The sequence below is a fragment of the Panthera pardus genome, unplaced genomic scaffold, assembly GCF_024362965.1.
Source record: "Panthera pardus isolate Hobbes unplaced genomic scaffold, ASM2436296v1 HiC_scaffold_13, whole genome shotgun sequence".
Taxonomy (NCBI): domain Eukaryota; kingdom Metazoa; phylum Chordata; class Mammalia; order Carnivora; family Felidae; genus Panthera; species Panthera pardus.
Window position 1 is genome coordinate 171,924,833 of NW_026526688.1, and position 104,078 is coordinate 172,028,910.

General features: G+C 38.7%; 4 protein-coding genes across 7 annotated transcripts; 2 read left to right on the plus strand and 2 right to left on the minus strand.

Moving 5' to 3' along the window:
- Nucleotides 1-286: 286 nt before the first annotated feature.
- UGDH (UDP-glucose 6-dehydrogenase) lies at nucleotides 287-31,592 on the plus strand. Its single transcript, XM_019413840.2, has 12 exons — nucleotides 287-574; nucleotides 8,881-9,049; nucleotides 14,142-14,243; nucleotides 19,181-19,381; nucleotides 19,489-19,686; nucleotides 20,157-20,304; nucleotides 23,802-23,896; nucleotides 25,642-25,772; nucleotides 26,020-26,153; nucleotides 27,320-27,411; nucleotides 27,521-27,631; nucleotides 30,102-31,592. The coding sequence occupies exons 2-12, from the start codon at nucleotides 8,888-8,890 to the stop codon at nucleotides 30,210-30,212; spliced, it is 1,485 nt and encodes a 494-aa protein (XP_019269385.1). The 5' UTR covers nucleotides 287-574; nucleotides 8,881-8,887; the 3' UTR covers nucleotides 30,213-31,592.
- Nucleotides 31,593-38,388: 6,796 nt separating this feature from the next.
- LIAS (lipoic acid synthetase) lies at nucleotides 38,389-54,064 on the minus strand. Of its 3 annotated transcripts, XM_019413904.2 has the most exons (11): nucleotides 53,919-54,057; nucleotides 52,670-52,836; nucleotides 51,401-51,494; nucleotides 49,980-50,060; nucleotides 47,842-47,998; nucleotides 47,698-47,755; nucleotides 45,393-45,521; nucleotides 43,322-43,467; nucleotides 41,374-41,444; nucleotides 40,498-40,609; nucleotides 38,389-38,642 (listed from the first exon to the last, which is right to left on the minus strand). In XM_019413904.2, exons 1-11 carry the CDS (start codon nucleotides 53,961-53,963, stop codon nucleotides 38,587-38,589), a joined length of 1,116 nt encoding a protein of 371 aa, XP_019269449.1. In that variant the 5' UTR covers nucleotides 53,964-54,057; the 3' UTR covers nucleotides 38,389-38,586. The 3 variants fall into 3 exon arrangements, 2 of the variants coding, with proteins under 2 accessions (XP_019269449.1, XP_053757595.1); XM_053901620.1 differs by lacking the exons at nucleotides 47,698-47,755; nucleotides 47,842-47,998; nucleotides 51,401-51,494 and having other exon boundaries at nucleotides 53,919-54,058; XR_002071226.2 differs by lacking the exons at nucleotides 38,389-38,642; nucleotides 40,498-40,609; nucleotides 41,374-41,444; nucleotides 47,698-47,755; nucleotides 47,842-47,998 and having other exon boundaries at nucleotides 43,356-43,467; nucleotides 53,919-54,064.
- A 64-nt stretch (nucleotides 54,065-54,128) lies between these two features.
- Nucleotides 54,129-92,360, plus strand: RPL9 (ribosomal protein L9). Of its 2 annotated transcripts, XM_019413930.2 has the most exons (8): nucleotides 54,131-54,210; nucleotides 54,662-54,708; nucleotides 54,799-54,914; nucleotides 55,444-55,539; nucleotides 56,900-57,032; nucleotides 58,078-58,158; nucleotides 58,384-58,498; nucleotides 58,996-59,087. In XM_019413930.2, the coding sequence occupies exons 2-7, from the start codon at nucleotides 54,663-54,665 to the stop codon at nucleotides 58,488-58,490; spliced, it is 579 nt and encodes a 192-aa protein (XP_019269475.1). In that variant the 5' UTR covers nucleotides 54,131-54,210; nucleotide 54,662; the 3' UTR covers nucleotides 58,491-58,498; nucleotides 58,996-59,087. The 2 variants fall into 2 exon arrangements, with proteins under 2 accessions (XP_053757596.1, XP_019269475.1); XM_053901621.1 differs by lacking the exons at nucleotides 58,384-58,498; nucleotides 58,996-59,087 and adding an exon at nucleotides 92,290-92,360 and having other exon boundaries at nucleotides 54,129-54,210.
- On the minus strand, nucleotides 65,024-98,467 carry KLB (klotho beta). The gene is made up of 5 exons (XM_019413889.2): nucleotides 97,690-98,467; nucleotides 77,662-78,172; nucleotides 75,170-75,438; nucleotides 68,478-69,621; nucleotides 65,024-65,935 (listed from the first exon to the last, which is right to left on the minus strand). Exons 1-5 carry the CDS (start codon nucleotides 98,425-98,427, stop codon nucleotides 65,571-65,573), a joined length of 3,027 nt encoding a protein of 1,008 aa, XP_019269434.2. The 5' UTR covers nucleotides 98,428-98,467; the 3' UTR covers nucleotides 65,024-65,570.
- Nucleotides 98,468-104,078: the final 5,611 nt, after the last annotated feature.

The window sequence follows — 104,078 nt, forward strand, 5'->3', positions numbered from 1 at the left end:
ACCTCAGCGCCGGCCGTCAGCGGGGACGAGGACACAGAAAGCGAAGCCGGCCTGGCACACTAGCGCCCGGCCCGGCGGTACCTGGAGCCGCAGCCCACGGGCCTCAGCGGCCTTGACGCGCACGCAGCTCCGCCCAGTGCCGCTCGCGGTAGGGGCGGGACAGCTGAGCTGGCCCGAGCGGATTCGCCCAGGTTTGGCTGGGGGCGGAGCCTCCCCTCCTAGCTACGACTAGCCCCTCCCCGTCTCCCCGCCCCTGGGGCCCGCAGGAAATAGGGGCGGGCCCCGGGGCCTAGTGTGGCGGGAGGAGGAGCAGGGATGCGGTGGAGTGCAGAGTCCGGGAGGGCCTGACTGCGGGGGAATGAAGCCTCCGCCTTCTCGGGCAGAAGCTTTTAAATACGGGTTCGGCCCGGGACTCTGGGTGCAGTGCTTGGCAGCCTGAGGGAGGGGCGTGCGGTGAGGGGAGGTCAGGCGGAGCAGAGCGAGAGTGAAGAAGCTGCGGCAGCGCGGCGGGTAGCGAGGAGCTGTCCGAGCCGTCGGGATAGGAGGGGCCGCTGCGCTTGGTGTCTGGAAGTGGGTAAGCGCCTTGCCCGGGCTCGCCCCGCCGCCCCGTCGGGAAAGTCCCGGGTCCCGGCGGGATGTGCAGGGAGCGGGGCGGGGGAGTGCGCGCTGCTCTTGGTCGCGCTGTGCGCTCGGTCCAGGGCTCCCCAGTCTCAACGACCCTGGTCTCCTTTGGGCTCAGGGTGGGAATCGCCTTTTGGTCCTCTGCCCTGAGGATGGAATAGCTTGAGCTTTTTATTCTACACTCGCGAGTCTTCCAGCCGCTTCTCTTTCTGCTTTTCCTCACTTTCTGGCTTGAAACAAATGAGATTTCCCCAGAAAGCCAAACGTCCACCTAAGGAAGTCGTCCTCTGGTTAGGGACCCCATTTTGATCTCAGAGTCATAGTCTTTTGTTTGTGTTTAGTCTGTTCACCTGGGGAGCTGCTTGCTTTCCTTCTGTCACTAGCCTTAAGAAACTACAACGAAAACGAAGCTAGAAAGCCCTTTTGAGGGCGAAATCCTATCTATCCCACGATAGACATTCTATCGTGACATCTGCATGGGCTGTCCTGGAATCCATTGTTGGCAGCCACACCGTATAGTTGCTTTATTTCATGTCGGGGAAGGCCTCCTTGGGTGCTTCAGGAGATAATGTTTTTGTGAGACCTTGAAAAATCATACTTATATATAGGAAGATAGCTGACTAGGCTTGAATATTCTGGTATATAGAAAGGAGGGATTCACTGCTAGGGAGCTTTTCACGGATATACAGAGGAGTAGCTGTCCATTGACTGCCCTCAAAGACACAGTGAGTCTTTGAGTTTCTTCAAACCCCCTAAGAAATGGAGAACAGTAGTCTGGTCTGTTTCTTCAGGGAGGTTCTGGAAATGAAAGAGCTTACTGTCTGTTCTGAGATGTGCTTGTTAGTACCCAGCATCTAGTTTAAGGTAAGTGGTAGACAGTCCTGATTGAAAGGATCTCATTTCTTCTCCCATTGCTGTACTCCTTTCTGGGACATAAAATCTGTGACTAATGAGCATACTTCATCTTCCCTCTTATTACTTTCATAGCTTTATATGATGCCCTTTAAATACAATGTTAACATTGCCTTTCTCACTGAAGAAATATTTTTCTTGGGTCAGGCATCTGTTAGTACTTAATTTTTGGAAATGACTAAGGTTGATGTGTGTGTGTGTGTGTGTGTGTGTGTGTGTGTGTGTGTGTGAAGTTGATGTATCCAACTATAACGTCCATTGCCTTAGCTACTGGATAATTATGCAGGGTATACTGAAGCGATTATATTCAGCTTAGATTGTAATAGGACCTTCGATATTTGTTAGCCACATCTTCTAGGTTGAAGTATTGATCTGAATTGATAAAATTTTAGGTGAAGAGTAGTTTTGGAACAGCCTAGTTTATTGAGATTTTCCCAAAATACAGAGGTAAAAGCTCATTTCAAATTGATACATTCAGTAAGCAAACATTCCCATTTCCCTGACAGCACAATAGAAGGTCAGAAAGTACACAAAAGTAGAAATGGAATATGGAATCAGAAGACATCTGTGTCAGCCACAGTATATCACTAACACTGTATCAAGCTCCATAATAAAGTTTATTGAAGATTTTATTAAAACTTTCAAGTGACCATTAATGGAGACTTGCACAGATTCTACATCTAGCTTCTTTAGTAATTTCCCCATTGTCATCTACAAGCCATGCTTCATATGAAATAGCAATGCAGGGTTACCCAAAACACATGTAGTTCTATAATATAGGCCCATCAATAGTTTACCCCAGCTGCTGTATGTAAGGCATGGTGAATACAGCCTGGCAATCAAGGTGGATAAGAAGTAACTCTGGAAAGGCATGAAATTCTACATAAAAAAGAGGATGATAGAATTCTGGACAATTTCAGCAAAGATACAATGATTAACCATCTGAGCTAAAGCTATTCAGCTAACAGTCTTCATCTCAGACAGGCTCTCATGGAGAGCTACTCATTCATTCAGTTAGTATTTATTGAGAGCCTACTGTTCTAAGTGCTGAGGTAACAGCAGCAGATAGGAACTGTTAGCCTAGGAGCGTGTTATTAAACTGTGAGCTCCTTGAACCCAAGAGTTGCATCATGTAGACATTCAATCTAGGTTTATATAATAATGTTAACAGAGCCTGTTCTGGTTGAGATTGAGGGCATAGGATGCCCTAATAACCTGTTGGCTATGGGATTAAATGGTAACCCCAAAACATCCTCTGGTCCAAAAATATTTTGAAATTCTTTTTGTGTATTCTAGATATACCGGTTGTGATTAGAGAGGCTGGCTAGCTGTTCAGTAAGGGAGTTACAGTGTGATAGTTCTTTAGGTTCATCACAGTTCAGAACTTGATCTTCTGCCTTGCAAATCTGGAAGGTAGATTTATTTTTTCCTCCATGGACCCAGAGTTAATGAGGCTTTAGATGTTAACTTACAATGATTAAACTCATAAAAGACTAATGGATACACTAGAATGAAACTTTGGTATTAGAGTGGGGAAATTTTATTACAGTGCCTGGAATTCTTATGTCTCAAATCTGGGTCATCCCTTGCTAGTGTTATCCTGGGAATCTGAATTCATAAGGGAGAGTGGAATCAGAGCCAAGAATCTAAGGAGAACATTCCATCCAGGCATTGGGAAAGCCTATTCTTGCCCCACCTCTGTGCAACCAGAACACTTCTGACTTCCAGATTCTGTGTCATTCTTCTCTAGACAGTGTTGAAATAAACACCACGTCATTCTTGTTCTTAACTCCCTCTTTCCAGGCTACAGGCTGATCCTCCTTTTTATTTTCCTTCAGTGGAATTTATTAGATTTTAGCTGCACTAATGCCATTGATTGTCATGGCTACTTTCAACTATGTTACTTTAACTTGTTAAATTATAGTCTCCTTAATGTCATGGACATGCTTCCCTGAAAGGGGCACTCGAGACCCACTTTCATTTCTACCCTATGAGACAGTTATTACCTCTGGGGACCTGGCTGTCTTAGTTGGTAGAGCACGCAACTCTTGATCTCAGGGTTGTAAATTCAAGCCCACGTTGAATGTAGAGATTACTTAAAGATAAAAAAAATTACGGAGCCTGGATGGCTCAGTCAGTTAAGCATCTGACTTTGGCTCAGGTTGTGATCTCACGGTTCATGAGTTCGAGCCATGCATCTGGCTCTTTGCTGTCAGCACAGAGCCCACTTGGGATCCTCTGTCTCCCTCCCTATCTGCCCCTGCCCTGCTCAGTGCATGCTTCTCTCTCTAAAATAAATAATAAAAAATAAATAAAATTAAAGAGACAGTTATTACCTCTTACCACTTCTTAATACCCATATTTTTATCCAGCTAGGCAGATCTCACTTCTCTGGACTCCTTTCTGTATATGAGTCCTTATTTATTCCTTTTTTTTTTTCATCTGGAATGCCCTCCCCCACTTCCCATTTCTTTCTATATCCTACTTACTCTTTTTTTTTTTTAAGTTTTTATTTATTTATGTTGAGAGAGAGAGAGAGAGGAAGCAGGGGAGGGACAGAGAGAGGGAGAGAGAATCCCAAGCAGGCTCTACACTATCAGCACAGAGCCTGATGTGGGGCTGGAACTCATGAACCATGAGATCATGAAATCAAGATCATGAGATCATGAAATCAAGAGCCAGACGCCCAACTGACTGAGCTACCCAGGTACCCCTGTCTTTTTTTTTGTTTTTTAATGTTTTTTAAATGTTTATCCATTTTTGAGAGAGAGAGAGAGAGAGGACACGCACACACACACACACACACACACACCCTCCCCCCCCACACAGACATGAGTGTGAGTAGGCGTAGAGAGAGAGGGAGACAGAAACCCAAGCCAACTAACTCCATTGTCAGCACAGAGCCCAGATCAGGGCTTGAACTCACAAACTGTGAGATCATGACCTGAGCCAAAATAAAGAGTCAGATACTTAATGACTGAGCCATCCTGGTGCCCACTATATCCTACTTACTCTTTAGGCCAAGCTTAGATTCTGCATTTCCCTGATGTAGATACCTTCTTATTTTGATTCTCCCCCGCGCGCCTCCCCTGCTTTGGACTTTAGCATTCATTTTGTCATTTAATTGATTATACTGCCTTGTATGTTACTTGGGTGCTATTAACTCCTTTTCATCTTTTAAGTCAGCTTAAGAGTCACCTTCTCACATTAAAAAATTAATAAAACAAAATTAAAAAAGGGCAGTTGGGTGGCTCAGTTGGTTGAGCATCTGACTTCAGCTGAGGTCATGATCTCACCGTTCCTGGGTTTGAGGCCTATATAGGGGTCGGCACAAAGCCCACTTCAGATCCTCTGTCCCCACCCCACCCCTCCTCCAATTGCACATGCTGTCTCTCAAAAACAAATAAACCTTGGGGCGCCTGGGTGGCTCAGTCGGTTAAGCGTCCGACTTCAGCTCAGGTCACGATCTCGTGGTCCGCGAGTTCGAGTCCCGCGTCGGGCTCTGGGCTGATGGCTCGGAGCCTGGAGCCTGCTTCAGATTCTGTGTCTCCCTCTCTCTCTGCCCCTCCCCCGTTCATGCTCTGTCTCTCTCTGTCTCAAAAATAAATAAACGTTAAAAAAAAATTTAAAAAAACAAAAAACAAATAAACCTTAAAAAAAAAGTCATCTTCTAAAGTCCTTCTTTAACTTACCCTATCTAAAGTAGTTCTTTCCCCATAGATAGTGTCTCTGTCTCTCGCCTACCAGTTTATTGCCTTTATATGGAATTATCACAACTGCCATTATTTTGTTTTATAGAATATAACTATGTAAGAGTAGGAACTGTACCTGTCCTGTTCACTAGTGTATCCACAGTACATAGAACAATAGTGGCTGTAACATAGAAAGGTGTTTAATAAATGTTTTTCAATTGAATTTTTCCCTAAATAAATTGTTAAATTCTTGAATGTCAGGACCTGTGTCTGTGGCCAGATTCTCTGCTGTGCCCACACGGTAGACCCTTATATTGGGAATATGAATTTTTCATGAAGGAGAACAAGGGACTAGGCCTGAAGCAAGTTGAAGCAATATTTCTGAAACTGGATGCCAAGCCGTTTCTACTGTAGGGATACAGACAGTGGCAGTGAATGCCAGAGACACATCTTTGGTAAGCCTGTTCCAGGCTCGGCTGTCCCACAGGTGAGAGCTTTTCAGAACATTCCCCTAACCTTTAGCCACTTGGCAGTCCCAGTGCAGTCTTTTCCTCCTAGCAATTTCTCTGTCTCCTTGTGTACAGGGCACTTGAGGCCTGGAGAGTAGTAAAAGGCAGAACTGAAGAGTAGAAGAAGGGTGAAGAAATGAAAGATGAATGGTTGCCAGAAGTAAATCTTGTCAGGCTTAGTATTTTTCTTGGGGTGAGTTTTGGAACCATGAAAGTTTAATAGGAATATCATGTGTGTGTGACTTCACAGGTGATAGTAGGGAACTCTTAACTCATTTATTTAGATTATTTTTTGAAAAACCAGTATACATAGTATGGTAGCAGTTTATTTGTGAAAGAGGGAGAGAGTGAGTGAGGGAGGGAGGGGCAGAGAGAGGGAGAGAGGGAGAGAGAATCCCAAGCAGCCTCTGCACTGTCAGCACAGAGCCCAAATCAGGGCTCAAACTCACAAACTATGAGATCATGACCTGAGCCGAAATAAAGAGTCAGACACTTAATGACTGAGCCACCGAGGTACCACCCCCCTCTCATTTATTTAGGTTATAAAAGAGAAAATCTACCAGGGGCACCTGGCTAGCTCAGTTGGTAGAGTATGTGACTCTTGATCTCAGGGTCATGAGTTCAAGACCCACGTTGGGCATGGATCCTAGTTAAAAAATAATGAATAAATATGGGGCACCTGGGTGGCTCAGTCGGTTGGGCATCCAACTTTGGCTTGTGTCATTATCTCACCATTCGTAGATTTGAGCCCTGCATCAGGCTCTGTGCTGATAGCTCAGAGCCTGGAGCCTACTTCAGATTCTGTGTCCCGAACCATGAGATCATGACCTGAGCCGAAGTCAGACTCTCAATTGACTGAGCCACCCAGGCGCCCCAAGAAGGGATTATTAGAATATATATTTGTATTCACTTGTACTGTATAAGAAATACTGGAAGGAGACACAAATAACTAATAAAAGGGTTGCTGGTAGAAGCAAAGTAGTGGGTAGCAAAGTAGATAGGAATGAGGTAGACATGAGGCTTCTTACTATATACCTTGTTATATAGATTTAATTTGAACCATATGTATTTATTACCTATTCAAAGCAAAAAATAAATTTAAAAATGTTTTTTGTATGTGTATCACTAAGAATATTGCTTTCTTTTGTAGAATCAATAGATTCCAAGTTTTGCTCATATTTACTGTTTTACCAAATTTCTGTTCTTTTTAAAGTTTTTTAGGGCCACTTAAGTGGCTCAGTTGGTTAAGAGTCCGACTCTTGATTTTGGCTCAGTTCGTGATCTCATAGACTGAGCCCCACGTCCAGCTCCATGCTAGGTGTGCAGCCTGCTTAGGATTCTCTCTCTCTGACCCTCCTCTGCTCATGCCTTCGTGCACTCCCTCTCTCAAAATAAACATTTTTTAAAAAATAAAGTTTTTTAAAGGTCATTAGAGATAGACTCTGAGTTGATATCTTCTAAACATGGCCCCTGAAGATTGATTTATAAACGAGATTGTGTCTTTTTTTTAAGTTAATATTTTGGCAATTTGCAAAGCTCAGCTTTAATTGTTTTGTGTTTTTGGTTTTTTTTTTTATATATGAAATTTATGGTCAAATTGGTTTCTGTACAACACCCAGTGCTCATCCCAACAGGTGCCCTCCTCAATGACCATCACCCACTTTCCCCTCCCTCCCACCTCCCATCAACCCTCAGTTTATTCTCAGTTTTTAAGAGTCTCTTCTGGTTTGGCTCCCTCCCTCTCTCACCTTTTTTTTTTCCTTCCCTTACCCTCCCCCAGGGTCTTCTGTTAAGTTTCTCAGGATCCACATAAGAGTGAAAACATATGGTATTTGTCTTTCTCTGTATGCCTTATTTCACTTAGCATAACACTCTCCAGTTCCATTCATGTTGCTACAAAAGGCCATATTTCATTCGTTCTCATTGCCAAGTAGTATTCCGTTGTATATATAAACCACAATTTCTTTATCCATTCATCAGTTGAGGGACATTTAGGCTTTTTCCATAATTTGGCTGTTGTTGAAAGTGCTGCTATAAACATTCAGGATACTTGTATTGGTTGTTCAGCTTATTCTCTTCCAATAAGGAAATGTACCCAGAAAACCAGCAATTAAAACATTGTTTGATTATAGATTTAGATTGAAGAGAGTTGGATCATCTTAATTATGTAGTTTGTGTATCTTTTTTCACGATAGGGTTGTACTTGCCCATCATTATAATGAGATCAGCCTTCCATAGTACCTTCTCTGATCCATGCAGGAGTATACTAACAAATTCTTAAGTTCTCTGATTACCATTTTCCTTCTCCTTGGAATCGGTGAATGGGTTAGATTAGATGATGCCAGAGGTCTTGGCAAGGACTAAAATTCTAAGAATCTGATCAGTTTGACAGTTCTTGTTCTCTTTATAATGAATTAACTGACATTCTTATATGTAAATCAGTACCTTTGTCATTTTGATTAGTGTGAATCAATTCACCTAAATGGCTTTTGAAAACCCATCAAAGTCTGTGTAACAGCTTTGGTAACTACAGAATTACTTTCCTTTAACCATCTCATAGTTTCTGATTAAAGTTGAAATGGAGTTTAAGATCATTGTCAAATACCTAAAAATAAACTGCTGAAGCCAAAATATATAGGGAATATGACCACAGAAACCAATTCTGGACTTTCAGACTAATCTTATTATCTGTCATGTTTCTTAATATCTGTCATGTTAGTCTAAACCTGCCATAAGGCTGACCTTTGTAAACCAGCATTTATTTAAGTGAGAATTGCATTGGTGTGTTTACCCTTGAATTTTCCCTCAGCAATCAAAGTTCCCCTGGTGTAGTAGAGGTCTAAGTAAGGTTTTGTTTTGCTTCTTGAATTTCTAATTATTAGATCATTATAACCTTTGTGGCACTTCAGTAATATCAGTTATATTTTTTTCCATGTTTGATGCTAATGCAGCCGAGAACGAACTAGGTCATCCAACTGGAAGGTTACGTATTATCACTGTTTTAATAATGCTTAATGAGTGTGAATGCAGGAAATATTTCCAGATATTTGTCACCTTGACAGTTTTTATAAAGTGTGATAAATGTGCAGTGTGATTTCTTTAAATTTTCTGTTTTCAATAGAATAGTCTTACCGCTTTCCTTCTAGTTCAATCATGTTTGAAATTAAGAAGATTTGTTGCATTGGTGCGGGCTATGTTGGAGGACCTACATGTAGTGTCATTGCTCATATGTGCCCTGAAATCAGGGTAACGGTTGTTGATGTCAATGAATCAAGAATCAATGCATGGAACTCTCCTACTCTCCCTATTTATGAGGTAAAACCATACTAAACAACTCTTTGTTCTTATGTTCTTTGTTTTCTTACTGTTTTTGTTAAATAAATTACTATTAATGTAGAAATCTATGACTACAGCTGATAAGAAACTAAGTGAGAAATCTAGGTCCACAGTGTTATGGACATTACAATTATAGTTATGTCAAGTATGCCCAGGGAAAATGGGAGGAAATATATTAGAATATTAATAATGGTTGTATTAGTGCAATGAGAATGTGGGTAATTTTTTTCTCTCGTCTTTTTTCTCATTTTGTCTGTTAATATGGTTACCATATTGTAAATAGTAAAATTTTAAAAGGGTATTCTATAAAATTAAAATGGTAGAACTGTGGATGTTTATAATATTAATTCATGTAAGTCTATTATATTTGGGTGTTATTGTACTTAGGTAAACCGTGGGTGGATAAATGATGTCTTTTATATCTAGTACCTAGTATCACAAATTTGTTTAATTGAAATTTCAAAACTTCTGTGAATTTAGATAGTGTATAGTTAGGAAAATATGCTTCTATTTTATTAAGCTATGTGGATCCCATTTTTTAAAATTTCACTGTAAAATGAGTTCATGAATATTATGCTTTTGAAACCCAGCAGAGAAGCATTTGAGAATTTGATGGTAGCATTTTCTTCCCAACATTAATATATTCTCCTTTTTTCCTTCAGGAAAACTTTGTTATTTGTAAGATTGTTATCAACCATAGTCTTTAAATGTATTAGTCCTTTGGAAGGGAAGTCTCAACCAGGTTTATAGGCATATGAAATATAGAAATCCATGAAAAAGCACCCACAGAATAGTAGCTACCCAACATCATGGATTTAATCCTATCGGAATCACACTTAGAACAAAAAAGCAAACCTCTGAATTGTGCCTTCTGTTTGTGCTTTACCCTTTCTTTTTCTACCGAATGAACTACCCATAATAGTTCTATAAGTACTTTAGTGCTGTAGCATTTCTTTCCCTGTTATGACATTACTACTATATTTGGCTTTGGAAAATTTTAAAAAACATTTTGGAAACATAAGAGTTTTAGAATTCTGATAACCATAAAAGGGCTGCAAATCATTTGAAACCCATATTTGTACCCAATCATTCAGTAATCAGTTCTGCCAGCAGCGTACTCTAGTTTTCAGAAACAAAGGGCACCCGTCAGAATGGCTAAAATTACTACTACTGACAATATTAAGAGTCAACAAGGATTTAGAGCAATTGGACGTTTATACATTGCTGGTCAGAATGTAGACTGGTATAGCCACTTTCAAAACTGCTTGGCAGTATTTACTAAAACTGAAAATATGCAGAGTCTGACCCAGCAAATCCACTTGTTGGTGTATATCCAATAGAAATGCGTACATATGTGTGGCCAAAAGACAGATATTAACAGTGCTATTCATAATAGCCCCAAATGGGAAGCAGCCTAAATGTTAATCAGTGTTGGAATGGATACACAAATTATAGCATAATCCTGCAATAAAATACTATACTGCACTGAAAATCAATGAAACTACTCCTACATGCAGGAATATGGTTTGAGGTACCTGGGTGGCCCAGTCAGTTAAGCATCCGACTCTTGGTTTTGGCTTGGGTCATTGTCTCCCGGTTTGTGAGATCGAGCCCTGCACTGGGCTCTGTGCTGCCAGTGCAGAGCCTGCTTGGGATTCTCTCTCCCATCTCTCTCTGACCCTGTCTCACTCACACGTGCTCTCTCCCTCTCTCACAAAATAAATAAACTTTAAAAAATTTAAGAAAGGATATGGTTAACTTCTCCCAAAGTGTTGTGTTGCCAGACACAAAGTAGTACATACTGTATAATTTCATTTGCATAAAATTTAAATATAAGCAAATTAATCTCTGATTATAGAATTCAGCATGATTATAATTTGAGCAGTGGTAGTGACTAGAAGAGGGCACAGGCATACTGCAGGTTCTGATTTACAGTTAATGTTATAATTCTCATTATAAATAGTGGTTACACAAGTGTGTTCAGTTGTGAAAATTGAGCTATATACTTTTCTATACTAATATATATGCATTTTTATGTATTTTGTTTTACTTCAATACAAATTTTATTTAAAAACAAAAAAAAGGTATCCTGAATTAGAAAAAATATAAGCTATCTATAATGTATTGGAATTTGACATTTTTCTTGGAGAAAACAAAAAAATGAGTTGGCCAGGCATATTTCATGGCCAGATTCTTATTGTAGATGTTACTATTTATATTAATTGAAATCTGAAACTCTTCTTCCTAAGACTTCAGTGCTTGAAATTTAAAATAGGGGCACTTGACTGGCTCAGTTGGTAGAGCATCTGACTTCTCATCTTGAGGTCAGGAGTTCGAGCCCCATGTTGAGCATAAGCCTTCTTTAAAAAAAAAAAAAAAAGTATGTTGTACATTGACACTGAATCCAGTTGGGATATATAGTTAGATTGAGAGAGTTAAGATCTAAAATTATTTCTTTTCCATATCATACTTGTTTTTTCTCAATAACCTTTTATAAACAAAGAAACAAGCATTTATTATTTTTGTGCTTTTATTTTGTAGATAAAGTTTTTCTTCTTTAAATCTCTTTACAAAGAATATAAAGGATTTGAAAGTCTAGCTAGAGGTGCTCATTAGAAACTCATTAGAAGCAATGTCTGAGTTCTCAAAACCTTGAAATCTCATAATTGTATTGGCTTAAGTTTTATTTTTATGTCATTTTCTAAAAAATCCATTTATTTATTTTGAGAGAAAGAGAGCACGCATGTGCGTGGGGGAGGGATAGACAGAGAGGGAGAGAGAGATTCCTAAGCAGGCTCCGTGCTGTCAGTGCAGAGCCCCACACCAGGCTCGATCTCACAAACTGTGAGATCATGACCTGAGCTGAAACCAAGAATCAAACGCTTAACCAACTGAGCTATCCAGGTGCCTTTTTTATGTCATTTTAATATGTCTATTCCAGAAAATTAGATGATACCATAAGCAGCTATTTTAGTTCTGTGCTATTTAGTGTAGCCTACAAAAGAAATGAAATCTTTTTCCAAAATCCACTGGTTTTGGAGGTTAAAAACATGACACTGCTACTTTAAAATTCTAGAAGGAATTGTCTCAGCAAGTAGAATGATTTTCCTCTTAGCAAGTGAATGACTTCAGGCTTTCTTAGACATCAGTTAAAAGATGCTCACTTAAGGAATTTATAAATCAGAAAATAAAGGTGATTACTGTAAGTTGTGTTTAAAAAAAAAGCAACAACAACTTGGGGAATGAATTGTGTGACCCAATTTTCCATTTTTAAAGATATATTAGGCCTTTGTTCTGTTTTTATTTCTTTATTTTATGTTGTAAAATTATGTATTCCTATACATTTTCTTGGCCATATTGGAGATGTAAAATGTTACGTGAAATGTCAAACAGGAAGAATTATAAAAGAAGAAAAAACAAATGGCGGGTTTAACTGGAATTCACAATGCTCTCTGAATTGCTTTATTGAGTAGCTTATATTTGTTGTTACTAGTTGTAACTTTATACTTACCTACCTTGGACAAGGCAAAAGAATACTTTTATGTCCAGAGCAGCCTTGAACACCTTTGTAATCACCTTGCTGTTGTAAATCTTTATCCTATAATGCATTTAAAAACCAATGACCAAATAAATACTTGTTTTCAAGGATAATTATAAAAATCTGTGGCATTGATTTTTCATTATAAATACTATGTTTTCAGGTCAGAAGTCTCTAATTGTGACTACTGTTTAACTCATGGTCACTGATAGAGAAATACTACAATATGTAATTATAGCATTTAATATGCCCCTTTGAGTACCCAGTCTCCTTGAGAGTTGTTCTGCCATCACTCCATCTACTCTGAGACTAACTAATTAGAGAAATATTTAGAAGGAAAAATGATAGGACTTGATTGTTGATCATAAAAGAAGGATGAAGGGGACATGTGGGTGGCTCAGTTGGTTAAGGTCTGACTCTTGATTTTGGCTCAGATCATGATCTCACGGTTTATGGGGTTGGCATGGAGCCTGCTTGGGATTCTCTCTCTCTCTCTCTCTCTCTCTCTCTCTCTCTCTCTCTGTCCCCCCCCCCCCCCCAGCCAAATAAATAAAAAGCCTTAAAAATACTTTCTTAAAGAAAGGTGAAGGAGAGGAAGGAATCAAGAATAATATCCAGGTTTCCAATTTGGATGACAGGTGCATGATTGTGCTACTAATTGAGTTCAAGAATGCAGGATGTTGCGGAGGATAGTGGGAGATAAAATGGCAAGTTCTGTTTTGTCCTACTTAGTTATAGAGGCTTTGGGAAATCCAAGTAGAGATGTTCAGGAGGCAGTTGGATATGTATCAGAAGTTTAGGCAAATGATTCAGGGCTGGAAGTGTAAAGTTAGGAATGTACAGGTAGTAGTTGAAATCAGAGTAATTGAACTCTCCCAAGAAGAGTCTGTAGAGAGAACAGAGCATTAGTCAAGAACAGAACCCAGGAAAACGGTAATGTTTGATGGTAGGTGGAGAAGAAAATGCCATAGAGAAGCAATGAAGAGTAGTTCATCGAAGGTGAACCAAAATCAGAAGAGTTTTAGTAGTGCAAGCCCCTATAAAGATGTACAGTTGACCCTGTGGGGGTGTGGGGCGTTGACCCTATTTTGTATACTGCATTCTTAAAGTAAACTACAGAAAAGAAAGTGTTATTAAGAAAATCATAAAAGGGGCACGTGGGTGGCTCATTCGGTTAAATGTCCGACTTTTGGGCTCAGCATGACCTGATCTCATGTCATGATCTCATGGTTCCTGTGTTCAGTCCCTGTGTTGGGCTCTGCGCTGACAAATGTGGAGCCTGCTTGGGATTCTCTGTCTTTCTCTCTGTGCCTCCCCTGCTCACTCTCTCTCTCTCTCTCAAAATAAATAAATATTAAAAAAAAATCATAAGAGGAAATACATTGACAATATGGTACTATATTCATTGAAAAAAAATTCACATATAAGCAGACTGGTGCAGTTCAAATATGTGTTGTAATGTAATTCTGTACACTTAGATTATCTCATATGACTGGTAAACTGTGTGTACAACTCCTTCTTTTTTCTTTTTAGCCAGGGCTAAAAGAAGTGGTAGAATCCTGCCGAGGAAAAAATCTATTTTTTTCTACCGATATTGATGATGCCATTAAAGAAGCTGATCTTGTATTTATTTCTGTAAGTATTTTCTTTTGCTGTGTGAGGTTTTTTAAAAATTTCTTTTTAATGTTTATTTATTTTTGAGAGAGAGAGAGAGAGACAGAGTGTGAGTGGGGAAGGGGCAGAGAGAGAGAGACACACAGAATCTGAAGCAGGCTCCAGGCTCTGAGCTGTCTGCACAGAGCCCAACACGGGCTCAAACCCCACAAGCCATGAGATCATAACCTGAGCCAGAGTGGGACACTGAACCGACTGAGCCACCCAGACGCCCCTTGCTATGTGAGTTTTAATGCATTATTGTCTACATAGAAGTTTTATTGTGTTTTAATAGTAATCCGTTGGTATTAATCCACATCATCGCTTAGTATAGAGTCCAGTTGAATTTAGGTTGTCATTTTGTCCAACACTTCACCATACCCCATAATCATCTGGTCAAATGCATCACTTCCAATCACTGAACAAATAATTGGAGAAAGTTCTAGTCTGGGATCTAGAGTTAGGAAGTGTTGGTAACGTATGAGCCCATGTGGTAATAGTGTATGTATGTCATCATTTCTTGTTTGAACCACTGCTTGGTAGAGGTGAGGTAAAGAGAACCAGGTAAAGTGTGTGTGCAAACTTATGGGACTCTCCTTTCTAGATGACTTATAATTGTTCCAGAAGTCATTTTATTATTATTTTTTATTTTAAAGAGAGAGAGAATGTGTGCATTTAAGTTTATATTTATTTATTTTGAGAACGAAAAAGAGCGCATGAGCGTGCGCTGGGGAGGGGCAGAGAGAGGAGAAAGAATCCCAGTCAGGCTCCATGCTAATCAGTGCAGAGTCCAATTAGTGCAGGGCTTGATTCACGAACAGTAAGATCTTGACCTGAGCCAAAATCAAGAGTTGGATGCTTAACCGACTGAGCCACCCAGGTCCCCCTAAGATTTTATTTTTAAGTAATCTCTATACCCAGTGTGGGGCTTGAACTTAACAACCCTGAGATCAGGGGTTGCATGCTCTACCAATTGAGCCAGCCATGCACCCTACCAGAAGTCATTTTTAATTAACTTTTTGGAACTTGGCTTGGGTTGGTTAGGTTACAGGCTAGTCCACAGGTATCTTAGCTCATGATACGACTAGCCTGTTGTACCTTTGTAATGAAAAAATAGAATCAATGCTTAGGAGTAAACTCCGGTAATGTAATATTTGAAGCAAGTATTTTACTTCTTGCTGTTCTGGTAGCCATTTACTCAAATATTCTGTGGCTGATGGTATAGTAATCACCAATTTGTGGCTGAGCTAGGGTGTTACATGACTCAAGACCTTTAGGGCCTTAGAGAATAAAGGGAAAGCCAGTGTTGTAAGCTTTGACTGAGCTCCATGAACTAAGGGAAAGAAATATCATGGGGTCCATAGAGGGTAGATGTTGTCGAATTGATTATGCATATTGTTAATGATTATAAGTTGTTGAATTAAGAGTTTTATGACTGATGAGACAAAAGAAATACTATTAAGGTATGTTAACTCCAGAAGAAAGTAGTAATGAAGCCTGTGGTAAAACTGTTATGAATTAAATCTCTCTTTTGGCATTAATTACTTCAGAGAAATTGGTGTCACCTTCTGTGACTTGCCTACCTATCTACTACTTAAGCTTACAGAAGGTTAGGGTAGAGGCATAGAAAATGAGAAAAGATTTTGGAGTAGCTAGGTACTTGGATAAAATTAAGAAGTTATCCTTGGGGCACCTGGGTGGCTAGTCAGTTAAGTATCCGACTTCAGCTCAAGTCATGATCTCATGGTTAGTGAGTTTGAGCCCTGTGTTGGGCTCTGTGCTGACAGTTCAGAGCCTGGGTCCTGCTTCAGATTCTGTGTCTCCTTCTCTCTCTTCCCCTCCCCTGCTCCCTCCCTCTCTCTCAAATAAATAAACATTAAAAAAATATTTTTAAAAAATAAGTTATGTTAGTCCAACTTTAGGATAACTAGAGCCTCGAGTGAGAGTAGGGGAATTTTCTGTAAAAAATATTCAGAAAGAATATTCTCAAGCAATAGAATCCACCTTAGGGGGTAGTCTGGCCAGATAGCTAATTTATACTTGCCTCTGCAGATCTAGCCTGAGCTGTCCTGAATTTTTGCAAGCTGTTACTGTATATACCCATTATGGTAATTTATTACTGTATAACTCACATTGAGTTCCCATCATTCTCTGGATCAGCTTTTAAAAATTTATTTGTTGTATACTTTTCATTGTAGAAAATATCAAATTTATACAAAAGATGAAGACAATAATAATATTATGAACCCCTATTTACCCTTTGCCCATTGTCAGCAGTTACCATGGCTGATCTTGTTTTGTTTGCTACTTCTCTCCTTTGCCTCCTACCCCATGTTATTTTTAGACAGATTCCAGGTAGGAATAGTTTCATATGAATCAGTTTTCAGTTTTCATCTCCAGAGCACCTTGCCAGGGAAAGCTGTTTGGTCTTCTCTCATCTTTAGCATGTTCCATCTTATCCTGTTAGCTGTCTTGGCTCTTCCATACTCTGGTGCACCCTGACTTCCACGTCTCAGGCTTTTCCTAAGTCATTCCATGCATATAAACAACTTTCGTTCTCCTGCTTTTCACACCGCCACGCAACTTTCAAGTTTTTGTTTTGGCTTGCTTCCTTTATTTAGTCTCCCATTAGGTTATAAGCTTGTCAAGAGAAAAGAATTGGTATACTTACTACTGGTTCAAAAACTATTCCTATATAGAATTTTAGCCTTTTCAGAGTGCTTTGATTTTTACCAAAGCATTATAAAAACCCACTTGCTAGATTTTAGAGAGAGCATAGTATCTTCATTTTCCAATGAGGTAATTGAAGCAAAGGCAGCCACATATCTCTAAGGTCACATGGTATAGCTAAGCCAAAAGTAAATGCCTAGACTCCCAGTCACATGGTTTATTTTTCTTTCTATTATAGTATTGGAAATCCTAAAGATGCTAGATAATGTCTAGCTTTAATGAGCCAAGAAAACATTTGTGAATGATATTGCAAATATTTGTAAAAAGCTATGGATATAGGTTTATAAACAAGGAGGATAGAAAAGGAACTTAAAATTTGGTTTTGGGGCACCTGGGTGGCTTAGTTGGTTGAGCAACCAATTCTTGATTTCAGTTCAGATCATGAACTTGCAGTTCGTGGCTTCTGCCGCAAGTCAGGCTCTATGCTGGCAATGTGGGGCCTGCTTGGGAATCTCTCTCTCCTTCTGCCACTCCCCTGCTTGTGCTCTCTCTCTGTGAAAATGAATGAATAAACTTTAAAATTTTTTTTAATTAAAAATAAAATTTGGTTTAAAAGACTAGGAAAATGGTATCCAAAATCTATAAAGAACTTATCAAACTCAACACCCAAAAAACAAATAATCCAGTGAAGAAATGGGCAAAAGATATGAATAGGCACTTTTCCAAAGAAGACATTCAGATGGCTAACAGGCACATGAAAAATTTTTCAAAATTACTCATCATCAGGGAAATACATATTAAAACCACGGTGAGATACCACCACCTCACACCTGTCAGAATGGCTAAAATTAACAGGCAACAACAGATGTTGGCAAGGATGCAGAGAGAGAGGAACCCTTTTGCACTGCTGGTGTGAATGCAAACTGGTACAGCCACTCTGGAAAACAGTATGGAGGTTCCTCAAAAAACTAAAAATAGAATTACCCTGTGACCCAGCAATTGCACTGTTGGGTATTTATACAAAGGATACAGGAGTGCTGTTTCAAAGGGGCATATGCACCCCAATGTTTATAGCAGCACTATCAACAATAGCCAAAGTATGGAAGGAGCCCAAATGTCTATCGATGGATGAATGGATAAAGAAGATGTGGTATATATATACAATGGAATATTACTCAGCAATAAAAAAGAATGAAATCTTGTCATTTGCAACTATGTGGATGGAACTAGAGTGTATTATGCTAAGCGAAAGGAGTCAGAGAAAGACAAATATCATATGACTTCACTCATATGTGGAATTTAAGACACAAAACAGATGAACATAAGGGAAGGGAAGCAAAAATAATATAAAAACAGGGAGGGGAACAAAACATAAGAGACTTAAATACAGAGAACAAACTGAGGGTTGCTGGCAGGTTGTTGGGGGGGAGATGGGCTAAACGGGCAAGGGACATTGAGGAGGATATTTGTTGGGATGAGAACTGGGTATTGTATGTACATGATGAGTCACTAAATTCTATTCCTGAAATCATTATTACACTATATGTTAACTAACTTGGATGTAAATTATAAACATAAATAATAAAATTTTTTAAGTTAAAAAACAAAGACCAGGATAATAGTGGTGCCTAGTGGCTCAGTTGGTTGGGCGTCTGACTTCAGCTCTGGTCATGATCTCATAGTTTGTGAGTTCAAGCCCCACAATCAGGCTCTCTGCTGGGCAGCGCAGAGCCTGCTTGAGATCCTCTGTTCTCCCTCTGTCTCTGCCCCTCCCCAACTTGCGTGCTCGCTCTCTCTCTCTCTCTCTCTCTCTCTCAAAAATAAATTTAAAACAAAGCATTAAAAAATAAAATAAAATAAAGACCAGGATAATAATTTATTACGTACAATAAAGAGAGGAAAGAAAACTTACATTTCATTTCAGATTGGGAACTCCTTTAGGACAAGAACAGTCTCATTCATCTTTATGTCTCCAGGGCTTAGCTTGCAACCTGCCTTCCCTGATATCTGTCACTATATAGTAGCTTATCAACAAAAATTTATTGAATGAGTTGATGCTTCAGGCTGTTCTGTCTGGTGATTATATTTATAAAATGTATTATTTCTATGGAATTAATAGAGGGTTAAATTAAAGCTAATGATGATAGTTAACTTCGCATTTAACTAGTTAATTGATGATTCAGGGTTTGTCTTGAAATCAGTGAATATCTCACAGATACTTTGTTCTTAATCCCATATGCTTTCATCAGGTGAACACTCCAACCAAAACCTATGGAATGGGGAAAGGCCGTGCGGCAGATCTGAAGTATATTGAGGCTTGTGCCAGACGCATTGTGCAAAACTCACATGGGTACAAAATTGTGACTGAGAAAAGCACAGTTCCAGTGAGGGCAGCAGAAAGTATTCGTCGAATATTTGATGCAAACACAAAACCCAACTTGAATTTACAGGTATAAAAAAAGGAAGCGTTAGAACCTGATACTATGTAAATATTGCTGCTTATAATTGCCCATGGTTAATTCTAGGCTTACAACTTTGCTTTGCATTGGGATTCTAGGTACTGTCCAACCCTGAGTTCTTGGCGGAAGGAACAGCCATCAAGGACCTGAAGAACCCAGACAGAGTACTGATTGGAGGGGATGAAACGCCAGAGGGCCAGAGAGCTGTGCAGGCACTGTGTGCTGTGTATGAGCACTGGGTTCCCAGAGAAAAGATCCTCACCACTAATACTTGGTCTTCAGAACTTTCCAAACTGGTTGGTATAGAGCATTCAATTCTCCATTTAATTTAAAGCCAAGGACTTATTTCTCTTAAGCCTGATAAGCCACACAGGTACTTTCTTAATATTAAATAAAAGGTATGCTTTTGAAGACAATATTCTTGTCCATTATGAAATAATTTTCACAAGGGAAATCAAATATTGGGGTATAAAATATTTTGGAAAGTGCTAAATTTTAATAAAATATAACATAAAATGAAGGGTTCATTAAAATTATAGTCTTAAAAATCACTCTTTCCCTTTTTTACTCCCGTTCTTAATCATCTTTCTTCTCGAATTTAAAACATTTTCCTTTACCAACCCATTCATAGCCTCCTCAAATTGAGGCCATCAGTAACTTTTATATCTCCCTCAGTAGTTTGTATCAACTCAGTGAAATATAATCCAGACATTTAAAATTGCCATTTTAACTCATTGTACTTTTCCTTTTTTTCCCCCCCCCGAAGGCAGCAAATGCTTTTCTTGCCCAGCGGATCAGCAGTATTAACTCTATAAGTGCCCTCTGTGAAGCAACAGGGGCTGATGTAGAAGAGGTGGCAACAGCCATTGGAATGGACCAGAGAATTGGAAATAAGTTTCTGAAAGCCAGTGTTGGTAAATTGAAAATTTTTCTGTACATAAAATAGGTTCATTTAGCTGGGTCTCTAACTTTAAGGAAGTCTTTTTTTTTTTTTTTAATATTTATTTATTTTTGAGAGAGAGAGAGAGAGTGTGTAGGGAGGGGTAGAGAGAGAGGGAGACAGAGGATCAGAAGCAGGCTGTGCGCTGACAGCACAGAGATCAAGGAGGGACTCAGACTCACAAACTGTGAGATCGTGATCTGAGCCGAAGTTGGACGTTTAACCAACTGAGCCACCCGGGCGCCCCAAAGAAATCTTTGTTTAACTTGATGCCCTCAAAATAATGATTCTGTTATTCATGTGACATCTTCAACCTATCTGGAACTTCCCAAGTGCAGCAATAATTTAACTTATATTGTTTAATAATTACTGATTGATTAGGAGGATAAACAGAGTTCACTGTTATAGGAGCATTAATTGGTATTCAGTTCGAACATTTAGGAAGAGTAAGTTCCAGAGACCACATAGGAAATAACTCAATACCTTACTGAAGCAAACAGGAAACAAATTTCCTATCATTTACTTTGCCTACTAATATACTTTTGGAAATGTGGCCTGGGTGAAGTAAGTCGGTCCTTATTAGTTGCCAGTTCTGTACTTCTGAATTATCCTATTTGCTAAAATTTATTTTTAATCCCAAAATCAGTGCTCCTAGTGCTTTCATGGTCGTTTGCAGACACAACACAGCAGCAAAAAATTTGAGTCACCCAACACAGACATTTCCAGCTGAAGTTGCATAAGGCAATGCTCTTGTTTCAGCTCCCATTCTGTAAACAAGTGCTTTTTTTTGTGGTCTATTTAGTGTCACATTTTTTTACATTTTTGTGCTTTTTATTGGTGGTTTCACTTTTCTAAATGGCCCTCAGGCATATTGCAAAGTGCTGCCTAGTGTTTTGAAGTGCCAGGAGACTCTGATGTACCTCACAGAGAAAATATTGTGGTTAGATAAGCTTTATTCAGGCATGAGTTATAGTGCTGTTGGCTATGAATTTAATATTAATGAATCAATAATATATATTAAATAAAGTGTCTTTAAACTCATAAGGGCAAGAACAGGGACACTGGGCTGGCTCAGTTGGTAGAGCATGCAACTCTTGATCTCAGGGTAATGAGTTTGAGCCCCATTTTGGGTATAGAGCTTACTTAAAAGGGGGAGGCAGAAGACATGAACAGACATTTCTCCAAAGAAGACATACAGATGGCAAACAGACACATGGAAAGATGCCCCGTATCACTCATCATCAGAGAAATGCAAATCAAAACCGTAATGACATATCACCTCACACCTGTCAGAATAGCTAAACTAAAAAATACAAGAAACAACAAATGTTGGCAATGATACAGAGGAAAAGGAACACTCGTGCACTGTTGGGGGGAATAAAAACTATTGCAGCCAGTGTGGAAAACAATATATGGAGATTCCTCAAAAATTAAAAATAGAATTATCATGTGATCCAGTAATTCCACTACTGGGTATTTACCCAAAGAATACAAAAACACTAATTCAAAAAGATATATCGACCCCTATTGTTTATTGCAGCATTATTTACACTAGGCAAGATATGGCGGCAACCCATATATATATATATGTGTATATATACATATACACACCACATCTTCCTTATCCATTAATCTATCAATGGACATATACATATATATGTGTGTGTGTGTGTGTATGTATATACATATATATACATATACATATATATATACATATACATACATATATATGTATGTACATATATATGTATATACATGTATATATACACACACACACACACATATATATATATACACACACACATACATATATATACATATACACAGTGGAATATTACTCAGCCATAGAAAAGAATGAACTCTTGCTATTTGCAACAACATGAATGAATCTAGAGAGTATTATGCTAAGTGAAATAAGTCAGTTAAGGAAAGATAAATACCATAAGATTTCACTCATATGTGGAATTTAAGAAATAAAACAAACAAAAGAGAAAAGAGACAAACCAAGAAACAGACTCTTAACTATAGAGAACATACTTATGGCTGCCAGAGGGGAAGTGGATGGGGTGAAATAGATGAAGGGGATTAAGACTACACTTACCATGATGGACAGTGAGTAATGTGTAGAATTGTTGAATCACTGTATTGTAGACCTGAAACTAACATAACACTCTATATATACTATGCTGGAATTAAAATTGAAAATCAAAAAAAATAAAAACATTAAAAAGTCTAAGTATAATAAAATAAAATAAATTTTTAATAAAAGTAAAATGATTATGTATCAATTTGTTGGTGAAATGTGACCATAAGCTCACAGGAACCTAACTCTTTATTTCGCCTAGGAACAATGCTTTAGTATTCATTAATTCCACATTTGTGGCATTTTTGTAGAATGTAACTAGTAGATAATGAGAATTGGTTGTGTTTTTGGATATAAGTTAACATGGTTGATCTAAGGGTAAATAGAGTTTTATAGATTAGGCCGTAGGCAGCCCTTCGTGTGTTTCTGGGGCCTAATGCCATTTCCCAATTCTCGTTTCCCTGCCCTTTTCTATCTTTTTAGTATTTTCTTTAAGCTACCGTTTAAAAAAAAATAGCTACTATTTATTGAAGGTCTATTATGCAACAAGTTCTGAACTAGTACTTTATATATCTCATTTATTAATCCTTATAGCCTGTTAAGAAGGTGCTGGTATGTCCTTTATAGAGATGGTTAGGGATCAGGGAAATGTTCACGACTTGCTGTAAGTCACACAACTAGTGAGTGGCTAGGTGTTTTGGGCTCCAAAGCACATGCCAATCCTTACTGTATATTGAATTGTATTAGAACAGGGTGGGCAAACTATTGTCTTCAGGCTAAAATTGGTCCCCAGCTTGTTTTATAAATAAAGTTGTATTGGAACACAGCCATGCCAATTTTATTACATATTGTCTGTGACTGCTTTTGAGCTACAAAGGCAGAGTTGAATATTTGTGCCAGAGATTATGTGGCCCACAAAGGCTAAAATATTTACAATTTGTCCCATAAAACTTTACCAGCCCTGTGCTAAACTAAGTGCTAAACTAAGAGAGGTGGGGCAGTGATACCAGATGAATAAGGAATAAAATAGAAAATGTAACCATAATAAAACATTTACTAGAAGATTATCTAGAAATTATTTATAGAGTTGATTAGTTGCTTGCAAATTTCACACATTATTTAAACCCAATAACTTTCCAACATCTAAATTTTATTATTAGAAATCCTAGCATAGGGTCACCTGACTGGCACAGTAGAGCATGCAACTCTAATACAGTAGAGCATGCAACTCTTGATCTCGGGGTTGTGAGTTTGAGCCCCATGTGTGGGGTGGAGTTTACTTAAAGAAAAAAAAAATTCTAGCTTAGGCCCTCTGATTTAGTGTGACAGATTTGTCACATGATTCAGTTGTGGTTCTTAAATAAAAATACTGTCACTTTTTTCTTCAGGTTTTGGTGGAAGCTGCTTTCAGAAAGATGTTCTGAATTTGGTTTATCTCTGTGAGGCTCTGAATTTGCCTGAAGTAGCTCGGTATTGGCAGCAGGTATCAATCTTTCTAGTCACAACTTTTGCTTAACTTCTGATTAAAACATGTCTCCCTTTGTGAGATGTTTTTGACAGAATTTATTTATTCCAGGAACTCAAACATTATATTCAGTTTCTTTATTTTAGGTTTACTTATTGGGCTTCTGTGTTTTTGTCTTTTTTGCTAATCAACTCTGATGGAAATTTCTGATAAACTATCTGTCTTCTAGTTTTATAACACATTTGCTCTCAGGGTAAAGCAAGAACTATTAGTTACAACTCTTCTCTATCCTAAAAGGCAGACAATCATAACAAAGGAAGAACCTGTATTGTAATGCTTTCAAGGTGGTTTGTGTGTGTTGATATTTGTTTTGTCCCTTTGAGATTCACAGAGCTAAAATTAAAGACCCTTCCCAAACTGAAAATAGAGTTCACATTAATTGAGTGCTTTCCCTGTGCCAGGCACTTTCTTAGGTACTTTGCATATTTCATTTAGTCCTCATCACTAATATTCCCCATTTCTAGGTGAGGAAACTGAGGCTTAGAGACGTTAAGTAATATGTCCAAGATACCAGCCGGTATACATATCTTTCCCAAATATTTTTTCTGCAACTCTGTAGTTTTTTAGATTTCAGCAGTGGGTGACAGTATAAGGAAATGTACATTTTTAAGGAAAATGTACAATGTAAAAGTTTGTTTCATTCAATCCAGCATGATGAGTTTAGCTTCCTGTCCATCATGGCGAAATGCAGATAAAGTCTTGATTTTCCAACACTGGGCTCATTTCACGAGCTCTCAGGTTTTGAGACAGCCCCTAGAAATTCAGTGTCTTAAAAAAAAAAAAACCACATAAAAACTAGTCTCTTTCCTTATATACTGGCCACCAATAGGAAGTCTTGTTTATTTATTTATTTTTCTTTTTTTTAAATGTTTATTATTTTTTTTTTGAGAGATGGAGAGAGCGACTGTGAGCGGGGGAGAGGCAGAGAGAGAGGGAGACAAAAGATCCAAAGTGGGCTCTGTGCTGATGCAGAGAGCCCGTATGGGGCTCGAACCCATGAACCGTGAGATCATGACATGAACCGAAGTCAGACATTCAACCCACTGAGCCACCCAGGTGCTCCTGAAGTCTTGTTTATAGACTCTTAGGAGAGTAAAGGGTTAGGTGAGCAGAGACTTTTATTCTTACAATATTTAGTTAAAAACTTAGCCAAGGGTTAGGAGTGCTATGCTTTATCAAGAGGAAGCTATAACTCTGCATTGTTCAACTGTTTTCTGCTCACTTTCTACTTCCACTCAGTTTCGGTGAGGGGTAAGCGTATATGGCAAGGGTGGTGGGGGGGCTTTGGGATTTGATTGCTTACAGCCTTGCTTCCATAGGGTTTGGAGAAGTTGGCAAAGGAGAACTCTGTTTTCTCTGTGCCTTTTTTCAGCTATTATAGCTGGATCTCAAGTGGGGTTGAAACTTAACTGTGCTCCTCATCTTTACATCCATCCCATCTGAGGTTGGTGCATGGAAGCCAAGTGAAAATTTTCAGGATGACTTTAAGTGTGGGATGGTAATTCTTTTTTTTTTTTTTTTTTTTTTTTAATTTTTAATAGATACTGAAGAGGTTGTTTAATCTTTGCCTCCTGTTACTTTATGAGGCTGGTATTCATACAATAGTACTATAAAACTGTGAGCAGTGTGTGGCATAGGCTTCACCTCTTTTAACTGCACTAATTGTACATGTTTACATTGTATAATTGTACATGTAATTTCAGGTCATAGATATGAATGACTACCAGAGAAGGAGATTTGCTTCCCGGATTATAGACAGTCTGTTTAATACAGTAACTGATAAGAAGATAGCTATTTTGGGATTTGCATTCAAAAAGGACACCGGTGATACGAGGTACCAGTTCTTAAAAATATTTCAACCCCTTTGAGAGTACTAACTGCTCATCTTATTTTGATTTTTGATAGTGGATGTGTGTGTGTGAAATATATGTGCATATATATAGTATAAAGAATAAAAGTAAAGTGAACATCTGTATCCTCACAAGAAATAGAATTTTCCCTCTACAAACTCCTTAGGTATTAGAATATATGCCATTTTGTTTCATTATACTCCCTAGCAATACTGATGTTTTTTCCTTTAGAGAATCTTCTAGCATATATATCAGCAAATATTTGATGGATGAAGGCGCACATCTCCATATATATGATCCAAAAGTACCAAGGGAACAAATAGTTGTGGATCTTTCTCACCCAGGAGTTTCAGAGGATGACCAAGGTAAGGCTTTGAGTCTTATGAATCACTGAATATGGGCCTAAAACTTGTTTGTTCTCTAGAAACCTTTGGTGGTTCTGTTTTTGTTTTTGTTTTTTAATGAAATGCTGCATTAAAAAAATTTTTTTAGGGGTGCCTGGGTGGCTCAGTTAGGCATCCAACTCTTGATTTTGATTCAGGTCATGGCCTCAACAGTTCATGGGATCAAGCCTTGCATCAGGCTCCATGCTGACAGTACAGAGCCTGCTTGGGATTCTCTCGCTCCCTGTTTCTCTGTCCCTCCCCCTGGCTCTCTCTCTCTCTCTCTCAAAATAAATAAATAAACTTAAAAAAAAATTCCAGTATGGTTAACATACAATGTTGTATTAGTTTCATATGTACAATATAGTGATTCAACAATTCCATACATTACTCAGTGCTCTTTGTGATAAAGTGCAGTCTAAATCCCCTTTATCTATTTCATCCATTCCCCCCACCTGCCCCTCTGGTTTGTTCTCTATAGTTAAGACTGTTTCTTAGTTTGTCTTTCTCTCTCTCTCCCTTTTTTTCCTTTACTTGTTTGGTTTCTTAAATTACACATATGAGTGAAGTCATATGGTATTTGTCTTTCTCTGACTGACTTACTTTACTTAGCATTGTACTCCCTAGCTCCATCCATGTCATTGCAAATGGCAAGATTCCATTCTTTTTGATGGCTGAGTAATATTCTGCTGTATGCATATGTATGTGTGTATGTGTATATATGTGTGTGTGCGTGCGTGTGTGTGTATGGTACAGCTTCCTTATCTATTCATCTGTTGATGGACATTTGTGCTGCTTCCATGGTTGTTCTGTTTTTATCATTGGTAGCCCTTCTTTTCTGCCTCATTTCTCTAAAATTAAACTCTTAGACATTGTTCTATCAACTTTGATTTTATTAGCTGTGTGTTGGTCTGATGATTTTTCCAACATACCCTAAGAAGCCCCAGATGTTCCAAGGAGATGCTTCTAGGGTAAGGTTCAGGTGCTCCAGGCGCCGCCCCCCCCCCCCCCCCCCCCGCATTACTCTCATTCTCACTTCAACCAGACTATTTCACTTCTGTCAGACCGTCCTAGTAACCCTAGTATTAAAATGCGTAATTTCAAATAATTCCCTTCTTATTGCCAATTTTTTGTTGCTGTTGTTATAGTGTCCCGGCTCGTGACCATTTCCAAGGATCCATATGAAGCATGTGATGGTGCCCATGCTGTGGTTATTTGCACTGAGTGGGACATGTTTAAGGTGAGGTGACAAGTACTATGAAAGAAAATTTTAGAAGTATTCTGGTATCAGTAGGGGTTGAGTATGTGTTCATGTATATGTTCTAATTGTTTCATTTCTGTCTTTATAGGAATTGGATTATGAACGCATTCATAAAAAAATGCTGAAGCCAGCCTTTATCTTTGATGGACGACGTGTCTTGGATGGGCTCCACAACGAACTACAAACCATTGGCTTCCAGGTAATTAATTATGATCCTGGACCAGTTTTGTTTTGTTTGTTTGGTCATTTGCTTTTTAGTGGGTTTGAGTTGTAGAATTTTAATATTCCCTTCTTTAGCAATAACATAACAGGGGGGCAACATGTCAGTTCTCTGGAAAATCTCTATGTGATTTGTGTAATTACTCCACTCCCTCCTTAATTTGTAATCTCAAGATCATTCAGTATTGGTCTTCCTTACATGGTATCTAGGAGTCAGTAGTTATCTATTACATAGGGATAGAATGTACCTTGTCTTACTTCATATAAAGATCAAGTAAGAAAATATACAATTTAAAAGAATTTTTTTTTCTTCCCAGAGCCACCCACGCTGCTCTGATGAACTATCTGCACCACACTGACACCCTCAGGGGCCAGACAACTTATTCCTATCTGAATGTTTTGAAAACTGCAAAATGCAGTGTAGTTGTCACATATTGCATAGGATCCTATACCTTTTGAGTGCTCAGCACTGTTCTAGCGCCTGAGAGGTCTGAGCGAGAAGTATGGGAGCTTTAGTGGGACTGGCCCTTTTTTAATTCAAAGTTTGCTACCTAAATGGAGTGTTTAGAGAGCTGACAGAAACCTGAACAGTACCTTTATGTTGCATCTATTTCAATTTTACCAAGGGTCCCAAGAGTATTAATAAGGAGGTACTTTCCATTTCCTCGGAGCAGTGTGTATGTGGGGGTGGGAGGCTTGAGGGGAGGTTGGGAGGGTGAAGAATTACGCCAGGAGATTGTAGTCAGCATAGTCCCATAGTCCCTGGGCAGAGCAGGGAGGGGGGAGTGTTGAGAGCTGGCTCTTGTGCATTTGCTCGGCACCAGCATTCTTGGAAAGGTACCCAGAAGGCTTTACCTGCTGTTCAGAATATTGGATCTGGTTCTCTTAACCTGTCACCGACTTGTTAAAGATCCTTCTTATAGAATTCAATGCTCATTTCTCATTCGTGAGAGATTCACTTGCAGCAAGAATCAGATGACGTCCTTGTCTGTTAACATTCCATCAGGGACCTTGGGGATTCTTCTACTGCACCCCTCCTTAGTGAGTAACAGCATGACTGCTTTTCCCAGTCATGACTTAAACTGAAGCAATGTTATTTTTTAAAGATTACTTCCAAGGCGTAAACACATTTTCTTGCATTCTTGTGTTACTCATTTAAGGGAGAAGATAGGTAATATAAGTTTGGATTCTTATAAAAGTTAACTTTTCTGAGTACGGATTTTTAAAAAATGGGGAAAAAGTGAGGAATGGAATCACTAAATAAAGGGAATTTGTAAGTCACTAAAATGATTAATACAAAGCAAAAACCCTTTGAGTCAGAATTATATAGTTAATTTTAAAAAGTTTTTTTTACTTTATTTTGAGAAGGAGAGAGCATGAGCAGGGGAGAGGCAGATAGAGAGGGAGAGGAGAATCCCAAGCAGGCTCTACACTGTCAGCACAGAGCCCGACGGAGGGCTCGAACTCACAAACCATGAGATCTTGACCTGAGCCAAAATCAAGAGTCGGACGCTTAACTGACTGAGCCACTCAGGTGCTCTTAATTTTTAATTCAAAAGACATTTGTGAAAATTGTATAGTATATTTTTGCTTTAGAGAAGAGCTAAATTTATGATTGTTAAAGAAGCAGTGTCTTTAAAGATAAGATTAATGATTTTAGATATATGAGGAAAAGTTTAAAATGTAATATGCAAAATAAAAATAGACTACCACTTATTTATTGAAGGCTGACTTGTATGCCGGCCACTGCACTGGGCACTTTATCTAATTTAATCCATAACACAACCTGTTGAAGTAAGTGGTAGTAACATTGTTTACAAATGAGGAAGAAAGATCTAGAGAGCTTAGTTGACACAACAATTATCAATCAGGAATCCAGCTGGGGCCTTTTAGACTCTGAAGCCTGAACTCCTGAAATCTATGCTATTACAGCTGATGTAAATTAAAAAAAAAAAAAAACAATTCTTATTTAACACTTATTTAGTTTTGAGAGACAGAGAGGGCACGAACAGGGCCCAATGCGGGGCCCAAACTCACAAACCGTGAGATCATGACCTGAGCCAAAGCCAGCTGCTCAACTGACTGAACCACCCAGGTCCCTCAAGCTGATGTAAATTTTTTTAGAATAAGGGAACAGATGTGAGAATAGAGTTTGAGAGAGAATTTGATTGCACTGGAATCTTGTCTGTTAGTTGCTTTCATCCATGTTGCTGACACAGTGGTGGCATGTGAGTCTGTCCTCAGTCTGAGGGGGTCTCGTGTTGGGAATGGCAAGAGTAAGAGTGTCTAGCTGTAAATTTGGAGAGTGGAGAGTAGATTGACTCTAGAAACATGAAAAATACAGAAGGAACCAAAAATCTTTCATAGCAACCCAGAAAACTTGAGACCCTCTTTTGATTTTAAAAGGAAATAATAGGTTTTCTTTCTAAAATCTTTCTTTTCCCCCCTAGATTGAAACAATTGGAAAAAAGGTGTCTTCAAAGAGAATTCCATATGCGCCTTCGGGGGAAATTCCAAAGTTTAGCCTTCAGGATCCACCGAACAAGAAACCCAGAGTATAGTCATTGCCATTTTTATTTGTAAATTTTTGGTACTTTAGGATAGCAGCTATCTATCTGATATTAAATGGTAAATGAACCAAGTGTTTTTAAGGAAACAAAACTATTTTTTTAATCAAATTTATACTAGCTATATGGGAATTAGCATATCTGGTATTATGAATCTAGAATATTTTTTACATATTTTTGTAATTTTGTTACCTCAGTGATTGGATGAGTGGTAAATAATCATGTTGGTTTTAATGGTGTCGATCTTTGTAAAATACAGATTAAACCTAAAACACTTTTTACTTTATAAAATGTCCATAGGCAGCACTTTAATATCACATGTACACTCTTCAGTTTTTCTGATCATTGGTTTATTTACTTGTTATTAAATATATATATTTTAAACCGTGAAATTGCTGTCCTAAACACTGGGCTAAACCTGTTAACCTTTCATAAAGTGTCCTGGAGACTTAGAGGTTTCTGGCTTAATTGGGTAAGGTGTTTCCCAAGCCATTTCTTGTCTCTCTGAACAGACAGGGAAAATTCAGTGGATAGAATGGGGCCTTGTGCTTTTTTCTTTTCTTTTCTTCCTTCCTTTCTTCCTTTCTTCCTTTCTCCTTTCCTCTCCTTTCTCTTTCTTTCTTTCTTTCTTTCTTTCTTTCTTTCTTTCTTTCTTTCTTTCTTTCTTTCTTTTCTTCCCTTTTCTTTCTTTTTTGGATGTGCTTAGAACATTTTTCCTATGCTTCCATGTTACAAGTGACCCTATAAGTTTGGTTTGGGTAATGTTCCTTTGCTCCTTTTGTTTGAACGAGCTGCGTTGTTGGTTTTTTAGCCCAAGAATGTCATCACTGCTCATTTCCAATCGATCCAAATAAGACTAAAAGGCAATTTTCTTTTAACATGAAGAAAATATCAGTATTGGTCTAGTTTATTCTTCTTCATGTCTCATTTTTTCTCACTGATCATTATTTTTTTAGTTCAAGAGCCAAAAATATTTGTTACCTTCATTTTGCATTTTTAGTTCTATAACTCATTGAAGTTCCCCTTTTTCTTTAAATAAGAAAATCAATATAATCTCATGTATGAACTTAAAAAAGTAGATTTTACAAATTACGTATAGCATTATTCTAAAGTAAGAATTTTTGTATGTTTCCATGTGCTTTTTTATTACGTATCTTATTGACTTTGATTTTGTCTTATGCTTTATCATTATTGAAATATGCCAGATGTCCATCTGATGCTCTGCTCTGCTGAGAGTATACAAATCAAGTTAAACAGATACAAGCCTCATCCTTTAGGAATTTTGAGGTTCAGTTAGAATACAGAAACAAATACAAAGATGAGAGACATCTGTACAGATAGCAAACACATAAATAAAATATTCTGTATCAACAATTGCGTGAGTGTATTTTCTGTCATAGTACAAGTAACAAATGAGTCATGACAGTCTGACATTAGAAAAATATTACTCCTGGGGCGCCTGGGTGGCTCAGTCAGTTGGCTGTCTGACTTCCGCTCAGGTTATGATCTCGTGGTTCGTGAGTTTGAGCCCCACGTCAGGCTCTGTGCTGACAGCTTGGAGCCTGGAGCCTGTTTCGGATTCTGTGTCTCTCTCTCTGCCCCTCCTCTGCTCATGCTCTGTCTCTGTCTCTCCAAAATAAATAAATATTTAAAAAGTTAAAAAAAAAAGAAAAATATTGCTCCTTACTTTTTTGAGAAAAGGACATTACATCATTCTTTCAAATGATGTAAGAACGGAAGGGAATTTAGCAAATAGATCTGGTGCCTGCAAATCAAAGCTCATGGGCCAAATCTGGCCAGCCACCTACAAATAAGCTAAGAATGGTTTTATAATTTTATATGATTATATATATATTTTTTTATTTAAGATTTTATTTTTAAGTAATCTCTACACCTAATGTGGGGCTCAAACTCACAACCCTGAGCTCAAGACTTGCTTGCTCTTCTGACTGAGCCAGCGAGGTGCCCCTCCATGATTATATTTAAAAAGATTTTTTTAATGTTTACTTTTGAGAGAGAGAACACAAGCAGGGAAGGGGCAGAAAGAGAGAGAGGCAGAAGATCTGAAGTGGGGTCCGTGCTGACAGCAGACAGCCTGATGTGAGGCTCAAACTCACAAACTAAGAGATCGTGACCTGAGCCAAAGTCAGACACTTAACCAACTGAATCACCCGGGCGCCCCAATATGATTATATTTGAAATGGTTATGTAAGTCCCCAATTTTGCCCCTTGGCCTGAATAGCCTAAAATATTTGCTATCCAGCTCTTTAAGAAAATGTTTGCAGATAAGAGTGAAAAAACCAAAACTCCAGAAAGAGACAAACACCAGAGTGATTGAACATAAAATGATTCCTTACTCTTAAGATCCTGAAGTGAAAATGAGCTTATTCATCAGACTTCAGCTCAGGTTATGATCCCACAGTTGATGCGTTTGAGCCCCACATCGGGCTCTGTGCTGACAGCTCAGAACCTGGAGCCTACTTCAGAATCTGGGTCTCCCTTTGTCTCTGCCCTGCCCCTGCTCGCACTCTCTCTCTTAAAAAGAAATAACACTTAAAAAAAAGAGTCTGTCTCTTAACCAACTGAGCCACCCAGGCACCCCACATTTGTCTTTTTATGACTGGACTATTTCACTTAGGGTAATATCCTCAGATGTTTAACTGACTAAGCCACCCAGGTGCCCCTACAAAACCATTATTAAAAAGACAAAAAGCAGAGCTCTCCGTCAGCATGGTATACTGAGCACACACATCCTCTCCCTTCTTAGGACCCTATTATAGCAAGAGGGGGAAAAGGCATAATCCAATACAACAAAGGGAATAGGAAGGGGCCATCCGTGGTCAAGAGATTTAAAGAAATTTCTGGAAAGCACTGAGTAGATGGATGTGTACTGACAGAGAAGGGCTGCTTCCTGGAGTACTGGCAGAGGAGTGGGTCTATGCAGCAGAACAGCAGAAGCTCTGCCCAAAAGGATATGGGAAAAAGAGGAACACACACCTGGGGCTTAACTGAAGGTCTTTAACTTCAACAGTCAACCTTCTCATCCAGTCTTCCCTCTATAAGCAGAATGACAGGCAGCCTGGCATTTACCCCCATGTGACTACATCTCTCAGTCCCAGGGTCAAAAACAAGCCCCCTAAAACAACCAGGAGGGGTTAGGGATAGGGTTCTTCTGTAAAGAAAATGATTAAAGTGTTGGGGAGAACTAGAGCAATGAGTATCGTCCTGCACCAGAACTAAGCCTTCCTTCTATGTTTTAAGTTCAACATCACTTTTGCCATAAGGTAAAGCCATCAAGTCAAAAGACTATCTCAGGGCATCTGGGTGGCTCAGTCGTTAAGCATCTGACTTCGACCCAGGTTTGTGAGCTCCAGCCCTGCTTCGAGCTCCGTGGGATTTTCTTTCTCTTTCTCCCTCTCTCTCTCTGCCCCTTGTGGGATTCTCTCTCTCTTCCTCTTGCTGACTTGCACCCTCTCTCAAAAAATAAAATAATAAAATAAAATAAGCCTAAAAAAAAAAAAAAAAAGACTGGACTTCCAGGTGCCTGGGTTGAATTAAACATATGTACTATTTTCATTCTCTCCTGAAATGAGAGAATGAGCCCTTACTTGAGCTTACTTACTAAAATGGCAGTAAAGGAATGAGAAAGATATAGACAAAGAGAGTGGGAAAGGAGGCATGGATGGATAAGAGACGTGAACCAACTCTTAGAAGGTAGAAAGCAAGGGGACGCTAAGTAACTTAAAAAGAGCAAGCAGAAACTTCAATGCCCATATAAAAGACTGTTTCTTGGTGTAATTGTCTCCTTAGATCTCAAGAATTGGAAGCACCGGATATCACAAAAATTGGGGTTGCAGTGGGGGGCTGAAAACAGAGGACTTCTATGGAAGATGGTACATATAAGGAAGTTAGGTGCACCCAGTCTCTGTCTTACCTCATGAGAAGAAACTACCTTCCCCACCCCTCACTCGCAGGATAGTAGAGGTTTATTTTTAGGAAGAATAGAATCAGAAAGTTTCAGACTTAGGGAGGGTGTCAGTGAGATACCAGAGTGGAAACAAGGGAACTAAATAAAAACCTGCACTCCCCTGTCCTGCTTGCTTTTTCTCACCTGGTTCTGAGAAGGTCAGCAGTCAGGTTTATAACCCTCAAGGAGGAGACTTGAGGATTATTAGTCTTTTTAAAGCTTAGATGGCTTTAGAGAAATAATCCTAACATTTGGGAGTCTGTCACTAAGAAATCCAGCTCACCCCCCAAACACTACAGTGAAGCTCCATCAGTTAGATGACTCCCCCTACTCCTGCTTCCCATCAGCTTTACTTTTTTTTTAAGTTTATTTATTTTGAGAGAGAGCGAGAGAGAGAGAGTGAAGGAGGGGCAGAGAGTGAATCCCAAGCAGGCCCCACACCATCAGTGCAGATTTTGATGTGGGTCTCGAACTTAGGAACCATGAGATCATGACCTGAGCCAAGACCAGGAGTCTGGGCACTTAACCGACTGAACCACCCAGGTGGCCCCACCATCAGCTTTAGACTGGCTCATCACTCAGTATGCATGTACAGCCAACGATCAGCAGACATTTGAGGACAGCCTTCAAGACAAAGGGCAAAGGAATGCCTGGGTGGCTCAGTCGGTTAAGCATCCAGCTCTTGATTTTGGCTCAGGTCATGATCTCATGGTTTGTGGATTTGAGCCTTACTTTGGGCTCTGTGCTGACAGTGTGGAGGCTGCTTGGGATTCTCTTTCCTCTCTCTGCCCCTCCCTCTCTCTTTCTCTCATAAATAATAAACATAAAAAAAAAAAAAAAAGTAGAGACTAAAACAAAGGAAATAGAGACAGTGCTCAATGTGGTGAACCACAATGTCAAAAGACTATCCACAGAGAGGAAAATAGAAGAAATCGCAGCTAGGAAACAAGAACAGGATGCTATTTTGAAAAAGGAAAAAGAAAGGAATCATCAGAGAACTCTTGGAAGTTACAATGCAGTGGCCAAAATCTTAGCAAGGGAATCGTTGTCAAAGGAAATTTTCATGGAAGCCCAATGTAAAATAGATTAAAATGGTATTTTTATTAACACAAATGTATGTTAAAGCGTGTGTGGCTGGATCCTCAGGGACATGAAGGGCATGTGCTCACACCGCTCTCACGGCTGCTCCTGCTATTTTGCTCAACTTATATTCTGAACCCTTCTTTGTGATGCTATTCCCATTTTTCCGCCTAAGGCCACTGGTGCTCACGTTTCTGAATGTAGTAATATTGATAAAACCTCTGAGGTTAGATGCTTTCAAGTAAGAGAAACTCCTATTCAAACTGGTTTAATGCATTTATTACCTCACCAAACAGGAAGTGGGTTTGGGGGTTGGCTGATTCAGTGGCTGGAAAAGGGGCTAGGACACTTGTACTAGTTGGTATCTTAAAAACCATGCGCATTTATCACTTTCATTTTCTGAAAAATGCCATTTGTGCTACACAAAGAAAAAGATCAGATATGCTGAAATGGGCATGTACTGAATTTTGACACATTGGAGACCACCGATGCATTTTGTGCTGCTCAATCGAAAATTTTTATACAGACCTCCCGTCATGTCTGTGCATATAAATGCGCTTATTAATGCATCATTGTTTAGGAAGGTCAAAGCTCTGCCCTGGCCTTTTAAGATTCAAGCCTGTCCATTCTTGCAGTTGTGCAAGGCAGTAGATCTCTACACACGGTAACCACACTCAAATGTCCAGCAAGATCCAGGTATTAGGTCACGTTAGTCATGGTAGAATGGTCGGTTATGCAATAAGGAGTGAAGAAACAACAACCCCAGAAGCTACTATTTGTGATTCCACTTTGAAACAAACATTTCCTGCTACTCTTTCAAGTTTTGGGTTTAAGTTTAACTGGAGAGTATCCTGAGATTGCCAAGGGTAGGTGTTTTAACTTAAAAATTTTTTTTTTTTTTTTTTTATTCTGAGAGAGAGAGAGAGAGAGAGAACGAGAATAAGAGCAGAGAAAGCGGAGTGAGACAGGGAGAGAGACAGAATTCCAAGCAGGCTCCACACTGTCAGTGCAGAGCTCAATGTGGGGCTCAAACCCATGAACCTTGAGATCATGATCTGAGCTGAAACCAAGAGTTGGATGCTTAACTGACTGAACCACCCAGGTGCCCCTTACAATTTTTTAAAATTCACTATTATTTTGCTGTTTGTCGGGTTTTTGACTACTGTGCTGCTCAGGCTGCCAAAAACCTGCAAATGTCATCCATAAGCCCCAATCCCACATTTGTATCAAAATAGCTTCATTATATCATTTGCTGTTTTTATACATAGTTCCAAATCTGGAACTGTAACATACATATGTACTAATAAAATACTATTTTAATTATTTTATATTGAATCCTATGATAATTTCATTTGACAAAATTATTCTTCTGCTAGAATGTTTTACTATCATTCACCTATATTGTGCAAAATTAGGAAACATCCAGATTACATCATAGAATCAGGGTCTTAAAAGTAATCCAGGTTTCCTGTGAAATAACAGATTTTAAGGATGCTGGTTGCCTGAGATGCTTAAAGTTGGGTTAATTTTACACAGCAAAATTTATTAGGATCTATAAAGAAACTAAGCCAAAGTATATATGGCTTCCATGAGTTAAATTAAAATGTAACTAATTTTCAAAGTTATGCATTCCTTTTATAAACAATTCACCTATTTAAAAACTCAGAATTAGTCTTCTACATTACATATTTCACAATATAGCCATCTAAGAACTCCTTTGCAAGAATGTAGTAGGGGCACCTGGTTGGCTCAGTCAGTTAAGCATCCGACCTCAGCTCAGGTCATGATCTCACCATTTGTGAGTTCGAGCCCTGCGTCAGGCTCTGTGCTGACAGCTCAGAGCCTGGAGACTGCTTGGGATTCTGTGTCTCCCTCTCTCTCTCTGCCCCTCCCCTGCTTGTTCTTTCTCTCTCTCTCGAAAATAAATAAATAAATAAATAAATAAATAAATAAATAAATAAAAACTTAAAAAAAAAAGAATGTAGTAGAAAAACAAGATTTAAGGTCAAAAGATGAAGTTGAGGGTGCCTGGCTGGCTCAGTCAGTGGAGCATGTGACTCTTGATCTCTGGGTCATGAGTTCGAGCCCCACATTGGGTGTAGAGATTACTTAAATAAATAAACTTTAAAAACAAAAAAAGATGAGGTTGAGTTTTGGTACCCAGGAAAGAAAATCCTCCTTCATGTCATTACCGTCATATACAACCACAGTGGTATGAAAAATAAAAGGAACAAATGGGATAGTGCATGTAGATGTAGCAAACTACTGCAAAATGAGGGTTAATATTCTTTTTCTTAGGTTCTATTTCCCTGTCTTCGATAACATCATGATCTTGGTTTCAAAGAAGTCCTAAACAGGGACACCTGGGTGGCTCAGTCGGTTAAGCATCCGACTTCGGCTCAGGTCATGATCTCGCGGTCTGTGGGTTCGAGCCCCGCGTCAGGCTCTGTGCTGACAGCTCAGAGCCTGGAGCCTGTTTCAGATTCTGTGTCTCCCTCTTTCTTTGACCCTCCCCTGTTCATGCTCTCTCTCTCTGTCTCAAAAATAAATGTATGTTAAAAAAATTAAAAAAAAAAAAGCAAACAAGTCCTAAACAAGCAATTAAATGTAAAACTACTTTGCAGGGCTGAAGCAGTCATACCAATGTAAAGAATCAACATTCAAACTCTTAAGCCTTTCTAAATTATTGCAGTGATGCTGCGGAATTCTGTAAAGGACACATGCCAACTGTAAACAGATCGTAGTCTCAACCTGTACTCACCATTTCATCACACTATGTCATTTCTCAGAAATGAAGTGCAGTCACGATGTACAGGGAACAGGCTTAAAAGCTTCTCTGAAAGTTTTTTTTAGCGTTTTATTTATTTTTTAGAAAGAGAGTGAGAGAGTGAGCAAGCACGAATGGTGGAGGGGCAGAGAGAGAGAGGGACAGGATCTGAAGCAGGCTCTGGGCTGACAGCACAGAGCCTGACGTGGGGCTCAAACTCATGAACTGCAAGATCATCACCTGAGCTGAAGTTGGATGCTCAACCGACTGAACTACCCAGGCACCCCTTTTCCAGAAGTTTTTAATGTATTTTTTAATTATACTGGTAATAGTAACCCTTAAAAGATGTTTCATGATTACATCACAGCAAGCGATTGTTTAATAGGACAAGACATGCAAAAAGACAAGTGAATTAATTAAATATGCACAGCTATTGACATGTTTCTTAAGACAAAGAGACTGAGGTATGTCCACTGAAGTCCAGGCATTCTGGTACCACTTCTATTACCAAATGGAATCGGGTATTAAAAATTCCTGTGGTCTTGAAGGTCTTGTTATGTTTTAGAGGGCTTTTTTCTTTTAGCCACTAGATTTTTCAGGAAAAATTCACCTATTTGGGAAAAATGAAAATACATTAATATTAAATTTCAAAATTACACTTCAGTGTTTTCCTTTTATTCTTTAATTAATTAATTAATTAATTAATGTAAGCTCTATACCCAACGTGGGGGCTTGAACTCACGACCCCAAGATCAAGAGTCACATGTTCTATCAACTGAGCCAGGCAGGTGTCCCATCACCTTTACCATTTTTTTTTTTCTGTAGAGTTTTTAAGTAAACTCTACCCCCAATGCTTACAAAAATTTTTTTAGCACTAGTCTCTATTATTCTAGTACCCTACTATTATAAAGGGTGACCCTACTGTACCTATGGGTCTGCTTTAGAACATCTATTCCACTTTATGTGCACGATCTATTCCTCATCACTGACAAAGTATTGCTGTTGGCACAATTCATTTCAGAGAGCAATTCTGCTACATTATTAGCCTGGATCTGATGTTTCTAAAATGGATCTCCATGCAGTTGAGCAGACTTATCTGATGGAATCCCTTTAGCTTATGTCCCTCCAGGGAAGCAAGAGCTCTTCATTTATAATAGGCTTTCTCTCCACCCCCTCAGTTGTGCCTGTGCATTAAGTTAGCTGCTTAGAGGGGGCACATTCCCTTTTCAGGTCATTAGGGTTCCATTTAGTCTATGACTGTTATAGCGCAGCTCAGTTTTTATCGTCAGAGCCCAGCACTGCAGGCCTGATTTTATGAGGAGTCTGATGAACTTCGCTTTGTCATCTCAATATACAACTGCAGTGACCATATCTGTACACAATCACCAGGAATCCCAAGGTTCGTAACCCAGCCATGTAATGGAGAGTTATCCACGCTCCTCCATACCTTACCTAAATGTGGCAGGAGAAGAACCAACATTATCAGACCCAAGCCCATCATCTGAGTCTGATGCTCTACACAGCAGAATTCAAACTTTTACTGATCACTTTAAAAGCATTAAAAAGTTCACAATTCACTAATGCCAGAAATTTTCCTTAAAAAATAAAATAAAAACTTCTCTCAAATAATTTTACTTTAACTACTCTAGAAGCTGATGTTAGTTCTATCCTTTACATATTTCTGCCTGTCAGCACAACCATCTAAAAGATCATTTACAGTAATAGTGTAGTTTAGACCTATCCAAAAAATAACTGTTTATTCTTCAAGAAAGTGTAATTGTTAAGTCCAACTGACGGGAAAACTTTATAAACATTTTTTGGATTAAATTCGGGCTTCAGATACGTTCTCATAGACTTTTCATCTCTTAGAAACGGCATTTATTTTTGTAAGTCGGCTCAAGCTGCTGATCAAAATAAGAGCTGCATTACAAAGATGAAGAACTGTACTGTAGCTAGTAAACACACTGAAGATTTCTACATGGAAAATAATCTCACAAATTTTTTTTCTGCTGCCTCTGGGAGGAAAAACACAAAGATATAATGCGATGAGCAGCAATGCAGTCAAACAGACACTTTTTAGGATTTAAATTGATCTGAAATTAGGAGTTTGGAGATGCAGCTGGCATCACTGTCAAATGAATATACATTTTTCAGAAAACCATGTTATGTACTTGACTGGTATCTGTAATTTCTGAATAATCTACTATTGAAATCCACACAAAGAGTAAGCCGATTACTTCTGCTTTCATTCACAGTAGGCAAGTCATAAAGGGGCAGGGGATTCTTTACTTAAGGAAAAAACCAAGCTTAAGAGAAAATTTTCCTTAATAGGACCGCTATGGAGCAAAGTTCCCAAGGACGTTCCAGAAAAAAATGATTTTTCCTACAAAAGATAACCACAGCTATTATAATTTTAACATGAAAGTTATGGTCTAAATAAAAACATCCCCTGTGGTGTAACTTACCTGCTTTATATGAAGAACGCACCAGAGGGCCACTTGCAGTATAATGAAATCCAAGTTCATTTCCTACTTTTTCCCAGTATTTGAACTTTTCAGGAGTAATGTATTCTTCAACCTACATTGAAAGCATTAATTCTAATAGATTAGAATTTCCCTAAATCATTTTGATTCTATAGAAAATCTATGCCCACGCATTCAGGATGGCTTTCACTTCATAATGTATCCAGTTGCCCAGAGGCTTTCCTCCTCACCTTCCTCACAGACTACCTGTCTACTGGTTCCTTGGCCATTCTATCAGGACTTCATTAGAGAGGAGGGGAAACATCAACTCTGTATTACATTAACTATTCCGAAGGCTAAAAAAAATGAGATTATCTATAGAGATTCTGTATCTGTATTACTCCTTCCCTAACAGGTATAAGCAAGAATTAATCACCCCTAGAAGATTCTTGAGGACCAGACTGCCTTACTTGTCTTGTATCTTCTGCTTAGCACTGCGTCTGGCACACAGTCACTACCTGATAAAACTTTCTTGAATGAATGAATGTCCAATGCAGAAAGAGGAAGACTGACTTTTCTTTCTTATTTCTCCTCTGGCTCTCATGTAACTCTAAAAACAAATCCCAAGTGTGGATGAATGCAATTTCCCAACAACTAAATTCTTTTTCTGTACATTCATTTAAGTTGTACAATTTGAGGGCAGCAAAAAAGTGCCAGTGTATCTGCTGGCTTTATGCAGACAATAACATGGAAACTGGGACTTGGAAATATACATGGAACATTACACTAAAAAGCTAGCAGCTTCTTAACTGTACCTATGGACAGCAAAGATTTAATTCAAATTACCAGCGAACATCTGGCAATTCAAGATAATGATACCTTCAGGTGGCGCTTTGTTGGCTGCATATATTGTCCTAAAGTCAAACAGTCCACATCTGCTTCACGAAGTGCTACAGAAAAAGGGCACACGTTACATTAGCAGATTTTTTAAAAAGACTCATTTTTCTAAAAAATTTTATTATTTATTTAGTTTATTTTTCTAGTAACCTTTACACCCAATGCGAGCTCAAACTCACAACCCTGAACCAGCCAGGCCCTTTTAAAAATTAAAATATATATATATATCTTATTTTTAAATAGTTTCTATGCTCAAAATGGGAGTCGAACTTACAACCCCAACATCGAGTCACATGCTCTACTGAGCCAGCCAGGTGCCCCAAGATTTTTTTGGGCCCCACGTAGGGCTCAAACTCATAACCATGCTCCACCGACTGAGCCAGCCAGGTGCCCCATTAGCAGATGTTTTTATGGTGCTAAAACTGTAGATGTAAGCATAATTTCCCTGAGCATAATTTGACTTTGGAACGGTGTGAACTTTATGCTGGCCTATAATCCTGATGTTGGGGAGTAAGACTAGATCTATCCATTCAAAAGTGCCACGGAATATGAAAGGACTGAAAACACAGAAATGATTAAGACAATCATGAGGGGCTAACAGAAAGGACAAATAACTCGAATACCACTGAATAAATGCTAAAATATGGGTGAAGGGTGTTTTGAGCAGGAGTCTGTTAGACAGAAGAGATGAAGGGAACAGTATATGAAAGTCCTGAAGTCACATATTACAGACCAGATGCACTGTATTAAGTTTTACCAAATGTGCAAGATGTGCTCTAGGGGATGTGATTTAACCACTTACATATTGAAATCTTTCTAGTAAAACTATAGTTTTACTCTAGTAAAGAGAAGTTTTTAAAAAATTTTTTTCTAAAAAAATTTTTTTTAATGTTTATTTTTGAGAAAGAGAGGGAGGGAGGGGAAGAGAGAGAGGGAGACACAGAATCCGGAGCAGGCTCCAGGCTTTGAGCTTGCTGTCAGCACAGAGCCCAAGGCGGGGCTTGAACCCACGAACCATGAGATCATGACCTGAGCCGAAGTGATGCTTAACCAACTGAACCACCCAGGTGCCCCAAAGAGAAGCTTTTATTTTTTATTTTATTTATTTATTTTTTTTAATTTTTTTTTCAATGTTTTTTAATTTATTTTTGGGACAGAGAGAGACAGAGCATGAACGGGGGAGGGGCAGAGAGAGAGGGAGACACAGAATCGGAAACAGGCTCCTGGCTCCGAGCCGTCCATCAGCCCAGAGCCTGACGCGGGGCTCGAACTCACGGACCGCGAGATCGTGACCTGGCTGAAGTCGGACGCTTAACCGACTGCGCCACCCAGGCGCCCCAAAGAGAAGCTTTTAATTACTATTTGGATTTGTTACCTTTAGAATCGATACATAACTGCAAGTAGGCAAAGGATCCTCATGTAAATAAGAGGGGTTTTTTTTCTTACAATTTATAAAGCCCAAGAATCACAAAGCAAATGGGCTAATAAAACTAAGAATCAGCAGAGTCCAAAGCACATGATGTTATGTGACAATGTTACCAACAAGCTTTTCCTCAAAGACCTGGCTTCATCTTATTCATCTTTGAATTGTCACTGCCTGTCAGAGCTCCTAGTAGCTGTCTGGCTCTTAAAAACTATTCAATGATTAAACAAGAAAGTGGATAAAATCATATTTTTACTTGATGAAAGAGTAGGGAATAAAATGGGATATAAATTTCATATCCTGAGCTTTCTGCATATCATTCCATAAGGTTCTAAGAAACATACTTCCTTTCCTTTTCATGCTGCTGTTTATAATCATATCCTGTACTTTGTTCTTACTGGCACTTTCACTGAGACTACGGAGGAGGCATAAGAGGGCCTTCAAAAGAGGGTTCCTGCTATTACTCAAATTAAATGAAAAAGAGTTTTCATTTTCCAACTTCTTTACCTTTCATTGTTGCGTATACTTGCTCATCATTTTCGCCTAAACCCAACATTATGGAGGTTTTAGAAATCACATCAGGCCGAACCTCCTTGGCGTGTTGCAGTACGCGCAGAGACTGGTTGAAATTGGCCCGGGGATCACGAACTTTCCTTGAAAACAGCAGGGCTGTTGTTAGCAAGAATAACCACAAGCTCAACTAAGTACATAGTTATGCAAGCTATCTAAAAGACCAGAAAAGTACATTCTGAACATTACGTTAAATCATATGGTTCCATACTACCATTTGTGCACAAATATCTCACTGTTACTTTTGTAATGAGTATCAGGTTTCATTAGGCCCTCTAGTTCTATCTACTTTTAAGGCCTTTCAAACCTGTGGCAGAGAAAACTAGAATGTAATAATTCAGTTTAGGAATTACTCATTGAGAAACCAGAATTTGAAGCTGAAAATGAGTGACTGTAAGGGAGGGTAAGTCAAGAGAGAGGGGAAATGAGTGGAAGTAAGAAAATCTCTGAAGTGAACAAAGGAAAAGCTATTTAACCTGAACCCACATTTCAGGTCTGAAAACTTTTAAGTTGGTTTCTTTTCTAAAGCCCAAGCTGCCCTCTGCTGGTGAGTACACGACATTGACATCTCTTAGGTAAAAAGGCATGATTCTGGAATTTTCACTGGCAAGGATAATGTTTCTTAAGTGAAACCAGGGAAACAGGCACCCACTTGTGGTGGTATCATGAGAAATGACAGGGTTGGAACAGGCTGTGTGCTAGACTTCAACAGCAGCCAAACCATGCTTTAAATGGCGACAAGGCCAAAAGGACAGAGAGTTGCTGATGTTAATCCAGCATTCACTTGAATTCTAATGCACTTTTTTTGTGTGTAACTGACTTGCTGTAGTCATTATTTTTCATCAGGGACCAATACACAGGGAAGAAAGGAAACCAATTTGTGGATTTAAAAATAACCACAAAACTGACAATACCAAACATAATTACTTTTGAAAGTATTTCTCCAGTGAATTTAAGTTATGCTCCCTAATATTTATTTATGCTGTAGTGGAAATGCTGGTTGTCCACCATACTTTTTTCAAGTTCTTTGATACATGTGATGTGTAGAAGCTAATAAGATCACTGCCAAATACTTTACTAAAATTAAATAAACATATTAATCTTGCCTGAAGGTTAAAATAATTTTCATCATTCTGAAATATGAATATGGTCGTTAACGTGGGATAACAATCTGTAAATACTTCTATCTGCTAACATTAGTAGAAAGAATAGTACCCACTTTTTTTTTTTAGTATATGTGCTGCTGAAGCGAGCACAGTACCCACTTTTTAAAAGAGATTTAAACTACTTCTGAATAATACATCTGAGTATTTCTTTTGTATCGTTTATTGCATATATTAGTGCCAAAAGTATTTTAAAGTCTTTTTTTTTTTTTAGAATTACAAAGTAATTTGCTTTTATATAATTTTTTTCTTTTTGAAAACTATTTTTTGAAAAAAAATCGGCACTGGCAATATGATACTATTAAAAAAAAATTTTTTTTTTAACATTTATTCATTTTTGAGAGACAGAGGGAGACAGAGCATGAGGAAGGAAGGGGCAGAGAGAGGGAGACACAGAATCCGAAGCAGGCTCCAGGCTCTGAGCTGTCAGCACAGAGCCTGATGCGGGGCTCGACCCCACGAACTGCAAGATCATTACCTGAGCTGAAGTCGGAAGCTTAACCGACTGAGCCACCCAGGCACCCCAATATGATACTATTTTAAATCAAAAAGATGACCATTATGTGTGCGTGCACCAAAACATACATACATGCATATAAATATATGCCCATATGTATAGGTTATAGTAATCAATATTACTGGGTAGAAATAATATGGGTGATGTTTATGCTGTTTTTGTTGGCTATATTTTCTTTTTCCTGTGATAGATATATGTTGCTTTTGTTAAGAAAAGAAAGAGAGCTCACTTCGTAGAAGTCCAATACAAAGTTCTCTCCTGAAAAAAGAGAAAATATAGCAGATTCTGGCCCCTAAATTTGCCAACATTACTCTGTACATGTAATCACCTCTGCAATTCTGGAACTGTCTCTACGTTATGAGCATACACATCTAATCCCGACAAAGCAACTTTTTCTATTGCTTTAAGATCTCCTCGGAAATCAGGGGTGAGACATTCCACAAGAATTTTTGGATTCCTATAGGGAAAAAAAAAATAAGTATCAAACTGAGGGAAAAAACTGACATCTATTGCTTAAAACAGAAATTACCAGTACTCATTCAGGATCAGTTTCGTTCAACAGTGTAATCTTTAGAATCTTGCCAAGGAAAGCATGAACATACAAATGTTCATAAATAAACTGTTATAGGAAAAAACACCCTGAACATCAAATATTATGTACATAGTGGTTAAAACACAACTGCAGGAAAATGTTCAGAATAAATTTTGAGATTAACAGACATACTTTATTGAGCAGGTATTAAGAAAATAAAGTTGCTTAAAGGAATTAAAATATAAATATTAAAACATTAAATATATAATATCTTTTTATTTTTTGGAAAGTAAATTGGGACATTTCTTACATGAATGCAAATATTATTTGATTGCTTTAATTTTGATTTCTTTAAAAATTCATCAGATAGTGCCATCCTCTCTTCCTCTAGGCAAATATTTCACAAGTGCTGTGAGTTTTAAAAACTATTTTCTGAATTGCTGAGTCATGCATGAGCTTTGCTTAAATGAAATACAAGTTAAACATTAATCTCCTATTTATATTCTGACTCTATCTATGCATTCAAGCATTAAAATATGAACTAGGTCATAGTGCTGTTCCCTTTGACAGCAGTAGAAATGACTAGGACAGCTGATAAATTTTTTCACAAACCCAGTGGCAGTTTCTGGAGCTATTTCCTGAGAGAACAGATGTGGAAAGGCCCTCTCATGCATATAAGTGATGTTGAAAGAACACAGCCTATAACTTACTGTTTTTATTTTTAATTGTAAAGTTGAGACCCATTAGTAGTTTGTGAAATCAATTTAGTGGGTTGCAAACAGAATTTTTTAAAGTAAACTATTAAAAAAAACCAGAAAACACAGGGGAAATCACTGAAGAAACATTTACTAAATGCTAGGTACTCAACTCGCACTAAGCTGTAGGAAGTAAGCATAACTCCTTTTTTTTAAGGTTTTTTTTTTTTTTTTTTTACCTTTATTTATTTATTTATTTTGGGAGAGAGACAGGAAGTATGAGCGGGGAGGGGCAGAGAGAGAGGGAGAGAGAATTCCAAGCAGGCTCGGTGCTGTCAGCATGGATATGGGGCTTGATCCTACAAACCACGAGATCATGACCTGAGCCAAAATCAAGCATCAGACCAAATGAAACAAACACCCAGGTGCCCCAACATAACTCCTTTTTTAATTCTTTTTAAATAGATGGGATTAAAATATTAATAAAAATGTAGATTATGGGTAAATTTCCCAGGGCATATAAACGTGGATAAAATCTGTATGCTTGCATTTTAACAACGTTGGAGTTTATCTCATCCATATACTTCTAGATGATGATTTATTCAAAATTAGTGTTGGGAAGACTGCAGTTTTATGCTTTTTAAAAAATTACTCGGGGCGCCTGGGTGGCTCAGTCAGTGAAGTGTCTGACTTCAGCTCAGGTCATGATCTCGTGGTTCATGGGTTTAAGCCCCGTGTCGGGATCTGTGCTGTCAGCTCAGAGCCTGGAGCCTGTTTCAGATTCTGTGTCTCCCTCTCTCTCTCTGCCCCTCCCCCACTTGTGCTCTGTCTCTGTCTCTCAAAGATAAATAAAAACTTCAAAAAAAATTTTAAAAATAAAAATAAATTAAAAAAAAAAATTACTCAAGGAGCATCTGGGTGGCTTGGTCAGTTAAGTGTCTGACTTCAGCTCAGGTCGTGATCTCATGGTTCGTGAGCCTGAGCCAACATTGGGCTCTCTGCTGTCAGTGCAAAGCCCATTTCGGATTCTCTGTCCCCCTCTTTCTCTGCCCCTCCCCCACCGATTCTCATTCTCTCTCTCTCTCTCCGCCCCCCTCCAAATAAATAAATAAATAAACTTAAAAAAAAAAGAAAGTTAAAAAGAATTACTCAAAGTTTGGGGTGGCTGGGTAGCTCAGTCAGTTAAGCGTCCGACTCTTGACTTTGGCTCAGGTCATGACCTCACGATTCATGGGTTCAAGCCCTGCATCAGACTCTGCACTGACTGTGAGGAGCCTGCTTGGGATTCTCTCTCTCCCTTGCTCTCTGCCCCTCACCTGTGCATGTACACATGCACGTTCTCTTTGTCTCAAATTAATAAACTTAAAAAAAATTAAGTTTACACAAGCAAATGCAAAAACAAGTACCTTTCCTTTAAGTATGATACAGTCTTTGCAAAATGCTCAGCTCCTCCATCAGGCATATCTAGAAACAAAAGAGTCCACTGCTCAAGATGATGTCACAACTTAGTAAGAGCCAATTCCTGGAAGAGCCAATGATGACACACTAACCATCTCGATCCACAGACGTCAGGACAACATAATCCAGACCCCACTCTGCAATTGCCTTTGCAGTATTGTAGGGCTCATTGGCATCAAGCGGACCTGGATTTCTTGCAGTCTTAACAGAACAGAATCTGCAACCTCTTGTACACGTATCACCCATCAACTAGAACAGAGATGATACAATTTAAATCAAATAGAAAGATGACCCTGAAGAACATATGTTGAGAGAATAAAGCAAGTTACAAAAAATGAATACAGTTTAATACTGCTTATAGGAAATTTGAAACATTCAAAGTAAACAAAATACAGTTAAGGAATACGTAAACAAAATACAGTTAAGGAATACAAATACATGTAGTAAAACTGGAAAGAAAAGGGAATAAGCTCAGAATTAAAAATAGCATTAAAGTTAAAAAGGTGACAGGAGCAGGAAAGGATGTACAGTAGGGTTCAAAGATAATGCTAATGCTCTACTCTTAAACTAGAGGTATCAGGCTGTCTATTGTTATTCTTTGTAACTTACATATAGTCTATAAAGATTCTTTTGTATCTATTTAAACTTTTTGAGAGACAGACAGGGCACAAGAGAGCATGAGTGGGGGAGGGGCAGAGAGAGAGGGAGACAGAGGATCCAAAGCAGGCTCTGAGCTCTCAGCAACAGCAGAGAGCTCGACATGGGGCTCAAACTCACGGACCGTGAGATCATGACCTGAGCTGAAGTCGGGACAGTTAAATGACTGAGCCACCCAGATGCCCTTGTACTTATTTAATATTAATAAAAATTATTTAAAGGGAATAAAACATTCAATTAACATATCAACATGCAGGTCTCTGTGGGAATTAAATGGAAGGCATAGCTCCTTCTTGTTAAATAGATGAAAGAGAAAACACATAAAGTTAACAATCTGCTTCCTGTGGGTACTGCTATTGTTCAGGACACTGCTCCTGCTGCTACAGGTCACTACCATGTTCTGACATGCCAAGTACAGCCATTGTAGATGTTTTGGGGCCACTGGAGTTTCAAAGCTGCACAGTAATGGATTGAGATTTGGAAGAGAAAGATCCTCTTCTCTTTATGTTTAATTTTCTCACAGGGGACTCATAGCTGTGGTCCCAACGTCTCAAACGGATTTACTGAAACACTGACCTCTTTCCGGAAACCAGTCATGAGTCAGTGGGGAAAGGAGCCAGGCAAGGGATGAAACAAGAGATTTCCATAATGGAGTGTTCAAAATCACTCCTTCCTTCAAGAACTGTAACCTGAATAAGCTCCATGGTCAACTTTATTTCATAAGCCTTGGTTCCTCACATAAATAGCCTCCTGCCGGTCCAACTTAGACATTCCCAGTAAGTATGAACTTCCAGTTGCACACAATTTAGATTTAACCCTAGCATCTCAACCTCCAAACCCCTCTGGATAAATATGGTAGGTTACACAGTTAATACCAATTCTTACTCTACCATATTAAGATTATATATTTTACCCTTTGCGATGTAACCTGCAGGGCCTCCAACTGGGCAGGGGGCTTATGTCTCTGCCTCCATTGCTGTCTGCTTGGCTATGTGTGACTTACTTTGGCCAAGAGAATAATAGCAGGCATGACCAAGCAGAAGCCTCAAATGGGCATGGATGGTTGGCTTGCCCTCTGGTACTCTTCCATGCTTCATGATAAGAATATGTCTTAGAGAGCTGCTGGTCTAAAGAGAATAAAGCTCTGTGGAGCGGACCTGAACCCTGAGACCTCAATGTATTGCCTGCAGTCCAATTTAGCCCAGTCAAGAGCAGTTGTACCCCCAGGCAACTGAAGGGACATGGGAGACAAAAATACATGCTTATTATTGTTTAGGGGAGGAAAAGTTAAGCAATCATGAATAACATTTCCAAAAGTTAACAGAAGAGATATTTCAAAGCACCATATGATTAGCTATTACATACATGGAAAAATCAAAAATAGATTTATTCAGCGAAGGGTGAGAGCATATCAGCCTAGATTATTCTGTCAGGTTTTTTTTCCTCATATTTTTCATAAATTTACATGTAACACAAAATCTGGTCAGAGATTCATCATGCACATTTTTAGGAGAAAGATAAAATATTCCTTTCGGTTTCCAGACAAAAACTTTATAGTCTGAGGTGTTCTTACCATGATTGTGGCTGTGGCTGTGGCATATTCTCCACCTCCCCAACACTCTCCAATGTTGGGACAGCGAGCTTCCTCACACACCTGTGAGTAAAAGGGAATGGAATACAATCAACTGAAAATATTAACCAATTGAACAAATTAGTGATCAAGCATTTTAAACGGTCTGTTCTTTTCAATGTATTTATGAAGAAATTCACTATTCAAAAATGCTGTTAAACTCACAAACTGTATGTGTACGTGTTTACATACATATATACGTGTATATATGTGTGTGTGTATATATATATATATATATATATATAAGGATCCCATTTTTAAATTAAAAACGATATAAATGTATACATTTTATATGTGCAAAGAAAAGGTCTGGTTGGATATATGCTAAAAAATTAAAGTGGTATAGTTAACATTTGGAATTGCATATATGACATCTCATATTTAATATTATACTCTGTCTAGTAAGCATGTACTTAATTGGTAATATAAAACAAAAAAAAACACCTAATTTCCTAGGTTGAAGGAAAAAAAATCTTTTTTGTACTATTAATGAGAAATTAAGAAATACAATTACTTTTTGTCTCTTTTGCAGGGAAAATGATTTTTATAAGCTATGGTTTTTGAAAAATTTTTAATGTTTATTTATTCTTGAGAGAAGGAGGAGCATGACCAGGGGAGAGGCAGAAAGAGAGACACAGGATCCGAAGCAGGCTCCAGACTGTGATCTGTCAGCACAGAGCCCGACGTAGGGCTCAAACCCACGAAGTGTGAGATCATGACCTGAGCTGAAGTCAGATGCTCAACCAACTGAGCCACCCAGGCGCCCCAAGCAGGGAAAATGATTTTTATATGTATTTCCATTACCGATCATGATGCATCCCTAAACATCTTTATTCACTTTCTTTGCTGTTTGTGTTATGTATGTATGTATGTATGTATGTATTTAATGTTTTTATTTATTTTTGAGAGAGAACGAGAAAGAGAGAGAGAGAAAGAGAGCAGAGAATGGTCAGAGAGGGAGACACAAGAATCTGAAGCAGGCTCCAGCCTCCAAGAAGTCAGCACAGAGCCTGATGCAGGGCTGCAACTCACAAATCGTGAGGTCATGACCTGAGCCGAAGTTGGTCGCTTAGCCAACTGAGCCACCCAGGCGCCCCTATTTATTTTTGAGAGAGAGAGACAGAGCGTGAGGGACGGGCAGAGAGAGAGAGACACACACACAGAATTCAAGGCAACCTCCAGGCTCCAACCTGTCAGCATAGAGCCTGATGCAGGACTCGAACTCATAAACCATGAGATCATGACCTGAGCCAAGTTGGATGCTTAAATGACTGAACCACCCAGGTGCTCCATATTTTTAAGTTACACATATGTAGAAACATTATGACTTTTACTTAAGAGGGACATTTAACACTGAAACTTACTGTATGAAGATTCAAATTCCGCAATGTATTTTTCAACTTATTGTAATTTTTCCCCATGGGAATCTCAGTCTTTAGCCATGGAGGTAGTCTTAACCTGAGGAAAGCCAAACATAACTATCCGTTAACAAATATGTTCCCAAATAATCACACAGCTTTGAAGTTAACTTTGCTTTATTACAATTCTTGGTGAAGAGGTTTTTTCCCCCCCCCCCCCCCCACAACCCTGGGTTAATTCTTATAATTTCTGCCAGAAGAGTAAGAACATAGAATCAAATTTAGACTTGCTCAAACTGCTTCAGAAAACACTCATAACTGTCTAACAGAGCACTATGCTCATGTCTACCTTTTACAAAGGCAAATCGTCCTAATAAAAAATGAGGGGGGCGCCTAGGTGGCTCAGTCGGTTGAGCGTCCGACTTCAGCTCAGGTCATGATCTCACGGGCCGTGAGTTCGAGCCCCGCGTCGGGCTCTGTGCTGACTGCTCAGAGCCTGGAGCCTGTTTCAGATTCTGTGTCTCCCTCTCTCTCTGACCCTCCCCCGTTCATGCTCTGTCTGTCTCTGTCTCAAAAATAAATAAATGTTAAAAAAAAAAAAAATGAGGAAGTTGTTGAACATCTCATTCCTCACTGAATAACACTGACAAAAATTCAGTATTTGTTCAGAGTAAGGAGAGATCCCACAAGTGTACTTTCTGCTCTACATTCCAAATTTATGATCGTTATTAAATGGAAAAAAGTCTAAAATTTGGAGTGAAGACTACATATCCTGAGGTTCCCTTAGACTTATAACCACTTGTGAACTAGAAGATGTTGTGTAAGGTATGTCCCAAAACAATCTGCACTCTGTACAAAATTCCCTTACCATTATTTTAAATTAAAGCAAGGTATTCACAGGTCATATGTACGTTGAATAGGAGAAGCAACAAGTTGGGTCAACACCCAGTAACAATGAAAAATTTATCAAGGTCAAACCGACTAGTAGCAAGGTGATAGATAATGTTTGTTGTCTGAAGAAATTTGATGCTGAATACAAAATGGGAGATGGTGGTTTAAGATGGCTAAGTCCTAGAAGGACAGAAGAAAAACTGTCAAAGGACACAAAGAAAAGGATTCCAACAATTCCACTTATTTACCTGTTCCAGGTCTGTTATCACTTCTTTCTAATGATTTTTAGTTAAATATACCAAGTGTCATTAAAATTATATCTAAGGATTGGTCATATCTGAAAATAATGCACAATGAAGGAATTTATCTCAGAATTTCAATTACCTTTCTCCTTTCTGGCGTTTTAAGTTTCCTTTATACTCATCCCACTTGCTCTTGTCTGCAAGATCACCAGTTACAAAATCTTGAAGGTCTGGTCCATTCTGTAAGAATTCCTTTTTTTCCTCTGGCAAGGAACTTACTGCTCTGATTGGACTGTATCTTCCAAATACCTAAAGAAAGAGTTCATTATCACACGTACTTAGTGGGGTTTGAAATAATTTAGTTTTAACCTATTTCAATACCTAAAAGAAGGGGTAAAGCCAGACAACTGATACAGAAATTAGTCAAACAATTTACAGGCGCTATATAGGAGCTTAAAATCTAGGATTAAAGAAGCCTCAAGGAGAACAGATGAAACCTGAAAGACAATGAGAGCTAACCACTTACTACTAGATGTACAATAGATTTGGAAACTTTTGGAACTGGCTAACATATGTCACTATTTCAAGTAGCCCACCTAAGTGCTAAAATTCTCTTTCAAAAGTTTAAACTGCAATAACTGGAGATGCCACAGCTTTGAATTTTCTACTCCTGAGTTGAGTTAAAGACGTTTAAAAGGAAATTTGCAAGAAGTCTCTCTTATTTGGGCTTTGGATAAGCATTGGTGTTAAAATGCAGAGATAATGTTTAGTTGGTTTCAGAGAACTGAAAGGCGAGAAACCGAACCTAACGTTTTAATTCACGGTAGTCACTCAATATACATTTGCTGACCATAAAAAACAACAACAACAAAACACTTACTTCTAGATCTGAACACGAACGTGTGCAAGATAGCCCAAACACTAAAATTCACGAGTACATGCAACCTTCAACAATTTAAAATGAGTGCTGTTGGAGTGCTGTGAGATTGCTACTTCACTCCACGACCACTCCCCTGCTAAAGTTAGAGCATAGGCTTGTGTTCTCATCACCCAGACCTGGTGTCTACTAACAAGAGCCCAACACAAAGTAGGAATTTGGGGTGCTCATCGCAGTGCTCCTATAATGCTCCAACCAATACAGGGTACAGATCACTGTGCTAAGCAGAAAGAAAGCCCTCAGCGCCTGCGAGAGAGACCTACAAACAAACCAGTACCAGAGACTCAACCTGACGGTGTGTCAGGAGAATTCAATGGAATACTACAGGAAAAATGATAGCACAGCGCCCGGCTAAAAGTAAACGCTCAGTAAGTGCGGGCCTTATAATTGGGCGCTCTGAAGAGATGGGAGCCCCTCCACCCCAGGGTCGCATCCTGCTCGCCCTGCCGCTCACCCGGGGCCCCAGGGTGCAGGCGGCGCCCCAGCAGCGAAGAGACATCCCTCTCTTTTTTTTTTCTAGCAGAGTCGAAGGATCACTAATTCCCGGGAAAGACAGGTCGACAAACCGTCGCTCGGTTTATGACACAAAATCTGAGCTACCACTGACCCGGGGGACTTGACCTGCTCCGCGATTGGCTGCTTTAGCCTGGTAGCGTCGCGCTCTCATGACGCCATACGCAGAGCCCTTACGGGCTACAAGAACGTGATGACGAAAGACGCTCTCTCTTTGCCGCATCTACTGCGAGGTGAGGATGTATCCGAGTTTTGTGGGTTTGGGGAATCTGAAGCCATCGGCTCTGGGAAAGCCAGGGGCGCGAATCTGGCGCTCGGAGCCTCTATGCTGGTTGTTTCCCCGCGCGACGAGCGCCATATGGATCTGGTGGCGCTGGGATTCGAGCCCTGTACTGGACTCAGAGGCCTACCCCCGCCCCTCAGCCTTGCCGGGGTGGCGCCGCCTTAATAGGGCTCCTTGGGTTGCTCTGAGCGGGAATTCGCCCCCTGTTCTTGTAATATCCGTTTGGGAGCTGCTCTTTCCTGGCCAGGCCGCAGCACTGGGCTGCTCTCCTGGTTGGTCCTCCTGTGTCCTCTCCGGGGGTTCAGCTTGCCAGTCTCAGGTAGGAGTGGAGCTCCGCGCTGGGTAGTTTGATCACAAACAGGCCTGAACCGGCCTCATAACCCCAGGTGTTTGTGTTTCAGAATGAAGACCATTCTCAGCAATCAAACTGTCGACATTCCGGAAAATGGTATGAGACCTGATGTTTGTATTTTTTAACGTCTTTTATTGCCTGCCTTGTATCTTCTTCGGGGGACTCACAAACCTGTTTTCTTCTTAGTCGACATCACTCTCAAGGGACGTACCGTTATTGTGAAGGGACCCAGAGGAACCCTGCGAAGGGACTTCAATCACATCAATGTAGAACTCAGTCTTCTTGGAAAGAAAAAGAAGAGGGTGAGGCTTTTTTTTTTTTTTTTTGCACATCAATTGCTTGTTTGGAAGGCAGTGATGTAATAGTACCGAATTTGGTTGCTATAAGTTACGGAATGCAGGTTCAATGTTTTAGCTTAAAATTTGGTGTCCACAAGTGTAGCTAGTTGCATTGTTACTGCGTTAGTGAAGTTGGGAAAGGAAATTCTGATTATAAAACTCAATACTAGTACCTACTATCATAGTTATCACGAACGTCGAGTTTTTAATGCTGTTACAAGTTAGGTTTATTTTCCTTGTGATTATTTTGTAGAAATTTTAGGAACCAGGCAGCTCTTGTGAGCCTGGTATTTTAGCTTTCTAGGAATGAAGTATGATGCAAATTGAAAATTAGTATTTTTGTGATACGTAGTGGTAAAAAAGTTAAATTATTGAGGGCTTTCTGTGTGGGTGCTTTAATTAGGGCTAATACTAGAGTCTCGTGAATAAATGGATTTTCTTCAAGCCGACTTACTACTGGAAAGAATCTTCTAAAGTTTTTGTTCTGTTACAGCTCCGTGTTGACAAATGGTGGGGAAATAGAAAAGAACTGGCTACTGTCCGTACTATCTGTAGTCATGTACAGAACATGATCAAGGGTGTTACATTGGTAAGTAGATTGATCAGACTGCTTTGTTTTGGAAGGGGAAGTTTCTCAGCTGTACTTTATGCATGCAGCATAAATGCTGCAGAGAATCTATTATGTAATTTATTGCGGTACTTGGGAAAGGTGATTTTGGAAAAAAAAAAAATTACTTCTTTTGAGAGAGCAAGCGTGCTGTGAGTAGGGAGGGGAAAGAGAATCCAAAGCAGGCCTCATGCAGTCAGCACAGAGGCTCGATCCCACGAAGTGTGAGATCATGGCATGAGCCAGAATCAAGAGTTAGAGGCTCAATGCCTGAGCCACCCCGGTGCCCCATCTTGGCAGTTTTTAATAGGCTTCTGCAGGTCTTTAGGATTAAGTGATAAATGTGGGTGAAGACCAGATGGTCTTAAAGTAGGTTGATGGTGGTTTTTTTCCCCCCACAAACAAAAGTCAAACCTTCAGGTTGTGGTTTTTTTGTAGGGAATGTATCCTGTAAGGTAGGCTTTGATTTCTTGGTATGCCTCTTACCACCAGGATCTCTTGAAGGGATAGAAAAAAGGTGGATGGATCTAATTTCTGAGCTTCCTACAAGTGTGTTTGATGTCACTATTCTCTTTCTAACTCCCTCTCTTAGCCTTTAAGATAAATTTCATGTCTTTGCTGAAATGCTTTTCTCTGCATTAAAACTCAGCCTTTTTAAATGGCATCCTGTCCTTCAACTCCATCACACCCCTTATTGGGTCATGTTTCACATATTTCCTCTTGGTACCAGGCTAAGTTCTTTGAGAGCCTGTCTTAATCCTTGTTGTCATCTGGCATACTTTAGTAACTCGGTAAAAATCTAGTGCCAAAGATGAAGGACTTTGGGGTTCTCATTTTAAAAAGCTGGCATTGTTGGGGGGCCTGGGTGGCTCAGTTGATTAAGCGTCCAACTTTGGCTCAGGTCATGATGTTGCGGTTCCATGAGTTCGAGCCCCGCGTTGGGCTCTGTGCTGACAGCTCAGATTGCTTCGGATTCTGGGTCTCCCTCTCTGTGCTCCTCCCCCCGCTCATGCTATGTTTCTCTCCTTCAAAAATAAACAAAAACATTAAAAAAATAAGTAAAAAATAAGAAGCTGGCATTGTTTACTGTGGGTATAGGAAGCAGTAAATACATGCTTCCTTAAAGAGCTTTACAGTCCATTGAAGAGAGAAAACATGTTGATGTATACAGTTTGTAAGGCTTTGGTACAGGTGACTGTTGTTACAAAATCTTGAAAATGAGTGTTATGGGAGGATTGTTGCATTTTTAAATTCTAGTGTAATGTAAGCATCCTACAAAATTTAAAAACTGAATTTCTTGTCTTTCAAATTGCTCAGCTTTGCTAATAGTTTGTTCTAACAGGGCTTCCGTTACAAGATGAGGTCTGTGTATGCCCACTTCCCCATCAACGTTGTTATTCAGGAGAATGGCTCTCTTGTTGAAATCCGAAATTTTTTGGGTGAGAAATACATACGCAGGGTTCGGATGAGGCCAGGTATGTGCATACTTTTAGATATGGTTCAGAAATGTTTTGTTTTACTTGTGAAGACTGGTGTTTGGGGTTGGCTATAAATACAGATTTATTTCAGAATTGTCTATTTTGATTATGCTTGTGATAACTCTTGGTGTTAGTTAAGGCTTGATACCATACTCCTATTGATTGTGATTCCTGAAGGCTTACGCATTAGAGTAGTTTCAGGATGTGTAGCTGTGTTCAGTCTTTGCAAACTGAAATCTTTAAAAATAAAAAATGTTTGAATAGTGGTTAATAGCATACACTGCCTAGGTTTAAGTTTGTCAACCTTGGGCAAATTACCTGCCTCTGTGCAGCTCATTTTACTCATCTGTAAAATTGGAACCATCTCATGGTTAAATGAGTTAAAATTGAAATACATGTGGAACAGTTTTGGCTTGATACATGGTAAACATAAAAGCATTTAAAAAAAATTTTTTTTTTTTTTTACATTAAAGATTTTAGTTTCAAGTAACTACACCAAACATGGGGCTGGAACCCGCAGCCCCAAGATCAAGAGTAACATACTTTACTGACTGAGCCAGCCAGGTGCCACCCCAATGTTAGAAAATTTTAAAATTAGTGCTTTCTTGATGCTTCTTGATTTCATTGGGGTGGGAAGAAGGGATTCTAAATACCAGTTTAATGGGTCTACAAAAACATTACATGGTCAACACATTTAATGGGAACTGTTAAGTAAAAAATAAATTTGGCGATATCAAATATATACAGTAGAATTAAGACTTGATAACATAGCTTTGCACAGCTAAATTGCACTAGGTGCATACTGTCTTCTACTCCTTGACCGAACTACTGAAAATCTAACTACTCTGGAACAGGTTCATTCAAGCAGGAACACAAACCAGATTTTGCCTCGGTAAAAGTCAGGTCCTATAAATCAGAATCTCAAGTGTGATTTGATGTTTGGAATTTTAAATGGAATAAGTTGCTACTGTAAATATTTTGAAAGTAAATATTGTAAAGATTTCACATCATGTTGACACTATGTGAACGCCTTCTCTTTCAGGTGTTGCTTGTTCCGTATCTCAAGCCCAGAAAGATGAGTTAATTCTTGAAGGAAATGACATTGAACTTGTATCAAACTCAGGTTTGTATGTTTTACTATGCCTAATTATGCCTACAGAATTTGGTTTAAATCTTCTAGTTTAATACATGATAATTCTGTTCAGTTGGTGAGCCTTTTCATTTGCAGAAGTTGAATAAAAGGCTGTCTCAAAGATACATAGGTTTAAGTATAGTATATGATAAAATACTTTTTTACGATGGGTCTGGCTGGTGGTGTAATTGTCTTTATCTTTCTTACTGTTAATAGCTGCTTTGATTCAGCAAGCCACAACAGTTAAAAACAAGGATATCAGGAAATTTTTGGATGGTATCTATGTTTCTGAAAAAGGAACTGTTCAGCAGGCTGATGAATAAAATCTACGGTAGGTTCTTATGTTTATAAGTTTCGTTACTGCTTTAGTTTAGAGGTCTTAATTTACTAGAATCTGAAACTGGAGTTGTAATGACAACACAAGTTTACCGGAACACCGTGAATTTGGCAGAATAAGAATTTTGACATATATTTTTTTTTTTTTTTAATTTTTTTTTTTCAACGTTTATTTATTTTTGGGACAGAGAGAGACAGAGCATGAACGGGGGAGGGGCAGAGAGAGAGGGAGACACAGAATCGGAAACAGGCTCCAGGCTCCGAGCCATCAGCCCAGAGCCTGACGTGGGGCTCGAACTCACGGACCGTGAGATCGTGACCTGGCTGAAGTCGGACGCTTAACTGACTGCGCCACCCAGGCGCCCCTTGACATATATTTTTACTATGAACTAGTAAATCATAATTTTAAATGTTTCAGATTATTTAGAGTAGAACTTGTTTGGGCAAAGGTATTGATGGTAATCGACAGATTTTTTTCATTTCTTTTTACAGTTGTCCAGCTACAGAAACAGCAAGAGGCCGGATGATTTTTCAGACTTAACTTGTGATACTTTAAAGATGCAATAAAACTGTACTGATTTGGGGCTTTTTCTTTTTTCCTTCTTAATTTTTTTTAATGTTTATTTTTTATTTTTGAGAGAGACAGTGCATGAGCAGGGGGAGGGGCAGAGAGACAGAGGCACAGAATCTGAAGCAGGCTCCAGGCTCTGAGCTGTCAGCACAGAACTTGACATGGGGCTCGAACTCCAGAGCTGTGAGATCATGACCTGAGCAGAAGTCGGGCACTTAACCAACTGAGCCACCCTGTCCACCCCTATTTGGGCTTTTTCTTAAACCGACAGTCCTTTTCTATTTGGCAATTAAACCATCCAGAAGTAATTGTAGTGTGCTAAGAACAATAACAAGGAATAGGATGGGGGTTTTTTCTAGTAATATTTAATGGGAGAATTGGCTTGAATTTGGTTTTTTGAAGGATTAGTGAGGATATTTCAGGGAAGAAAAACGGTACCAGTAACAGGCAACACCATTTGTTCATCATTGGATGTAGAACTTTCGGGGGGGGGGAGGGGTCCTGAAGGTATCTAATTTTGCAGAGGCATAAATTTGAATATTGTGAGGTAAATGTGCTTGAGTCATTTATCTATACCAGTAACTTCATGTGAAAAAGCAGCTGAAGAATGGAACAGTGATACGCCTTAGTGAGGTTACTTTGTGTTCATGATAAATATGGTGGTTGTGTCCAAGATCCTCACTCTTAACTCTCTGTCCTACCTCACCCATTTACTCCCATATGCTAGTCCTTGATGTTTTTAGAAACTGATAACCCTTCCATAATCTAATTAATGTTATGTCATGCTTTAAATATGTTACCATATTAGACTAATTTAGCAGGGTTGCCCCCAGCCTCTTCCTTCTGTCTTCCCTATCTCATTTGATAGAAACTCCAACCTTTTGATTTCCCAGGCAAAATAACAGCATTCAACTTTGATTCCTCTTCCCAACTACATGTTAAATCCATCAGAAAAGTGTAGACTCTGCCTTCAAAGTAAGGTATGTTCAAGGACTTTAAGAGGGGCACCTGGCTGAGTTGGTAGAACGTGCAACTCTTGATCTTGGGGTTGTGATTTTGAGCCTCATGCTGGGTATACAGATTACTTAAAATGTTTGAAGAGACGTTAAGAAAAAGTAACCATTTGGAATGTATGGGTCTTACTGAGATCTTTATTTTATTAAATGTTTTGCTTATTTTTGAGAGCGCGAGCAGGGGAGGTGCAGAGGGGAGACAGAATTCTAAGCAGGCTATGGCCTCTGAGCTGTCCACAACCCGACACGGCTTGAATTCAAAAGTGTGACGACATGACGTGAGCCGAAGTCAGACACTGAACCGACTGAGCCATCTCGGCGCTGTACTGAGATCTTGATTTTATTTTATTTTTGAGAGACAGAATGGGAGTGGGGGAGGGACAGAGAGAGGGAGGCACAGAATCCGAAGCAGGCTCCAGGCTCTGAGCTGTCAGCACAGAGCCCAATTTGGAGCTCCATCTCTAGCTGTGAAATCATGACCTGAGCTGAAGTTGACCGCACAACAACTAAGCCACCCAGGAGCCCTGAGATCTTGATTTTAAATGAGCCAACTGGATTTTTTATTTTAAGTTAATCTTTAGTTTGGTGCTAAGTTGTTAAGAAATGTAAGTGAAATGTTAAACTGTAGTTTGCTTTGAAATACTTAAAGTGGGGTTGGGGAGGGCATTGGATGAGATTCGAAGTGAAACAATGCCTATAAATTGATACTTGTCAAAACTGAACAATGGGGATTCATTGTGTTTACTTACATAAAGTTTGAAATTTTTTGTAATGTAGAGAATAAAAAGCCCTGTACATTTTTGGGGAGGTTAGTATAATAGTCTTAACTGGTGAGCTTTGCTCCTCTCATCTTTCAGCAGTAATCAGAATCCTTTTTTCAAGTTCAACTTCCTCTTAACCTGATACACTGGCTGAACTGACCTTCCTGTTTCTCAGTACCACTGCCTTAAAACTTTCAAGTTGTCTTTCCCCCTGGAAGTTCTTTCCCTTTGGAGTGACAACTTAGCCTTCAAGACTATAGTCAAAATGTTTTCAGGGCACCTGGGTGGCTCAGTTGGTTAAGAGTCCGACCTTCGCTCAGGTCATGATCTCATGGTTTGTGATTTAGAGCCCCATATTGGGTTCTGTGCTGACAGCACAGAACCTGGAGCCTTCTTCGGATTCTTTGCCTCTCTGTCTCTCTCTCTCTCTCTGCCTTCCCCAGCTCACAGTCTCTCTTTGAAAAATAAACATTAAAAATTTTTTTTTATAATCTAGTGTTTTCAGTGAAGCCTGCCTTGATGACCCTGTTGTGCTCACTCCTCATCTCCATCTTATACGTACCTCTGCTTCACTTGTTTTTGTTCATAGCATTTGTTATGGATTGTACACTTTTTTTTCCTGTTAGAATGTAACCTTTGTGAAGATGGATCTTTTCTCACTGGAATATTCCAAGCACCTGGAATAATAATGCCTGGCAGATTGCTATTTGCTAAGTACATGGTATCTAGGTTGCCAGGGAGATTAAAGTTACAGACACAGTAATACCAACGGGATTGGAAAGCAATGTTTTGGAAGGTACTGAGGATCTTAAAACTTACTTTGAAGTTTGAGGAAGAAGTTTCCGAATGGCTGTATTTTAGAGGGATAGAGGTGTTTATATTGAGAGTGTCTGTGTATAGGCAGTGGTAGCCGCAATGGGAGTAAGTGTAATTTCTCACAAAGTGAAGTGGATTGATAGGGGTGAGACCAGGGGAACAATTGGAGGCTGGTTGTAGCTAAGAAGTGATTTTCACTTAGTAAGTTGTTTTGTTGGTAAAGGAAAGTCTAGTTCTCTCCCCAGGAAGGCTTCCTTGTCTTCTGTGCCTACAGTAGATAAAAGGACTTGTGTGTTACTTTCCCAACTTTGAGGATTAGGTGCCCACATTTTATAATGAGAAAACAAAACTCTGAGGAAGGTTCACCAGTATGCACACAGCTTGGGAGGATGGGCAGGGGCAGTGTTAGGCAGAACCCAATTATACACCAGACCCATTCATATTCTATAGTTCTTAAAATTGATCAGGCTGTTAGCATAAACTGTTTATTTGAAATAAATTACATTGAGAATTAAACAATTAGTCAAAATGTACTGACCACCTTTTTACAGAGGATCTTTTTTATTTTTAAAAATTTACATCCAAATTAGCATATAGTGCAACAATGATTTCAGGAGTAGATTCCTTAATGCCCCTTACCCATTTAGCCCATCCCCCTTCCCACAACCCTTCCAGTAACCCTCAGTTTTCCATGTTTATGAGTCTCTTCTGTTTTTCCCCCTCCCTGTTTTTATATTATTTTTGCTTCCCTTTCCTTATGTTCATCTGTTTTGTCTCATAAAGTCCTCATATGAGTGAAGTCATGATTTTTGTGTTTCTCTGACTAATTTCACTTAGCATGATACCCTCCAGTTCCATCCATGTAGTTGCAAATGGCAAGATTTCATTCTTTTTGATTGCCGAGTAATCCTCCATTGTATATATATATATACGCCACATCTTTATCCATTCGTCCATTGATGGACATTTGGGCTCTTTCCATACTTTGGCTATTATTGATAGTGCTGCTATAAACATGGGGGTGCATGTGTCCCTTTGAAACAGCACATCTGTATCCCGTGGATAAATGCCTAGTAGTGCAATTGCTGGGTCATAGGGTAGTTCTATTTTTAGTTTTTTGAGGAACCTCCATACTTTTCCAGAGTGGCTGCACCAGCTTGCATTGCCACCAACAAAGCAAAAGAGATCTACAGAGGATCTTTAAATATGGTTATGTTGTAATATTTTCCAGATAAACCAGACTTGAGAGACAGTTTGTCACATTGAATACACAAACTACTAGCACGCACAAAATTTAGCACAAGTTAGATTTTTTTTTTAATTTTTTTTTTTTTAACGTTTATTTTTGAGACAGAGAGAGACAGAGCATGAATGGGGGAGGGGCAGAGAGAGAGGGAGACACAGAATCCGAAACAGGCTCCAGGCTCTGAGCTGTCAGCACAGAGCCCGACGCGGGGCTCGAACCCACAGACCGTGAGATCATGACCTGAGCCGAAGTCGGACACTTAACCGACTGAGCCACCCAGGCGCCCCCAAGTTAATTAGATTTTAAGATGATTCCCCCTGCCCCCCAGCAAGTCTCAGGCTTAAATTCTGAAGATCTTGTCAAAAGCTACCAGCAGTTTCAAATGATAACTTGACAATTCTTAAATATTTGAGTCTGGGATAAATCTGAAAAGTATAATTGGTCATGATTTAGATTAAATACCTATCTAAGGATTCTTATATGATTGTGGCTTAAAAACTTGTAAGATGATTCCTAGGTGTTAGGACTGCTGTAAGCATTGGTTTAAGGACTTGACTGGGGCTGGGGGGGCAGGGGTTGGTGGTTATGTATGGCAAGGCAACAAATATGCAAAAGGACACAAGTTTTAAGGTGTAAATGTAAAGACCTGAAGTAGTGAAGATTATAAATACAAGGTATCTTTTTAATGTTTATTTTGAGAGAGGGCCCAAGCAAGATGGGAGAGGCGAGAATCCCAAGCAGGCTCCCCACTGAGAGCACAGAGCCTGACTCTCATGAACCCTAAGACCGATAGAGCCAAATAATTTTCAAGGTACTTTTGGATCAAAGAGCACAAAGTAGACCCCAGGAAAGGAAAACCTAAATTTAATTCTTAAATCTTTGTTGTTCCTAATACTGAATGTGCATTTTTTTCAAGATGTTGGATGTTAAGAGAGGTTTAAAAGTTGGTAAGTTGTTCAACTGATAATTAGAATATTCACTGGAACTGTGGGGTCAGTGAAGCCATGTGGCACAAAGGGGAGGGGGAACCAGCCAAGTGATTCTTTTAAATGACATTCTTTACACATAGTGAACATTAGAACAACCAGTTGTAATTGTGGATAGCCTTAGGTCCACTTACTTTTCAAAGAAGAAATTAAAAAAATTATTTGAAAACAAAAAGCATAATCTAAAAATTCCCAAAGGTGGAAGAGTGGGTGCAGAGGGATCAAGAAAAATAAAAAATTTTACTGTTTGAATTTGGCCAGCCGAAAAGCAAATTTATTTCCCATCAATCACTTGTGCATTTATTTGACCAATTGTGTTCTCTCATTACAGTTATCTTTGAAACACTGCTATTTTCAATTAGAACCTCTGTTCAATATAAAATTTGGCTTCTGACATAGGTGGACCTGGAAAACAATCACAATTGCCTTAATTTAGGGTGATTTCCTACCAAGTGTTTTTGAACAAAAAAACTCCACTTTGACTCAGGTTCCTGGAGAGCGGGGGACAGTGATTAGCTACTATGTGTAATGGGTGGTGATTGAAATGAATGGGTATGAATGGGTTTACATTTCGAGTTTAGCATACACAACAAGTCTTAAGCATGGAGTTTTAAGAAAGTCAAACTCCTGGTTCAGATTTAAGTTACTTAATCCCAGCTTCAAAAGGTACAATGAAAAGTTTTAACTCCTTCAGACCATCAACATGTACACAAAAAGCACAGTTGCAAGGTGCAAGGTCAAAATACACCTGCATTCTACATCTCTGAGAGGTCCCTGTATTCACATGGTATCAGAACAGTGGAGCTCAGGAGAGAACCCAGTCTTACAGACTAATAGGGTCCTTTGATGACTTGATAATAAAACTTGACATCTTTTTAGAATGTTTAGCTTTCCCAAGTATGTAAGATCTCGTTTGTTGCGTCACAAAAATCAAGTGAGGAAAATGCTGTCAATTTGTCTAAAGGAGTTTGCAGTGTTGTGAGGTTGAGCAGGCCGGTGAGTCTAGCTGTCCTTTATCTTAGTCCTGTGACCTTTCCATGAGATGAGTTATGGAAGTTATTTGTTTTTTAAAACTTGGATCTTGTGCAAGGAGAGACCACAAAATCCTATATTTTATAAATGATAACATTACTATTGAAAACTAGGATCAGTGGGCTTAACAGTCTATGCTGTAGCTGATGATAAATGAACACTAATCCTATTGTGTGTTTTCTAAAGGGGAAAAGCACCTCCTTAGAAGTGACGGAATAATCACTGACTCTCCAGTGTTAAGAGTTTTAAATTTTCTGTTGTGGAGTCTAACCAAAGTTGCACTTTTTTCAATATAATTTGTTAAATGTAGCTATTGGTATTTAGAGAAGAATGATAGAAAACAGCTCATCAAACTTCATGAAGCAGTGTATCAGATAATCCTAGCTTACTGTCTGGGTAAAGCCTTTACCTTCAGATCCAAGAACTGAATTCACTGATGTCCACACCTTAAGGGAAAATTCATTTGAACCACACAACAGAGACCTCGATTGTCATCACTTGGTTACCACTAGTATTTCAAATTGTCTTTCTACAATATAGGTAATTCTTCTGTAAGTTACCAGTATATGGAACCGGAGTGAATTTTTTAAACTTTCTTTCATACAGAAATAGGATCAGTTTCACTAAGACCTCTCTGTGTCCTTATTTTAGTGGTATGTGCTGTAAGTTCTTTGCTTTCCAAATTTTTTTTCTCTTCCGCTTATGAAAAATAGTAATTGATAAAAGTAGAACCAGGGTGGAGAAGAAGCAACAACCAAAGAATATCAGTGGTTTCTTTTGCACAAGAAATAAGCAGACAATGCACTCTGTGTTTCTTGGAGTCTGACTGCATCTAGGACTAGTGATGTCAGAAGGGAAGCCACTGTTGCTGATCAGTTTGTTGTAAAGCTGAACTGAGGATTTAGCTTTGAATTCAGATGTGAAGAATCCAAATCTGGGTTTAGATTTTTCTTCAGTCAGTTTGAATGCATAATAGCCTTTGATTTTGACTTTATCAATCAGTTGTGCTGAAAAATATCAGAAATGAACATTAATCACATGGACTATAAAGTAAGTAAGAATTTAGTTTCCATTGAAATAAAGTCATACCCATAAAAAAGTAGTGATTGTCCTTAAAGGGTTTTTTGACATTCTTTCATGATTGGTAAAAGTGAAAATATGTGTAATTTTAAAAATATGTGTAATTAAGTTTTTAAACATTTGAAGTAAAACTTTGATCCATAATATAAAAACTGGGAGCAGAGCACAGAAGCGCATTTATGAATTGGAGCCATGAAGGTGGAAAAGGACTTACACTGTTCAGTTGATCATAAGCACAAAAGTCTTACCTATTTGGCTGGTTTCAGGTCTCCAATACGTCCTTGGTGCGGCCCAATAACCATACTTGGTTTCCCCTAGTCACTTGCTTGGCTGTTTAACACCTCTCCCTCCTCAAACATAGCACCTCTGTCCTTGCTTTGAAGGGATAACCTTCCTTCCTATTTTACTGAAAAACATACTCACAGGAGAATTCTTCAAACTCTCACAATCCTATCTATCCACCTACTACCATACTTCTGTTGCTGTGGATGTCCTGTCCATGCTCCTGGAAGAGGCTGACTCTTATATACTGTTTATTCTCTGATTTACTCAAGGACATCTCTCCATCTGTTCTCCTCTCACATTTCCCCTCACTATTGGTTCATTTCCATATAAACATGCTATAACTTTTAGTATCTTATGCAAAAATATCCTTGATTGCACACCCTCTAGTGAAAGCACTGGCTCCTACTCACCCTACTCATTGGTTTCTCATCTCTCTGACGTCTGAGTATTGAAGTGTCCCAGGGCTCAGTCCTCTATGTTTACTCCCTTAGTGATACCATCCAGCCTTACTGTTTCTAAATCCCATTCTTGGTCTTAACTCCCAAGTTTGTATCTCAGCCCCAGACCTGAACCTGAGACTCCAGTTAGCCTATGTGACATCTCTAATTGATTGATTAATAGATGTCTCAAACTTTAACCTGTGCAACACCAAACAACTCTCCAAAAACCTGTTGTCACTCTCCCTGACCTGGTAAATGGCCGCTCACCCTTTAGTTGCTCAAACCAAAACAGATTTCATTCTTCACTCTTCTAACACTCTCCATCCAAGCCTGATGACTTTACCTTCCAAATCAGTCCAGAAGCTAGCCACTTCTCACTATCTCTACTCTATAACCTAATCCAACCCACCATTATTTCTTACTTAGACTCCAACCCTCCCTGATTCTGTTGTTGCTCCTTTATAGTGTATTCACTGTAAAAAAGAGTAGCCAGAGTGTTTTTTAAAGACTGTGAGTTAGATCATGTTCCCCTGCTGTTTAAAACATTAAATAGCCTGTCTCTCACAGAAAGAGCTGCAGTTCTTAACGATGGTTTACTAATGCCTCTTCTACTTCCTTGACCTCATCTTTGATTGCTTTACTCCCTTACTCATTCTTCAACCTTCCTGAACCTCAAACAGGCCAGGCATGCTCCCACATTGGGATTTTTGCATTTGCTGTTCTCTCACCTGGAACACTTCACAGATAACTGCACAGGTTTGCTGCCTTGTTCCTCCAGGTCTTTGAAGACGTCCCTAACTACGCTTTAGAATTGTAACCACTCCTAAACCCCACTCCTGGGCACCCTCTTCCCTCTTTCCTGGTGTGTTTTCTCATAGAACTTTTTGCTTCTGACACTCTGTATCTTACCTGCTGATTCTCATCCCACAAAAATACAGCCTTCATGAGGACAGTAGTCTTTATTTTGGTGAGTGCTGATATGGTGCCTAGAACAATTTCTGCCCATATTCGGTGCTCAGTAAACATATTTCTGGGATGTTTTTGCTGCTTCAACAAATCTATTATGAATATTTAAAATTAATATTTAAAAATGATAGTAGCAAATGCTGGAAAGAGTAGGAGATCAAGACTCTCAAACACTGCTGTTTGGTCCTATCAAAATAGATAAAATTGAGGAAAATTTTTTACAGTATTAAAAAAATAGCTTACTAGGGGAGGGGGGATAGAAAATGCCTTTATAACATTTGACCCAATAATTCCATAGTGGGCAGTCCTTAGGGAGATAATTAGGAATGAAGACACAGGTTTGTATTCAAAGATACCTACTTTTTAGTATTAAAAAAGAAAAAAGAAAAACCCACAGGGCTGCCTGGGTGGCTGTCTGATCCAGAGCATCAGACTCTGGATTTCTGCTGAGGTGGTGATCTCAGGGTGGTGGCAAGCTTGAGCATGGAGTCTGCTTAAGATTCTCTCTCTGTTCCTCTGGAGTCCCGCATGTGGGGCTCGAACTCACCAAAGTGAGATCATGACCTGAGCCAAAGTCAGACGTTTAACCAACTGAGGCACCCAGGCGCCCCTATGGGTTGTCATTGTTTTTGATTTTTAAAAAAATGCTTTTCTATCCTTGCCAAACTTTCCCTAATGAGCTGGCATTGTCATTAATGCGCCTTCTCCCCTCATTCTTTGGTTCACATTAGCTGGTAATGTCCTATTTCACTGTATCTGATATGGCCCCTCGCCTCACCTTTCAAAGCCTCCTGAATGTACTTCTCTAAGTAGTATTTTCGGAGTTCATCATTCTCCAGAGACTGGTCATCGATGCCATTGGCCGTGATGTAAACATCCACGTCTCCATAGTTCTTCTGGATCCACCTCAGCACCTTGCGCTCCCCCCAGGGCAGGACAGCCAGGCGGCTGGGCGAGCTCAGGCAGGTGATGTCCTGCAGAAACTGGACGTCCCTGTCCGCGTCGTAGCGGCTGCCGTTCTGGCGCGCGTGCATCACGAACCAGGTGGTGAAGTGGTTCAGCGCATAGAAGTCCGCGGCGCCCTTGACCAGCCTCCTCTCCTCCTCGGTGAACCGAGGCAACGCGGAGCGCGAGAGCCCCTGCCTGTTCTTGAAGGCGATGTACTCCCTCATGGCCAGCGGGTAGTCCCCGGTCTTGAAGAGGGGTTCTGCGAACCAGGCGATTTCGAACTGCAGGAAGCGCTCAGCGGCCTGCCAGTGGGAGTCGGCGTAGGGGTTGGCGGGCTCCGCCCAATCCGAGTGCAGAGACAGCGACACGGCCCCGTGCTGCGCAGACCTGTACCGCCGGTCGTAGAGGTGCCAGACCAGGGCGTGGGCAATCAGCAGGTTGTGGGCTGCCCGGTAGGTGTCGTTACTAGTGTGGCTGTAGATGTCACTCAGCCTGTTGGGCTCGTTGATGGTGATCCAGAGCCTCACCAGGTCCCCCAGCTCCTGGAAGCACAGCCCGGCGTAGTCCTGGAAGGCCTGGACTGTGGATGGGTTCAGCCATCCCCCGCTGTGCAGCAGGGGTGTGGGGAGACCCAGGTGGGCGTGAGTCGGATAGTACAACGTGACCATTGGGGAGATGTTGAGCTTCAGCCCCTCACTGACCACGCACCTGTAGTACCTCAGAGCTTGACGGTTAACCACGGACAGGTTGCCGGCGGGAAGGATTGAGGGCCAGTCCAGAGCAAACCTGTAGTGAGTGACCTTCATTCTTGCCAACATCTCGAGTTGTCTTTTGATGCTGACAAAATCTGTGCATTGGGCTGGCCGTGTTTTCAGCCTCACCCCTTCCACACGGTGCAACAGTCTGTTGCCTGTCACATTCCACACATACAGGTGAGGGTCGCTGAACTGTGGGGAGGAGGCCACTGCCTTGGGCTGTGAAAACAAGCACATCGAAGTAAGGCACACCCTGGCAGATGGGCTCTTAGCATACATCGTTTAAGAAGAAGAAGGGGGGGTCTTATTCTGCCTCTCACTGACAACAAAGAACATAAACGAAGAATGTAGCTTCTTCATAACGATCTGAATGTTGATTTAGTTCTCCTGGTGATGTCATAGAAGAGGCCTGGATGGATCATCCTCTCTTCTAGCTCTTGAAATCTCCCAGGGAGACCAGAAAACAGGGAAAGAAACACACCCAGGGCTTGGCTTGGATAAAAGTTGTTTTTCAGAAAATACTGAGAAACTCCTTTCTTGTCCTAAAAACTCAAGTTATACAGTGGGGTCTCTCATGATTCTGTTCAAATGCATTGGGAAATTTGGGTTGGTACCTTCAGTTAAAAGGAATCATGAAAGATGGACCTTCCAAACCCTGCCATAAGTTGACGGCAAAGTTAAAATTCCAGTTGTAGAGGATTTCACTGAGTTCTGCACTTGGAGTCAACGGTGGCTGGTTAACCCAGCCATAGTTCCTACAAGAGGCTAGTGGGATGGCATAGGGAATGGCCCTTGCATTTACTGAATGCAATTTTCTAGCACCTTACATTTGAAAAGTCCAGGTGATATCACATGCATCATTATGTTGTCCCTACCCATGTGTCTGTGAGAACACGGCATTTATTCATCCAACAGGAGAATACTGAACACCCTCTTTATGCAAGATACTTGGATTATGACTGGGGAAAACAGGAAAATATCCCCCAGAAACTCCCAAATTGACTCTTGGATCTGATGGTGTGTCATACCCTGCCCCTCCACCAAGGAGATAGTCCTGGACGCCTGTCCTCATTCTCCCTCTTTGAAACTTGGGCTTGGCAACTCTGGATAGTGACAGAGCAATGTCACCCACCCCACAGATGTGCCGTAATGAGCCAATGACTCTGGCAAAGCACTCTGTCAACTCTAAAGCAATCTATAAACCTAAGGTAGTCATGACTTGGGTTTAGTTTTCCATGGTTGCAATAATTGCCTGCTAGGCCCTTGAGTATAAATTAAAAATAAAAAGGCTTAAGAAAAACATCTCCAAATTCAGAATTAATAGGAAAAATAAAAGTTCTTCATTTGTGTTAAAATACCTTTTCTTCCTTTAGCTAAGTTTAAATGCACCCAGAAAAAAAATGATAATTAACCTTTGGTAAATATTTTCCCTCTAATTGTTTTCTTGTGTGTCATCCTTCATAGTCTAATTACAAAACCATAACACTGCCCACTTACCATCTGTCAACCAGTTATCTAGAACATTAAACTGAGAGAACATTGACCATGTGAGCATGAAGTTAAATGTGTATATAATTATTTGAGTACAATCCTTCTAGCTTAGATTGACAGTCTCAGTGTTTTGAAACCTCAGAGCATCAATATTGAAAAGGTGTTTACAAAGAGCAATCTTGCTGTGAAATAAGGCAAGAGCCAATGAGAATGTGTCTTTTAAAAATCTCCAAAAAGCATTAGTTTTAGCAAGTGGGTGTGATTAATCTGCTAAGAGATCTCATTAGAGATGGTGAACCCTGATTTCAACCCTAGCTCCCAAGAGCTTGTTTCTAAAATTCTGTTCTCCACTAAAAGGATCCTGGGCTCCTTGGAGAATGGCTTCTTCCAGTCTGGGGTAGGAAAAGAATGAGGTGATGCTGGTACATCTAATGCCAGAAAAATAAGGATGTGCTTAAAAACTGAAAGGGAAATGTCAAAAAGACACAGGAGTGGTTTGAAGGAGTCCTATTGGCTACTTTGAGTGAGATAATTTGAGCATCAAAATGAGTAATGAAACAATGGCAGTAATGAATTATAATGCACTGAAGTTAAGAGAACTACCCAATATATGTTGAAGGAATAATATAATTAAAAATTTGCCATTTTGCAATCTACAAGGTAATAATTCAGGTGAAGTTTATGAATCAATATTAAGACCATTAGTGACATATTGTTAGGAAGCAGGATATGTATACAGTCTCAAAGTGTCATCAGCAGATTACTTTCTAATTACAAATGGAAAAGTTACCTTTCAATTAAGAGATCTGGCAAATGCTACCTTAATCAAGAAATCTGGTAACTACTACTTCCACACATTAACATCTTTCATAATGAGACAATGACATCATGTGCTTCCTGATGTGATATATATTGAACCTCATCTACATAGTATCATTCCAGAGGTTTATTGAATCCAACAAAGAAACAATCAAAGAAAACCAGAACATGAGACATTCTACAATCAATTGGTCTGGACTCTTCAAAACTGCCAATACCATGAACTTGGGGGAATTATTCTGAATTAGAGGCTAAAGATGAATGACATCCTTGTTTGTATTCTTGATCCAAAAACATTTTTTAAACCAAAAAGGACATTTTTGGAAGATTTAGGATAATTTGAATATGGAATGTGATGATATTGAATCAATATTAAATCTTATGGGTATGATAATATAATAATATAGGAGAATGTTCTTATTTTTAGGAGACACATTTGAATAGATATATTTTGGGGTGAATTGTAATGACATCTGAAACTTTTCACTTTGTTTATAAAACATAAACACTTTATAAAGCATAAAGCAAATGTGGCAAAATGTTAACAATTGGTCAATTTCGATGAAGGGAATATGGGTGTTTATTGTACTAGTTTGAAATATTTCAGAACAAAATGTTGGAGGAGGGGGTGCCTGGGTAGCTCAGTCAGTTGAGCATCCAACTCGGTTTCAGCTCATGTCATGGTCTCATGGTTCATGGGCTCTGGGCTGACAGTGCAGATCCTGCTTGGGATTCTCTCTCTGCCCCTCCCCATGCCCCTATGCATGCTCTCTCTTTCTCTCTCTCTCAAAATAAAGAAACTTAAAAAAATATGTTGGAGGAGAAAAGAATGCTGAGAGGCAGGGGGAAAGTAAGATAGGGATATTTGTAGGTAGGCATACTAATATTTTTAAAATGTTACTTTCATTTTGTCAGTCTTTGTATAGAGGACATTTAGTTTTTTTTTTTTTTTTGGCATCTATTCATAATCCTCTGGCTGATTTTTCAAAAAGCACCCTAATTTTCCTTGGCAAACAATTTATCCTCATTTTTAGTCCAAGTTCAAGGAAGATCGATGTCTACCAGGCTCCAGGGGTAAGCATGAAACCCAGACATGGTTGATCCCAGAATTGCTTTCCCCTGACCTAAGTGACTCACTTTCGCTCCTAGGAGTAGGAGTAGGGTCCCCAGATGGGGTAGACATTCACAGTGTCAATCACAGGGGTATAGGTGGGTCTTCAGATGAAACAGAAACTTACAGGTTGAGTCATGTGCAGGCAGGAACTCTTGTCTCTTGGGATCTTTCTTTGCAGGTGTGGAATTATAGAAAATATAAACCCATTTGAAATTGTAGGGAAAAGATGGCGTGCCTTTGCCATGTGTAGGAAATAGGAACTGGGTAAGTAGTTGGCTCCATAGGGGACACAAGTGGAAGATAAGTCAGTCCTGTATTTAAGTTACTCTATATCTTTCCCCCCTTTATTATCTCTGAGCATTTACTAAGTCATGTTTAAGTATCAACAGGGGTTGATATTCATGACCTGTGGACTTTGTTCACTCATGGTTTGAGCCATTTTGTCTGGTCCCATCCCTTGTACATCTTGTTGTCTTTCCATATGCTTCTAGAATACAGGCCATAGTGTGGTATTGTGAGATCTTATATCGTGGTGTCATGAAACAGATCTTTGTAACCTGAATGAGTTACATAACCTCCCTAAGCCTCAGTTTCCTTGCTTGTAAAATGAGAGTTTTTAAGATTTAATAGAGAGAACGTGCATACATACAACAGCTACATGCTTGGCACATAATAAGTGTTTAAAAAATAGTTGCTATTATTTTGAAAAGAGCACTGCAAATATGGGTGCTTGAGAGTTGCCTGTTATAGTTCTGCCTATTTGTGTTACCTTGGGCAAGTCACTTAGGTCTCAGTTATGAACTGATGGGTCTCACTTTCTTAATCCGTAAAATGAAGGATTTGGAATAGGTCTCTAAGGTCTCATCTCGCTCTAAAAGTTGACCTTGCATTGAGCACTGGCCATGTACCTGACACTGCCCTAGTAAGGCACACAGCAGGCAGCAAAGCCTCAAACATCTCCACCCTTGTGTGGAGAAAGCTTGCATTCTAGTAGGGGGAAGACGTGATAAATAAGAAAAATGTATAGGGGCTCAGTCAGTTAAGCATCTGACTCTTAATTTCCGATCACGTCATGATCTCATGGTTCATGGGATCGAGCCCCTCATTAGGCTCTGTGCTGACAGCCTGGAGCTTGCTTGGGATTCTCTCATCCTCTCTCTCTGCCCTCCTGCTTCTTGTGCATGCTCTCTCTCAAAAAAAATAAACTAGGGGGTCCTGGTGGCTCAGTCGGTTAAGCGTCTGACTTCAGGTTGGGTCATGATCTCACGGTTTGTGAGTTCAAGCCCCGCATCTGGCTCTGTGCTGACAGCTCAGAGCCTAGAACCTGCTTTGGGTTCTCTGTTTCCCTCTTCCTACCCTCCCTCCCTTGCTCACTCTCTCTCTCTTTCTCTCTCAAAAATAAACATAAATAAACTAAAAAAATTTTAAAAATTAGAAAAATGCATAAAGTAGTTGCTAGGGGGTGGGATAAATGGAGAGATACTGGCCAAAGGACACAAACTTCCAGTGATAATATTAACAAGTTCTGAGGATCTGATGTACAGCATAGTGATTGTAGCTAATGATACTATATTATATATACTTTAAAGTTGCTAAGAGAATAGATCTTAAATGTTCTCCCCACAAAAAGAAATGGGAATTTTGTTATGGTAGCATTTTGCAATATATAAATGTATCAAATCAACATGTTGTACACCTTACACTTACACAATGTTGTATGTCAATTGTATCTCAATAAAGCTAGGGGTAAAAAGAAAAATGTGTAAAGTACATAGTGGTATGTTAGTGATGAATAGGATTCACAGAAGAAAAAGAAGGGGAATTGAGGAGATAGTGACTTTTTGGAGTGGAGCAAAGCCTTATTGAGAAGGTGGCATTTAAGCAAATAATCTGATGAAGGTGAAGAATGAGACATGAGAGGCTCCACTGGGATACAGAGACCTCATAAGGCAAATTATTCAAATCTATCAGATAACAGGAACCACTTGAATAAAGAGCCACTAATAATTTGCTTTTGGCAAACAAAATCTGTAAAAAGCTTTTTCTTATAACTTTGACACTACTGACCAATGCCTCCTTCAAAAGCAACTGTAAATTCCCTCTAGACTGTATACTCCTTGAGGGCAGCCTTTTCATCTCCATCACCAAGGAGAAGTTCTGGCACATGAGAGGCTCTCGGTAAGCATCAATTCTCCTCATTTTCCTTCCTCTTTCCGCAACTCCCCTCCATCACCTCCAAGTAATCATATCTGATATTGTCTGATAGTTGTCACTGAGTAAATGAAATAAAATACTGTGTACTGTTTGCACCAGTTCATAGTTAATTTGTAAGTAGCCGCTTACCTTAAGGACAGATTCAGTGACACCCCAGGAAAAGTCGCAGGGAAACTGACCCTGCACATCTGGCGTGGACTCTTTTAAGGTAAAACCATTTTCTTGTACGATCTGTTTATAGTAATGTGCCGAAGACTTGGGCCTTCTTTCTTTTTGTTTACTATTAAAATCCACATAAAATAATCCTCGGCGAGTGGTGTAAGCATCCTGCCATTCAAAGCCATCCAGGAGAGACCAGGCAGTGTAGCCAAACACTCGTACTTCATCAAACCTTATTGCTGCATAGAGAAAGAAAAGCAGAGATGTTCACTCTGGTTCACGGTTATGATTCACTAACAGTATGCTGGGGGACATGTTGCCAGGAGCATATTGTGAAACCAAGTTTTCCCCCTAATTTAAAGGCTCATTATAGAAAATAGAAAATTTATGTTTATACTGGAAAAGTGGCAGTTATTTTCATCCAGAATGGTCCTCCCCCTACCCACAACAAGTGAAAGATACAGTGAAATAATCAAATTTAAAATATTCCTGAGACTTAGTATGCAAATCTGTGTCAGAAGGCATAGAAATTTCCAGAACCCTTTGGGACCAATGCAGATGTCTGCTTGTGACCAAGAGTTTCGCATTTCAAGCTTGGGTTGGTTCCCATTTGTGGAGAAACTATCTCCTAAGTAGCTACCCTTTAAGGACTGAAAAATCAGCTTTGAGAATAAACATAAGTGAATGAGCATCTAAGGAAGAAAACAAGTACAGTGGTGTAAGAGAAGGACTGACCAGCCAAGGGGCAGGAGGTGCAAGGGTGCTCTGGGGCAAGTTTGTTGACCTCAGTTTCCTCATTTGTTAAAAAAGATGGGAAAAGATGATCTCTCAGGACGTTTCTAGCTTTAAAAACTCTGATTCAGGAGCATCTGGCTGGCTCAGTCAGTGGAGTGTGCGACTCTGGATCTTGGGGTTGTTGAGTTCAAGCCCCACGGTGGGTGTAGAGATTACTCAAACATAAAACCCTTAAAAATTAAAAAAAAAATAAAAGAAACTGATTCAATAACTTCTAGGAATTGGGCAAAAATGAAATATGGAAATCAACAGCAGCAATAAAAGCAACAAATGCCCAAGTCAATCATGAACTTTTTTTTTTTCTTAAGAGCCCTCATTTCTGCATTGTTGGGTTTTTGTCACTGATGTTCTTTTCCTAAAAGGTGGAAAATCCATGCCAAAAGATTCTAGTGAGATAAATATATTTCGGTAGGCCCTGGTGCTAGTCCCTTTGGTGTTGTACAGTCCTCAGGGGAAATGGAATCGTAACATGTAGGGAATGTATAGCCCTTCTGCCCGACCGTAGGTATTTGGCTCAGGCCCTGTAGGCAGAGTCCTGTGTTCTGGCGGTCCCCATATGCACATTCCTGTGACTGGGCATGGCTCTGTTCCATGCTGCTCCTTCCCACAGGTTGGGGAAACAAGGTCTTGCTCTCCCAGAGGACCCTCCCTGAAGACTCTCTTGCAGAACCTGGGATTTTCCTCTGGGCTTGTGACTTCTTGCTTGTTTGTTTGTTTGTTTGTTTGTTTATTAACTCTATCCCCAACGTGGCACTGGAACTTATGACCCTGAGATCCAGAGTCACACACTCTACTGACTGAGCCAACCAGGCACCCTTAGGCTTATGACTTCTAAAGAGAGCTACAGACTTTTAGAAAGATCCACTAAGAATTTCTTTTTTTTTTTTTTAATGTTTATTTATTTTTGAGAGAGAAAACAGAGCGACTGGTAGAGAGGCAGAGAGACAGAGACACAGAATCTGAAGCAGGCTCCAGGCTCTGAACTGTCAATACAGAGCCCAATGTGGAGCTTGAAGCCACGAGCTGTGACATCATGACCTGAGCTGAAGTCGGATGCTTGACTGACTGAGCCACCCAGGCGCCCCAAGAATTTCTTTGTATTTGGGTGAAATGGAGCCCAATTTTGAAGGGGACAAACCCACCATAATTTGAGCTTATCTTCTGCTCCATTATTTCAATAGTCACCTGTAGATGTCACTACTTGAATAGTGGAAAAGGTATGAGGGGTCACTAGGGGTCAGAGAACTATCTAGGAGCCATAGAAATTACTCAGCTTTGCCATTCATGGCTCATTCTTTGTCTCCAGGCCTTTTTACTATTTAGTCATGTAATAGAATAAAAACAGCACAGTTTCAAGAAAAGCTTTCAACATCTTAAACCAAGTTACTACTGTCAAAAAACTTTGGGATGTATCTCTTATAGCATGCCTTCTTTTACAAAGAATGATACAGCACCTTGTTACCAACTTAGGATGTATCTATAGTCTAAAACTATTTTGTTCTCAAAATTTTATTAAAAAAGGACATGAGAGTAACATTTAAAAATTCTATCAACATTAGACAATGGGGAAGCCCAACAACAATAATCATATGTTGGAAGATGACTTTAAGTATCCTGTAAGGATTAGTATTCAAAAGTTTTAAAAATTGAGCTAATGTACAACCAACCTTGAAGAACCTGGTTGAGGAAATTCTTCATCATGTAGATGGCTGTGGTATCTTCTGTTTTCACATGACTGTCTGTGAACCAGCCATTCTCAGCAATCAAGATTCGGGGGTTGCCATATTCCAGTTTAATCCAGTTCAGCACTTCTCTTAAATTGAGTGACACATTTTGTCCCATTTTAGCCATGGTGTTCTGGGGCTTGAAATTGTTGGGTCCAAAGGAAAAGGCAAAGAAGTCAGCTGTGCCCCTCACTTCACTCTTCTCTGCTTCAGAGAAAAGGGGTAGAATGGAGAGCAGCTTCTTTTTCATCACCTCTGGGTAGTCTCCATCCCCATGGATAGGATTGGCAAACCATCCGAGCACTGAAACCATGGATTGTTGACACTTGAGTATATCCATCATGTCTTCTGATCTGTTTGGTTCAATCCAATGGGATCCCAACGTGATTGACAACCAACCTTTCTGATGTGGTCGGAAATTTACGTTGTAGTTATGCCAAACTTTAGAATGAGCCTAATAAGAAGAAAATATTATTAATTTTTATTGTCCTTACTCACAAGGATTGTAACTTGGCTGGTAGAAGGTCTTTTCATTGACAAATTAGTGCAGCACAGGGTGATGTAGGGGAAAGCTGTCAGGAAACCCTGATGATCTCAAAGTCTATTCTTTGCTTCTCCTGTGCTTCCAACCTACAGCCTCTCCTATAGGATTACCAAGGGCAGGCAGAGAGCTCTGGTCCAAGCTCCATCGTTCTTCTCCTCTCCCTGACTCCTTTCGTGGGCCCTCTTGGGGCTGGGTGCACATGAGATATTATGTGGATTGTAGGGTTTCTTCCTCTACATAAAAAGACAAAGACAAGTGATCTTTCATCATTCTACAGGATCTCCTTTTAGCCCTAACTTATAAGTCCAAGATAATGCACTCTCAAAATTCTGTAAATGGATAATAATAGAGCCCATCTCCTAGGTTTGTTGTTGGGATTGAATGAAATAATATATGTAAAGGACTTTAGAAGAGTGCCTGGCACAGAGTAACCCCTACATAAGCCATTATTATAATTACTATTATTTTTATAACACTATTATTAATATAACAGTTTTATTTCATAACTATTCTTTTATAAAATATTATTAATATAACATAACAGTTATTATTATTACTGTTACTGTTAAAGAGTGATAGGTACTATACAAAACAGGAAACCAGTAGAAAGAATGTAGGGCTTTGGGCTCAGCCATCTTGGGCTTGAAGTTTAGGTACTTACTGTGTGGCTTTAGATAATTCACTTAAGCTTTCTGAAATCTCTTAGTATCCTCACCTGTAAAATGAAGTTAATAACAATACTAATACTAATAATACCCTTTGTAAAGCTGTTAGATGTTGTGCTGATGTATATATTAAATATGTAGCATTGAATAGAGCATCTGGGAGGTACAGCCCAGAGATGCATGTTGTTACTATTGTTTCTCCCACAGTTTACATTTCCAGTTGAGCTTTCTTATAACAGAGCCTCATGATAGGTTTCCAGGCTGGGTTTTGTTTTGTTTTGTTTTTAAGTTTATTTATTCATTTTGAGAGTCGGGGGGTGGTGGAGGGGCAGAGAGAGAGAGAGGGAGAGAATCCCAAGCAGGCTCCACGCAGTCAGCCAAGAGCCCAATGCAGGGCTCGAACTCACAAACTGTGAGATCATGACCTGATCAGAAATTAAGAGTCAGATGCTCAACTGACTGAGCCACCCAGGTGCTCCTCCACTTGTTTAATAGGTACTTACTTAGCAATTACTTAATGCCTGGATTGTCCCCCCCGGAGAGGCTGAAATGTATGGCACAGGAGTGTGCCCTCAGGAGCCAATAATATTATTGGGAAAATAAGATTGAATTTATGAAAATTAAAAATAGAACTACCCTACGACCCAGCAATTGCACTACTAGGTATTTATCCAAGGGATACAGGTGTGCTGTTTCGAAGGGACACATGCACCCCCATGTTTATAGCAGCACTATCAACAATAGCCAAAGTATGGAAAGAGCCCAAATGTCCATCGATGGATGAATGGATAAGGAAGATGTGGTATATATACAATGGATTATTATTCGGCAATCAAAAAGAATGAAGTCTTGCCATTTGCAACAAAGTGGATGGAACTAGAGTGTGTTATGCTAAGCGAAATTAGTCAGAGAAAGACAAATATATGACTTCATTCATATGAGGTCTTTAAGACACAGAACAGATGAATATAAGGGAAGGGAAGCAAAAATAATATAAAGACAGGGAGGGGGACAAAACATAAGAGACTCTTAAATATGGAGAACAGACAGAGGATTACTGGGGGGGGGGGGTAGTGGGAGGGGGGATGGGCTAAATGGGTAAAGGGCATTAAGGAATCTATCCCTGAAATCATTGTTGCACTATATGCTAACTTGGATGTAAATTTAAAAAATAAAATAAATAAATAAATAAAATTTTTAAAAATACTGAATTTATGAAAGAAAACATGTAAAATGGCATAAAATAGGTCATTAAGTGGAAAAGTAATTAGAAGCTTGGTAAAGAGTCATGAGCTATATCAGCAGGAGCAAATGTCAAGGACTACAATTAAGGACTCTGGGCCAGTTAATGCTCAAGGCCACTTCGTGTCCTGGCTAGACTTAGAATTGTCTGTTATCTGTGTGACAGCCACCTCTTCCCGGGGCAATTGATTTGCTTGCTTTCTGATGTCTCTTCCCAGATGTCTCAATTTCTCCTCTGTTTGGGTGTTTCTAAAACAAGTGCACAAAACCTTACTATTTTTAACCCACAATATCTGCTTTCCATTTTATTCCTTAGCTTCTCTTTCACTCATTAGAGGTATTTTATATTGTGTTGAATTATGTGAAATGCCCTTTTAGAAGCCAAAAACAATCAAATATGAGCAATGGTTTGAACTTAATAGATCCTGTGGACACTGAAAATGGTCCATAAATCGTGTTAAGATGAGGAAAGATAGGTGTTACCCTAAGAGGTAAGGATTCTAGAACTGATGCCTCCTTGCTTTATGCAATAATAGCTAATTTAAATAATTCCTTGAAAGACTTTCTGAAGGAGTATTTGCCTCGAAATATTACCTCCATTCTACCTGTCCTTGATCAGTTTTCACTGGAAGATCCTGGAATCATTTAGCACCCAGACATTCCCAAGGATACTTAAGAATGCTCTCCTCCTAAAGAAATATTCAGGCTGTGGCCTTCTCCCCTACCTGGAACCTGGAAGGTTCCTGGAAGGAATCACAGGAGAGCCTGGGACAGACTTCACCTGAAGTGGTCTTATTCACTCTTTCTGGGATTTTCTGGGGCTGGAATCACAACAGAAAGACTTGAAAACTGTTTTTTGTTTTTTTCTGATTCGATATGAAAGCAATCATGCATGAGTGGAAAGGAAGCATTCTTTGCTTTATTCTGATCTGTCACTTAATCCCTCGGTATCCTCAGTAGTTTCATTCACAAAAGCCGCAGTGATCATCAGTACATCTCTTCAGGGCTGTTGTGCACCTGTGATGTGTAAAGCCCTGAACATGGAAGATTCCAAGTCATAAACTAACTGCCTTGCAAATATGATGTTATCAGACACTAGAGGAAGAGTGAGATGGAATCAGTATACATTCATTAAAACAGTCCTAATGGGAGCAAAAAAAGGAGAGGGGAATTTCTTTAAGATAGAGATGTTCTATTGCAGATTTCAGTGATTATATGAAAGATGACCTAAGCTGTGATAAAATCTTGGTTGTATCAGCATTTTAATGAGAAATAGAACAGCTTAGAAGACAACAGACACGTACATTGGCAACTCCCTTCCAAGCAAGTTTTCTGGAGATACACACACACACACACACACACACACACACACGTGTTGTCATGCCCCAAGGTGACCTTCGTATTCCCCAGTGTCTCTTTCACCTTTGCTGCTATTTGCATAGGCTATCAAGGTATCCAGGGTTATCTTTGCTCAGGACTGAAGACAGCCTCTCCATTCTCATGTGGAGACTGTGGGGGAGGTTCTTTGTGTGGTACTTATGGTTATAACTTGATCCTGTTTGGCAAGTAACAAGGTAAAAAGTATTGCTCCAACATAGTGAGTTTGACATAAATCTTAATGAAATGGGGATATCCATGCATGTCCTTTGGTCTGGCACTCATAAAGGAGGTCTGTTGGGAAAACCGAAATGGGGTTTAGGAGTGTGGCCTGGCCCTGCAGCCTTGCACAACACTCCTTGTGCGATTTTCCAAGGTTACCCTCTATCTTGTACAAGGCCGTCTACCTTTGGAATGATTGATTTAAGGGAGCTTCAACCTTTGTTCTTCAGATTCAGTGGCTTAAAGGGGAAGTCAGCAGCTTTTTCCTTTTGAGCCAGCTATCAGAGCCTGATGTCACTGAGAGACAGCCAGGGGCCAAATATCTTCTTCTGTTCCCTCCTCTAGTCTAACATAGCAGCTTTCTTTGATGCCCCTAGAAGAGCAGATTCAGATAAGTTCTATGAACGATAGGAAGCAAGTAAGATACCGGCACAATTTCAGAAACAAGATGAAGATGGGGTCAGAGATCAGGAAGACATGGTGGGACACTGGTGGAAGGGAAGGCTGTGGAGGGTACGGGCTGAAGACAGATGAGCAAACGTAGCATATCATCCGTGTCTGTATTTCAGGAACCCGCAATCATTTGTCAAAAGCTAAATTTCCAAATATGTGCATGATTTTAGTCACACTTTGGTTGAAATATCTTCATGTGAACTATAAACTTGTTTATTGTTAAAGCTATTTCATAAAGTATTAAGTAAACACTGTTAAAGAAAATTTATTTAAAACCCTACAATCATAGCAAACTGTTTTCATATTTCTGTGATCCCATCCAGCTTTCCCAAATATATTTCCCAGCTAATATCCCTTTGAACAGTTTCCATCTTTTTAATCTTCATAACCATTCACCAATTTGATGAAATATGGCTTACTTAGTCATCTCTCTCTTTTGATAGGAATTAGCTTGGTCCCCCCCTTCCTTTCTTCTTCCCTTCCTTCCTTCCTTCCTTCCTCTCATTTTTTTTTCCTGTCATAAATAACGTTGCAATAACTAACTTTGGGCATATAGCTTTTAATGTGCTTGATTTATTTCCTTCTATTAATCCCACAAATGGGCTACCTATTTTTAAAATTGTTTTACATATTTCCAAATTACTCTTCACACATTTTGTCCATTGGTGTGAGTATTCTTTGACCATGTCCTTCAAAACATTGCTGTATTTGGGGATACATGGTTATCAAGAGCGACAGGAAACTGCTACTTACCTACATGGTATCATAGGGGAAAGGACCCAGGTCCCGAAAGCAAGAGACCTAGGCTCTAGTACTGGCCCTACTGCTAATTGGCTTTTTCGTCTTGGGTAAATCATTCCCTCCGATAGCCTCAGTTTTCCCTCTCCCTCTGTTATCCTAAGCTAAAAAGAAACACGCTAGACAATTGTAGTGAAGATCGAATGAGGTAAAACATGTGAAGACTGTGAAGACTACACAAATGTAAATTTGAAGTACTGTACTTTAAAAAAGGAAGCTGAAGATAACTTTAACTTGCTGTGGAAAACAATGGTAGGAAGTCTACGTGGGCAGGAAGAGTGTTCTGCAGCCAGCTCTCCCTTACCTCTCGAATTTCATGGCTAGACATGTGTGTTCTCATTTATTTTTTTGCAGCTGATTGAGTTTTAGTCATTGTCCATTTGGATTGGGATTAATTTCAGCTTGATTGGATGGAGCTAGAGGGTATTATGCTCAGCAAAATAAGTCAGTCAGAGAAATAACAAATACCATACGATTTCACTCATATGTGGAATTTAAGAAACAAAACAGATGAACATAGGGGAAGGAGAAAAAAAAAGAGAGGGGGAGGCAAACCAGAAGAGACTCTCAACTGTAGAGAACAAACTGAGGGTTGCTGGAGGGGAGGGGTATTGGGCTAAATGGGTGATGGGCACTAAGGAGGGCACTTGTTGGGATGAGCACTGGGTGTTGTATGTTAAGTGATTAATCACTAAATTCTATTCCTGAAACCAAAATAATAATAATAATAATAATAATAATAATAATAATGATAATGATGATAATAATTTCGGTTTGATTCATTGATTCATTTGTTTCATCTACTCAACACTTCTTTATGTTAGCATCCGGTTTTCTGCTAATTATAATTACTGTCCTTCCAGCTTATTTAACATTCATTCATTTTCCACGAATATTTATTGGGTGTTTAAGATATGCAAACTTTACTGTTCATTGCTAAAAAAATATGTAACTATTATTTCATTAAAGTTTATTATGTGACTGCTACTTCTTTAATTTTTTTTTGAATCTTGAAACTCTGGGAAATGATATCCCTCATTAATCTTAGGTGAGAATTTCAATATTAACAAAAGTTCCCACTTTTCATAAAGAAAATTTTTACCTATCCTATTTTTAATGGTTCAAATTCATGTTTTCTATAGTTGGAATAGCTCAGTAATGATAATATTAAAATTTGTTTTAATGAATTTTCCTATTTTCTTTCCAATTGTTATGTTTTCAAATGATTCTGACAAATCTTTGTTCGTTATCAGTTTGTATAGTTTCAGGATTTCCCCGTAGAAATCATGTAAAAGCTAAACTCTACTATATTTGTTCCTTCAAAAAAATGGTTTTAATATTGTTATAGAATTCTAATTTCAATGATAATATTACTAAATTCAACTAATGTTTGAGTCAGGATCTAAACCTGGCAACATAAAAGGAAAAAGGTCTAGAATAAACCTTATAATTAATTAAGCGAAGCATCTGTGGGTTTCCCCAGATATTAGAAGGGGCCTTAGAAGAAATCAATATTAGTAAATTGATGCTTAACTGAAGTTCAATTTCCTTGCCCAAGGAGAACATTTGCATGCCAAGTCTGCAGAGGTTGGAATGATATTTTAATCTTCCTGTTATTATTACATTAACAATCGTGATCTTGTTAGTAATTTTTTCATGCAAAAGGACCATATCTCAGAGTATAATTGAAGCTAAAATGGTCTGAGTGGATGACCTGAGGCCTTTCCTCAGGATTTAGGAATGAAGACTTAAAGACAGTCAACATAGAAAACACTCTGGAAATTACAAATAATACAATTATTACAATAACAAAAATAAGACAAGACCTTTTGGGCCCTGCAACAAAGGCAGATTTCCCATGAACTAAAGGAAGCTGAAGTTTTAGGGCCACTCACTTATATGGGTCCCTCCCTATAGAATGTGCTAGGTGGGTTGGAAGCCAGGTTGTATTTAGAAGCATTTCTAGGTAAGTATTCCTTATGAATTCCCTGAAGAGACCTTGGAAAAAAAGGAATCTGAATCAAGCCCACAGTAACCTGTTGTAATATTTTTCTCATTCCAAATAAATGTTCACTCTTGTACCAACTTTCATGTCCGTAATTTTTTTTCTTACAGAGGGTCCCCCAGATTGTACATTTCAGGCCCATATAGTATAGAACCATGCCTGGCCTCCAAGCATCTTGAATGCAGAGACTGTACCTATTTTGTTTCCAGTGGTACCTATAGATGCCCAGGGAAAAGCCTGACACAGAATACTTGCTGAATGAGTGCCCAGTATGGGTCAGCTAGTCAGCTGGTCACCTGACACACATTGTCGATAGTACAGCCCCTACAAGGCAGATTTCATTTTTACCATTTTAGAGAAGAAACTGAGGTTCACAGAGGCTGGACATTGGTGAAGCTAGGATTTGAACCCAGGCCTTTCTGGTCACTTTACTAAACCATCCTGCTTTCTATATGTCCGACTAATTCTAAATTTTGAAGCACTTGGGGACCATCTGACATGAACCACAACATACTGTTTTAAAATTATATTTTCTTCCTGCTGTACTTGATTATAATTGATTAAAAGAACTGAACGGTCATAGAATGAAGGTATTGTATCCCACTCTTCCATGCTGAGAGGAAAATATCTATGTATGTGAAATTCAGTATCACCTAGAAAGGTCATGGAAAAAATTTGGAGTTTTCAGAAAACCATGTAGCTGTCCAAGTGCCTGGCCCAGCATGGAACACGTCTGTATAATTCCCTGGGCTCCTTTCCTAGAACCAGCAAAGTTGGCATTAGATATTGTCCTCATTGGTGTCAGAAGCTAAATGAATCCTGAGGGACCACTTCTACACTTGACCGTCTTGATTGAGGATTGAGATCTTTACACCATTGTGAATGTTAGACCAAGAGGGCAGGGATGCTGTGGTTGTATAGCATTCAGCGCAGCACCATTTTCAAACAAATCATAATTAAATGGTCATTAAAGATTAGTGGTTTTCATGATCAAATAAACAGTGATTAAATTACAGAACCATAGAAAATTAATAGTGTAAATAGTAATAAGAACCAACATGTATCCAGGGCCAGATATGCTGAGCACTGTTCTAAGTGCTTCCCATGTACTATCTCATTTAATCTTTATTTAGGAGAATTAAGGTAGGTACAATTAGCATTCCCACTTTAGAGGCGAGGAGACCAATGGATGGGGAGGTTAAATGACTTGTCTAGTTTCAGAAACCAAGTCAAGCCCACACTGTGTTTCTCCAAGTTCTGGGCTCTTGCCTGCTAACTAGAGGTAGGGGATGGACCTTACAGGTCACTTGCTCCAATCTGCAAATATCTTCTATATAGATGAGATGCTGAAGCCCAAGATGTAAGTGACTTGCCCAATGTCTCAGTGGCAAAGCTAGGATTGGAACTGAGTCTTTCAGCTTTCTCCATCACTGTCATTTCCAGGACATTACACGCATTAAATTATATGCCTTTGAAGCATACTTTTATGCCTTAGACCCAAAGGTGATTGAACAGGCTGAGACAATGCTAGGGGTATGTAACAGACAAGGCACAAAAACAAGGACCAGTACACTGTGAAACCCATGGGACAGTTTTTGGGTGCCAGTAACACTGTAAGGAAAGAGGCAAACTGGGAGTCGTGGTTTTGATTATACCTTCATCCAGCCTCACCAGCCGGGGCACCATATCAGTACCTAATCAAACAGTGAATTCATTAGCATTACCTTCTGTTTATTTTTTTTTTTCCCTTAGAGAAATCATACACGTTAGCAAAAGCAAATTTCAATAAATCATTTTATCTTTTTCCTTTAACCTACGGCTATTTTATCTTTTTCTTCACTCTCCATTCATTCGCATTGATTCATTGCTTAAATTCAAGTCTACAAATACTTATTTAACAAATACAAGGCACCTTGGTGGGCATTTAGAAAAAACATTAACAAGATAACTCCTGCCTTCAGATGAAGTATAACTTCTTTTTTTTTTTTTATGTTTTATTTATTTTTGAGAGAGTGCAAGCAGGGGAGGAGCAGAGAGAGAAAGACAGAGGATCAGAAGCGGGCTCTGTGCTGACAGCAGTGAGCCTGATGTGGGGCTTGAACTCACTAACCATGAGATCATGACCTGAGCAGAAGTCAGACGCTCAACGGACTGAGCCACCCAGGTGCCCTGAAGTATAACTTCTAATAGGAAAGAGAAGTACTGAAATAAGTAGATAAAAGCAGTATACTTTTGGGGTGCCTGGGTGGCATAGTTGGTTGGGCATCCAACTTAGGCTCAGGTCATGATCTCACGGTTAGTGGGTTTGAGCCCTGAATCCGGCTCTGTGCTGACAACTCAGAGCCTAGAGCCTGCTTCAGGTTCTGTGTCTCCCTCTCTCACTATCCCTCCCCTACTCGTGCTCTGCTGCTCTCTCTCTCTCTCAAAAGTAAATAAACATTAAAAAAAAGCAGTATACTTTTGCATTTCAATTAATCAGAAATGATAACTGAAACTTAGTATAATAATATGATTCCAATTTTGTGAAAAAAATGTGACTTTACATATGTGTTTATATACACCTAGAAAAGTATGTGGATAATGAGCAAGCTGCTAGCAGTTGTTACTTCTGGGGGGTGGGGGTTTAGGGTATAAGAGGAGACTTTCCATTTTTGACTTTGACTTCTGTCTTTCTGTATTGTTTGAATGTTTTGCAGTAAAAATGCATTATATTTCTAAAGTCAAGAGACTTTAAAAGTCATTTAAAAAGTCAAGAGAATTGGTTGAAACAAATGGTTTCTGTCAGTGTATTTAATTGCTCTAAACTATTACTCTAGTTTCTCCAAAGTTCCAAAACTCTCATGGGAAAAACCGAAACTTATAAAAAGTTCAGTTATTCTGGATTTTATTATCTATTAAATAATGCCTTTTTACTCCATAATAATAAATGTTGATATTCAAAGGTAAGAGCAGAAGACATACAATATATACGTGACTAACATGAAAGAAGAACTGAGAGCAGTAAACCTCAGCCCCCCTTTTTTTAAGACTCAGTCACATAATCAAGATATGACACTATGAAGAACCCATCAATATATTCTCCAAAATACTAAAAGATTTGGTTTTCCCCAGCCTCAAGACTTCCCCCAAACATTTTCAGGCAAATCACCCAGAAACCACTTTAATTACTTCTGTGATTCACTCTTGACTGGTTAGTAAGTTTGGGAGTTCTGATCTATTCTTAGCATTCCTACTGCTTTTCAGCGATGGAATCGCTAATGTCTGTTTAATGACCCTCTTTTCTTTTAACATAGACTAAATGACTTGTCAGTTTTCTCAGTAAGATTTTTTACACTAATGCAAAGCTTTCCTCGGTTCATTTTTTCCATCATATCCAGCACTGTTTCGATCGCTTACAGTATTTTCTGATCTCTGGCTTCCTTTTCCATGTATGAGAGTGTTCACATCAAACCAAGCTGTTTAAATATGATCACAATGTTATTCTCTGAACATTTATAATTACATTTACTTAAACTCTTGTTAATCATTCACTGAACTATAACTTTTTCTACTGAACGATTAGAGAAAGTAAATATTGGGGCGCCTGGGTGGCTCAGTCAGTTAAGCGACCGACTTCGGCTCAGGTCATGATCTTGTGGTCTGTGAGTTCGAGCCCCGCGTCAGGTTCTGTGTTGACAGCCTGGAGCCTGCTTCAGATTCTGTGTCTCCCTCTCTCTGTGCCCCTCCTCTGCTCACACTCTGTCTCTCTCTTTTTCTTTCAAAAATAAAAATAAACATTTAAAAGAAAAAGTAAATATTGCTCTCTTGAAGATTTTAGAATACCAATTGTCTTCTACAAATAGGTTTTTTTACATGACTCCTATCTGACAATGGTATTTTGAGTATAGAAGCTGTCTTTGGCAATTCTTATGTACAAGCAGTTTTCATCTTTGTATTCAAATTTGATTAGAAATGCCTGTAAGAATGCCAGTCTTAACTTGTTTGATCATTATTTCCTGTATTTTGTTAGAAGTGTCTTAGACGCTAATGGAGATGAATTGGGATTATCGTATAGGTACTATGCATTAGCTAATTAAATGAATAATTGTGTTAAAATGTATTAAACTGTACGAGGTGCCTGGGAGGCTCAGACGGTTAAGTGTCCAACTTTGGCCCAGGTCATGATCTCACAGCTCATGAGTTCGAGCCCCGTGACTGTGCTGACAGCTCAGAGCCCGGAGCCTGCTTGGGATTCTGTGTATGTCTGCCTCTCTGCCCCTCCCCTGCTCGTACTCTGTCTCTCTGTCTCTCTCAAAAATGAATAAACATTAAAAAAAATTTTTATTAAACTTCAAATGGTTTTGCCAAGGGCACACACATGTGATTTAACATTACTTCAATGGGACACTAAAATTTTGAGCAAATAAAACATTAAAATCATGGAAACACATGGAAAACCTTATGGTTAATGTATGAATCAGGGATAAATTGTTCATAGATTTTGTGGACAAATAAAATATGTGGATGGATGGTTCTGGTCTTTAAAAAGGCAAAGTGAAGTTAAATATCTGTGAGTCAGCATCAACGCAAGTGACTGCCATGGGTTTTAAGACTATAAATTGTTCTTTTCCATTGAAGCCAGGTAGCTGATTCATGTCATCAAACCTTGTTAGCTTGGATTCAGATGGATAAGATTTGAATTTTGGTTCTGTCAATTATTACGGAGTAAAAATCACATACAACCTCAGAGAAACTTGTCTGGGCTTCCGCGTCATCAACTGTAAAATGACTATAAGAGTACCTACCTGGCAGAGTTGACGTACAAATCAAATGAGACAATGTATGAAAAGTACCTAGTATAGTTTCAGACACCACGGTAGGTATGCGGTATTCTTCTTATAATAATGATTAAGAATAGTATGATAGAGCAGTGCCTGGGTGGCTCAGTCAGTTAAATACCTGACTCTTGGTTTTGGCTCAGGTCGTGATCTCACGGTTCATGGGTTTGAGCCCTACATGGGACTCTGTGCTGACAGTATGGAGCCTGCTTGGGATTCTCTCTCTCTCTCTCTCTCTCTCTCTCTCTTTCCCCCTCTCTCTTTCTCTCTCCCTCTCTCCCCCCCACCCCCGTCTCTCTGTTCCTCACCCACTCTCTCTCAAAATAAATTAACAAACTTAAAAAAAAAAAAAGAATAGTATGATAGAGGGGCACCTGGGTGGTTCAGTCAGTCAAACATCCAAATTCAGCTCAGGTCATGATCTCATGGTTCGTGAATTTGAGCCCCACGTTGGGCTCTGCGCTGACAGTGAGAAGCCTGCTTGGGATTCTCTCTCTCCCTGTCTCTCAAAATAAGTAAATAAACTTAAAAAAAATAGTAAGATAGAATGTCAAAAACTTATCTGCAATAATTGTCTTAATTCTCCACTTTACTGTAAGAATTAAGACCAACCTCTTCCCCCATTCCTGTGTCCTTTTTTTGTTCATTTTGTGTGGGACAGGAAAGTGGTGGAAGGTAGCAAGTAAAAAGGCTTTTTTCTTTTTAACCTTTTTTTCTGTCCTTCATTGACAGAAAACTTTGGGCTGGTTTTTTAACCATAGATTTAGCAAAAATTAATTAAAATTTTTTTTTAAATGTTTATTTACTTTTGAGAGAGAGAGAGATAGAGGGCGAGTGGGGGAGGGGCAGAGAGAGAGAGGGAGACACAGAATCTGAAGCAGGCTCCAGGTTCCGAGCTGTCAGCACAGAGCCCGAGTTGGGGCTTGAACTCATGAGCTATGAGATCATGACCTGAGCTGAAGTTGGATGCTTAATGGACTGAGCCACCCAGGCGCCCCCAAAATTACTTTTGGTATTTTGTTGTCTTGTAACCCAACTTTAACAAGGGAGTTTTTAAACATTCCTTTATTTTTCTCATGGAAATAAATCATTTCAGATGATCATTAGAGATTTTGTTTCTATCTGACCAACATAAGCTAAAGAAGGCTCCTGCTAGTATTTCCATTTCAAAATATCACACTTAGCCTTCAAGATATTGGTGGGGGTTTGGGCAGAAGAGGCTTAAAAGTGACATTTTTATCTGTTTAAATGTGCCTGTGAAACACTGCAGCTTTCTTGTTCAAGAAAGTAGTTGCCGTGTTCTGTTGGAAAGAAGGCTTAGTTATTAATCGTGTGAATGGTGGCCTTTCATAGCTGTTTTTTGAGTTTTAACACTAAATTTTGGTTAAGAAGTGTATTATATAAAGATAATTGTTGTCTTTTAAAATACAAAATAATCTCTTTACTAATAGTGGAAATTTCATAACATATAAAAATAGAAGAATATAGTGAACCCTCATGAGCACATCACTCAGCTTTAAGTGTCATTAATATTCTGCAGCTTGTTTCAAGGTGGGCTTTTAATGTAAAATTTTTTTGATGTTCATTTATTTATTTTTGAGAGATACAGAGAGAGCAGGGCAGGGGCGGAGAGAGATGGAGACAGAGAATCCCAAGTAGTATCCACACTGTCAGCACAGAGCCTGATGTGGGGCTCGAACTCACGAGTTGTGAGATCATGACCTGAGCCCAAACCAAGAGTCAGAGACTTAACCAACTGAGCCACCCAGGCTCCCTTGATGTAAAATTTTTAACAGAAACAAGCATAGATAATTGATTTGCATATTCTGAAAAGACTATGTATTTATGCCAGAATCCGTATTGTTGTGTGTGTATGCATGTGCGTGTGCGTGTGTGTGTGTGTGTGTGTGTGTGGTGTGTTTGTGTGTCTGAAATCAACTTTTATTCAATTGCAATTTTAAATCCTTTCTGGGAAAAAAAAAATCCTTTCTGGAACAAGGTAGATCTTCCTTAAATAGAAAATAATCAGTTGAATTATTTATTGATACCTAATGCATACCCAGCCTTGTATGAACTTCTCTGAGGGAACAATGGCCAAGAAATGCTAAGACAATGTTCCTCAAAGAGGTAGAAAAATAGGGACTAAATCAAATCTTATCCCAGGCTCAGAAACAAGTAGGTGAGGCCTTGACCTCGAGCAGAGTTTCCCAACATTTCTTGTCCTGAAAGCCTCTTTCATAGTATTAAGCAATCTCTTGAACCCCTGAGGATTTTAAAAAATAATTTCATCATTTCTGTGTAATATACAAAAAAGTGTTGACATACATTTTATTTTATATAAGCCTATTTTATTAAAAATTGTGTTGGAAAGTATCTCAATTCTGTATCTCAAGGCCAAAGTTGAGTTAATTCTTGAAGGAAATTACATTGAACTTGTATCAAACTCAGCTGCTTTGATTCAGCAAGCCACAACAGTTAAAAAAAAAGGATATCAGAAAATCTAGGGATACTATCTATGTTTCTGAAAAAGGAACAGTTCAGCAGACTGATGAATAAGATCTAAGTTGTCCAGCTACAGAAATAGCAAGATGTCGGATGATTTTTCAGACTTATTTGTAGTATTTTAAAGATGCAATAAAAGCTGTATTGGTTGGAGCTTTTTCTTAAAGCAATAACATAAAAAAATAAAGTTTATTTTAAATAAATTGAAAATATTCAAAAATAAATTACAAATATTTAAGATGCTCATGTACATAAACATAAATTTTGGCATTTTCCCATTTAATAATCATACATTATTCAAATTATTTTAATTACACAAGAAAAAGCATTTTATGTCACATTTTTAAATGGCACACTCTGTTTGGTTTTAGGACCAAATGTATTACAGTGGTATTTTCCAAGTCTGGTACACCTACCTCTTTTTGTATGGGAGGTGACATTAGGTGTAACAAAGAAGAAAGTTTTTTGTTTTCAACGTTACATATTTATTTGAAGGGCATTTGAAAATACTTATCTCATGTATAGTAAGAATAAATTTTTCTTTCAAAATAAGCATTTTAAGGAAAAACATTTTAGTAAATAATAGTACATGTGGCACTTGGATATGCAAACAAACAAACAAAAAACAAGCAAAAAAAAAAAAAGCCAACATGAAGTGATACACAAAAAAACAAACTTTGTGAAACAAGATGTTGTGGCATCAAAAGTGGATGAAAGTTGCTTACGTAACGTTTGTTTGAATTCTTGAATTTTGCTTTTCAAAAAGTACATTTAATGTTTTGTTTGTAAATAACTATGTAAGAGAAATGGTCTGGGGCAGTTTTTACAAGTATTTCGCAAGTAATGCAAAGCTAGTAGAGATAGTCTCTATTCTCAATGTGTGAAAAGCCAAACTAGACATAAATTAATATAGAGTGTATGTGTGCAACTTACAGTTCTGGTGAAAATCATGAAGCGATTTTATGTCCCTCATACTAATTATATTTCAACGTCCTTGCTCTTTCTGCTTCATGTTTTTAACCAATTGTCTATTACAGGTTTACGGTAGAAGGAAAGGAGAAGAATTTTGCCTCCCACATGTTGGGGACATTTGACAATGTCTGGAGACAAATTTGGTGTCACAACCCTGAGGACAAGGGCACTACTGTCATCTCTCTAGTGGGTAGAGGCCAGGGATACTGCTAAACATTCTACAAAGCACACGAAAGCCCACCACAAAAAGAATTATTTGGCCCCAAATGTCAATAGCACTGAGGTTGAGAAATTGAAAGATAAAAATTTAAGGCAATGAAGTCAAAACTATCATGGAAGCTATTTTGTGGAGTAGTAAACTGAATGACTTGCCATCTTATGAGCAAAGTCATCTTCCCCAACCTCTGGGCATGTTTACTCAGAGGTTCTAGATGTTCCCTTTTAAGGGGGAGAGGGACTTACAAATTTAAATTATTATGCATATTTATTGACTTAAAAGTAGAAAGAAAACAGACACCTTAACCATCTTTACTAATGTGAAACCTTGAAGCTTTGCTGATCTGAGGGATGAGAGCAATAGGCCACACAGGCTGGGATCCGTCTCTGGGACTTTAAAAATTGAACTTGAAAGAGAGAAATCTTTCCTCTACAAAGGAGAGAATGATGCCGAACCCCAAGAAGAGAAGGTTGTGAGAGATCCGAGACAAAGGGCTTCTGACAGTGTCCTCATTACTGGATCCGTTCATCCCTGTGATTTGGTTACTGGGCCAGGAAATTGCTCATTTTTGCTTAAGTCAACTTGAATTAGGTTTCTGTCACTCACAACCAAAAAGTCCTGACTGATATACCAGTGGATTAACATAGGCAATATTTCAAGAATTAGTAATAATGCAACAAAATATGAGTTTTGAACTTGACATTGGCTCTTTGATTACAAGGTTTAAGAAAGAAATCCTAAACTACTCACTCAAAAAACATTTCTACCTCGCATGAACCTAATCCTAATATTCTGTGTTGGGTGCTAGAAACACAAAGACAAATAAAGAATAGCCTCTCCTTTCAAGGAGCTCTCAGGCTCCTTGGGGAGACAGAAGAGTACCACATGCTATGAGTGCTACGGTAGCAGCAAGCACATCTTACTATGGGAGCCCTTAGAAGGGACAACAACCTTAGCAGGTCAAGAATAACTTAGAGGTGGTGACTGCCTAAACTGAGTCTTGAAGGACATTAGATGGGTAAAGTAGAGAGTACAAAGGGCATTCTCACTGGATAGAATGCTAGTAAAGGCTGAATGGGGAGGACTAGTAAGGTATAATCAAAACACTCCTAGTGTATTATCGTGGAGCATGGGGTGGGAGGGGTTGGCGTTAGTGATGGAGATGGGAGAGTGGCCAGGAAGGACGCGGGAATGCAGGCCAGGGGTTGGATGTCTTGGTGGAAAATCAGGACGTTAATCCTAAAAGCTTTGGGGAGCCACTTCCTAGATTTTATGCAGGGGTGCAGCATGATGCATGTTGGAAATAATCACTCTGTGGTAAAACAGGGATAATAACAGGTATCTGGCAAGGTTGCTGCCGAAGTTATACATAATATTTAAAGCCATGACTACCATGCTTAGAGATGGTCAGTCAAAAGACATACTCTCTTTCTTTTCCAAATATTGTCCAAAACTCAGAATGGAGCGTCCATTAGTAGGTGTGATTACGACAGATTTTTACCCAAGGCTTAGGCTCACTCTAAGGTAATCACCAAATCTGCAATGAAGTTGGAATTTAAATTCCAGGTCAGTCTCAGGACTGACTAGGCCATTCAGGTTCCCTCTAAACCAGGACAATGCAGACTGAAATGGAGTTTCCGAGGTTATTCTGGGACTAGAAAACCCCAACAGCCACAGTGAAATCTTTTCAAAGTCTGAGGAGTAGGAAATAAAACGATCTATAACCACCCATGAATTTACTTTCATATTAGGCTTTTTAAAAACTCAGTGAGATGTGTTAACTTGGACTAAAAACTAATCCTCAGGAATACTTCTGGGTCACAGATGGCTGAGTAAGGAAGAAATACTTCATTGCAACATAAAATATCAAATTAATCTTTTTCACGTTAAAGGAAGAACAGAGAAGGAACAGTGGAAAAAATGAGTTCACCTCAGGCTACCAAACCATTGCAAGATTTCTCTCTGGAGCTATATGTCACTGGGTTATGAAGCATATTTCACTTTCTGACTGATTTCAAAGGACCTCTTACCCTCCTTATTTAAGTCAGTGATTTAGAAATTTTAAAGAGATAGAAGAAATTATTTGGAAAACACAATAATTAAAAAATGTAATCCCTCAATTTAAAACAATGAAATTTATTTCACTACCAGAGAGTGCTGATTTTGTGTTTAAGGCAGACTTTGTCTCAAATTAGGGGAAAATGAAAAACATCTGAAAATACAGCATTTTATATGCTAAGTTTGTAAGCAATGCCTGTTTGTTAGTTACAACTTTTCCTGTGTATTTTTTATCAGATAGCCAGTTTTTAAGGCCTTAAATTAACCACCAAAACAGATTTTTCATGAAAATTCCAATTGTTAATATTTTCCAGGCAAACCGAAAACTTTTCAACAACTGAGAACATTTTTCTTTATAAACAAGTTAAATAATCATATGTGTGCCTGTATTTGTGTAGAAAACTTTAAAAAGACTATATAAGAAACCATCAACAGTAGCTTCCTCAAGGTTTAGATTGCCAGGTGGAGAGGGAGAGACGAATTTAACTTTTTTCACTTTATAAACTTTGGTACAATCTGATGTTTCTTAATCTTCACAAGCATATAGTATACATGAATGTTTAAATTTTAATAATTTAAAGAACTAGATAAAAGGAATATTTTTCTAACTTATATATGCATAATCTTCATAGTTAATAGCTGTAAGTCTTCTCCCCTTTAAGGTCTTTTTTGCCAAATCACAGTATAGCCTCACAGTAATGTTCTATATACAACCCTAACCAAAGATTTGTAAATGATCTTGAAATCATAATGCAATCAGTTTACTGCCAAGGCAGATGCAACAGAACTATAGTATGACACACATATATAATAGCCCAGAAAGTTCAAAAAGATAAAAGGGTGGGCAGATATTTTTGTAAGTGCAAATTTAGACACAGAGTAATTTTATGTTCCTAAATATTTTTCTACTTCTATACATTTCACATTTGATTGTTAAAAATCAAAATACTTCTCCTAGCACATTATTAAACACTATTAACAAAGTTGTTTTCATTTTTAAAATGTAACAGGTGTCCAGAGTAATTTATTTTTCCCAAGGAACCCATTTGACTCAAAAAGTTAAACCTGATTCTAGATGTTAGCCTCAATGTGAGGTGAAGTCTCTTCAAAATCTCCGAAAGATTACTCTTTTAAAAACATTCTTAATGAAAACATTTCGTGTTTAATTATGTTGTCATTCTCCGAAAGATTACTCTTTTAAAAACATTCTTAATGAAAACATTTCGTGTTTAATTATGTTGTCATTTATAAATTAATTCATTTAATCCCACTAAGCTTCAGTTTCCTCATCTTTATTATTTAAAATGTGAATACTAATAGGACCTTGTTCATGAAGTTATCACAAGGATTAAATGTGATAATGCATGCAGAATGCTTAATATGGTCTGTGGTACAGAGTAAGCATCCAACCAATATTTGCTATTTTTTTGCTTACATTTTCAGCATTGTTTTAGTAATTTTCAGATTTCCCAACGTTAACTGTAGCTTTTAAAACATACTGAGTAGAGCATAGTCTTCCCAGTTTTTATATTACTAGTTTAATTTTAACTCTTAGAACAGTTAACCTCATCTTTTCTGTAACACAGATAAAACCACTGTGAAGTGCATTTGTCTCAATTCCTGTATTTAATATGTGTCAGTTAGCTAACCTGTATTTAGCTTATTATTGCTAGGTATCACTAAGAATAGCAATACTAACAACAAATATTTATTGGAAATGGTCATGCCTTAAAAGAATCCTGAAATGGTTGCATATTTTCAGAAAAGGTTTCAGCATTTAGATTTCTAAAGTACTGGTTTTTCACAGAATGAAAGTGAACTCATATTCTCACACTGTATACTTGCAGATTTTGAGTTAAAACGTTTTTAAAGGGCAACATTTAGGGAAAATAATCAGCTTAATCCATTACTAAGAGCCTAAATAAATAAAACACGACCTTAAATATGAAATTTGAGGATAGAACTTGTGAGTTAGGCTAAAATTAGTTGAATTGATATTAATGAAAAGAATTAAACAGGAGATACATTTCTTAATGATTCTCTTTAACTCCTGCTCCTTAACATTCTGAAGCTATAACATGAAGCCAGCCGTACAGTACCTTGATGAGGTTGTGTCCCACAGAGTAGACAGCTGCTAAGTTTCCCTTCTCTCCAGGCGCATGCAGACCTGTCCCATACCCATGCCAAGCAACTAGATATGGATTATGAATTGTAATCCAATATTTGACACGGTCCCCAAACGTCTGGAAACAGTAGGTGGCATAGTCATTGAAAATATCTATTATGGTTTCATTTTTCCACCCCCCATATTTTTCTTGTAGGGCCAAAGGCAAATCCCAATGATACAAAGTAACTATCGGTTGAATGTTTCTAAGTACTAGGGCATCGAGAAGAGCATTGTAATACTGGAGACCTTTCGCATTGGCAACTGCTGCTATTCCATCGGGGAAAAGCCTTGGCCAGGAAATTGAAAATTGATAAAAAGAAACTCCAATAAAATCCAGGGCTGATAAATCTTTTTCCAGAAAAATGTAACTGTCACTGGAACTGTTCGTGTCGTTGACATTTTTAAGGTGTGTTTGAATGAAATGATCCCATATAGAGGGTCCTTTTCCATCTGTCTTCCAATTCCCTTCCACTTGAAATGCTCCAGTCCCAACACCCCAAAAAAAGTTTTTAGGAAAAGTGTCATAGAGAAACAGCTGACTTTCATTTACCGGGCTAAAATGAGGATTTTTAGACCACACAGCTCTGCCGTCTCCAGAGAATCCAGTAACAGCTCGCAGGAGAATAAATGCTGACAGGATAGCAGATCTTTGCAGTCCCCGGTTGCACATTGTTTCCCGATAGTGTATGTTTCTTTCATCGGTGCTGAAGAAAAAAAAAAAAAAAAAAAAAAAAAAAAAAAAAAAAAATCCATTCATTCCCTGGAGATCCAGCCGCACAGCCGGACTTCATTTGCCACTAACTGCTCGCCTGTCTTATCAACGCTTCAGTAAAAGCTTGTGATTGTAAACCTCTGTCAATGATTAGCTTGAACTGTGCGACTTAGGAGGGGCCACGGAGAGCAACGTAATTTGAGGGAGGTGGCTCTCCTACGCTCCCCAACACATTTCATTCTCTCTTACTATGGGAAAGATTATATGAAAACACATCACTGACCGTAGTTTGCGTAACGAAAACATGTATAAGCAATGAATAAAAATGCCATATTCTCTTTGTAGCCTTTCATATTGACCCAAATCTTTTCTGAATGTTTTGGACATTACTGAAAAAAATATATACCTTTTCCAGTTTTATATTTTTTGAGTGGTAATTTTATTTTTTCGCGTTTCAAGAGAAGCAATACAAACAAGGAGCATTCCTATAAGCTTATAATGCGGAACTAGAAAATAAAGTAAGATATCACACTTCTACCAAAATTATAACACATTGAAGAATAACCTTATCAAGTGCTACCTATTTTAAGAAAATTATAAAAATGTATCAATACATTTGAAAGAAAACGAATGAAGAAATATATAGCTCTTTCTAGATGGAAACACTGAATACTTTCCAACTTAATTTATAAATTTAATGTGCTTTCAACCAATATCCTCTAAACCCCAAATTTTACTTCAACAAAATCATATGAAAGTTTGCTTGAAGAATAAGTAGGCAATAATTACAAATAAAGAAAAGAAAAAGAAAATAGCGAAGGCATAGACTACCTTTACATATGAAAACATTTAAAAAAAAGCATAACTTAAATAACATGAATCTGGTATAGGAATAAATAGAAAGAAAATACTGTACAGAATCTATAGTCTCCAGATAAAACTTTTTAAAAAATGTATTCTTTTAAATATTTGAGATATCCCATAATAATGAAAGATAGAGTGGTTAACAGTTTGGCCTCTGGAATCAGACTGCCTGAGTTTAATTATAGCTGTGCGTCTAGAAACAAATTATTTAACCTTTCTGCACCCCAGTTTCTTGTTACGTAAGAAAAGGCACAATACTAGTATCTACTGCATGGATAATTGTGAGAATTAAATGAGTTAATACATGTAAAGCACTTAGAAGAGACACTGACACTTAATAAGTGCTCAATAAACATTATTCTTATTTCTTTGTGAAAAGGAAGGATTATTCAGAAAGTGATGCTAAGATTTAGCATAATAGACACTATGTTCTGGCTCCTGCCCACATTTTAAACTTCATTTCTCTTCAGTTAACTACATGTAGTACCCTGCCCTTCAGCCATAACAAATAATATTACTAAGTTGGACACACATTAAGCCCTCATATCCTGTGCCTTGGTACGCATGCTCTCTGCATAGGATGTGTTTCCCCCTTCATCTAGCTCATGTCAACATGTTCTTCAAAACTGCAGCACCTTTTCTGCCAAGTCTTTCTGGCTTCCCAGTTTGTTTTGACTTATTTATTTATTTAAATTTTAAAAATGTACCGTTTATTAGTCCTCTTGTGAAAAAAGTCCTCTTGCGCAATCACTGCAGATAAAGTCACTGCAGAATCTTTACTCCTGGGTCTGATCTCCAGCTCACTTTTGTCAGCACCAACACCGGCCTTTGCAGTCCACCTGACTTTCTTCATTCTATTCTTGTGTTCCTTTCACTGTTTCCTTGACGTCTGTTTCTTCTCATAGAGGCCATGTCTTGCAAGTCTGCCTGGGTTCATTTTTGGAAGTGTAATCCAAGAAATCATAAATCATGCTGAAGCCAGTTGTCTTGCCATCACCGAAATAGGCTCTGGATCCAAATACAAATATAATATCTGGTGTCATCTGGTCTTGTGCATTTTGGGTGGTTTTTCGTGAATTTCTGTCTTAGGTACTGTTGCATTCTCAGGTAAAGTAGTCGGTTGGTCATGAACTTCCTGGTCTGGATATTCACCATGTTGCTCATGATGGTGGTTGATCCTCAGGCAGCCAGAGAGGAAATAAGACAGTTTGATTTGATATAGATGTATCTCTTTGTTCCGTGTTCCCATCGCAACCCATACTTTCTCTGTTATGACATTTATCACACAATAAATTTATCTATAACCTCTTTTTGACTTTAATTTCTCTCTCAGTCTCTCTTTTTTAAAAACAAGGACCATAACTGTTTGGTCCCAATAGAATATTTGGGGCCTATTAGTCACTAGACTTGAATGAACGTGCCTATAGTAGAGTATGCATATGTCTATCACTGCATTTATCACATGATCCTGGGATGGTTTGTCTGCTCTCCCAGACAGTAAGAGTATCTCTTATCTAAATTTTTATCATCACTTATCTAAGTAAATGCTTAATCATTGTATATGGAATGAATGGAGTTGATGGAATCAATTCACTATTTCTAAAATATTTTTTCCAGATTTATTGAGATACAACTGACATATAACATTGTATTAGTTTAATATGTACAGCATAATGATTTATGTCCGTATTGTGAACTAATTACTAAAAATAAAATTTTTAAGTGTGGTTATTTATACCCTCACAAATATATTTGATTAAAAAATATATAGCTACAGAAATCTAGAAGAAAATGGAAGTAAATGTTAAATTACATAAATATATAGTTTATATAATGATATTTATATACTTATATATGAACTTATAGAAATAATTTAACTATAATGAAAATAAATGAAAAAAATTGAAAGGCAAATAACAAACTTGGAAATATTAGAGTAAATCTAGAAGGCAAATGGCCAACTTTTTATTATATAAATAATTCAGGCAAATCATTAAGGAAAACACTCTAAATTAGATAAATGGCCAAACAACATGAATAAAAAATATGCAAAAGAGGAAATGCAACTGTATAGCTAATGAAAACAAATTAAATAACCAGTAATTAAAAACACATATAAAAGTAACTCCAGGAGAGCCTGGCTGGCTCAGTTGGAAGAGCATGAGACTCTTGATCTCGGGATTATAGGTTCAAGCCCCTTGTTGGGTGTAGAGATTACTTAAAAATAAAATCTTTAGGGAAACCTGGGTGGCTCAGTCAGTTAAGCATCTGACTTCAGCTCAGGTCATGACCTCGAGGTTAGTGCTTGGAACCCCTGTCTCTCCCTCCCTGTCCCTCCCCCATGGTCCCTCTCTCCCCCTCTTTCAAAAATAAATAAACATTAAAAAATAAAGTAAAAAAAAAAAAAAAATTTATAAAAAAAAAAAAAAAAAAGGGGCGCCTGGGTGGCTCAGTCGGTTGAGCGTCCGACTTCAGCTCAGGTCACGATCTCACGGACCGTGAGTTCGAGCCCTGCGTCGGGCTCTGGGCTGATGGCTCAGAGCCTGGAGCCTGCTTCAGATTCTGTGTCTCCCTCTCTCTCTGCCCCTCCCCCGTTCATGCTCTGTCTCTCTCTGTCTCAAAAATAAATAAACGTTAAAAAAAAAAAAATTAAAAAAAAAATAAAGTAAAATAAAATCTTTAGGGTGCCTGGATGGCTCAGTCAGTTAAGTTGGGTTTTTTTAAGTTAAAAAAAATTTTTAAAAAATCTTTAAACAAGACAGAACTCCGTAATATTTTCTCTTATTAAATTAGCAAAAATAAAACTAAGTGATGAAACCCCCTGTTAACGAGATTGTAAGACTCAATGTCTTACAGATTGTAAGATTTCTGATTAGAATGTGAATTTGTACAATACTAATGGAAAACAATTTTTTTTTAAGTTTATTTATTTATTTTGAGAGAGACCGAGATAGCGCAAGTGGGGGAGGGGCAGAGAGAGGGAGAGAGAGAATCCCAAACAGGCTCTGCACTGTCAGCATGGAGCCTGACATGGGGTTTGAACTTACCAGAAACCATGAGATAATGACTTAAGCCAAAACTAAAAGTTGGACGCTTAAACCACTGAGCCACCCAGGCAACCCCAAAACAATTTTTTAATATATAATTAACCTTAGATATTTTCATATTTTTAAATTCAATAACATCAGAAATTTATCATAATAAATTAATTCTAAATACATAAAATACTGTATATGCAAATATTTTATAGCAGTATTATTTATGCTTGTGCACACATGCATTCTCTCTCAAAATAAATAATCTTTAAAAAAAAGAGTCTCTTATGGTTTGCTTTCTTCTCTCTCTCCTTTTTCCACCCTTCCTGTATGTTCATCTGTTTTGTTTCTTAAATTCCATATATGTATTTAAGTCATATGATATTTGTCTTTCTCTGACTGACTTATTTCACATAGCATAATACACTCTAGCTCCATCCATGTCATCACAAATGGCAGGGTTTCATTCTTTTTGATGGCTGAATAATATTTCATGGTATATATATGCCACATCTTCTTTATCCATTCATCAGTTGACGAACATTTGGGCTTTTCCCATAGTTTGGCTATTGTTGACAATGCTGCTTTAAACTTCTGGGTACATGTACCCCTTTGAATCTGTATTTTTGTATTCTTTGGGTAAATACCTAGTCACGCAAATTGCTGTGTCATAGGGTAATTCTATTTTTAACTTTTTGAGGACCCTCCATAGTGTTTTCCAGAGTGGCTGCACCAGTTTGCATTCTCACCAACAGTGTAAGAGGGTTCCCCTCTGCATCCTTGCCAACATCTGTTGCTTCCTGTGTTGTTCATTTCAGCCATTCTGACAGGTGTGAGGTGGTATTTCATTGTGGTTTTGATTTGTATTTCCCTGAGCATTTTTTCATGTGCCTGTTAGCCATCTGTATGTCTTTTTTGGGAAAATGTCTATTCATGTATTCTTCCCATTTTTTTAACTAGATTATTTGTATTTTGGGTGTTGAGTTTGATGAATTCTTTATAGATTTTGGATACTAACCCTTTATCAGATATGTCATTTGCAAATATCTTCTCCCATCCATAGGCTGCCTTTTAGTTTTGCTGATTGTTTCCTTCTCTGTGCAGTGAATTCTTCTGCATGTTGCTGTCCAGTTTCCCCAGCACCATTTGTGAAAGAGACTGTCTTTTTTCCACTGGATATTCTTTCCTACTTTGTCAAAGATTAGTTGGCCATATAGTTGCAGGCCCATTTCTGGGTTTTCTATTCTGTTCCACTAATCTATGTGTCTGTTTTTGTGCCTGTACCATACTGTCTTGATGACTACAGCTTTGTAATATAGCTTGACATCAGGAATTGTGATGTCTCCAGTTTTGCTTTTATTTTTCAGGATTGCTTTGGCTATTTGGGGTCTTTTGAGGTTCCGTACACATTTAAGTATTGTTTGTTCTAACTCTGTGAAAAATGCTATTGGTATTTTGATAGGGATTGCATTAAATATGTACATTGCTTTGGGTAGTACAGACATTTTAACAATGTTTGTTCTTCCAATCCATGAGCATGGAATGCTTTTCCATTTCTTTGTGTCTTCTTCAATTTCTTCCATAAGCGTTCTATAGTTTTCAGAGTACAGATTGTTTACCTCTTTGATTAGTTTTGTTCCTAGATATCTAATTGTTTTTGGCGCAATTGCAAATGGGATCGATTCCTTGATTTCTTTTTCTGCTGCTTCA

Excerpts from the sequence above, each read along its gene's own strand:
- UGDH (XM_019413840.2), top strand. The coding sequence starts at position 8,888 with ATGTTTGAAATTAAGAAGATTTGTTGCATTGGTGCGGGCTATGTTGGA. Across the intron at positions 19,382-19,488 it reads AACCCAACTTGAATTTACAG|GTACTGTCCAACCCTGAGTT; the intron begins GTATAAAAAAAG and ends TTGGGATTCTAG. Across the intron at positions 26,154-27,319 it reads AGTTTCAGAGGATGACCAAG|TGTCCCGGCTCGTGACCATT; the intron begins GTAAGGCTTTGA and ends CTGTTGTTATAG.
- LIAS (XM_019413904.2), bottom strand. The coding sequence starts at position 53,963 with ATGTCTCTTCGCTGCTGGGGCGCCGCCTGCACCCTGGGGCCCCGG. Across the intron at positions 52,837-53,918 it reads CCTGCACCCTGGGGCCCCGG|GTATTTGGAAGATACAGTCC; the intron begins GTGAGCGGCAGG and ends CTCTTTCTTTAG. Across the intron at positions 38,643-40,497 it reads GCGTTCTTCATATAAAGCAG|GTGAATTTTTCCTGAAAAAT; the intron begins GTAAGTTACACC and ends TTTCCCAAATAG.
- RPL9 (XM_019413930.2), top strand. The coding sequence starts at position 54,663 with ATGAAGACCATTCTCAGCAATCAAACTGTCGACATTCCGGAAAATG. Across the intron at positions 57,033-58,077 it reads CAGGGTTCGGATGAGGCCAG|GTGTTGCTTGTTCCGTATCT; the intron begins GTATGTGCATAC and ends CTTCTCTTTCAG. Across the intron at positions 58,159-58,383 it reads TGAACTTGTATCAAACTCAG|CTGCTTTGATTCAGCAAGCC; the intron begins GTTTGTATGTTT and ends TACTGTTAATAG.
- KLB (XM_019413889.2), bottom strand. The coding sequence starts at position 98,427 with ATGTGCAACCGGGGACTGCAAAGATCTGCTATCCTGTCAGCATTTATT. Across the intron at positions 78,173-97,689 it reads TGGGACACAACCTCATCAAG|GCTCATTCTAAAGTTTGGCA; the intron begins GTACTGTACGGC and ends TCTTCTTATTAG. Across the intron at positions 65,936-68,477 it reads CATTCAGGAGGCTTTGAAAG|CACAACTGATTGATAAAGTC; the intron begins GTGAGGCGAGGG and ends GATATTTTTCAG.